This window comes from Ylistrum balloti, unplaced genomic scaffold (assembly GCF_031769215.1).
Source record: "Ylistrum balloti isolate Yb309-2 unplaced genomic scaffold, AGI_CSIRO_Ybal_v1 Utg369840, whole genome shotgun sequence".
NCBI lineage: Eukaryota > Metazoa > Mollusca > Bivalvia > Pectinida > Pectinidae > Ylistrum > Ylistrum balloti.
In genome coordinates this window covers 719,780-832,557 of record NW_026781998.1, presented here as the reverse complement: position 1 = coordinate 832,557, position 112,778 = coordinate 719,780, and the positions used below count along the sequence as shown (strand labels likewise).

Sequence of the window (112,778 nt, the reverse complement as noted above, 5' to 3'; positions counted from 1 at the left end):
TTTTCTCTGGATTTTGTTTCCATCATAAATCAAATTCTAATCTAACACTACATTAAACTTTGAAAATTTTGTTAAAATTAAAGAATACTTTTTGTATATGTGTCTTAATTTACTAGGATACTCGGGATGGTGTATCCTCATTTACTAGGATACTAGGGATGGAGTATCCTCATTTACTAGGATACTTGGGAAGGAGTATCCTCATTAACTAGGATACTCAGGATGGAGTATCCTCATTTACTAGGATACTAGGGATGGAGTATCCTCATTAACTTGGATACTCGGGATTGAGTATCCTTATTTACTAGGATACTAGGGATGGAGTATCCTCATTTACTAGGATACTCACGATGAAGTATCCTCATTTACTAGGATACTTGGGATGTATTATCCTCATTTATTTGGATACTCGGGATGGAGTATCCTCATTTACTAGGATACTCGGGATGGAGTATCCTCATTTACTATGATACTCGGGATGGAGTATCCTCATTTACTAGGATACTAGGGATGGAGTATCCTCATTTACTAGGATACTCGGGATGGAGTATCCTCATTTACTAGGATACTAGGGATAGAATACACATGTATACAAATGATTTACGAGACATTTACAAATTTTATTGGACAGTACCTAATACCTGGTATTTCATAATAGTATCAATATTTTAGATTCAAAGGATTTGTGTTTTGTAAGTTTCTATGTGTATATTTTGATAATTGTGGTTTAGTTGTTTAATGGTCACTGATGAATAAACTTCAATGATAATAAAGTCTTTATTTTAATTTCTCAGTCTTTAGTTAGAAATAAATTTGATAAATAGCATCATTGTATTTTGTAGTGCCATTTGGAAGTTATGAGGATTCTCATGGTTAAATCTATTGTCTTAAATAACTATAACAAGCTACACTGTGTGACAACTGACTGTAGTGTTTACTTAAGGAAAATGTTTACATTTTACATTGCAATTTACTGCCTTTGTCCTAGATGCTATCTGTAATCAGTATGATCAATGAAATTTAAAAGGAACACCTGCATCAGAAGTCGGACTGGAGCTCAGTCTATTTTCTAGTCCCTTCCATGTAATATTGAAATAGTCATGTATCAATTTTGAAATAAACTAAAAAATATCTGTACATTAGTTTTGGTGTTTGGCTGAACAGAAATGGTAAGGTGATTTTGAAAGAAAAACCCATTCTTCTCAAATTCCAGGTATAGTAGAACCAAATACTCTTCATGGATGGAAAGGCCTTCAAATGCTTTACCAAATTATAAATTTGGAGAGCAGGTAGTTTCTTTAAAAAATAGTTCAAACTGGGTTAGAATTATTAGTATGAGATGACAGTTGGACGAGATGCACATATTGACTCCAGGATCTGATTAATGGGACCAAAAGCGGGTCAAATAGACTGAAATTTCAAAGACCTTCTTCTTAACCAGATATGGTAAAATCTGTTGAATATTGTTCATGGATGGAAGAGTTAATAATGGGATATTGCACATTTTTGAGTGAAGTGTAATTTCTTGCAATTCAAACTTGGTAAGAAGCCTTAGCTTGGGATAGCAGTTAACGTTATACACAGTTTGCATGATGTGTACAATGTAGTTGAAGTTATCTTACTTTTTTGACCAAAATTTTTATGACATATTACAAGAAACATTGTGAATCAGGTGACCTTTAAGGCCCTTGGGCCTCTTGTCTATATATAGTAATGATGACCATAAACTTGAATCAATATGGTTGACCTTTGTATAAGGTTCAGACAAATTCCATCGGAGAAATGATGTTACGATTCTTTCATGTGAATAGTAAAATGAAACACGAACCAACTTGCCAAGTCAAATGAGATGTGTGTTGACTTGTGAAATATCTGAATACATAAGCATCATCTTTTGAAGGATTTGATTATCAGTAAGTTATGTTTCCTTGGTTGCTGAACAAGTCTAGTTCCAAGTCATGCGTGATGCATATCCAAAATCAAGTTACATTGTTGTAATCTTGACTACAAGGAAAGTGGCTTTAAATCTCGATTCCATTACCTACCAATATCTAGATGTATGTACCCATCCAGGCAGACATTGTGAAGGTAACAACATTGCTGTTAGAGCTTAAATCTAAGTATTGAAAAGTCATCCTATGTCATTTATAGTCGATATAAAATGCAGAGCTTTGCAAACATACACATACATCAAATTGTGCACCAGCACAAAATAGTATTATCTTGTCCAACTTTATCATTTGTAATGATCGGACAGGACAGTTAATGTTCCCAGAGCATGTGTCTGCTTTGTCAATAAGAACTTTATTTAAACTAAAATACATTGTAGATTATTCAGCCATTTCCATTGTGCTCGGGGATTGGATAGAGAGTATCGTACCTAAAATCATTGTGACATTGTCATGCATGGTATGGCATATATATTATGACATTGATTATGATTGTTATGATAATATGACAATAGCTCGATTCTCCTATCCATAAAGTAACAATGTTAAAAGGAAAGCATGCATATGTACAGCTTGTTGACTTCCTTTTAAAGGAGTGATTGGAATAAGTATATTCATGTCAAAAACAAGATCTGGTATATGTGTCACCTCGGACTATCCATGGTTTTACTTTTGTCATGGTTGCTAAAACCGCGCATAGATAGTCAAAATTATAGTGATTGCAGGTGCATATCTGAAGCACGGCTGAGGTATGTCGCAATATTCATATCAGGGATTATTGATAACAGTCAACTCACAAATGACACAGAAATGTAAAATATTTCTTCAGCAACTTGCTTACAGAAAAGAATTTGGACAAGATAAAAGAAAAAACAAATTAAATTTAAAAATGAATACACCATGGTGTCGAGAAAGGCGACCTAAATTACTGCATGGAATTGCACAAGAAACTTCGAAATGTTCAATGATGTCAACTGAATATCAATTATCAAAAAGGAAAACGGGACAAAAAACCCATAATTACAATTTGATCAACAGACTATCTCCTACAGTGCCGTCAAGACAGATATCTTAAGGGCATGGAAATCCTGGAAAATTTCCAGCAAAGAGCTGTCCCTATATATAGCCAATATAGAGAATACATGCAAATCCTTGGACAAGGAATAGCACAAAAAAATGTTGTCATCAGCTTAATTTAACAGCGAAGTGTTCTTTTTACATTGTACTCTAACTTCAATATTAATTTAAAGAAACATTACAGCTGAAATGTAACAAAATATTCATGTGTACTATGAAAATAGAGATTCAGTTGGTATAGGTCTCTAAACATCACGTGTCGATAATAATTAAGCCCACCTGTTTGTACATTATAGTTGTGAGAACTTTATTTGAAATCCAAGAGGGTATGGCTACCGTGAAGCAATGTTTCTTTTCATAACAACCCCACATGTAGCCTTAACTTGTTACCAACTTTTAGCCAATGGCCCCAGAGGTAAATAAGTTAACAATCTGGTTGACAGTCGACAATGCCATGTACTGAAATATTAGTGCCTAGTGTTTATTAGTGGATTTTGACAGATATTCCGTCTCCTCGACTCCACCGTGCTGTGCTCGAGTATCGTCTCACTGACGAATGTCAGTATTCTGGCGACGTGAGGGGCGACATGCATCAGCCCTCAGTGGGGTGGAGCCGTCTGTAGCGGTGATCGTTTGGTTGTACTTGTATAATAGCTATACGTCAAGCTAACTAGACTTTTAAACCAACTACAAACGAGAGTCGTAGTTACGTATAATCGATATGATATTTTACCTGCATTAGGCTAAAAATGACACTATAGATCTTGATATCAAATATTCAAATAAATGCATTTAGATGAATAGCATTTCCGGCTATAAGCAGTGAAAATACGTAAATATTTTATACGAAACTAAATCATTTCATATTTACATTTTCTTACTTCCTGTTGTCAGAAAGGCATAGAGTCGCAGTGTTAAGTGACATTATACATGACATCCGTAGTGTAAAAAATGCCGAGATCAAGCAGAAGTCGAGAGTCTGGATCTCGACGGAGCAGATCGTCAAGCGGTCGTTCTCGTGGCCGCCATAGACATGATAGGGAGCACCATCATCATCGACATGGTCACCACTCAATTAATTCTCATCTTCGCCAGCTTTACAGGTTTCGACAGAAACAGAAAGAGAAAAACTTCAAAGCGGCATCCTGTAGTATGATTGCGATTGTCGTGCTATGCACTGCATTGTCAGAACCTCGATGGGTATCACTTAGAGGAGGAGGCTGTACCATAGGAAGCCTACAGTCGACAGTGTCGACTCCTCTCGACCATCTTGGCGCTTACCAGTTTTTCTACCCAGGGAGCTTTTATGCTGAAAATGAAAATGAAGTATCACTTTATCATTTTGGACCATCTTCAGATGATTGTAGGTTTATCTATACGTCATTTGTCCAACTTATCAAACCACTTACTAAGTGTAGACATTTATTCACTTTTTTCAAAACAAGTACATATTTCTATTCAGAATGAATTACCTTAATTAATTCTTCTCATCGAAAAATATAAGAATAACAGAAGACGTATGTATGAGATAGAAATTTAGAAAGTAAACTTAAATAAAAGTTGGTTTTAATTACTAGTGTAATAGGAAGGAGGAATGAAAAACATCCTGCCATGGCGAGGTTCGAACTAGCTGCACTTCAGTCTCTAGCTTGACACTCTTCTGCTTAACTAAAGGGAAATTCTCATTAGCTGATGTTAGTAAGGTGACCACTACCTTAACTTCTGCACTAGTACAAGTGAAGACTTAAACTTTGTATAATTTGAATATTGTATTAGATCTCTTGTACAGTTTGATCGGGTGATTCTTGTGTAGATAATAATTAAGCCCACCTGTTTGTACATTATAGCTGTGTGAACTTTATTTGAAATCCAAGAGGGTATGGCTACCGTGAAGCAATGTTTCTTTTCATAACAACCCCACATGTAGCCTTGACTTGTTATCAACTTTTAGCCAATGGCCCCAGATGTAAACAAGTTAAGATACTTAACCACCAATCTGGTTTATAGCCAACAAAGCCCCGTACTGAAATATTAGTACCTAGTGTTTATTAGTGGTTGTTGACAAGTATTCCGTCTGCATTACTCAGATGACCACAGACGTTTTCAAATCTGATAGGGGAATCACATTGCCCTGGTACAATTATACATGATAAATATAGGATTTTCATGAAAATACAATGATATCCAGATGCTAATTTGCCTTTTTCCTGTTTTGTAGATATGCATAACTGCGTTACCTACAAGGCTGTCGTCCTGATGAAGGTCATCATTACCTTCACATTTATTGCCATGGTCTGTTCTCTTGGAGGCTTTCTATTGGACCTGATTGGTCCCTCTCGGAGAGTTCTTAAAATTCTAAGGAGAAATGCTATATTGAATATCATTGCTGGTAAATTTGTTTGTTTTACTTTTTTTGACATATTTGAAAGGAATTGTATTTCATTATGTAGTTTCTATTGTTTGTTAACATAATGAGTATGATATAATCTTTGTTAAGCCAAGTATAATATTCTCTTTGTTAAGCCCAGTATAATATGATATTTTTTAAGCCCAGTATGATATGATCTCTATTAAATATGATATTATATTTGTTAAGCCCAGTATAATATTATCTTTGTTAAGCCCATTATGATATGGTCTTTATTAAGCCCAGTTAATATCTTTGTTAAGCCCAGTCATGGGTTTGCATGCTTTTCGGATTTTCCCTGGCCCAAGTATATTTGAAAATAGGGTCAGAAGTTTGTGAGATACTTATCATTTTCTTAAGTATCGAGAGATTTCTATAACATTTCATTTGAATATTAGTATTGACAATACTATTGACAGAAGTGTTGACCAATTGTCCCCGTTTGAGATTCAGTACTGCAAGGGATATTACTGCAGATAGCTATGTATTTTCATTCATGACATTCAGAAATGCACTTTTCTGACAGTAAAATTCCACAGTATTTCAAGTCACTCTGAAAACAAATTTTGAGAGGCTCAGTAATCTGACGTTATGAAATGGGACAAAATAGGGAAACAGTTCTATCATAATTTTGTAGATATACAGTGTAAATAAAATGTGTTTCTTTTTTTTTTCAGTGATAATGTGCGTCATTATTAACATGTTCTGTTACTGGTTGACGGCAGAGGTGCAGGCCCTTCAAAAGCATACTAAGGTACACATCGGCAGTAAAGTAAATGTTAACTTTGATATCAGCTTTTTCCTCGTGGCTGCAGCAGGAGCAGTGGGTGTTCTAGCCACAGCCTTGAACTGTCTTCGTCGCTATCCAGCCTATGATGACAGCCCGTCTGAAGCCTTATTGGATGATTTTGATGGAATGGAAGGCCTCCTGGCTCCAGAACCAGATGCTTCTCCCATGGCTAATATTCCTCCACCACCAGCCTACACCCCATAATATATACCAGGAATGAGCTGCTGTGCCTGTTTTACACACACTGTGTTATAGTCATTGTACATTGTTGATTGACATTATACACTTAACACTCATATCCAAAGATTAAGACCAGATTCAGAAAAGTAATCACACGGAATCAGAGGTTAGAACATTGTAACAAATTAAAGAAGCTTTAGTCTGAGATTATTTCTTTCTTTAATGCAATATTTGAATTACAGTTTTCAACAACCACCATTGTTATTGCAGGACCAGATTATAAATAGTAAAAATTTAGATGCTACCTTTGATAAGTAGAAGTTGTGCTGTGAATGGAGTAAGGCACTGTCTTTTCTGAATTGTGACTTTTTTGCTGAAAAAATTCAATTTAAGAAATTTAGAATGTGCAAAATTTGTTAAACTGACATGGGCTAAATTCCAAGCATGGCACATAAAAAAAGGATGTTTGTTTTTACTGTGTGTACAGTTTGTTTTCTGAATGATTGATATATTCACACATGCTGCCATCATACTTAACCAGTTCATAGGTGACATCTCATACATTTCATTACATTTGAAAAGAAAATTAATAGATATATACAATCATGTTTTGAAAATTCATAAAAGTATTTTAAGTGAAAAAAAATATTGATAAAAGAGTTGTGATTAAAGTTTATAAAATGATTTTTGCATTATGTAAGGCTGGGATGTATCCTATACTCCAGGGGCTACAATCACGTTCGCTGTCTGCAGAGATCATTAGTGATCATAACCCCTGAAATTTTCTGGATAGTTAAAAAAGATATTTTAAGTTTTGCTTGAAACATTAGAGTTTTACTTTTTTTTCCCAGAAAATTCATTTTTCAGCATGTATTTATATTCAGCAAAAATTTGCAATTTGATTGTTACTGTATGAAGTTATCTTTAGCCTACCATCATAAGATGGTTGGCTGTTCAAATTGTCCTTTGTTAATGGTCTGACTGATCCTTCATGTTATCATTCTTTCTTGAGAAGTTCTAGATCGTTCCAGATCATTTCCTTTGGTCTCTAGTTGTGCATCCTCTTATTTTTGGACTGATCTGGAAAACAAAATGACCGATGGGTGGCCATTGTGGATTTTGCCTATTGAAATTTGTAATCTTTGTTTCTTAAGAAGTACTGGATGGATTTTATTCACCTTGGTTCCTAGTTGTTCCCTTTTGATTTAGGGACTGATTAAAAAATAAACACCATGGGTAATAGATGACCATATTGGATTTGACAGTGAAAAGTTTGTTATTGCTATTTCATGAGAAATACTGGAGGCTTCTTTTTCAAGTTGTATATGTAGGTTCACGATGGTCCTTTGTTTTGCCCTTTTTAATTTGAACACTGACCAGAAAACCAAAGTGGTCAATAGGCCACTTTCTTAAATTAAGAGTTATTATCATTAAGAGGAATTTTCAAATTTCATATGAGTAAGAGCTAGAATGGAGGAAAAAATAGAAAAGAAGGGGAAAGATCCAATGTTTCAAGAACAAAGACCAAACAATGGTTGGTGCCAAGATGCTTCGCGGATCTTATGTGTATTAATGTGTTTTGATATTGCAGTGTTTGAAATTGATGCTTTATACCAACATGATTAGGTTTGATGTGGATATTCTTTATTGTTAGATATAAACAAGTAATCATATGCATAACTCAGATTAAAGTATAGGTGTTAACTATCCAACATTAGCCTTAAGTCATGCAATTGAAGGGGCCTTGATTCCTAGGTTTGAAGGGACAACACCTCTCACCTCCTACCCAGCCCCCTCAATTTTGTAATTGGAGAAGATTTCATTTGACTCCTGCTTAAAGTCAAGAGTCAACTGGAAATCCTTGTGCAAAGTGGTTTCTTGAAGGATTCACAATTTTTATAAAGGATAAATATTGAGTCATGCTATGTTTATGACAAATACTTATGCAATATGTATTTTCCTGTTTTTCCATGATAATTTTTTGTTGGAGTGTGTCGTGTACATAAATTTATTCATTGTGAGTTTAAAACATTCAATGTCAGGAATGAATATTTATGAAAACATATATACATACTCAATGTTGTGAGTATAAAATTGTATATACATGTATATACTGGTCATTGACCTACACTCGCCAAATACAAATTCTCGTGAGTGCTCAGAGAAATACTGGCGTGTATATATTTATCTGCACATAAGTTGTCTTTTTGTCCAGGAATTTTCTTATCAACAAAATGCATGAAATGGCAACCTTTGGTGAGAATTGGTACTTGGCAAGAATATGTCAGCAACCAGTATATACCGAAATATATACAATATTTAGTTTTTTATGAAGAAGTCCAAGGTTTGGGTGAAACTAATAGTCGTTTCCTTTTGAAGAAAATTAATCTTGTCCCAAGCTTATTGTGATGACTCCTACTTTCGACTTTTCCCAATTATTCAAATGCCCTGCATAGGTATCTGGTCAAGGAATATGTAGAACCAACAAAACCTTGAATCAATAGTGTTTGTTGTCACCCTGAATCAGTACTGTAGCATTCCCATGGTAACATGCAGCAAGTAACAGCCAATGTTTAGTTGCTGGGACATGTGTAATGGTCCTGGCAGTGTCGTCCTGTGGTAGACCCTATAAATAAAGACTATGTAGTTTACTGGTAATCAAAGGAAAATTGATAGTTGTTGTACAATTTTAGCAGTCTTTTGTGTTATATAGATACTAGATTCTGTAAGGTACAACTTCAGATACATGTATGACTCTTGTTTTAGTATTGAATTGTTTTCTGATTGTACACCATTTTGCTTTGCTGCTGATATATGTGTTGTTGTTATAGTATTAGTATAATTATGTGTCATTGTCATGGTCATAGCATAATTATGTCGTTGTCATGGTTATTGTATAATATTGATATTTCTGTTACAGCAATGAAATTGCTTCTATTGTTGGTATGTAAATATTTCTTTAATGACACATGTATAAAAGAATGAAAAGAATGTTTTGTTTGTGTTTTGTGATAACATGTTTGGTCTTATGAAGACTTTATCACAGTTCTAACCTCAGTGTACTTTCCTGCATGGTTTTGGTTTCAGACACAAAAGTTTTGTGTCTCTAATTATATGCAGTCAACTACCATCACCACCACAAGATTTGGAGGAAAACAAGCATTGGCCAGTTTAGCACAACCCGTTTTGTTGAGTGACAGACATTCTGGAAATAGAGCTGATAGGACTGCTTTGTCCTTCAACAATTCTGATAAAATGGAAAAGTAGGAGGAACAAAGTCAAACCATTGTGGCCTGGTTATTATGTAAAAGATTAATATAAAAGCAATGGCGGTATGTTGGGCACGAAACTGTCAAGAATTTGTAGGCCTCTTAGTTTCAATTAACAAGTTTAAAAGAGTAACATTACATAAGAATACATGTATTGTGTCGCCCTGTTCTGTTTGCTGCTGCATACAACTGACTGGTTAGGGAGAACATTCCAGCTCAGAGTGCTTAAACTTCAAAGTCAATTTCCTCTTACCAACCATGCCCTTCTGATAATTGTTTGGGATGATGACTGACACCATGATATATCACAGTGTGTGACATGTAAAGTCCATTAAATGATCTCCAATACCGGCAATGATATCCGAGGGAGATAACTCCATATAACAACACTGTCTTAACTGCTGGAAGTTGTCTTCCTTATGCCAGAGTTTGTGATGAAGGCAAGACTAAGTAGGTACACTACATTTAGCCTTAGGGATGTGATCCAACTAAAAACACTTTTCAAAGCCTTGTAAAATTAAATTTGGATTCCAGGTCAACATCAGCATTAATGTTTTATAAAAACTTAATTTTCCAAATATTGTCCAGCCTTGGTGAAATTAAACTGCCAAAAGCTCAAATGGGGCAGCCACATTTCATCAGAAACAATGAGCAACCCTTTAATGGTTCATTTAAATTGTGTTGGTAGAACAGAAGCTTAAAAGTTCAAAAAAATTTTATTTTTGTCATCACGACTGATAAAGACATCCGACTCGCCCAGAAAATACCACATGGTTTGGCCTTATACTAAACGTTGCATAAACTTTCATTTAAACAAGTGAGATCTCTGTAGGTTAACAAGCCTTCCATCTGCAAAACTATACAGAGTTACTGTTGTCTGGACTGCCCATATCAAAACATGAATGGCAGTTCAAAATTGAAAATCACATCACACTGAATAACAATGTTGTTTATACAGAAAACAACAAATGAAAATTCCTTCACACAATTTTTATTTGATTTATGTTCCTTAAAAATAATATTTCAATGTGTATAATTTGCATTCAAAATGAAATATGAAAACAAAATCAACATATACAATAACTGAAAACATTTGAACCATTATCAGAGGTTCAATCTGACCATATAACTGGTGACAATATTTGCGGGTACAAAGATGTTAAGTGAATGTTTGATATCTTGTTAGCTCTCATATCTCGCTGAAATCCAGTACCAAGAGGCCCATATGGCCTGTATTGCTCACCTGGTTTTTTTTTGACTGAAACTGCTTTATCCAAAGCAAAGGATTCTAAAGATTTATTTTTATTTTCCTATTACTCTCTCCAAGGTGGGTGGGTGTCTGCCAAATGGCACAAAATCCTGTCATTCCTTCAAAAGATGGATTTTAAGGAAGGTGCTAAATTTCCCAACTTGGCCTAGACCTGGCCCCTGGCAGGCAAGCATCCTTCATTTATATACAATTAGTTCCTCTTGCCCTAAGAGTGCTTCTACAAAATATGGACAAAATCCTGCCATTCAGAAGATAAAGTAGACAAACTAATGCCAGGTGCTAAGCAAAGCAGCTCATTGGTCCTTCAGACCAGGAGAGCTAAATCACCTCCTCTTCATGGCAGTATATATATTGTAAATCAGACAAACTTTGTATGAAATAATTTTGGCAAATCTGATCCAATTATTATATTTTCTTGCAATGTAAATCTACATGTATCAGTTATTCTTATGCTTGATTTTTTTTTAATTCAGTCTGCCCATTAAATAAAGTGAAGGTCATATTTTGAAATTAAGTATGTACTTAAAATGTGTCCATGCGCCCATCCCCTCTCTAACTTGCCGGTATTGCCGTCATTACGATCACACGTCGTACTGATATGTGTAGGATCAAAACTGATTTCAAAGAAATCAAGGTGTTGGTTAGCACAAATCAAGAACATTGAAGTCTAATCAAGAATATTAACTTGTACATGGTAATTCAAACTATTTTTTGAAGACATGTATCTGAAAGTGGTTGAATAAAAATCTTACAGTAATGTAAGAATTTTTATAACAAACTGGATAATGATTGCCCTTTGAAACGGACATTAAAATGAATATATTTCAACTATGTTTCATTAGAGAAATATTTCTCTATAAACAGGCTTCTGTAATATAGAGATTTTGAAATGAGTAGTTATGAAGATTAACCCCTGTGAACAGTTGTACTTGAAGTTTAACAATGAGAGCACGATACCATAAAAATGGAAGAAATTATAAAAACAGCACAAACCATGAGTCATAAGAACAGACAGAATTACTTACGAACCCTGTATTGTAAATAAATATTAGATAGAGACATTAAAATGCAATAATTTGTTAAATATAGGATTTTATGAGAATAAAAAATGTTTTCTTGCTTTGCACCTTTGGAAATGTGAATTTTCTGACAAGTTTCATATTTCCCATTATTTGGTAATAAAAAGTCAAAGCACCACTGACTATGTTTATTGACCCAGTTAATCACAGCTCTGCTAGCTTTTGTGTAATGACTCATCCAATCAAAGCTCCACAAGGTACTGTTAAATGATCCAGCCAATCAAATCCCTGCTAGCTTTTATTTAACGACACTGTCAATCACAGCCCCACTAGCTGTTGTTTAATGACCCAGTCAATCACACCTCCACTAGCTGTTGTTTAATGACCCAGTCAATCACACCTCCACTAGCTGTTGTTTAATGACCCAGTCAATCACAGCTCCACTAGCTGTTGTTTAATGACCCAGTCAATCACAGCTCCACTAGCTGTTGTTTAATGACCCAGTCAATCACAGCTCCTCTAGCTGTTGTTTAATGACCCAGCCAATCACAGCTCTGCTAGCTGTTGTTTAATGACCCAGTCAAACACAGTGTCACAAGCTGTTGTTTAATGACCCAGTCAATCACAGCTCCTCTAGCTGTTGTTTAATGACCCAGTCAATCACAGCTCCACTAACTGTTGTTTAATGACCCAGTCAATCACAGCTCCTCTAGCTGTTGTTTAATGACCCAGTCAAACACAGTGTCACAAGCTGTTGTTTAATGACCCTGTCAATCACAGCTCCACTAGCTGTTGTTTAATGACCCAGTCAAACACAGTGTCACAAGCTGTTGTTTAATGACCCTGTCAATCACAGTTCCACTAACTGTTGTTTAATGACCCAGTCAAACACAGTGCCACAAGCTGCTGTTTAATGACCCAGTCAATCACAGTGCCACAAGCTGTTGTTTAACGACCCAGTCAATCACAGTTCCACTAGCTGTTGTTTAATGACCCAGTCAATCACAGTGCCACAAGCTGTTGTTCAATGACCCTATCAATCACAGCTCCACTAACTGTTGTTTAATGACCCTATCAATCACAGCTCCACTAACTGTTGTTTAATGACCCTATCAATCACAGCTCCACTAACTGTTGTTTAATGACCCAGTCAATCACAATGCCACAAGCTGTTGTTTAATGACCCAGTCAATCACAGTGCCACAAGCTGTTGTTCAATGACCCTATCAATCACAGCTCCACTAACTGTTGTTTAATGACCCACTCAAACAGTAATCAGTAAATTCCTTTTTTCTGATTGCCCGCAAATGTCACATAATTACACTGATGAGTTTCCCTATAACATGACCTGGATGGTGAAGTTTTCACTTTTGAGAAAGTTGAAAAGTCACTTTTAAGGAGGATGTCACAATCATGCTATTACATGTGACGTTATTCATGACAGAGGCATATCATATGGCAGGACAGAATTATAAGTGTTGAGAAGTCTACTGAACAGGTAACACTGAGGTGCCTATGCATGTTTTATATATGTCTTTACATTGCATATCTTCATAGGCAGGAAAGAAAGTGCTAACAATGTCCCTTTGATAAAGAATGGCACTGATCATTATTTATGACCTTTTGTCTCTTGGTAAATAAGAGGAAGTTATTTTGTGGCTTCAAACATGTCAAATATACTTATAGGTTGCAATGTCACTATGTAAAACATAGTGGAAAATTCTATTCCAGGTTATGAGATTTTGGACTGGATTTAGAAATATTGCTTGATCAGAGTACTTCTGTAAAACATTTGCATTTTTACATTATTTTTGTAATTCAATCTCATCTTTAATGAATATTTTCAAAACAAAAGGACATCATCAAATTTCTTTTCAAATTTACAATGATTTTTCAAAATTATATCCTGCATTATTTTGTTGAAAAGTCAATGGCAAAGTACATGGCTGTTTTGGTTGCTCTAACAATGAGCTTTCTAGGCAAACAATTAAATTTTGTTGTTAAGTAGAAAATATTTATCCTTGGAATCATTCAAAGCATAAATATATTAAGAGGTATTTTTTCTGATTTATGGTCCTGAGAGTTGGTACAGGATTGAAGAAAAAAGACCATATATCACGTTATTTCATTGTTCGTAATTCTGTACTGACTTCACCAATCAAGTAATTATTTCATGCTAAATGAGTCCTGTGATCTCAAAAGTAAATCAAGGTCATTTACATGAAGAAATAAGATTGCTCTTCATGCCAGGATGCAACTGACTGAATATAGTAACCATCAGTTTTTTTTGTAACTCAGAAATTGTCTTAAGACTTCAACATATTGAACCTTTGTGACCTGGAAAGGTCAAAGTAGGTAAAAGTTAGTCTTTCAATAATTTGACAGCCCTTCAGAATACTGCTGATCCAATATCATGATTCACAGGTCATTAGATTACTTTTACACATCTGACTCTGGTGAACTTGAAAATCGGTCAATGTCATTTACCGGAGCAAAATTCATAGCCCTTCATCCTGCCACGCTTCTGGCAAAATATCTGGACTTTTGTCATTATATTTAATAAGAAGAATAAGTTTAAAGTTGATACCAACTGGACATAAAACACTGAACCACAGGATAAGCTCATTAGCCTGGAATTCTAGTAGGTGAACTAAAACATCACATGTCCTTTACTGTGTACATATAATTCCACCTACAGTACACATACATACTTTAGTAGTAATTTTGTTTCAGCGCTTGTTCCCAATGATATTTCACAAATATGTCATTGATCTAATGGCATTTTCCATATGTTGTTAATATTACAATCATTGTGAATGTATGAATTCCTCATTGCAAATTGCAGTACAAATTGGATACTGTGATAAAATAGAGTGGGCTGAAATAAAAAAAAAAATGCTATTTTACCTTCCCACATTTTTCTAATGCTCAAGACCAAATTAATTTCATTCATACATACAACAAAAAAATCTTTTCAGCCATTCTGGAGGACAAGCCTTGTAATACAAAAACAAATTGACAACAGACGCTGTACCATAACAAAATTAACCTCATACGATTGGCTTAAAAATCCCAACAAAGAAATACACAAAACTTAATCACTGTTTTGAATACATAACTGTATACATATGTAGTAAGATATTACTGTTCATAATGCTGGCTATTCCACAGCAAGCAAACTATTGTCCTTAAGAGTATTTTTGGTTTATTGACTCGCCTTGTAGTTTCATTAGGAACAGGCCCAGTGGACCTGTACAGGTCTGATCTTATACTTATTATAATGTTAAGTTAACAAACTCATACATAGTAAGTATAATAACAGAGCATTCATATTGTAACATCTGCCTGAAGGCGAACACATTTCTTTATACAGTAATGTTCATGTGCATGTCTGCGTGCACAAAGCATAGAATACAAAGTGCCATCAAAATACACCAGTATGTACCATTAAAATACATGGAATATGTATCAACACTTGATCAGGACTTATCTTCAAGATACAGACTTGTTATTGATCATTGGACCTGTAATATCATAGATGGATTATTGACATAGCTAAATCTGTTCAGTGTTGCCTAATGGCATCTCAATATGTTCTAATAATACTTCACCTGATTATACAGACTAAGATGGTCATACACAACTTCAATACAATTCCCTGTCATTATGAATGATCCACTTCTACCAAGCATGGTTGTAGTTGGCAGGAAGGAACATTAGAATTGGAAAATATCTCAGCCAATGAGAAGCCAAATTGGCAGACATCCTGGGTTTCCTATCCGTCTAGTCAGTAACATGACTTAGGGTCATGAGTGAACAAATAATTCTAGATTTTGATAAAAGCAAATGAGTAGAACTGAGAACAAAAAATAGTCAACATTTATGATAGATCTGTAGTAAAATTTAGATACAATCAGCGATGAAAAAATTACAAAGTAGAAATATTTTTTACATCAGAGTCAATCTGAGATTGGGGTCACTTAAAATTACAAACAGGTCTATATAACCGATAGCATCACCACAGGAGAAAATATATGGCAGGTCACGACTTAGTTGAAAATGTTAAAAGAATATAGATGATAGATGAGGGATGAGAATTGGCTTAGATTATAAGCTCAATCAACATACTTCTTGATGTACTCTCTACAAACATAACATGTTATCTCTGTATCTACCCAGCATTTTACAGGGTTAGTCCTCTATATCAGCAGTTGGTTTGTCTTACTTACTCATGGCAAAGACCATGTCAATCTGCTGAGAAGGAGGTGGACCTTGTACTCAAACTTGTAACTGATATACTGGTCCAGTAAGGTAATTGACAAAATGGTGTGACTTTAATCCTTTAACCCAGATACTACAGTGTACATTTAAATGAAATCAGTTAAGGGGATCACAAGAAATCTTATACAAAATTATTTTTCAAATTCTAAAAATGGTCAAGAGTGACTTTTTACCTTTTAACTTTGATTTATTACAAAACTGACAAAACACAATACCTGTTTTTATATGAAAATCCTGAATTTCTCTCATAAGCAGTAAATGAAATGATCTGCATTGAAACTTTGGTCAGAGAACTGAATAACGAAGACACCATTATCAATAGAAATTGCACTCTAATTCCATTATCTAAATCACATCTTGAGTAAAAGTGACTTCAACCACAACTTTTACCTTTACATCTTAAACCCAATCAAACAGCAAACATAGTAGGACAGTGTTTTCTTCAGGTAAATAAAAATTAAAGAGAAATGCCCTTTGTTTTCTTTCCTTTCATAATACACTTCATAAGTCATTGAAGCTGAGGAATCCTTGAGACAATAGCAAATCATAGCACTATGAATGCCACTGAAATTGATGCTACCATTATTATGATGTCAAAATCTGAACATGATACATACAACTGAATACATTACACAAATGATCCAATCATTGAAAAAAAAAATCTTTATTTATGATGGCTGACTTTTGATGATATCTGTCTGTTATTGTGTAATTTGAAAATGACTGAAGATGGTATTGAATTTTAGAATATTAAATGGTCACAACAGAACTGGAAAATACTTACATCAATAAATGTGTGCAAGGCATTTATTTCATCATGAATACTGAACATCTATTGAAAGCCATTAAAAACTGAACATTCAAAACAATTATCTCTGTTTTAACGTAATCAACACATCACTAATTGTTTAATTTTTATAAACAATTTACACATAAATATCATTGGTTATTCCTACACAGTATTACTGTAGTTATCTGATAATAAGCCCTGGTAATGAACCATGTGATATCTATTGCTATTTGGTAGAATTACAAGCTATTTCATAAGTCCTATCCATACCTTGAATCAAAGGTCAACTGTAAGCCATTGGGCTATTACCAGATACATAATATACAGCCGTCTTAAACAACATGTCCCCATACTGCAGGTACAGACTAACAGAATCTTTCAGACTCCCTGGAGGAGGAGGTGTAAGATAGGGAATCTCATTCCAAGGGGAAAGATGATTAAGTCAGCCAACATAAAGCTTCCCCTCGAGGGTTTGTAACTTAAACATCGTTTCATTTCCATTTAGATCCCCAATCTCACCAAAAAGAGGGTAAATGATTATTTTTCTGTTCATCCTAGAGTGAGTCAAGGAAATCTCACACAGGAAAAAGCATCTTACCCTGTCCAGGGTAACATGGCAATCACTCACTGTCACTAATTCTTCTGTTTCATAAGTATTCTCATAGAAATTCTCACTAACTATGACTAACATTTTGGTTTGAGTATTGCCAAATCATCTGAGTCAGCAATAGCTAGCGCGCATCCATGATTGTTAACATGAGTCCAATGATCATGAGTCCATTGTGGTTAATCTGTGTCAATATCCAACTTTGACGACCTTGACCTTACATCTGTGTTTCATTTGGAAAGTCCATGATGATACGGTTGGCCTGTCGTTGGTACTGCTGTTGTTTGTAATATATCTTAAGAGCACCTTTGATGGTAATGAATGCGATCCCTCCCTGAAACACACACAAAGCCACTTATAACATATGGACAATGTTATTCTCTAATAAGCTATACTTCAATGTTATTTTCTAATGAAGATACATATTGCCAAGAAAAAACAAAACCTTCCATTTAAGTGAAGATATTGGCAACATTCAAAGTCTATCCCATGATCTGGTGAATAAAGATTCAGATGTCATACAGTCGTCGATACGACAAGTGTTTAATATACACAGCATTGTATTGCTGCAATATTACTTTAAACCATGCTGTTTATAACAACAGAAGAAATAGAATAGAATCAGATATATATCTCCTTGACACGTTAAGATATTCATATGGTTCATGTACCTGATGTATTGTAGCAGTGGATGTGTGGGAGTTACCTCCCTTACAACCAGTTTATTTAAATGCCTGATTAAAATAGAATGAAGGCTAACAAACAAACCTGTTTCTTTATTGAAATAAGTGAGATGATTGTTACTTGATAAAATAGAAGAGTTACTTGGTTTCCACACTTCCATTTAACCGAGATAGAAATTCTGGTTGATGAACACCAACCAATATTACAGACTATAACTGTAGCACTACAGAATATAAAACATACCAACAATGTTCTTTGGAAGTTTGATTGGACCGACCCAAACATGAGTTTCCCTACAATCGTGGCAATGGTTGGCAGGATGAGGGCCCCGCAGAGAACACGTGTGGCACACAGTGGGTCTGACAGTGGGGCAGTCTCAGCAGGGATCCGAGTGTTCTTTGAGCATTCTGTAAATTTAAAAGTATCAACGCTTATAACCAAGTCAGTAAAAACCCTCCATATACATAGTGACAACTTCTATTGGTATATATGTTATAAAATATCATCTGATAGACATGTCAGTATGACAACACTATATATCAGTCCAACACAGTGTCACCAGATCTAGTACATAGCTGTTGATGTGTGACTATAGAACTGGTCACACACAGTGTCACCAGATCTAGTACATAGCTGTTGATGTGTGACTATAGAACTGGTCACACACAGTGTCACCAGATCTAGTACATAGCTGTTGATGTGTGACTATAGAACTGGTCACACACAGTGTCACCAGATCTAGTACATAGCTGTTGATGTGTGACTATAGAACTGGTCACACACAGTGTCACCAGATCTAGTACATAGCTGTTGATGTGTGACTATAGAACTGGTCACACACTGTGTCACCAGATCTAGTACATAGCTGTTGATGTGTGACTATAGAACTGGTCACACACAGTGTCACCAGATCTAGTACATAGCTGTTGATGTGTGACTATAGAACTGGTCACACACAGTGTCACCAGATCTAGTACACACACACACACAGTGTCACCAGATCTAGTACATAGCTGTTGATGTGTGACTATAGAACTGGTCACACACTGTGTCACCAGATCTAGTACATAGCTGTTGATGTGTGACTATAGAACTGGTCACACACAGTGTCACCAGATCTAGTACATAGGTGTTGATGTGTGACTAAAGAACTGGTCACACACAGTGTAACTAGATCTAGTACATAGCTGTTGATGTGTGACTATAGAACTGGTCACACACAGTGTCACCAGATCTAGTACATAGCTGTTGATGTGTGACTAGAGAACTGGTCACACACAGTGTCACCAGATCTAGTACATAGCTGTTGATGTGTGACTATAGAACTGGTCACACACTGTGTCACCAGATCTAGTACATAGCTGTTGATGTGTGACTAGAGAACTGGTCACACACAGTGTAACCAGATCTAGTACATAGCTGTTGATGTGTGACTAGAGAACTGGTCACACACAGTGTCACCAGATCTAGTACATAGCTGTTGATGTGTGACTAAAGAACTGGTCACACACAGTGTCACCAGATCTAGTACATAGCTGTTGATGTGTGACTAGAGAACTGGTCACACACAGTGTCACCAGATCTAGTACATAGCTGTTGATGTGTGACTAGAGAACTGGTCACACACAGTGTAACTAGATCTAGAACATCAAACGTGACTTATAGTACAGTATCTCTTTGGCTGCTTGAGTTAATTCAATAGATTTGATATTGGCCCTGAATTTTTATCAACTTCTAAGCTGACTTAGTAGAGTGAATAAAATATAAAATAAAATAAATAACCGATTTGTATTTAAGAAAAAAAAAAAACCCACTGATATTCAGGCTGGATAATTTTTATTTCTATAGCATTAAAACCAGAATTTCTTTGAAAACTAGAAAAGTCTGTAAGACATGATGGCCCTGCTCTGGTACCTATAAGTAGTATTGTTCAACGGATTTGGGGAAGTTGTCAGTAACATGTCACCTTTGCCAAAGTTTAATCTCATCAAATAATTATTTGAACACCTGCTCCCCTCCCCTCCTCCTTTCCTATGTAGTTAAATATCAGTGATGAATTAACAGTGATCTTATCCAAACATGGCCATATGAAGCTGGATGTGTTTGATGCTCATTAGTTTGCATGTTGATTTCGTTGTTTTATACTTGTTCTCATTGGAGAATGTGACATTAATTATGTGGATTGACCAAGGTTTACATGGTTGGTGTCATCCATGTAAAGAACATGTTTACTCTTTTCATTCTTTTTTTTTTCAGGTGTCTCTGTGTGAATATTCCTCTTATTCATACCTTCTCTAGTTTTATTGAATCTGAGTTTGGATTATGATTATATTGACTTTTTTGTATTTTCTTGTTGTTTTTGTATCAACTGATATTGACATTGCTGGAAAGTTGACATTGGGCAGGATAATCCCTTCAAAAAAACTTTTCTTAAAAAAATAATATTTTTTCCTTTCATACATATCATACTTTGATTATCTTGGAAGAAAAACAAAGGTTATCTGAAATCAAAATGAGTTGGTAACTCTGGCCTGTTTAAATAATAGGTAACTTAACTTAGCAATTCTGATTTACTAGCTAACATACATACTGGGGTATACTGTACTTCAAGTAAACCAGAAACGTTTTACTTTCAAGTCTATCAAATAAAATTGCCCAAGGAAATTGTTGGGCAGTTTATGGTCCACACAGCCAAACTGCCCAAAGAATCATTTGATTGAATGTAACATAACATGTTCTGTATGTTCTCCAAATCACACAAAACCATGGAAGCTATTGTGCTGGTCAAATATATTTTTGTTTGTGTGTGGTATATGTTGCATGTAGAATGGTCTAATAAGCCTCTGAGGACCAGTACATGGTGTGAATGTGGACAGCATATGGGGAAGACCTTCTCCTTTGTTAACAGCCAGACAGAGGTAGCTGCCAAATTGACCTGTTAAGGGAGGTCCCATAAAAACCTCTCCTATTGCTTTATTGGACTGACGTAACAACAGATATTAACTTTTATACAAGTTATTGACAACATCAAGGCCATAGTTTCTCACTGATAATTTGACCCAAATACCGAACTATGATATACTCAACATGATTTTGATATTTATATCACAAATGATATCTATGGCAAGGAATTCAAGCATCACAGCACTATTCAATAGTTAAACAAGTACTTGCTATACTTCATCTACAACATCTAATTTTTAACGACTCTGACTTCAGTCAAGATAACATTTTCATGTGGTAGATAGCTAACAATGTTTGTATCAAAATTGTAATTGGAAACAGCATCAATAAGAGCTATAAATAACATTAAAATTATGGGAATTATTTAAATTTTGTAATGTATGCATTTGTTTACACTTGGTAGACTTTATAGCATAGTGGAGAATCTTGCTGGCATTAGATACCTGGAGAAATTTGGGGAGCCTTGAAAAAGAATCTGTAAAAAACATATACTTAACATATAGCACATATCTGTGATGTTTGTGTTGTAACCATCTTTACAAATTTTCAACAGGACAGTTCTAACAAGGGCAATAATTCCCATTAAACCTCTTTAATCTACACAAAGCTTTAGTTTCACATTTTTTTATCTTTGATGTGAAGCTGTATTTGCACATTTGCTTAAAAAAAAACAAAAAATAGCAACAAGAAAAAATTCCCAATTTGTATTACACTGTACGATGGTGACGTCATTCACACCAAAGCAATCACACCTACTCATTAAATTTACAATTTAAAAAGTTCAGAATGCACTGAAGTCACCACCAACAGAAAGTCCGAGATTACACCTAGGCTTATAACCCTAAGTAGAAGTTTTAGTCTTGGATATAAAGATGTGATGAATGTATATGCTACCAAAGTTTTTCTTCAACATTCTTTGATTTGTAATAAAAATTAAGTAGAGAATGTGTGAAAGAATATCTGGTTCTAATCACTTACCACACTAACAACAGATAGCAACAATATGTTATCAGCTACATGCATCGGCACCTGTAGCTCTGGTAACAGGGCCTTTTCTCCACTGTGATTAGAGATATCACATAGCATAATGATGGCTGATGTTAACATGCAACAAAGAACATCATAATAAAACATTTAACCAACCCCAACAAAACCTATTCAAATTTTGCTATTTTTCTCTTCTGATTTCTGTTGGAGGCAATACATATTATAATAACTGGTATATTATAGTAAAAGAAAAATAAATTTTGAGATACATGTAGGTTAAGTCCAAACTGGATGTGGGAATGGAACTGAATGTTGATATCATTGTTAAATAGGTGAAGACCTAAAAATTAATAAATTACTCAAACAAGAGGCCAAAGGGCCTCTACAGTCACCTGAATGACAATGCTTCCAGTATCATGTATCATGGGGGTCAACTGAGGTCAATATATGCATCTCATAAAAAATTCAGCTTACCGCTTTACTAACAACTCTAACCAAGTCTGAAATATTTCTGAAAGAAATAAACAAACTATGCTTAAAAATTTAATTTTCCACTATAAGCTGTAGTAAATTTTACCCTCTCCATCCAAGAAGAGTATTTGATTCTACCATACATGGGATTTGAGAAGACTTTCAAATTTTCAATCAATTTGACCATTTTTGGTCAAGCCCCTCAGGCCCCTGGGGGTTGGGTACCATATAATTTACAATTTTGTTGGGCCTTTAGCCATGGAGGGTTTTCCTAAAAGTTCACTGAAATTGTCTGATAATTACAACATCAATCGAAATCAAGCTTAATCATTTATACAATTGTAGACGGGTTCAGAGGTCAACACAAGTTTTTATCATTAACAGATTAGAAACCTGTTCCATTAACAACCTGACCCCGGGCTCACATCACCCAAAACAAGTCAGCATTTCTTAATTCATCAGATATTCATAAGATGATAATAACATTTTCAGTGGTTGACCAGAAAGAGTTTGTCCTGAAAGCCTAAACCCCACATCCCCAGTCAGCTTTGAAAGATGTTGCTATTGTACTGTAGGCTGAACTGGCTTGAATGTGACTGTAAAGCACTGACAAAAATTGGCATGCAGTGTGTTTAATGTATTGGCTACCCTGAAGTCTAATATTAATTATGTTTTGTAAGGCTTCTCATATAGCAATTTCTACAGCTTCAATTCTCAGTAAAATTTGCTGCTATTTAATTCTGCTGTAATACATCAATCTAAGGCGATAAAAAGGAACTTCCTCCAAAAACATTTAATACAGTATTATGTAACCCTTACTCGGTACTTGATGCCTGAAAATCCTATTTGTTATCTTTATTCAATAGCTACTTAACACATCAGCTTCCGTTTCGTTTCCAGAAAACCAGAATTTAGTCAACACTACAGATAGTAAGGTTTCCCTACAATTTACAGTTCTTAGTGTGACATGAACATGATCTGTAAAGGTAGAATTAGTTAGGTAAGAATTACGTTGAGGCTATCCCAAGTTGTCCCATTATATTGATTTGTGTCTAATGTTTTAGCTTCAAAACCAATAAATCATTCATTTTCAACGCAATTTTCTCTAAATTCCCCAACAGCAGTTGATGATATTTACTTGAATGCAAGATGAAATTAGAGCTTTGTTTTCCAAAAACTGCTTTGATTCATTACTACAACCGAGAAGAAAGTATTGTGCTAAATTATGACCACGCTAATGCGAATTGAATTTCCTTACTTTTCTTATTTGGTTTCATAAAAAAAAATACGTTGATGAGCTTCAACACATACATTAATTTGCCCTGATTAATAATTCCAACGGTTTCTCAATGATGATAAGCACTTCATCTTACAACTGAAAATAATCTGTTAAATTGTATATATCTCTGAGATTTCTTGTTTAATAAATGCCAGGTAGATATTCACTTTAATGTTTGATACATATACATAGCTAAACATAGTAAGGAAATCTCCCCTTCATTTGTGTAATGGGTTGTTCCAAAATTTAATTTGGACTTGTTTACGATATGTGTTAGGGGAAAGTGTTAAATGATAGTTTTGGCTAATTTGCTATTTTCTCTGTATTTAACAGCGAGATCATAATCATTTTTCACAGGGCAGCACATTTATTTAATCTGGTGAAAGGTTCAACAACACACTCTACTATCATATATTTCAGGATGAACATTCTTGACATTTGTATCAACTAAACATTCATTCCTTTCACTTTGAGTATTTGCCAATTCTGGAGAATAGCATGGAATCTGAAGTACTGTTTTTCTCCAACCGTACTTTCAAGCTCTATTCTTCACATCCTCAGTCTCTCAATCATCTTTGTTCACCTCTACATCCTCAGTCTCTCAATCATCTTTGTTTACCTCTACATCCTCAGTCTCTCAATCATCTTTGTTTACCTCTACATCCTCAGTCTCTCAATCATCTTTGTTTACCTCTACATCCTCAGTCTCTCAATCATCTTTGTTTACCTCTACATCCTCAGTCTCTCAATCATCTTTGTTTACCTCTACACTTTTTAGTCTCTCAATCATCTTTGTTTACCTCTACATCCTCAGTCTCTCAATCATCTTTGTTCACCTCTATACTTCCTCAGTCTCTCAATCATCTTTGTTCACCTCTACATCCTCAGTCTCTCAATCATCTTTGTTCACCTCTACATCCTCAGTCAGTCAATCATCTTTGTTCACCTCTACATCCTCAGTCTCTCAATCATCTTTGTTCACCTCCACATCCTCAGTCTCTCAATCATCTTTGTTCACCTCTACATCCTCAGTCTCTCAATCATCTTTGTTCACCTCCACATCCTCAGTCTCTCAATCATCTTTGTTCACCTCTACACTTCCTCAGTCTCTCAATCATCTTTGTTTACCTCTACATCCTCAGTCTCTCAATCATCTTTGTTTACCTCTACATCCTCAGTCTCTCAATCATCTTTGTTCACCTCCACATCCTCAGTCTCTCAATCATCTTTGTTCACCTCTACACTTCCTCAGTCTCTCAATCATCTTTGTTTACCTCTACATCCTCAGTCTCAATCATCTTTGTTTACCTCTACATCCTCAGTCTCTCAATCATCTTTGTTTACCTCTACATCCTCAGTCTCTCAATCATCTTTGTTCACCTCTACATCCTCAGTCAGTCAATCATCTTTGTTTACCTCTACATCCTCAGTCTCTCAATCATCTTTGTTTACCTCTACATCCTCAGTCTCTCAATCATCTTTGTTTACCTCTACATCCTCAGTCTCTCAATCATCTTTGTTTACCTCTACATCCTCAGTCTCTCAATCATCTTTGTTTTCTACACTTCCTCAGTCTCTCAATCATCTTTGTTTACCTCTACATCCTCAGTCTCTCAATCATCTTTGTTTACCTCTACATCCTCAGTCTCTCAATCATCTTTGTTTACCTCTACACTTCCTCAGTCTCTCAATCATCTTTGTTTACCTCTACACTTCCTCAGTCTCTCAATCATCTTTGTTTACCTCTACATCCTCAGTCTCTCAATCATCTTTGTTTACCTCTACATCCTCAGTCTCTCAATCATCTTTGTTCACCTCCACATCCTCAGTCTCTCAATCATCTTTGTTCACCTCTACATCCTCAGTCTCTCAATCATCTTTGTTCACCTCTACATCCTCAGTCTCTCAATCATCTTTGTTCACCTCTACACTTCCTCAGTCTCTCAATCATCTTTGTTTACCTCTACATCCTCAGTCTCTCAATCATCTTTGTTCACCTCTACATCCTCAGTCTCTCAATCATCTTTGTTCACCTCTACATCCTCAGTCTCTCAATCATCTTTGTTCATCTCTACACTTCCTCAGTCAGTCAATCATCTTTGTTTACCTCTACATCCTCAGTCTCTCAATCATCTTTGTTTACCTCTACATCCTCAGTCTCTCAATCATCTTTGTTTACCTCTACATCCTCAGTCTCTCAATCATCTTTGTTTACCTCTACACTTCCTCAGTCAGTCAATCATCTTTGTTTACCTCTACATCCTCAGTCTCTCAATCATCTTTGTTTACCTCTACATCCTCAGTCTCTCAATCATCTTTGTTCACCTCTACATCCTCAGTCTCTCAATCATCTTTGTTCACCTCTACATCCTCAGTCTCTCAATCATCTTTGTTCACCTCTATACTTCCTCAGTCTCTCAATCATCTTTGTTTACCTCTACATCCTCAGTCTCTCAATCATCTTTGTTCACCTCTACATCCTCAGTCTCTCAATCATCTTTGTTCACCTCTATACTTCCTCAGTCAGTCAATCATCTTTGTTCACCTCTACATCCTCAGTCTCTCAATCATCTTTGTTCACCTCTACATCCTCAGTCTCTCAATCATCTTTGTTCACCTCTACATCCTCAGTCTCTCAATCATCTTTGTTCACCTCTACATCCTCAGTCTCTCAATCATCTTTGTTCACCTCTACATCCTCAGTCTCTCAATCATCTTTGTTCACCTCTACATCCTCAGTCAGTCAATCATCTTTGTTCACCTCTACATCCTCAGTCTCTCAATCATCTTTGTTCACCTCTATACTTCCTCAGTCTCTCAATCATCTTTGTTTACCTCTACATCCTCAGTCTCTCAATCATCTTTGTTTACCTCTACATCCTCAGTCTCTCAATCATCTTTGTTTACCTCTACATCCTCAGTCTCTCAATCATCTTTGTTTACCTCTACATCCTCAGTCTCTCAATCATCTTTGTTCACCTCTACATCCTCAGTCTCTCAATCATCTTTGTTCACCTCTACACTTCCTCAGTCTCTCAATCATCTTTGTTTACCTCTACATCCTCAGTCTCTCAATCATCTTTGTTTACCTCTACATCCTCAGTCTCTCAATCATCTTTGTTCACCTCCACATCCTCAGTCTCTCAATCATCTTTGTTCACCTCTACATCCTCAGTCTCTCAATCATCTTTGTTCACCTCTATACTTCCTCAGTCTCTCAATCATCTTTGTTTACCTCTACATCCTCAGTCTCTCAATCATCTTTGTTCACCTCTACATCCTCAGTCTCTCAATCATCTTTGTTCATCTCTACATCCTCAGTCTCTCAATCATCTTTGTTCACCTCTACATCCTCAGTCTCTCAATCATCTTTGTTCACCTCTACACTTCCTCAGTCTTCAATCATCTTTGTTTACCTCTACATCCTCAGTCTCTCAATCATCTTTGTTTACCTCTACATCCTCAGTCTCTCAATCATCTTTGTTTACCTCTACACTTCCTCAGTCTCTCAATCATCTTTGTTTACCTCTACATCCTCAGTCTCTCAATCATCTTTGTTTACCTCTACATCCTCAGTCTCTCAATCATCTTTGTTTACCTCTACATCCTCAGTCTCTCAATCATCTTTGTTTACCTCTACATCCTCAGTCTCTCAATCATCTTTGTTTACCTCTATACTTCCTCAGTCTCTCAATCATCTTTGTTTACCTCTACATCCTCAGTCTCTCAATCATCTTTGTTTACCTCTACATCCTCAGTCTCTCAATCATCTTTGTTTACCTCTACATCCTCAGTCTCTCAATCATCTTTGTTAACCTCTACATCCTCAGTCTCTCAATCATCTTTGTCTCTCACTTCCTCAGTCAGTCAATTCTTTGTTTACCTCTACATCCTCAGTCTCTCAATCATCTTTGTTCACCTCTACATCCTCAGTCTCTCAATCATCTTTGTTCACCTCTACATCCTCAGTCTCTCAATCATCTTTGTTTACCTCTACATCCTCAGTCTCTCAATCATCTTTGTTTACCTCTACATCCTCAGTCTCTCAATCATCTTTGTTCATCTCTACACTTTCTCTGTCTCTCAACCTCACCTCTACATTTTGTCAACCCCACATTACTATATCATCTATCCCCTCAAGTAATTTTGCTTTATATCTCCTTACCTAGTCAGTATTTCCAGATATCAATTTTTTAATACCACCAGTTTATAAACAAAAGGGCTGTCAGCAATATTTTGAAGATCAGATATATGTTTATTCAAAAACAAGAATAAGCATTTAAATCTGGACATAAATGTTATCAAAATGAATTCACTTTTACTGTAACTGTAAATGGGGCAGACATCTCTTTGCCAAGATCTTGATAAACACACCACATAAAAACAATTATTGTTTAAATGCTTGACGTGCTTCTACAATCAGCCGAGCAAATTTGTCTGTGATTCAATGAAGAGGAAGATTTAGGAGTTCAACTACAGTACAACAAGTCTCAGGAAGGAATTTTAAAGCCCATCCTATGTTTCTAAATAAAAAATAAGTAAGCATCTCATTTAAAACCATCCATACTCTCAAATCATCCAATTACATCTCTAGAAATCATTCCACAACATCCTCAGTCTTAAATCATTCCACAACATCCTCAGTCTTAAATCATTCCACAACATCCTCAGTCTTACATCATTCCTTACATTCCACAACATCCTCAGTCTTAAATCATTCCACAACATCCTCAGTCTTAAATCATTCCACAACATCCTCAGTCTTAAATCATTCCACAACATCCTCAGTCTTAAATCATTCCACAACATCCTCAGTCTTAAATCATTCCACAACATCCTCAGTCTTAAATCATTCCACAACATCCTCAGTCTTAAATCATTCCACAACATCCTCAGTCTTAAATCATTCCACAACATCCTCAGTCTTAAATCATTCCACAACAACATCCTCAGTCTTAAATCATTCCACAACATCCTCAGTCTTACATCATTCCACAACATCCTCAGTCTTAAATCATTCCACAACATCCTCAGTCTTAAATCATTCCACAACATCCTCAGTCTTAAATCATTCCTCAACATCCTCAGTCTTAAATCATTCCACAACATCCTCAGTCTTAAATCATTCCACAACATCCTCAGTCTTAAATCATTCCACAACATCCTCAGTCTTAAATCATTCCACAACATCCTCAGTCTTAAAACATTCCACAACATCCTCAGTCTTAAATCATTCTTAAAACACAACATCCTCAGTCTTAAATCACAACATCCTCAGTCTTAAATTCATTCCACAACATCCTCAGTCTTAAAACATTCCACAACATCCTCAGTCTTAAATCATTCCACAACATCCTCAGTCTTAAAACATTCCACAACATCCTCAGTCTTAAATCATTCCACAACATCCTCAGTCTTAAATCATTCCACAACATCCTCAGTCTTAAATCATTCCACAACATCCTCAGTCTTAAATCATTCCACAACATCCTCAGTCTTAAATCATTCCACAACATCCTCAGTCTTAAATCATTCCACAACATCCTCAGTCTTAAATCATTCCACAACATCCTCAGTCTTAAATCATTCCACAACATCCTCAGTCTTAAATCATTCCACAACATCCTCAGTCTTAAATCATTCCACAACATCCTCACATTCCACAACATCCTCAGTCTTAAATCATTCCACAACATCCTCAGTCTTAAATCATTCCACAACATCCTCAGTCTTAAATCATTCCACAACATCCTCAGTCTTAAAACATTCCACAACATCCTCAGTCTTAAATCATTCCACAACATCCTCAGTCTTAAATCATTCCACAACATCCTCAGTCTTAAATCATTCCACAACATCCTCAGTCTTAAATCATTCCACAACATCCTCAGTCTTAAATCATTCCACAACATCCTCAGTCTTAAATCATTCCACAACATCCTCAGTCTTAAATCATTCCACAACATCCTCAGTCTTAAATCATTCCACAACATCCTCAGTCTTAAATCATTCCACAACATCCTCAGTCTTAAATCATTCCACAACATCCTCAGTCTTAAATCATTCCACAACATCCTCAGTCTTAAATCATTCCACAACATCCTCAGTCTTAAATCATTCCACAACATCCTCAGTCTTAAATCATTCCACAACATCCTCAGTCTTAAATCATTCCACAACATCCTCAGTCTTAAATCATTCCACAACATCCTCAGTCTTAAAACATTCAACAACATCCTCAGTCTTAAATCATTCCACAACATCCTCAGTCTTAAATCATTCAACAACATCCTCAGTCTTAAAACATTGAACAACATCCTCAGTCTTAAATCATTCCACAACATCCTCAGTCTTAAATCATTCCACAACATCCTCAGTCTTAAATCATTGAACAACAATATTTAAAATTACCAGAACAGAAAAGTTTAAGGAAAATCTTTAATGTTATCTTTAGGGTATTAAAAGGAACATTCAATGTTATCCTTGTTAATTTTTTGGAGCATTTCTAAAGATTGAAAATAAAAAAAACATCTTTTATCCTATTAACTTGACAAGAGTCTTTAGAAAAAGTGAATGTGGCCTTTGTAACACTTGTTCCATCACAATGGCCGAGAATGCCATTATACAGAATTAGTCATTCTCTTTCGTTAATATAATGCTGAATTAAATGTCAGCATCTATTTGACGAAAATTCCGACCATAAATATGACAGTTCCAGTAAAACTACAAGCCTGATTTAGGTAATATTTCATAGTCAAGGTCAAATATTCTTACAAAGGTCAGCTCATGCAGCATGTTATCGAACCTTCCACTGTAGATGATAGGCAGGAAAATACTGATAAGAAAATAATGTAGAATTCAATGGTTAAAGGGAAACCTACAAAACAGAGTTTTATATCAATTGTAAGATAAGTATACAATAAAAGTGAAGGTTGGAGTGAAGTAGTCAGTGTAGAACTGGCCGGCTATATATCATCATTAGAACAGTATCTCTATTACAGTAGGAGATAGCACCATATCAATATTACTGATAGTACCCCTACTGGTCAATACATCACTGTGTGTGGCATACCTTAATGGTAAACTTAATTATCAACCTGTAACCTGAAATATAAAATTATTATAAACTGGATAGTCATAACAAAAGGCACAAAAACATACAGAATTCTTTATAATGAACATGCTTTCATAAAAATAAGATGTCAAGTGTTCAAGGCAGCCAGTTTAAAACAATTAGAAATCAAATCCTGTATTCATTTTTATTATAATCAGTATCTTAACTACAAATGTTTACTTTCAACCAAAATTATGCTTCTGATCGGCCATTTCATTGATATAAAGATAAAAAGTAGCATATTGTCCTTTAATTTTTAAACTTAATATTTTGCTGGTTTTCATTTAAAATTTAGAGAATTTCATTTTTACAAATCAAAGTTTTGTGGTCTTGATATAACATCTTCGACCTTGAAAGTAGGTCAAGGTCAGTAATATGAACAGACTTGGTAGCCCTTCATCCAAACATGCTACAGGCTCAATATCAGCACACATGTAATTTTGGTTATCAAGGAGATGTTGTATAAAGATTTTGACATATTTGACCCCTGTGACCTTAAAAGCAAGTCAAGGTCATATTCATATTCACAAACTTGGTAGCTCGTCATGCTACAGGCCCAATATCAGTACCCCAAGCCTTTTGGTTATTATGAAGTCATTTAAAGAATAGTACAGCTTGGGTGTCACCCATCACTTCTGAAGTAGTTATTTGAACATGAAATATATATTACATGGGTGTTAAGAGTTTGTAAGGAACTAAATGTATCTCGAGTTGTCAATAAACATGCTTGGGAAATTTTATAATTTCAGTGTAATTTTCATTTTACATGCATAGAAACTTTAGAGACACCTGATATGATGAATTATATGTCTAGACATATACAGCATATATGTCCATTTATCATAATGAATTATAAGGCAATCTGTGATATAAAGGTTTTATTTTGAAAAAAATGGTAATTTGTGCTTCAGTTAATTATAACTTCAATGAAAGTCTGATCCTATTTAAGCCATTTCAATTTGTTCTTATTCAGTACATTTATTTGTGATTTTTCTGTTGTTTTAATTGTTATTGAATACCTTTATATTCAGGCATGCCATGTCCTTTTTTTCGAAAGATGGTGGCCCTGAAAAGGGCCGTTTATTACGTTCAGTCAACTAAGATGGCTGTTAACAAAACAGAGCCAGTTTCAGCAGTCTTGCGTACTGGGTCTGTAGGTCCTTCTTTAGGTGAACTCTGTCTGATGTAATAATGTACAAGCGTTCCTCAATCATTGCAAATAATTTAACCTTATCAGCCATTAAAAAATTTTTTAATTGGTACCATGAGTAAAAAAAAGGACAGAACAAAGAAATATTTTACTGACTGAAGATTAACTAAAATTACAAGCATGTTGGGTAATCCCACAAAAACATGATAATGATTCAACAGGAAGTAGCTACACGTTTGCAAAATAGAAACCGATCCAGACCAAATCTATATTTGTCTGTAATCATTTTTTAATATTTCACAGTAAATGTAAAAATTCAAACATCATGGACCATTAGATCTAGATTAAAACATTGTGAATTTCATGAAAGAATTTGTTTTTTTATCTTTTCTTTGCCTATTTCTCCAAACTTGCAATAAAATGACAGCATAATATTTCAAGAGAGGGTTCATATTATTTTTTTTTTTCCTTGTTTCAATTCACCAAATTCTTTCAGAAGCGTCATATTTGAAAATGCATATCCTTACTAAGAGTAAGACAGATAATCATAAATCTTAATATCTGTTAAAATTGTGCCAGTTCAATGCATACTGAGAATTTAGGTCAATTAATAAGCTTCAGCTTGATCCTTTGATATTTATTCATTGTTAACACAGTTTTCTTCAAACCTGATTAAAATGACAATAAATGCTGCAGGTAAAGCTATAATATCATCACCTGGTTCTTCTGATATTTATAAATTATATCTGTCATAACACAGCTTTAAGACAACACAACATTTCCCAACAATCTGAGAGAAGACAAGATATTGTGTGGAGAATGAAGACTCTTCTATCATACTTGTGCAGCCCCAGGGATGTGATTTTGGTTTCCAAAACTGACACATAATTGCGAATAGTGTTCAGGCCTTGATGTATGGATTATGCGACAAACTGGCGAGATGTCAAACAACTGCATGCAGGTGTATGTTCCAATCACCACTCCCAGCTTTTTTCATTCTAATTAAAAATTCAATGTTTGATCATTTCTATGAAGGTGAAAACAATATATGTTTTTTGTACTTTTTGTAGAATGAAATTTTAGAGGGAGATCACTCTATGTCTCTGTTGTAATGGCTCGTGGGATTGTAGGGAGGGCGGGATTGTAGGGAGGGTGGGATTGTAGGGAGGGCGGGATTGTAGGGAGGGCGGGATTGTAATGGCTTGTGGGATTGTAGGGAGGGCGGGATTGTAGGGAGGGTGGGATTGTAGGGAGGGCGGGATTGTAGGGAGGGCGGGATTGTAATGGCTCGTGGGATTGTAGGGAGGGCGGGATTGTAGGGAGGGCGGGATTGTAGGGAGGGCGGGATTTCTTAATCTTTTGTTTTTGGGGTACAAAGATGGGTGCATGTACTACATTTGCATACTTAAGTTATAGTAATTATTATTGAAATGAAATGGCTTTTCAAATCAAGGATCCTTACAAGTGATATGTATATTACAGACACAAAACATGTTTTAAAAAACTGTGGGATATTGTAAGAGTGTGGTAAGAAGTATGTGGTGTATAAGTGGTGTAGGATATTGTAGGAGGTGTAGGGTGTGGTAAGAAGTATGTGGTGTATAAGTGGTGTAGGAGGTGTAGGGTGTGGTAAGAAGTATGTGGTGTATAAGTGGTGTAGGAGGTGTAGGGTGTGGTAAGAAGTATGTGGTGTATAAGTGGTGTAGGATATTGTAGGAGGTGTAGGGTGTGGTAAGAAGTATGTGGTGTATAAGTGGTGTAGGAGGTGTAGGGTGTGGTAAGAAGTATGTGGTGTATAAGTGGTGTAGGATATTGTAGGAGGTGTAGGGTGTGGTAAGAAGTATGTGGTGTATAAGTGGTGTAGGAGGTGTAGGGTGTGGTAAGAAGTATGTGGTGTATAAGTGGTGTAGGATATTGTGTGGTAGGAGGTGTAGGGTGTGGTAAGGAGGTGTAGTATGTGGTGTATAAGTGGTGTAGGAGGTGTAGGGTGTGGTAAGAAGTATGTGGTGTATAAGTGGTGTAGGATATTGTAGGAGGTGTAGGGTGTGGTAAGAAGTATGTGGTGTATAAGTGGTGTAGGAGGTGTAGGGTGTGGTAAGAAGTATGTGGTGTATAAGTGGTGTAGGAGGTGTAGGGTGTGGTAAGAAGTATGTGGTGTATAAGTGGTGTAGGAGGTGTAGGGTGTGGTAAGAAGTATGTGGTGTATAAGTGGTGTAGGAGGTGTAGGGTGTGGTAAGAAGTATGTGGTGTATAAGTGGTGTAGGATATTGTAGGAGGTGTAGGGTGTGGTAAGAAGTATGTGGTGTATAAGTGGTGTAGGAGGTGTAGGGTGTGGTAAGAAGTATGTGGTGTATAAGTGGTGTAGGAGGTGTAGGGTGTGGTAAGAAGTATGTGGTGTATAAGTGGTGTAGGAGGTGTAGGGTGTGGTAAGAAGTATGTGGTGTATAAGTGGTGTAGGATATTGTAGGAGGTGTAGGGTGTGGTAAGAAGTATGTGGTGTATAAGTGGTGAGGGGTGTTGAAGGTGATGTGGGATGTTGAAAGAAGTGTAGGATGTTGAAGGAGGTGTGGAGTATTGTTGTCAGTGTGGTGTTTTTTAGGATGTGTTAGGTGTTGTAGGTGGTGAGAAATGTTGTAATTGATCTGGAATCTTGAAGGAAGTGTAGGATGTTGGTGTGGAATAAAGGTGGTGTGAGATCTGAAAGGAAGTGTAGGGTGTTGAAGGAGGTGTGGGGTTTTGAAGAAATAATGGAGTGTGTTATGAGGTGTGGGTTGTATGAGGTGTGGATAGTGGTGTGGGTGCAGTAGAAGGTGCACAGTGTTGTAGAAGGCACGAGATGTTGTGAGTGTTTTGTGTTGAACAAATTCTAGAGTCGGGTTGTTGTAGGTGTGGAGTACTATAGGTGGTGTGAGGTGAAGGAGGTGTGGGTAATTGTAAGAGGTGTGAAGTAAATGTGTGGGTAGTTGTAAGAGGTGTGAGGTGAAGGTGTGGGTAGTTGTAAGAGGTGTGAGGTGAAGGAGGTGTGGGTAGCTGTAAGAGGTGTGAAGTGAAGGTGTGGGTAGTTGTAAGAGGTGAAGGAGGTGTGGGTAGTTGTAAGAGGTGTGAAGTGAAGGTGTGGGTAGTTGTAAATGGTGTGAAGTGAAGGTGTGGGTAGTTGTAAGAGGTGTGAAGTGAAGGTGTGGGTAGTTGTAAGAGGTGTGAAGTGAAGGTTTGGGTAGTTGTAAGAGGTGAAGGAGGTGTGGGTAGTTGTAAGAGGTGTGAAGTAAAGGTGTGGGTAGTTGTAAATGGTGTGAAGTGAAGGTGTGGGTAGTTGTAAGAGGTGTGAAGTGAAGGTGTGGGTAGTTGTAAATGGTGTGAAGTGAAGGTGTGGGTAGTTGTAAATGGTGTGAAGTGAAGGTATGGGTAGTTGTAAGAGGTGTGAAGTAAAGGTGTGGGTAGTTGTAAATGGTGTGAAGTGAAGGTGTGGGTAGTTGTAAGAGGTGTGAAGTGAAGGTGTGGGTAGTTGTAAATGGTGTGAAGTGAAGGTGTGGGTAGTTATAAATGGTGTGAAGTGAAGGTGTGGGTAGTTGTAAGAGGTGTGAAGTAAAGGTGTGGGTAGTTGTAAATGGTGTGAAGTGAAGGTGTGGGTAGTTGTAAGAGGTGTGAAGTAAAGGTGTGGGTAGTTGTAAATGGTGTGAAGTGAAGGTGTGGGTAGTTGTAAGAGGTGTGAAGTGAAGGTGTGGGTAGTTGTAAATGGTGTGAAGTGAAGGTGTGGGTAGTTGTAAGAGGTGTGAAGTGAAGGTGTGGGTAGTTGTAAGAGGTGTGAAGTGAAGGTGTGGGTAGTTGTAAATGGTGTGAAGTGAAGGTGTGGGTAGTTGTAAGAGGTGTGAAGTGAAGGTGTGGGTAGTTGTAAAAGGTGTGAAGTGAAGGTGTGGGTAGTTGTAAGAGGTGTGAAGTGAAGGTGTGGGTAGTTGTAAATGGTGTGAAGTGAAGGTGTGGGTAGTTGTAAATGGTGTGAAGTGAAGGTGTGGGTAGTTGTAAATGGTGTGAAGTGAAGGTGTGGGTAGTTGTAAATGGTGTGAAGTGAAGGTGTGGGTAGTTGTAAATGGTGTGAAGTGAAGGTGTGGGTAGTTGTAAATGGTGTGAAGTGAAGGTGTGGGTAGTTGTAAATGGTGTGAAGTGAAGGTGTGGGTAGTTGTAAATGGTGTGAAGTGAAGGTGTGGGTAGTTGTAAGAGGTGTGAAGTGAAGGTGTGGGTAGTTGTAAATGGTGTGAAGTGAAGGTGTGGGTAGTTGTAAATGGTGTGAAGTGAAGGTGTGGGTAGTTGTATGTGATGTAGAGAATTGTAGAGGTGGTGTAGGACTTGAGATGGCAAATTCTGGCCTACAGAAGGATCCTGGCCCCCAATGTAGCATGATCATTTTATTTTCTCTTTCTTCTTATTTGGTAGTATCGTAGTATAGTGAATTAATGGATACACCATACAATGTGTGATGTTATACCTACATTGTACATATGAGAATTGAAAACGTTCCATTTTTTGTTACAAGTAGCAGTAAGAATATGCAAAAAGTTAAATCCAACTATGCTGGCTAAAAAAAGATCTGTCTAGTACTTTCTGGGTGTTACCAATAACAAATTTGGACTAATACTTTGACAATGGCCTCTTGTCAACCAATTTGTATGATTGATCAATCTTGGACATGCACAGTCAAAGGGGAACCTACTTGTGAAAACTGAGAAAAATCCATACAGTACTTGTAAAGAAATAGCCAAAAAGAGGAGGATGGAGAAACTTGAACAATGGACGACTGACCATGGAGGCAGGGGGATTCGAACATGTACCATTACATGGTGGAAATGCAATATTACACTCAACTGAATGCTTTAATGGTCAGAACATCTGGATAAAGCAGCATTTCAAAGTCTCTTTGGTTTCAACACGTAAAACAAGATAAATTTAGTTTTTGTCGATTTATGAAATGTCAGCATATTATTACAATTTTCAATAAAAGTGAAACCAAGCAAATGAAGAAGATGACATGTCCTTGAATGAAATTTGATATGATAGAAAAGTCATGAGATTGGAGATAAAGTTCACAGAAAGTCTCCTGAAATTCCTAATCTTCTCCAACCAACAGATACACTACTATAACATATCATAAAACCTCCCACTGAAATCAGCTATAGCCAAAACATGTAATGAAATTACAGCACTATTTGAACGTCGTGTCAATTTGGTATCTTATAAAAATTTTAATAACATTTTATTGATTTGACAATGTCTTGAATTGCAAATCAATTATTGTCAGCATAATCGAAAATTCACACAGCAAAAATAAAACAACAGCAATATCCAGTGATGGCAGAATATACTACATGTGTTGGAACACACACAGTATAAGGTCACTCAGCATAAACATCACCAAACAAATCAGTCCAACTTCACACAGCAGCTGTAGGTCTCAAGCCAATCACAAGCCATACTGAACTTTCAAAATAGATGTGGCCGATAAACAATCACTTAGCTTCACTAGGAAAGAAAACTTAAAACAACCATTGGTTGATGAAAATCTATGTACATATTTATAACTCAGGGCTTTCACACCCCATTTTGGGATTGGGGCCCTGGGCCCTTAGAATTGGGAAAAATAGCGGCGTTTTCCTTAGAATTGGGAAAACTTGGGGTCTAAATTGGGAAAAAAAGATACTATTTTGCATTGGGAATGGGGCCAAATATCGGCCCTAAATCTGGCAGATCGAGAGCCCTGTAACTGAACCCTACTTATCTGAATCTTGGTACATTGTGTAATATCTACTAACACAATTTCACATGACTATAAAATATTGGTTAGTATTAAACTGGATTAATCAACCTTTATTCAAACTACACAAAACAAGAGGCCAATGGGGCCTGTATTGTTCACCTGGCTTTGTTTGGCTTAAATTGCTTTATCAAAATAAAGGAAAAGAAATACAAAAAGTTTATATTCTTTTCTCCATTCCCCCACCATTCAGCCAGCAAAACCACTTACACACAAATCCTGTTTACCTAAGATTGCTTCATACCAATTTGGACATAAAAACAGACATTCCTACAAAAGAAATGGAATTTTAAAACATGTTCACTTTTCTCTTTTTGACCTCGTCCCTCCAGTCCTAGGGGTACCGTAAATATTCGCGTATAGTGCGCACTCGTGTATAGTGCGCAGGTACATTTTGGAGATCAGATTTAAAAAAAAAAAAAAATCTACTGAAAAATTAATTGACTGGTCACTGCGATGAAACATTTGATGTGGTCTGATCCATTGATAATTAGGAAACCACAATGAGCGTGACCCTAACACATGTAATTACCTTAAGTAAATAAATTTACCCAGGTGACCTAACAAGCATGAAAGGCTTGGCTGATTGTATAATTAACGGTTAATGACAGTTAACACGTTGAGTATGAGGAGACTGATGACACCCAGCTTGGGCTGAACGCGTACTATTGGTCAGAAAACGATGTTGTTTTAACAGTCTGAACATTTTCAATCATACCTTGTCCCCATAAAAGCAGGTGGTTTGTTCAGTATAGGCATGATCTTTCATGGTATCTGTACCCACCGCGGTATCCGAAGGTATTTAATGATAGATTGTTTACACCAACTTCGACATGGGGAAACTGCGAACGCCATTTGACTACGCCGAGAGACTGGAGTTTCGTGCCGCCGGTCGCCACTTCGACATTCCAGAGTGAAATATCAAGGCACGGAAGAAAGAAAAGACCGTCTAAAGTCCCAACCACTGACCAGAAGGGCTGACATAGGTGCGACAGCGAAACACCCAGAGATAGAGAGAGAGCTGTTCAACTTTGTATGTGATTGCCGATATCCCGGCATCGCTGCCAGTACAACAGAACTGCGCGTGCGGGCCATGCAGATCAAGAGAGGTCATGGGGTCACCAACTTTGGGCATCGGTGGGATGGGCTGTCCGATTTATGAACAGAACGACAATCGCCTAAAAACTTCTGGATTCATTGAATTCCACAGATACATCATCAAAATGAGGCAGAAATTCAGACACTAATATAGCCCCGACCAATAGTAAGACCGACGGGAAACGAAAAAAAATTAGATTCACCGTAATGCTAGCGTGAATGGCAGATGATTAAAACATTTGATTTTTTTGTTGTTTTTATCTCCAAACTATCATATAAGACCGACGACTTTTACATATAACTATGTGAAGGGAAGTAATCCAATATGGCGGATGCAGAACTCGGGAATGATAACCCCAGGAATGGCATGTACCTGCATATAGTGCGCACCCCCTTTTTGACACGACAGTTTCAGCTTAAAAAAGTGTGCACTATACGCGAATATTTACAGTAATTAGACTCATCATTGACACAAAATTGAGCTCCCATCCCCGAAAATGCTTCTGATCAAAATCCAATGCATTGTTTGTAACTAGTAGTGTTCAAGGAAAGAAAGATCTCTCTCAACATCAAAAGCCCTAACTTTGTATATAACCACAAAAGTCCAACCCCTGTGTTCTTCTGGTGGGAACTAGATCTATCAGATTTAGGACTTTTGTAGTTTCTGCTAAACATCCATATCTCAATTCACAGTAATAACAGTTTCAGGATTTTGTTTCAATCCTAAAATTTGTAAAAGTATATCTCACACATTTATTGTTTCTTTGCTTTAATATTTTCTTTCTCTAAATACTATATGTAATAGAAATTATATGATTTATACAAAAACTGTTTTTGTCAATTTTTTCACAGTTCAATGCTATATACTTCAGACTAGGTGAGTTAGCTAGCAAAGCTTGGTTGGAGAAAAAATTACTGAGGAATGGATGCTGCATCAGAGGCGAAAAGAAATTTGACCAGGCCAGAGTCTCATGCTGGTAGGTTAAGTCACATTATTACACTGAGGCATCACTTCCTATAACATTCAGTGACAAAGGAAGAAAGGAGACGCCACACAAACATGGTTTGAACAAGGATTTGATGCTACAACATGGACATTAAAAGCATACATAGTGCTTTTGAATGCGAAGTAATCTGTGGGAAATATATCACCTCTCCTGTGATAGTACAACTTTTTATACCCATAAAATCAATGTCTACATGTGAGTTAACCTGTAAGACATTCATTTGGAATGCTGGGTCTCAACAGGATTCCCTCTAATAAAAACTTGTAAATCAAATTACTTTTATGTGACAAAATATCCAACATGTAAAAAACCAGCAGCTAGTGTTGATGAGGTTAATGATGAGGAGGGTCTCAATGGTCCAATCGTTCTCAACAGAAAAACCACTGTAGATATCTACACTAAAAGTTTCTACACAGACAAGCCCCAGTAGATATCTACACTAAAACTTTCTACACAGACAAGCCCCAGTAGATATCTACACTAAAACCTTCTACACAGACAAGCCCCAGTAGATATCTACACTAAAACCTTCTACACAGACAAGCCCCAGTAGATATCAACACCAAATCCTTCTACACAGACAAGCCCCAGTAGATATCTACACTAAAACCTTCTACACAGACAAGCCCCAGTAGATATCTACACTAAAACCTTCTACACAGACAAGCCCCAGTAGACATCTTCACCAAATCCTTCTACACAGACAAACCCCTGAAGATATCTACACCAAAACCTTCTACACAGACAAACCCAGTAGACATCTTCACCAAATCCTTCTACACAGACAAACCCCAGTAGATATCTACACTAGAACCTTCTACACAGACAAGCCCCAGTAGATATCTGCACTAAAACCTTCTACACAGACAAACCCCAGTAGATATCTACACTAAAACCTTCTACACAGACAAGCCCCAGTAGATATCTACACCAAATCCTTCTACACAGACAAGCCCCAGTAGATATCTACACTAAAACCTTCTACACAGACAAGCCCCAGTAGATATCTACACTAAAACCTTCTACACAGACAAGCCCCAGTAGACATCTTCACCAAATCCTTCTACACAGACAAACCCCTGAAGATATCTACACCAAAACCTTCTACACAGACAAACCCAGTAGACATCTTCACCAAATCCTTCTACACAGACAAACCCCAGTAGATATCTACACTAGAACCTTCTACACAGACAAGCCCCAGTAGATATCTGCACTAAAACCTTCTACACAGACAAACCCCAGTAGATATCTACACTAAAACCTTCTACACAGACAAGCCCCAGTAGATATCTACACCAAATCCTTCTACACAGACAAACCCCAGTAGATATCTGCACTAAAACCTTCTACACAGACAAACCCCAGTAGATATCTACACTAAAACCTTCTACACAGACAAGCCCCAGTAGATATCTACACTAAAACCTTCTACACAGACAAGCCCCAGTAGACATCTTCACCAAATCCTTCTACACAGACAAACCCCTGAAGATATCTACACCAAAACCTTCTACACAGACAAACCCAGTAGACATCTTCACCAAATCCTTCTACACAGACAAACCCCAGTAGATATCTACACTAGAACCTTCTACACAGACAAGCCCCAGTAGATATCTACACTAAAACCTTCTTCACAGACAAGCCCCAGTAGATATCCACACCAAATCCTTCTACACAGACAAACCCCAGTAGATATCTACACTAAAACCTTCTACACAGACAAGCCCCAGTAGACATCTTCACCAAATCCTTCTACACAGACAAACCCCAGTAGATATCTACACTAAAATCTTCTACACAGACAAACCCAGTAGATATCTACACCAAAACCTTCTACACAGACAAACCCCAGTAGATATCTACACCAAAACCTTCTACACAGACAAACCCCAGTAGATATCAACACCAAATCCTTCTACACAGACAAACCCCAGTAGATATCTACACTAAAACCTTCTACACAGACAAGCCCCAGTAGATATCAACACCAAATCCTTCTACACAGACAAACCCCAGTAGACATTTGGTGTAAACAGGCTGTCTATCTGACATCATTGTGACATTGTGGAAAGTGTTTGACTACAGAACCTTACAGTGACAGGCTGTTTATATGACATCATTGTGACATTGTAGAAAGTGTTTGACTACAGAACCTAACAGTGACAGGCTGTCTATCTGACATCATTGTGACATCGTAGAAAGTGTATAGTCACAGGATCTTACAGTGACAGGCTCTCTGACATCATTGTGACATTGTAGAAAGTGTTTGACTACTTGTTTTTGCTACTGTAGTTGGCATACATAATTTTATACATCCTAAACAAATGTGTTATTTGCATCACAACATCACAAACGGATGGAATCCTCAGGAGAAAGACCAAAAATTGATCCACTACTTGTTTTTAAGTGATTTCAAGGGGAATGGATTCTGTGGACGAACGAAGTCCAAAATCAATAAACTATACGCCACATTCAGTTAAGAATGCTAAATGGGATAGGAGTGTCCTCTGCTGTTTAAATGTAATATCAGTATTATAGAAGCAGGATCAGGTAACACACAGAGTTCAAAATTCTCTTGAGTACTTGGTTGTTAATGTTTAGAATTATAGAATTGGATAAATCTTGAAAATCCCTTTGTATGAAACAAAAAAGTCAAAGCCAGAGACCTTACTTCTTCTGAGATCTCAATTCATTCTTTTCTACAGAAATCTACCCAATTAGTAAATTCACCTTTTTCGACTGAAATCTAGCTAATTGCTAAATTAGGTTTTTTCACTGAAATCTTGCAAATCACTAAATTCATCTTTTCTACTAAAATCCAGTAAATAGCTTAACTCACCTTTTCAACTGAAATCTAGACAATTGCTAAATTTACTTTTTCCACTGAAATCTAGCTAATTGCTAAATTCTTAGTTTCTACTAAAATCTAGCCAATCGCTAAATTCACTTTTTCCACTGAAATCTAGCCAATCAGTAAATTCTTCTTTCTACTGAAATCCAGCCAATTACTAAATTCCCTTATGTTAAAATGTAACACTAAATTCATCCTTGTTGAAATAACTGGTATTGAATCACTTAACATATTAATGTTGTTGAATCACTTAACATATTAATGTTGTTGAATCACTTAACATATTAATGTTGTTGAATCACTTAACATATTAATGTTGTTGAATCACTCAACATATTAATGTTGTTGAATCACTTAACATATTAATGTTGTTGAATCACTCAACATATTAATGTTGTTGAATCACTTAACATATTAATGTTGTTGAATCACTCAACATATTAATGTTGTTGAATCACTCAACATATTAATGTTGTTGAATCACTTAACATATTAATGTTGTTGAATCACTTAACATATTAATGTTGTTGAATCACTTAACATATTAATGTTGTTGAATCACTCAACATATTAATGTTGTTGAATCACTTAACATATTAATGTTGTTGAATCACTCAACATATTAATGTTGTTGAATCACTCAACATATTAATGTTGTTGAATCACTCAACATAATAATGTTGTTGAATCACTCAACATATTAATGTTGTTGAATCACTTAACATATTAATGTTGTTGAATCACTCAACATATTAATGTTGTTGAATCACTTAACATATTAATGTTGTTGAATCACTTAACATATTAATGTTGTTGAATCACTTAACATATTAATGTTGAAATCAAGCCAATCACTAATTTAACATTTGTTGTATTCTTGCTTCATTATGCTGACCTTTATTGAATTCTTCTCAATCACTGAATTTACCCGTCTTGAATTCTAACCATTTTTGAATAGAAGATATCAGTCAATCTCTAATCTTACCTCTGGGGAATTCACTAAACTTGTACCTATTTTAAATTCTCACAAATACCTAATCTAACCTATATTGAATTCTAACCAATCAATCAAGAACTTACATTTCTTGAATTCTAGCCAATTACTAAACTGCCCTGTATTGAATTCCAGCCAATGACTAACAGTATATTTCCAACTCACCTGATTTCCCTGTGTCAACCCGATATTTAGACTGCCATAAGTGACTGACCTGTTTGATCAATCAGGTTATCAAACAACCCACATTTGTTTCATTCAAAATGAATTGCTTTGGAACGTCTTTAAATTTACCACTATTAAATCCTCCTCACTTGGATATCAGTAGTCTCATTCAACTGGACCCTTGTTGTCTGTGTACCTACACATGATGTGATCAAGTGTTTGACTGAGCCAGACAAGGATATTAGACATATAATGAGGGATGACAAGGAGACTTTTTTAGCACAAAAGATGGGTAGTTTTCAGTTAAGATCATCTCATAACAATGATTTAATTGTTAATTCAATTTGTTTTGAAAATGTAGAAATCAATCCAATTATAAGCAATTGCTGCAAGAGGCTGCTGAATTTGGCAATGCAAAGAAGTAAGATACATTCAAGTTCATGTCAAAAATATTTTGGAAATTGGAATCTATCTAGTCTATAGAAGTCTTTATTACACAAGACTAATATCTATCAAACTGTGCATCAATAGCATTTTGACAATGTGATTAGAGCCAGGTGTAGCAGAAGATGGACAACATGCTACATTCAATAGGTATCTTACATGCTGTAACAGCCCCAAATTTCTTTCTCTTCTTCAATAAAAGATACACAACAATGCTATTTGTTAAGAGAATAATACATGTGAGAGAAATTTAGGAAAGGATGCTTAGAGATTAGAACTAGACAATGACATATGTCTGTGTGTATATCCTAGGACAACAACCTGTCATAGTGTTACTAAGCAGCTAAAGCTGCCAGTTGCAGCTTTAGGAATTACGATGAAGAGGTATAATAAATATATCATGAATAAAATGCTGTATAAAATAACTAATATATAGTGGTTTATTTAAATGTGTTCATGCTTTAAACTTCATGTTTTAGTTAAAAACAAATATGGAAAATCATGCTACCGGAGAATAGAGAGAATGCCGTGATTTTTAGTATAAATGTATTGGGTTCCTGATACCCTCCACTTGGATACCTTCACCAGCATGCAGGGTGATTGAGGAATAGGAGCAAACAACCATAATATATGGAAAATAATGCAAAAAAGGTGCTTGTTTTGACCCTTTCACCTTTCTTTTATCTGGTCATGACCTAATGTTTCATTCGGAGAGGTTGGCATTACTCGACAAATCTAACCTAGGTTGAATTCCTAGCAGATTACTAATCTAATGTATGATACACTTTAGCCTATTACTTAATTCTATATTGAATTCTAGTCAAAAATTAACCTAATATGTTAAATTCCAGCCAATTATCACACAAACTTGCAGAGCACACAATAACACTGTTCATCGTTTCTGTAAATGTAAGCCACCTGCTGGCCTAGGAACATAGGAGTGGCCTGCACTGTTATTGTAATCTCATATGCTTCAACAGTCATAAATTTAAGAAACATTTACTGACAAAGTTGTATTGAAAATGGTGCCGACTCCCCAGGTACTAGTATTTAAATCACACTAGAGGAGTTAAAAGCTTGCTCGGCTGGTATCTCAATATTATCCCCTCTCATCCTTCAACAAATTCGCAGCACCACTTCTAGAAAATAATCAGATTTTAACAAAGCAAAACCATTTGCCAATCAAATAATACCAATATACCAAGTCATTTGGCTAATCCATCTGTATTTATCAAACATTCTGCTCAGTAACCAATGAAAGTGAATGTTATATAAACAACGGTTGTCATAGCAAGTTTATCCGTCTTAGCACCATCTGTGACCAGGCTTAGCCAGTAGTATACAGATGTGTCTTCATTAATTCCTAGTTAGGGGACAGCAATCCTTGATAGATATATTCTGATAAAACAAACCAGTCAGCAACATCACTAAAACAAGTCAGAATGTGACATGTTCCATTATCATAGAAAAATTCCAACATTAAAATCAAATTAAAAGCAAAATGAATTTGTTAATACCTTTATCTTACAGCCCGAAAGAAAAACATCATCAAAGTATAAACTTTCATATTTGTATTCAAATGATGTTTCTCGCCTACATGGTTCATGTTATGGAACAAACTACACATACACAGTTCACTATGACACTGTATACAGACTACACAGTTCACTATGATACTGTATACAGACTACACAGTTCACTGTGATACTGTATACAGACTACACAGTTCACTATGATACTGTATACAGACTACACAGTCCACCATGATACTGTTCACTGTGATACTGTAAACAGACTACACAGTTCACTATGATACTGTATACAGACTACACAGTTCACTATGATACTGTATACAGACTACACAGTTCACTATGATACTGTATATAGACTACACAGTTCACTATGATACTGTATACAGACTACACAGTTCACTATGATACTGTATACTGACTACACAGTTCACTATGACACTGTATACAGACTACACAGTTCACTATGATACTGTATACTGACTACACAGTTCCCTATGATACTGTAAACAGACTACACAGTTCACTATGACACTGTATATAGACTACACAGTTCACTATGATACTGTATATAGACTACACAGTTCACTGTGATACTGTATACAGACTACACAGTTCACTATGATACTGTATACAGACTACACAGTTCACTGTGATACTGTATACAGACTACACAGTTCACTATGATACTGTATACACACTACACAATTCCCTATGATACTGTAAACACACACTACACAGTTCACTATGACACTGTATATAGACTACACAGTTCACTATGATACTGTATATAGACTACACAGTTCACTGTGATACTGTATACAGACTACACAGTTCACTATGATACTGTAAACAGACTACACAGTTCACTATGATACTGTATACAGACTACACAGTTCACTATGATACTGTATACAGACTACACAGTTCACTATGATACTGTAAACAGACTACACAGTTCACTATGATACTGTAAACAGACTACACAGTTCACTATGATACTGTATACAGACTACACAGTTCACTATGATACTGTATACAGACTACACAGTTCACTATGATACTGTATACAGACTACACAGTTCACTATGATACTGTATACAGACTACACAGTTCACTATGATACTGTATACAGACTACACAGTTCACTATGATACTGTATACAGACTACACAGTTCACTATGATACTGTATACAGACTACACAGTTCACTATGATACTGTAAACAGACTACACAGTTCCCTATGACACTGTATACTGACTACACAGTTCACTATGATACTGTATACAGACTACACAGTTCCCTATGACACTGTATACTGACTACACAGTTCACTATGATACTGTATACAGACTACACAGTTCACTTATGATACTGTAAACAGACTACACAGTTCACTATGACACTGTATACTGACTACACAGTTCACTATGACACTGTATACAGACTACACAGTTCACTATGACACTGTATACAGACTACACAGTTCACTATGATACTGTATACTGACTACACAGTTCACTATGACACTGTATACAGACTACACAGTTCACTATGATACTGTATACTGACTACACAGTTCCCTATGATACTGTATATAGACTACACAGTTCACCATGATACTGTTCACTATGATACTGTATACTGACTACACAGTTCACCATGATACTGTTCACTATGATACTGTATACTGACTACACAGTTCACTATGATACTGTATACTGACTACACAGTTCCCTATGATACTGTATATAGACTACACAGTTCACCATGATACTGTTCACTATGATACTGTATACATACTACACAGTTCACTATGATACTGTAAACAGACTACACAGTTCACTATGATACTGTATATAGACTACACAGTTCACTATGATACTGTATACAGACTACACAGTTCACTATGATACTGTATACAGACTACAGTTAACTATGATACTGTATACACACTACACAATTCCATATGATACTGTATACAGACTACACAGTTTACTATGACACTGTATATAGACTACACAGTTCACTATGATACTGTATATAGACTACACAGTTCACTGTGATACTGTATACAGACTACACAGTTCACTATGATACTGTAAACAGACTACACAGTTCACTATGATACTGTATACATACTACACAGTTCACTATGATACTGTATACTGACTACACAGTTCACTATGATACTGTAAACAGACTACACAGTTCACTATGATACTGTATACACACTACACAATTCCCTATGATACTGTAAACAGACTACACAGTTCACTATGATACTGTATACTGACTACACAGTTCACTATGACACTGTATATAGACTACACAGTTCCCTATGATACTGTATACAGACTACACAGTTCACTATGATACAATATACAGACTAAACACATCACAATGCTTCACTACAATATAGGAAGAAACACATGCAGTTTGCTGGAGCATGTTAACCATATCTGGAACTAGCCACCTGTATATTTAAAATGAATTACAGCATTGAGTCAGAACTGCATAATGTAGTTATCATGAAAAATTGATACAACAGCCACAAAAGATAAAAGCAGAATCCATTTTATCAAATGAATGCTAATTTTTGTCTATAAACCAATTGGGTGAGATGAGGGTAAGAATTAGCTAGTGACTGCCTTTGATCCTATACTGCTTGAATTTGATACATGACGAGTGTGATCAGGAACAAAGTGTAATTACATCAAGATTCTCCACTTCTCAATTCTCAATGGACTTCTGTGGCTTTCCGGACATTGGTACAGGTTAAAACACCCTCTATTGATCGCAAGTGAAAAGTGTTGGTGTTGTTCCATATCACCAACACAAGCACGAGATCCCATCCTCACCTTAGTGGAAAAATCAATCACCTGATGCATTACAGAAGGAAAAAGGGGACAGATTGAGGTAAAAAGGGAACGAACACAAGTGTGCTTTGAGATGACCGAGATGGAAAGAAGAAATTGAAGAGAAATCTATAGAAGAGAAAGATAGGGGGAAGACAGAGAAAAGAAAAATAAATAGTGAAATGTCAAAAAAAGGAGTAAAATGATGATAGAAAAGGAGGAAAACAAAACAAATGTCAATGTTGTCAACTGACTTTTAAACTGGACTAATGACCCCAAATACCTGAGCTGTAAAACTGTGAGAGGTAATGGCAAGAATATGAACCTGATAGAAAAAGAAGAAAGCGAGGAAGAAGGTAATGAATTAAGGAAAAACAAATGATGGACAGAAGCAAGTAAGGTGGAGGGATGAAGGGAGAAAGAGGAATGAGATGTATTGGAATAAGGAAAGGAAAGATGATGGTGAGGTGGAGGGAAGGAGGGAAGAGGATGGAGATGTGAACTGAGGAAAGAAGATGACAGAGTTGTACTGGTGAGGTGGAGGGATGAAGGAGGGAAGAGGATGGAGATGTGGACTGAGGAAAGAAGATGACAGAGTTGTACTGGTGAGGTGGAGGGATGAAGGAGGGAAGAGGATGGAGATGTGGACTGAGGAAAGAAGATGACAGAGTTGTACTGGTGAGGTGGAGGGATGAATGAGGGAAGAGGATGGAGATGTGGACTGAGGAAAGAAGATGACAGAGTCTGGCAGGTGAGGTGGAGGGATGAAGGAGGGAAGAGGATGGAGATGTGGACTGAGGAAAGAAGATGACAGAGTCTGGCAGGTGAGGTGGAGGGATGAAGGAGGGAAGAGGATGGAGATGTGAACTGAGGAAAGAAGATGACAGAGTTGTACTGGTGAGGTGGAGGGATGAATGAGGGAAGAGGATGGAGATGTGGACTGAGGAAAGAAGATGACAGAGTTGTACTGGTGAGATGGAGGGATGCATTAAGGAAGAGGATTACAATTGGGAGTTAAAAAATAGAACTGAACGTTGACAAATGTGATATTATGTTAAAATCAATATCCACATTAACATCCATCCTGTTGATGGGATAGGCTCTGTGTAACACACCCACACATTCTAGTCCTAAAGTACCTAATGCTTCAGTATTATGATTTTTCATTTTCCAGCATTATGTAGAAGTTTTAATGAATAACACTTACCTTTAACAATTTATTTGGACCATTTTTGTCCTTGAACACTGATTTCTCTTTCCTTAAAATTGTGAATTAACAGGAATGATATCAAAGAGTATTCTCCCTGGGCTAGAGGGTATACAGGAGATTTCTGAGAGTATTTTTTCCTGTAATAGAGGTTATACAGGAGTGGTTTCTGAGAGTATTTCCCCTGTGATACAGATTACACAGGAGTGGTTTCTGAGAGTATTTTCCGTGTGATACAGATTAAACAGGAGTGGTTTCTGAGAGTATTTCCCCTGTGCTAGAGAGTATACAGGAGTGGTTTCTGAGAGTATTTCCCCTGTGATACAGATTAAACAGGAGTGGTTTCTGAGAGTATTTTCCGTGTGATACAGATTATACAGGAGTGGTTTCTGGGAGTATTTTCCGTGTGATACAGATTATACAGGAGTGGTTTCTGGGAGTATTTTCCGTGTGATACAGATTATACAGGAGTGGTTTCTGAGAATATTTTCCGTGTAAGAGAGATTTTACAGGAGTGGTTTCTGAGAGTATTTCCCCTGTGATACAGATTAAACAGGAGTGGTTTCTGGGAGTATTTTCCCTGTAACAGATTATACAGGAGTGGTTTCTGGGAGTATTTTCCGTGTGATACAGATTATACAGGAGTGGTTTCTGGGAGTATTTTCCCTGTAACAGATTATACAGGAGTGGTTTCTGAGAATATTTTCCCTGTAAGAGAGATTTTACAGGAGTGGTTCCTGAGAGTATTTACCCTGTGATAGAGAATATACAGGAGTTGTTCCTGAGAGTATTTACCCTGTGATAGAGAATATACAGGAGTTGTTCCTGAGAGTATTTACCCTGTGATAGAGAATATACAAGAGTGGTTCCTGAGAGTATTTACCCTGTGATAGAGTATACAGGAGCGGTTTTTGAGAATATTTTCCCTGTGCTAAAGAGTATCTGAGGGTGCTTTCCCTGTGATAGAGGGTATAGAATTTAAACTAACTTTCTTCCAAAAAGTCATCAAAAGTATTACAAAACCACACCTCTATCTCTGATACAGGGCTCTGATTTAGCTTCTTATAAGGTTGGATGTTCAAGCTCCATAACTATTTCATAACAAGATAACACAAAGCCTGACATTATCCCCTATGCCCTGCTGTTTAAAAGAAAGACACACAATCATATATATATATATATAGGTTAATATTACAAGTTTAATTTCTATTTGTTTCTTATTGTTTCATACAAAGTGTTGAAATGGAGAACTTCTACTGGAGTACTAGCTTGATACCTGTACAAAGTTTTGAGTACCGGGTAGTTACCTTGAATGGTTTAAGAGAACTGGCCTGAAAAACTGAACTTTATGATTTGGCCTATCTATTTCCATGGTAAAAGAGAAGTATTTAAATGGAGAACTTCCCCATAGCAGATACTACTTCCTTATTAAGTGTAACAAGAGGCCCATGGGCCTTAACGGTCATCTGACAAAAAGCAAGCCAAACCTAGAAAGTGGGTTGAGGTCATTCATTTGAACAAACTTGGTAGCCTCTTCTCCAAGCATCTTACAGGCCCAATATCAGCACTCATGGACTTTTGCTTGTTGAGAAGAAGTCATTTGTATATTTTAACATATTTGACCCCTGTGACCTTGAAAGTGGGTCAAGGTCATTTATTTGAACAAACTTGGTAGAGCTCCATGCCAGTATCCTCTGTGCCAAGTATTAGCCCCCTAGACCTTCTAGTATTTGAGAAGAAGTTGTTTGAATGAATAGTTTACGCACGGCGGACGGCGCACGGCGGATGACGACGGACGAAGCACGATGGCTATAGGTCATCTTGACCCTTTGGGTCAGATGACCTAAAAAGTTTTGAGCAATTACCTTGAACAGTTTCAGAGCACTGGTCCAGAAAAACTGAAATTTTGTGATGAGAGTTATGTTTCCATGGTAATAGAAAAAGATTTAACTAAGCACTAACCTAATATAAAGAAAGTTTTGTGGAGTTGACTATGCTTCCATGGTTTTTGGAAAATTATAAAAAAAAATAAATATCATCAACAGCAAAATGCTCAACAAGGACACTGGCCTAATATATACAGCAAGTCTTGTGAAGTGAAGTTGAACAGTTTTGAAGTTATAGTCCTGAAAACCCTCAAATGGATGGACAGACAGAGACTAAATTAATATCTCCCACAAACGTGCTTTGCAGGGGGCAATAATATCAAGCAGACACCGTGCTTCTATCCACCAACACAAATATAATGCTAACCTAAACAACAGTGATGCTGTTGAAATCAGAACGTAAAAAGTCACTACAGATTCTGCTGGCAAAATTTTGTATAATTGTATAACATAGCATAGTTGAAGAATTGTTCAAACAGCTCCATCAACATCCCCCTAAGGGAAGGAAGGGATTGGCTTAAGTCAATATATTCTGTACTAATGTTACAGGGACTTGGTAGTCCAGAACATAGTTATAACAAGATCTGTGTGAATATTGTCATGGAACACGGTTAAATTGGCTACTCCTATCTGGCATGGTTATATCACACTGTGGTGAAATTTCTTTTCTGATGTCACTTACAATCTGCAGCTACTCACACTCACATAACAACCACTTTATTCCCAGAACTATCCACAAAAAATGACACTGAAATCAGCACAATACAGCAATCAATGTTTTCATGAATAGAATGAGGCAAAAGTATTGTGATCAATCCATAATTGTACAAAGTTTTAAAGAAACAAAGGGCCATAACTCTATCAATACATTTACAGGAGATAATCCATCATTCTATGTTGGTATACAATATATAAAGTTGTACTGTAACTGTGTATAAACTAGAGGCAATGAGAACTTGTCTGACATTGCCAGATATTTTTCTGTGAGGTAATGTCTAGTGATAGAGGTAACACCTAGTGATACAGGTAACACCTAGTGATAGAGGTGATGTCTAGTGATAGAGGTAATGTCTAGTGATAGAGGTAATGTCTAGTGATAGAGGTAATGTCTAGTGATAGAGGTAACACCTAGTGATAGAGGTAACACCTAGTGATAGAGGTAACACCTAGTGATAGAGGTAATGTCTAGTGATAGAGGTAATGTCTAGTGATAGAGGTAACACCTAGTGATAGAGGTAACACCTAGTGATAGAGGTAACACCTAGTGATAGAGGTAATGTCTAGTGATAGAGGTAACACCTAGTGATAGAGGTAATGTCTAGTGATAGAGGTAACACCTAGTGATAGAGGTGATGTCTAGTGATAGAGGTAATGTCTAGTGATAGAGGTAATGTCTAGTGATAGAGGTAACACCTAGTGATAGAGGTAACACCTAGTGATAGAGGTGATGTCTAGTGATAGAGGTAATGTCTAGTGATACAGGTAACACCTAGTGATAGAGGTAACACCTAGTGATACAGGTAACACCTAGTGATAGAGGTAACATCTAGTGATAGAGGTAATGTCTAGTGATAGAGGTAACACCTAGTGATAGAGGTGATGTCTAGTGATAGAGGTAATGTCTAGTGATAGAGGTGATGTCTAGTGATAGAGGTAATGTCTAGTGATAGAGGTAATGTCTAGTGATAGAGGTAACACCTAGTGATAGAGGTAACACCTAGTGATAGAGGTAACACCTAGTGATAGAGGTAATGTCTAGTGATAGAGGTAACACCTAGTGATGGAGGTTAACACCTAGTGATAGAGGTAACACCTAGTGATAGAGGTGATGTCTAGTGATAGAGGTAATGTCGAGTGATAGAGGTAACACCTAGTGATGGAGGTAATGTCTAGTGATAGAGGTAACACCTAGTGATAGGGGTAACACCTAGTGATAGAGGTAACACCTAGTGATAGAGGTGATGTCTAGTGATAGAGGTAATGTCTAGTGATAGAGGTAACACCTAGTGATAGAGGTAATGTCTAGTGATAGAGGTAATGTCTAGTGATAGAGGTAACACCTAGTGATAGAGGTAACACCTAGTGATAGAGGTAACACCTGGTGATAGAGGTAACGCCTAGTGATAGAGGTAACGTCTAGTGATAAAGGTAACACCTAGTGATAGAGGTAACACCTAGTGATAGAGGTAATGTCTAGTGATAGAGGTAACACCTAGTGATAGAGGTAACACCTAGTGATAGAGGTAACACCTAGTGATAGAGGTAATGTCTAACACCTAGTGATAGAGGTAATAGTGATAGAGGTAATGTCTAGTGATAGAGGTAACACCTAGTGATAGAGGTAACACCTAGTGATGGAGGCAATGTCTAGTGATAGAGGTAACACCTAGTGATAGAGGTAATGTCTAGTGATAGAGGTAATGTCTAGTGATAGAGGTAACACCTAGTGATAGAGGTAACACCTAGTGATAGAGGTAACACCTAGTGATAGAGGTAACACCTAGTGATAGAGGTGATGTCTAGTGATGGAGGTAATGTCTAGTGATAGAGGTAACACCTAGTGATAGAGGTAATGTCTAGTGATAGAGGTAACACCTAGTGATAGAGGTAACACCTAGTGATAGAGGTAATGTCTAGTGATAGAGGTAATGTCTAGTGATAGAGGTAACACCTAGTGATACAGGTAACACCTAGTGATAGAGGTAACACCTAGTGATAGAGGTAACACCTAGTGATAGAGGTAACACCTAGTGATAGAGGTAACACCTAGTGATAGAGGTAATGTCTAGTGATAGAGGTAACACCTAGTGATGGAGGTAATGTCTAGTGATAGAGGTAACACCTAGTGATAGAGGTAACACCTAGTGATAGAGGTAACACCTAGTGATAGAGGTAACACCTAGTGATAGAGGTAACACCTAGTGATAGAGGTAACACCTAGTGATAGAGGTAATGTCTAGTGATAGAGGTAACGCCTAGTGATAGAGGTAACACCTAGTGATAGAGGTAACACCTAGTGATAGAGGTAATGTCTAGTGATAGAGGTAACACCTAGTGATAGAGGTAATGTCTAGTGATAGAGGTAACACCTAGTGATAGAGGTGATGTCTAGTGATAGAGGTAATGTCTAGTGATAGAGGTAACACCTAGTGATGGAGGTAATGTCTAGTGATAGAGGTAACACCTAGTGATAGAGGTAACACCTAGTGATAGAGGTGATGTCTAGTGATAGAGGTAATGTCTAGTGATAGAGGTAACACCTAGTGATGGAGGTAATGTCTAGTGATAGAGGTAACACCTAGTGATAGAGGTAATGTCTAGTGATAGAGGTAATGTCTAGTGATAGAGGTAACACCTAGTGATAGAGGTAACACCTAGTGATAGAGGTAATGTCTAGTGATAGAGGTAATGTCTAGTGATAGAGGTAACACCTAGTGATAGAGGTAATGTCTAGTGATAGAGGTAACACCTAGTGATAGAGGTAATGTCTAGTGATAGAGGTAATGTCTAGTGATAGAGGTAACACCTAGTGATAGAGGTAATGTCTAGTGATAGAGGTAATGTCTAGTGATAGAGGTAATGTCTAGTGATAGAGGTAACACCTAGTGATAGAGGTAATGTCTAGTGATAGAGGTAACACCTAGTGATAGAGGTAACACCTAGTGATAGAGGTAATGTCTAGTGATAGAGGTAACGCCTTGTGATAGAGGTAACACCTAGTGATAGAGGTAACACCTAGTGATAGAGGTAATGTCTAGTGATAGAGGTAACACATAGTGATAGATGTAATGTCTAGTGATAGAGGTAATGTCTAGTGATAGAGGTAACACCTAGTGATAGAGGTAACACCTAGTGATGGAGGTAATGTCTAGTGATAGAGGTAACACCTAGTGATAGAGGTAACACCTAGTGATGGAGGTAATGTCTAGTGATAGAGGTAATGTCTAGTGATAGAGGTAACACCTAGTGATAGAGATAACACCTAGTGATAGAGGTAATGTCTAGTGATAGAGGTAACACCTAGTGATAGAGGTAACACCTAGTGATAGAGGTAATGTCTAGTGATAGAGGTTAGATAGTAGAAATGCTAAGATCATGACTTTGAAAGCTTACATCCTGAAGCTATATAAATTCCATAAAACAACTCACATGAAAAATATGAAAATTCTAATTTTCAGTTTTGAAATTGCATTGTGTTATAAAGTACACAGAATTCTGCTTCTCAGAATTTAAAGATGATATACGCTGAAGCCTCTACTATATTGATTATTTCCTTCTATAAAAACCTGTTTTTATCTCCCTTGTCATACTGTTTGCTATATGGCATGTGATTTAGATTAAATGCAGTCCCATTATATCACAGGAATATGGATTGTACAGTCTTTGCATTCTCACTCTCTTGATCGCACTGCCTACTGTAGTTTACAATAATTGCTTAGATTTTGGAGTTGATCTGGATGCACTAGTGAATTGTGATCTTGTAATTTGTTCTGCACTGCAAAATTTTTATGTAGGTGTTGTGTTAGTTTGCCTGAGTACATATTGTATATAGAATTGTTAGAAGGTTATTTAGAAATGTCTGAACAAACTCAGCTCAACATGGCTGACAATGAATTGGACAGCTCCCCATTAACAGGAAGGGCCCATGGAAGCATTGGATATCAATAACTAATACAAAACCCGAGTCATTTGGGTGCAATGAATTTTTCATCAGAAAAGCTGTTATACTCCCTCTTGTCTATGATCCCATTCAGAAACCTTATAGTGTATCTTGACTGCATCACTGTAGAAACCTTAGTCCACAGTATCTACTGGTGTGTTAATTGTTCAGGGCACTTCCTACCAACATGACTACATCTTATTAAACATTTAATACAGTATGCCGGTTTGAGCTTGAGGAATATTTCACCACATACTCAAATAATTTCATTTTTAACTTTCTATGCTTTGATGGTACAAGCTTTGTTGTGTGTTAGCATCAGTACCTCATGTTATCATGGATTTGTTTATCAAGCACCAGTCAGAAACAACACATATTTGGGTTTTTAAAATGTTCTTCTGAAGACAATATTCTCACAAACAAAATTCATCTCAGAAATGTTGATTTCAGGACTGGCTAACCTAACAGATCTTTCAATAGTACTATGCATTCTAGGATAAATCACCCAGTCTACTTAATGCAATGAATTTTTTTTTTTTTTTAAATCCTTTCTTTAAATTAGATTGATGAAAACTGATTGTCAAATTGCTTTTTAATGTACTCAAAACCTTTTTCACTAGATGGAAATTTCTGATAATTTTGATATTTTACAATTCACAGTATTATTGTTAGTCAACAGCTGGTAAAGCTTCCCAGACAAATTCAGTAAACATCATGGCAGGTAACACCATTTAATAGGACAGGTAACATAATTCTATAGTCCTTACAGAGAAGTGACAGGCAATGAATTAATAATGTGTTGTTTTAAATAATACAAACAATTATGTTGGTATTCTGATTAACACTGAAGTTTTGAGTGAATTAAAAAACAAATACCCAGCAACTGTTAATTTTTTATGCATAACAGATATCAATCTACACTAGAGTTTTAGTAAACCTGATGAATGCTCAAGAAAACAATCAGAACACAATATTTGAACAAAGGGCAATAATTCTATAAATAAGGGGTTACATGCCCTAAATTTGGTACATTGCACATTGTGTTGGTATGACCAATGTATAACCAAGCTACATACCCTTAACAAGGGGTAATAACACTGTAATTAAGGGGTAATAACACTGTAATTAAGGGGTTGTAGACACTGTAATTAAGGGGTAATAACACTGTAATTAAGGGGTTGTAGACACTGTAATTAAGGGGTAATAACACTGTAATTAAGGGGTTGTAGACACTGTAATTAAGGGGTAATAACACTGTAAGTAAGGGGTAATAACACTGTAATTAAGGGGTTGTAGACACTGAGTTTTATACAGTGCATTACTGTAAGTATGACCAACCTAATTCAAATGAATGTAAATTTATGCTCCAAACAAACAGGGAAGACCTCTGATCCTTGCTTAACTGTTAAAGGAGGGACAGAAAGAAGGATGGACAAAGCAGCAACTTTATGTTTCTCTGAAGATTTCTGGGAGCAGAATCAAATGATTAAATCTGATCAAATTGGAAATATACGCAATACCAGTACATAATATATTCTTTATATAAAATCAAAGATGAAATTATTTTTCCAGATGATTGAAAAAAATGAAGAGATGAGGTTTGTCAATACATACATGAATTTTTTGACAATTTCCTAAAAGAGAAATTAAGAAATATAATGCTTGATTCTATTTAAAGTAACAATGTTTCAAATCCAGATGGATAAAATGTGAACTGTTTGTGAAAATATACATGATCTGTTATTACAATAATGACACCTTTCGACACTTGCATGTACATCCACTTGTTCATATTGAATGGATATAATGAGGTGGAATTGTAGACGTTCATAGGAACAAAACCATTAAGAAATGGCAGAGACAGAAATCAGAAAATAATGACAGTTTCTCAGGAAGCAGCTCACCTTACCACATTCATTCCCTTGCAATTTTACCACGGTACATATATAATCAATGACTTGCCACTTTTTCTGATATTGTGAGACCTGTAGTCAATTTTTCTGTTATTGTGAGACCTGTAATTGTTAAAAATGCATCCAATTACATCTTGGATACAAAGCTTACCATTGACAACAAGTGTACAGACAACATGAGTAAATGTCTGCTCCTGACAAGATTCTGGGATACAGAATTGTACCGTAGAAAATATAAGCACTCTACTAATGCCTAGCGCCAGTTATGATACCAACCCTATCCATGAATGTGTTGTATTCACAAAGCCTTGTGCCACTAGTGATAGTAACCCTATCCATGAATGTGTTGTATTCACAAAACCTTGTGCCACTAGTGAAAGTAACCCTATCCATGAATGTGTTGTATTCACAAAGCTTAGTGCCACTAGTGTTAGTAACCCTATCCATGAATGTGTTGTATTCACAAAGCTTAGTGCCACTAGTGATAGTAACCCTATCCATGAATGTGTTGTATTCACAAAGCTTAGTGCCACTAGTGTTAGTAACCCTATCCATGAATGTGTTGTATTCACAAAGCTTAGTGCCACTAGTGATAGTAACCCTATCCATGAATGTGTTGTATTCACAAAGCTTAGTGCCACTAGTGTTAGTAACCCTATCCATGAATGTGTTGTATTCACAAAGCTTAGTGCCACTAGTGATAGTAACCCTATCCATGAATGTGTTGTATTCACAAAGCTTAGTGCCACTAGTGTTAGTAACCCTATCCATGAATGTGTTGTATTCACAAAGCTTAGTGCCACTAGTGATAGTAACCCTATCCATGAATGTGTTGTATTCACAAAGCTTAGTGCCACTAGTGATAGTAACCCTATCCATGAATGTGTTGTACTCACAAAGCTTAGTGCCACTAGTGTTAGTAACCCTATCCATGAATGTGTTGTATTCACAAAGCTTAGTGCCACTAGTCTTAGTAACCCTATCTATCAATGTGTTGTATTTGAAACACTTGTTTATAACATAGTAACTCTATCTGGTTACTGGTGAACACTGGCTTGAGTAAGTGGGTTAGAGAGTTACATAATTATACCATCAGTCTTACAAGCCTCTCTGTCTGGTCAATAACAATTACATAAAACATGTTAACAGCTCCCCTTTGGACCCTGGATCAACCCCAGCAAACTAATTTCTCCACTCACATTGGTAGAGAAACCAATAAAATTGAGGTCTCCCGAGTGCCATACAGAAAATGAATGATCTTTGCTTTGTAAGCAAAATAATCGAGAAACATCACAGGTGCATATGATAAATATTGATAACTTATTATCCTGTGAAAATAATGTCCTGAAATGTTTCCTGTTTAATAGGCCAATATCAACAGTTGTATCATATCCCCCACTTTCCTGTTTGTTAACATAAACCATCATATCTACAGAAAATGTTTTTAAATAAAGAGGCTTTACCTAATGACTTCTAAAGCAAATCGATTCTAAAGACTTTTTTTATTTAATGATATGAAAATATCAATCAAATTACAGCATTGGTGTGTGTTGGGAATATCATCAAAGTCAATTGTTTCCTTGACACAAAATACTTATTGAAAATAATATGCATTTTATCCCCAGCTGAGAAACAGGTCTAGCTTAATACGATAGATTAGGATACAACTAGAACACTGATAGGTCAGCAAGGGCCCCTACTATGTAGCTAGAAATCACCCCACCTGCATATTCCACCCTTATACACATACATCCCAGACTGACAGATTACTGGCAAGACCTAAGTACACTCAGCCACAAAGTCAAGAAATACTGTTACGAAAAAAGACAACAAACTAACAAATACATTCAACAATATTTCTTATTGTTTATAATAACAGTGACTTTGACCTTAGGACTTGGGATATAAAAGACAATATCCAAAGCAAGCAATTTTGGTAAGGAAGCATTGTATAAAGTTTTACATTGGGCAAAGCAAACTTAATTTATTACACAGGAACTAATTTTAACTTATATGTACTTAAATGTACCTTTGACCTTTGGACCTGAATGGCAATCTACATGAAACAAGTACTTTTGGTTAAGAAGCATTTCGAGTTTGGGTTAGACTGGCTACAATTATTCCACAAAATGGATTTACCATTATAGCAACAATAACCTCAACCTTTGGCTTCTGGGTCTGAAAAATGATCCCCAGCAAGCAATTTCAGCTAGAAAGCATTGTATGAAATTTGAGTTTGATTGGCCCAAGGGAATTTATGTTAGATCACTAAAATCAATTTTCTGCTTAGAGCAACAGTAATCTGGACCAATGACCCTGGGACCTGAAAAGCAATCCAAAGCAAGCCATTTTTGTAAGAAAAATTGTATGAGGTTTGAGTTTGATTGGCCAAAGCAAACTTGAGTTACCCTAGGAAAACTAATTTTTATATTTATAGTAACAGTGATGTTGACCTTTGACCTTCAAAACTGTAAAGCATTCCTGAGCAAACACTTTAAGTAAGGATGTACTGTATGAAGTTTGGGTTAGATTGATCAAAGCAAATTCTAGTTTTCACATGGAAATTTATTTCCTATTTTTAGTAGCAGTGACCTTGACCTTTAACCTTGGGGGATGAAAAGCTACATAACCCAAGTAAGTACTTCTTTAAAGGAGGCTTAGTATAAAGTATGAGTGCCAATGACCCAACAGAATTTGTGAGGCTGTACAGAAACCAAAAAAAGGACAGACAGGCGGGCGGACGGACGGACGCCTAGACGGACGGACGGACGGACAGACAGCTGACAACTATTGGGCACTGCATCTCAATGTGGGGCCCTAATTAATCACAAGGTTTGGTGAATACAGCAATACACAGGATTGCCTGAAATGCCAGATTTAGACACATCACAATAAAAAAAAAATCAAAATTCGCTGGCACCAAAATATCCTTTTTATGGTACATTGTACTAAACAATAAAAAAATAAAGAATACTTGTCCGTCTAAAATTGTAAGTTAAGCCTTGATTACAAAAATAGAAAAGACATAACTGTAGTGTGTTTAAGGAGTGGTGTCATGGGGTTTGCTTACTGACTATACTCAAAATACGGCTACCACTCCTACAACTCATAAAACACCTTACCTTGTCTTTATACTGTGTGTTCTCAAGTAACTCTTACTATATCTGTACATAGTATATTCTCAAGTAAAACATCTAACCATGTCTGTATACATTATGTTTCAAGTAAAACTACCACACCTCTAACACTAAACACCTTACCATGTCTGTATATAGTGTGTTCTCAAGTAAGACTACCTCACCTCTAACACTAAACACCTTACCATGTCTGTATATAGTGTATTCTCAAGTAAGTCTACCTCACCTCTACCACTAAACACCACCCCCACCCACCCCCACCTCCACACGGACTGTGTTGAGGTATTTGCTATGTGATCTACCCATATACCAAGTTTGGTTAAAGTTGGACTTAAATTTCATGAGCCATAAATCTTAATTCTAAACTAAACTTTAAAGTGAAAACCTGACAATGCCATGACTGTTGGAAAAGTTACATCAACATCTCCTATCAAAATTGTGACAAAAGCACAGGTAGAACGCTCTTGTACGAAAAATGAATTTAAACATTGACCTCAAATTTATATGTGTTGTTCTAATTATATTCACTTGATTCTGAAGACTTACTTATGTATTATATGGAACAGTACCATTATAAAAAGGAATATCTATACCATATGCATACTATTACTTCATCAAAATTTTGTTACAATAGTGATGAAATGAAAGCTTATTCATCAATGTTACTGCTTTGATGAGACAGATGTGTAACAAAATGACTGTTCATTAATTCATGCTGAACATCATTGTCACTGGAACATAAAACACACTCGTAAAAACATTAAGTGGAATAGGATGAGATGGCCAGAGAATGATCGAAGCACCATTGTACTGTTGTCGATGTGTGTTCTCTTAACTTCCAATAACATCAGACACAACAACATCACTTTCTGTACATTTGTTTTTATACTTCTGTCTTGATCCTGCATATCCATTTTACGTGACATTTGGCAATAATGGTACGATAACATATCTACATGGGGCCATATTGCTTGGAGAGTTCAGCCACTATCACGCCAGGGAATAGAGGTTACGTCCCCTATGACCCCAAATATAAGACCTTATCCAACTTCCTCTCAAGTCATTTCAAATATAACAGTCATTTATTAAGACCAAATTGACCCTGACAGCTTTCTGTGTCATATGAAATTATGTACAACATAAGGATGATTTTAGAGCAATCACAGACTCTATTGTGATACAGAAACAAAATGCTTTCAGTACATAGCATCACACTGTGGTCTAGCCTTAATATATTACTAAACGTTACTAAAAAGCATTGTCATTTTTTCCAGTATGAATGACCCAAAATATTGTACTCTGCAAGATTGCCTTTGTTTTGCAATAAAGATTCATTTCATGTGAAAAACCTGTTTATGTGTAAACATGAGCAAAAAAATGACAGTGGATTTTATGCCATATTTGATAAAAGAATGGTATCATGTTGAGTGGACACATTTAGATTAAATGCTTACAGTAACTAAGACAAGATCTCCTTCATATTAATCTAAGTTGAATTTTTCCATCAAAGGCAGTGAATTATTCTATGAAAAAGCATTTATCATTCCACCAGAAGATAATGGTCCATAAAGCTTCATAGTCATGGTAGCAGAAATTAACAAAAACACTTCCCAAAATTACTAAATCTAAAACTGAAAATTTAGAATTTTACTACAAGTACCATAGAAAGGGTTAAATCCTAAAAATTCATCATGAGGAAAGTTGTCCTAATTACAGTTAATACAGTATATTTTGGAACACTTTCTTCACACTGGTAATATTAATAAATTAGTAGTTCTTATAACACAACCAGTAGAAGATTAGAGCATGATGTTTCAACCAGTGTTAAGAATACTAGCCCTGACATACGTAGTGTATGAGATGGTAAGGAGTTTGTATACACATTGAGGGACGTTCCTCTTGGGCCTTTTATCCTTAGGATGGATATTTCAGAGTGTCTTGCAAGGTTTCGTGGCTGTTGCAACGCCATGACTATGGTAAATCCTCTGGTTTCAAACAGACCTTTAATGTAAGGAATGACAACTTGTCCATTCGTTTTGTTCTTTTCATTCTCTTAATCTTTTTGTTTTCATCAAATTCATTGTTAATTTTCCGAATTACCTTATCTGGGTATCCACATGTTTTCATGGCCCTACGGATGTGATTTTGTTCTTGCTTTCTGGTTTGTTCCTCTGTGACAATTGTTTCACATCTACTGAGTGAGTTTCATGCAACATCCAACTTCTAGTGTAAGGGGTGGTGCGATCAAAAGTTGAAGTATTGGTTCATGTGCATCTATTTTTTACAAGGAGGGTGTCAAGTAATGGCATAGTGCCATTAATTTCTTTTTCAGAGATGAATTTGATGCTGTTGGTGGTATCTATGGTATTGATATGCTAAGATAAATCTTCTGTGACACATTTCTGATTACTCCAAAGGACTTCGAGATTCAACAAAACCTATACAGTTTTCCACCATATTCAACAATAGTATACCTTATGTGGCTAGATGGTAACCTAAATGACTTGTTTGTTCACTTGCTAGATTTATCACCCTGTGTACAGCCAGAATCATTTTGAGGTACATTTTCCCTATAGTACCGTGTGGCAACCTTGCTTAACAACATCTGTGAGGCCTGCCATATATATGCCATCCAGCTCAATGGGTTAAAGTTTCTTAGCCCCGTACACAACACAGTCAAGAACAGACAATTTTTCAGTTTCCTGAGAAGTACAAGCCAGTAGGGAGCATTGAATCTGATACCTAGACTCCCCACCTTAGGTTGCTTTAGCCAACCCTCTAATGTCTGCACCGACTAGACACAAAAAAGTGAGGAAAGACAAACTCATCAATAAAGCTTTGCAACAAAATGTTTAGCTTCCTGAGAAATGGACAAAGATACAAACCAGATGGATGCACCCAACAGCAAATGGATATTCCCTGGGGATTTTAAGGGGAGCCTGAAAAAACTACTACTTGGCTAACTTACCATCAGAGAATAAGTAATTGAAGAATGGCAGCTTGGCAGAGTACTTTCTCCACAGCCTCAGTATATAATCCTCCCAATGAACCATCTTCCCAAGGATCAGCATCACAGGAATGGTAGGCAGGCCAATCAGGAGAAACAGGGGGTCAGCTCGTTCCATCACATTCAAACCCTCTTTATGGCCTAAAACCTGTAACAGATCAACATGGAAATTCCAAAAGATCTTATATATAGACAGTGTCTGCTGAAATATCTTATATATAGACTGTGTCTCCTGAATATCTTATATATAGACTGTGTCTGCTGAAATATCTTATATATAGACTGTGTCTGCTGAAATATCTTATATATAGACAGTGTCTACTGAAATATCTTATATATAGACAGTGTCTGCTGAAATATCTTATATAGACTGTGTCTGCTGAAATATCTTATATATAGACTGTGTCTGCTGAAATATCTTATATATAGACTGTGTCTGCTGAAATATCTTATATATAGACTGTGTCTGCTGAAATATCTTATATATAGACAGTGTCTACTGAAATATCTTATATATAGACTGTGTCTGCTGAAATATCTTATATATAGACTGTGTCTGCTGAAATATCTTATATATAGACAGTGTCTACTGAAATATCTTATATATAGACTGTGTCTGCTGAAATATCTTATATATAGACTGTGTCTGCTGAAATATCTTATATATAGACAGCGTCTCCTGAATATCTTATATATAGACAGTGTCTACTGAATATCTTATATATAGACAGTGTCTACTGAAATATCTTATATATAGACAGTGTCTACTGAAATATCTTATATATAGACTGTGTCTGCTGAAATATCTTATATATAGACTGTGTCTGCTGAAATATCTTATATATAGACAGCGTCTCCTGAATATCTTATATATAGACAGTGTCTACTGAATATCTTATATATAGACAGTGTCTACTGAAATATCTTATATATAGACAGTGTCTACTGAAATATCTTATATATAGACAGTGTCTACTGAATATCTTATATATAGACTGTGTCTGCTGAAATATCTTATATATAGACTGTGTCTGCTGAAATATCTTATATATAGACTGTGTCTCCTGAATATCATATATATAGACTGTCTGCTGAAATATCTTATATATATAATATCTTATATATAGACTGTGTCTGCTGAAATATCTTATATATAGACTGTGTATATATATATAGACTGTGTCTGCTGAAATATCTTATATATAGACAGTGTCTACTGTATATATATATAGACTGTGTCTGCTGAAATATCTTATATATAGACTGTGTCTGCTGAAATATCTTATATATAGACTGTGTCTGCTGAAATATCTTATATATAGACAGTGTCTACTGAAATATCTTATATATAGACTGTGTCTGCTGAAATATCTTATATATAGACTGTGTCTGCTGAAATATCTTATATATAGACTGTGTCTCCTGAATATCATATATATAGACTGTCTGCTGAAATATCTTATATATAGACTGTGTCTCCTGAATATCTTATATATAGACTGTGTCTGCTGAAATATCTTATATATAGACTGTGTCTCCTGAATATCTTATATATAGACTGTGTCTGCTGAAATATCTTATATATAGACAGTGTCTACTGAATATCTTATATATAGACTGTGTCTGCTGAAATATCTTATATATAGACAGCGTCTCCCGAATATCTTATATATAGACTGTGTCTGCTGAAATATCTTATATATAGACTGTGTCTGCTGAAATATCTTATATATAGACTGTGTCTGCTGAAATATCTTATATATAGACTGTATATATATATAGACAGTGTCTACTGAAATATCTTATATATAGACTGTGTCTGCTGAAATATCTTATATATAGACTGTGTCTCCTTAATATCTTATATATAGACTGTGTCTGCTGAAATATCTTATATATAGACAGTGTCTGCTGAAATATCTTATATATAGACTGTGTCTGCTGAAATATCTTATATATAGACTGTGTCTGCTGAAATATCTTATATATAGACAGTGTCTGCTGAAATATCTTATATATAGACAGTGTCTACTGAATATCTTATATATAGACTGTGTCTGCTGAAATATCTTATATATAGACAGTGTCTGCTGAAATATCTTATATATAGACTGTGTCTGCTGAAATATCTTATATATAGACTGTGTCTGCTGAATATCTTATATATAGACAGTGTCTGCTGAAATATCTTATATATAGACTGTGTCTGCTTAAATATCTTATATATAGACAGTGTCTACTGAAATATCTTATATATAGACTGTGTCTGCTGAAATATCTTATATATAGACAGTGTCTGCTGAAATATCTTATATATAGACAGTGTCTACTGAATATCTTATATATAGACAGTGTCTACTGAAATATCTTATATATAGACTGTGTCTGCTGAAATATCTTATATATAGACAGTGTCTGCTGAAATATCTTATATATAGTGTCTACTGAATATCTTATATATAGACAGTGTCTACTGAAATATCTTATATATAGACAGCGTCTCCCGAATATCTTATATATAGACTGTGTCTGCTGAATATCTTATATATAGTGTCTACTGAATATCTTATATATAGACAGTGTCTACTGAAATATCTTACAATTGACAGAATCTACTAAATATCTTATATATAGACAGAGTCTACTAGATATCTTATATAAAGACAGTGTCTACTGAATATCTTATAACAGAGTGTCTACTGAAATATCTTATATATAAACAGAATCTACTAAATATCTAATATAAAGACAGTGTCTACTTCTTATCTTATACAAAGACTTGTCTATTTTTTATAATGTTGAGCCAAAATATCTTGATATATTTCACTGTGATATACAACACTTTATTCTCAAAGCTTATTGTGAAGTTAGAAAGATTTGTCGTCTTAAACATTTTCAATTTAAGTAAGACTTTAGCTTAATGGAAAAATTCTTAAGACTTGTTTCCCAGATTCATATCTCTAAAGGAAACCCATGTAAGATCCTATTTCTATGTATATTTGAAGTCAGAAAAGATGAGGATTTCATTACATCACTTCTGAAGTGGCTTTATTAGAGTTTAAAATCAATTACACAATGGAAGAGTACACAATCTATAATATGTTTTTAAAGGAAGAACTCACATCACCTTGAGCTGATATCATTCAACATTATCTCAACAGTACAAAGCTGGCCACCATTAAATGATACATGATATGTTTTAACTGGAACTGGACAACAAAATTCTGCAATGACCTTGACATTAAAGAACTTAAGTAGGGTCAATGTTACATCATACCCTTGGCTAATAGGCAATAATGAAGTGAAGTATGATCAAGATCTAGTACAGGAAAACAGAATCATACCCCTAACATCCAGTCTACAAGTCTGTCTTCTAAACATGGTTTGACCTTAGGAATATAACCCTGGGACAAGGTTATGTTGCAGTTTTGGGTAATTGGCAACAATATGATGTATAATCTAGAAGTGTTATCCACCAGTTAGACTTCCGGCTTCCATATGTTATGGTGGACTGATGGACAATCAAGAAATATAGTATAAAAGAATGCAATATACAATAGGTTACAATGGCAGTATCACTCACCTGGGTTTGTTTTATAAAAACTACAGGAAAAGGATTCTAAAGATTTGTAAGTTTTTTTCCCTTTTAGATATGACTCTACCAGATTTGGACAAATACTGTCATTTCTACAGCATTAAGATTCCACAGAGTTTGCTATATATCCCTAATTGGGTCTATTCACTCCCACCCCATGGAAATGACAAAAACCTTTTCTACAAAATTGATTCCAGTTCACCAGAGGATGTTTCAGACTAAATTGTGGCAGAATCCTGGCATTCCTAGAAAGGATGTAGGATTAGGAACTATTTGTTCCTGTATTGGGCCTTGCCCCTCCTGCTTCGGAGGGATGAAAACCCATCATTTATTAAAATATATTTTTCTTCACCTAAGGATGCTTCAGACCTAAATGGCACACAATCTTGACAATCCTGTAGAAGAGGAAGGATTTCAAAGAACTCACTCAATTTCATTAATTTGGTCCTGTCCCTCCCAAAACCCACATACAAAATTAATTTCTCTTCACCAAACCATGCTCCAGAACAAAAAGGGACATGATCAAAGCATTCCTGGAAAAGGAGAAGGATTCTGAAGGATTTGCTATATTTCCCCTCTTGGGCCTCATCCCTCTACCCAGGGGCCAAGTGCCAATGTTCATACAAAATTGATTCCCCTTCATCCCAAAGACAGATTCCAAGCCTTCCTTGAGAAGAAGGATTAGAAACCATTTGCCCTGTATCCCCTATTTGGCCTTGTGGGGAAGAGAATCACTGTAAATTACTAACTTGGTTCCTCTTCTCCTACAGATGCTTCTGACCACATTTGGTCAAAATCAGTTTAGGTGTTCATTACTATCAGCATAGTGGGGTCTGTACACATGATAATAACAGCGAAAGGAATTTATTTCTTATATTGATTTTTAGATGCTCTTTTTCTAATTGGATTATTTTTTTCTAGACGTGAGTGAATCAGTAATACTGTGGCAGGTTATAACCAAGGTACCTAGTACAATATTCAAGCTAATCACCAACAGCCTTTATATATCATGTAGGCTGCTCTGTTCACTCTAATTAGTAAATGACTTCACTGATCAGAAAGGCAAGGTAACATTGTTAACTTTGATGAAAAAAAATGTTACCTTTCTACAACATCATGTAAAGAGCATTACAATAATTGCCCTCGGGGCCCACACATAACCTCACTTCAAGTAGAGCATAGCAGTTAATATAGGGTAATGCTATAGCATTGGTAAGCATTTCTATAGAAAATGTTACAGATGTGAGTGGGCTTATTACCAGACAAAGGTATGTTTCTGTGTAGATACTTTAGTTGTGTGACAGTATTTATCAGATGTGAGTGGGCTTATTACCAGACAAAGGTATGTTTCTGTGTAGATACTTTAGTTGTGTGACAGTATTTACCAGAAGTGGGTGGGCTTATTACCAGACAAAGGTATGTTTCTGTGTAGATACTGTAGTTGTGTGACAGTATTTATCAGATGTGAGTGGGCTTATTACCAGACAAAGGTATGTTTCTGTGTAGATACTTTAGTTGTGTGACAGTATTTACCAGAAGTGGGGGGGCTTATTACCAGACAAAGGTTTATTTCTGTGTAGATACTGTAGTTGTCTAAGAGCATTTACCAGAAGTGGGTGGGCATATTACCAGACAAGGTTTTATTTCTGTGCAGATACTGTGGTTGTGTGACAGTATTTACCAGATGTGAATGGGCTTATTACCAGACAAAGGTATGTTTCTGTGTAGATACTGTAGTTGTGTGACAGTATTTACCAGATGTGAGTGGGCTTATTACCAGACAAGGGTATACTTCTGTGTAGATACTGTAGTTGTGTGACAGTATTTATCAGATGTGAGTGGGCTTATTACCAGACATGAGTGTATTTCTGTATATATACGGTAGTTATGTGACAGTTGTCCCTTTCACATCATGTACTTGACAGGCTACTGTCAAGTCTTGTCCATCCTTCACAAATTTCCAAGCATAAATACTATCCCCTTTATTGTCTTCTTTTTTAAAGCCACATGCATCTTTTGTTTATAGTCTGTTTTATTTCATTTTGAGGCCATACTAGTCACACAGCATTTATCACCAACAGTTGGCAAAATATCTCGATTCTCATTCTATTATTTAGTTAGCTGAAACAGCTGAAATTCTAAATGCCCATCTTTTCTATTATTTAACAGTACTTTTTTAAATAACGACTACCTTTATTTAACTAGGATTAATAGTGTGTTCAATGCATGGTTGATTTTACATCTAATTTTCAAGAATTTTAAAAAACATTTAATTTTTAAAACTTACCAAATTCGAAAATATTCATTTAGATTTTGAAAATATGAAAATTTCTGTCAACCTAATAAAGCATTGGAAGCACCATGGAAGATACTAGGAACTTAAACCATATCTGGTCAAAGACTTTTTTAAAGAATCTAACAGAACACACAGGAAAACCATCAACACTGCTTCAAACACATCAAATTGTTCTCTCCCGAGATAACAATCACTACCTTGCAGTCAAGATCTATTACGCAGTAAAAAACATTGATAAAATCAATAAGGAAATTTGAAGATAACCACTAAACATGGTAGTAACAACAAAACATGCCACTTTGTCTAAAAACCCAGCTTTAAATCAATAGACAGAATAAAGCATCTCTTTAAATATTGGTAGTCGACATGTGTGCTTGTATGTAATCTTGTTAGGATGACAACAGGCAGAAATCAAAAATGGTTTTAACAAGAAGTACCATGTAATACTCTGATACAGCAACTGTAATTTTAATGTCAATTCAGATACATTTTCCTTCATTTGTTTTTCGCTGAGCATGCACCGGAAATGTTGAGTATGAATTTTACATGACACAGACCTAATCAATGAAACAGTGAGAATGTTTGTGATCAATACATATAAAAACACACCACACATTCTGCTTGTGCCACGAACTGCCAGTGAAAATACAACACCAGCTCATTTGCATAATCCACTCAAATCATTTGAATAAAGTGGCCAGCCCAACTTTTTATTCATGAATTTTCTGAGTGTTACAGTAAATGTCAAATTACTTTGATAGTCAATTATTATATTATCCAAAAAAAGTCATACATACCTCTCAATTTATATTTAACATATATATATTCATTTTCACAAACACTCTAACATGGTTTTTGGACACAAGTTGTTAATTAATCAACAATAAATTATTTCAATGCCAATTATTAACTGATATTTGTTACACTATATAACTGAAAGATATTTCTTTTGTTGCATTTTTCCATAAAGAAACTGACTCTTCTGGGAAATTTATTCATTTATTTGTATCTAATTATGGACAGTTTTCATATAATATGTAATACTATATCAAAATGCTTGCACATCTACCATAACACTAGAAATACATTTGAGGCCCCAAACCTGGCATATGTTGCATGTAGTTCTCATATAGTCAAATAAGCAGGTCGATGGATAAATCATGAATTTGCAAATGTAATAGAGACATGCTGACTGCACAACAAGATAGCATAATTAGGTCAGCTGATGATTGATTAAGTGGGAGTTTGTGAGGTTGTGGTTTGAAACAATATTGTTAATGACACAAGGGGCCATGCAGATGTCACAAGGGGCCTTGTTTGAGGCCGATGCAAGAGGAGCAATCAATATTGGCAGTATTGGTGGGCAGACCAAGGTGTGTAACGGAACTATACAGTCACGCTAACCTGTAACTATCTACCTAGTCAATAAAACACACACTTAACACATAAAAATCTTAATTAGCATAGCTCTTTTGTTTTTCAATCGACACACCCACGCCTCTGCCATAAAGGCACTAGGTTTACTTTCTCTGCTCTCCATTAATGGTACAAGGTCTTATCTGTTACATCTGCTTCACGATTAAAAGTAAGTAACACTCTTCTCTTATCATAATCCTTTTCCCTAAATAATAGACTCCCACTGTAGAAAGACAACACTCTCCACTATATTTCTCTATATAAATATCTCTCCTTTATATAATACTTAATCATTGGTTCATGTTTTGTTTGGGTTTTATATTAATCATTTTTTTAATTGAGTTGATAACAGGCAGATCCTCACCTCGGACATTTAACAGTAAGTTCACTTCATACCGTTAATACTTCTGGTTATAAAACTCTCCCCTAATTCCTATTTGATGTACACATTAGATGTCCCTTGTCATGCCCACTGACAGACCTACTGGAAACTACATTGTGATAACAAGGATTATTTTTGAGATCAGATTCACATCGATCAAATTTTAAGAAATAGATTGAAAAGCATTTTATCTATGCATCATATTAACCATTTTCATAAAACATCCAGTTACAAAAAACAAATTTTCCTATGTTTTGTTCCTATATTCTATACTGAATAATATCAAAATATTGATTTTTTCTCCCCCTGTTAATATAACACAATTATCATAATTAGCAATACTACTAATATAATTTAACTATTTTTCAAAGTCTTTACTTCGTTGTAGAGTATGTCATTATCAATACTTATTATTTTGAATGAGGCAGATAACTAAGTAAGACTACTGACATCTTCTTACAGAAATAGACTGATGCTGACAGCATTCACATATTATTACTTCAGATTGGAAGGCATCAGAAATCAAAGCTAAAAAAGAATGGGAGTTACTAAAGATAGGACTGAGTCCAATAAGACAGGTGACACTAGGTTAAAGTTCTGCTTGAATTAAAAATTTTAAAGCAATCTCATCTCTTAACCTGGCAGGAAATAAGAGGCAGGACAGCAATTTACTTCCAGCTCCACTGCCAGGTACAAGATGTCCTTTATAAAGTAGTCTCGAGGTGCTCTCTAAGTTACAAGATGTCCTTTATAGAGTAGTCTCGAGGTGCTCTCTAAGTTACAAGATGTCCTTTATAGAGTAGTCTCGAGGTGCTCTCTAAGTTACAAGATGTCCTTTATAGAGTAGTCTCGAGGTGCTCAAGATGTCCTTTATAGAAGTTACTCTCTAAGTTACAAGATGTCCTTTATAGAGTAGTCTCGAGGTGCTCTCTAAGTTACAAGATGTCCTTTATAGAGTAGTCTCGAGGTGCTCTCTAAGTTACAAGATGTCCTTTATAGAGTAGCCTCGAGGTGCTCTCTAAGTTACAAGATGTCCTTTATAAAGTAGTCTCGAGGTGCTCTCTAAGTTACAAGATGTCCTTTATAATGTCATCCCATGGTCATTACACTCCCAGTTACAAGATGTATTCAGAAAGTTGATACAAGGTCACTTCACTCCTAGTTACGAGATATCCTTTATAAATTTGTCCTAACGTTTGTCCTTCATAAGCTTTTATATGTCCTTCATAAAGTTGTCCTATGGTTGTTCCTCTCTATAGTATTTAGATGTTCTTTACACAGTCATCCGAATGTCACTCCACTCCAAGTTACAGTTAATTGTGAAAAGGTAATTTCATTCCCAGAGTTACCATATGTACCTCAGAAAGTTTATTTTCTAAAGGTCACTCCCTTCCCAGTTACAAGATGTGCTTCAGACAGTTAATTGTCACATGGTCACTCCATTCCCAGTTACAAGATGTGCTTCAGACAGTTAATTGTCATATGGTCACTCCATTCCCAGTTACAAGATGTGCTTCAGACAGTTAATTGTCATATGGTCACTCCATTCCCAGTTACAAGATGTGCTTCAGACAGTTAATTGTCATATGGTCACTCCATTCCCAGTTACAAGATGTGCTTCAGACAGTTAATTGTCACATGGTCACTCCATTCCCAGTTACAAGATGTGCTTCAGACAGTTAATTGTCACATGGTCACTCCATTCCCAGTTACAAGATGTGCTTCAGACAGTTAATTGTCACATGGTCACTCCATTCCCAGTTACAAGATGTGCTTCAGACAGTTAATTGTCACATGGTCACTCCATTCCCAGTTACAAGATGTGCTTCAGACAGTTAATTGTCACATGGTCACTCCATTCCCAGTTACAAGATGTGCTTCAGACAGTTAATTGTCACATGGTCACTCCATTCCCAGTTACAAGATGTGCTTCAGACAGTTAATTGTCATATGGTCACTCCATTCCCAGTTACAAGATGTGCTTCAGACAGTTAATTGTCATATGGTCACTCCATTCCCAGTTACAAGATGTGCTTCAGACAGTTAATTGTCATATGGTCACTCCATTCCCAGTTACAAGATGTGCTTCAGACAGTTAATTGTCACATGGTCACTCCATTCCCAGTTACAAGATGTGCTTCAGACAGTTAATTGTCACATGGTCACTCCATTCCCAGTTACAAGATGTGCTTCAAAAAGTTAATTGTCACATGGTCACTCCATTCCCAGTTACAAGATGTGCTTCAGACAGTTAATTGTCATATGGTCACTCCATTCCCAGTTACAAGATGTGCTTCAGACAGTTAATTGTCACATGGTCACTCCATTCCCAGTTACAAGATGTGCTTCAGACAGTTAATTGTCACATGGTCACTCCATTCCCAGTTACAAGATGTGCTTCAGACAGTTAATTGTCACATGGTCACTCCATTCCCAGTTACAAGATGTGCTTCAGACAGTTAATTGTCATATGGTCACTCCATTCCCAGATACAAGATGTGATTCAGACAGTTAATTGTCATATGGTCACTCCATTCCCAGTTACAAGATGTGCTTCAGACAGTTAATTGTCATATGGTCACTCCATTCCCAGTTACAAGATGTGCTTCAGACAGTTAATTGTCATATGGTCACTCCATTCCCAGTTACAAGATGTGCTTCAGACAGTTAATTGTCACATGGTCACTCCATTCCCAGTTACAAGATGTGCTTCAGACAGTTAATTGTCACATGGTCACTCCATTCCCAGTTACAAGATGTGCTTCAGACAGTTAATTGTCACATGGTCACTCCATTCCCAGTTACAAGATGTGCTTCAGACAGTTAATTGTCACATGGTCACTCCATTCCCAGTTACAAGATGTGCTTCAGACAGTTAATTGTCACATGGTCACTCCATTCCCAGTTACAAGATGTGCTTCAGACAGTTAATTGTCACATGGTCACTCCATTCCCAGTTACAAGATGTGCTTCAGACAGTTAATTGTCACATGGTCACTCCATTCCCAGTTACAAGATGTGCTTCAGACAGTTAATTGTCATATGGTCACTCCATTCCCAGTTACAAGATGTGCTTCAGACAGTTAATTGTCATATGGTCACTCCATTCCCAGATATGAGATATACTTCAAAAAGTTGTCACAAGGTAACTCTATTTACAGTAAACAGCTATTGCTCAAATATTCTTTTCCATGTTTAAAGGTGATTCCAAGGTTGTATTACTCTAATTTACCAATTTAATTCATATCAGCCATTCCAAAGATACAGGTCTATATTCAGTAATGTGATAGAAAACACCGAACATTTTCATCTGATGGGCCATTAGTTTAAGGTTGAATTGATTACCAGTGGAAAAACACTTCTATGCACAGAAGTTAGGGATTGTATTGTAGCTGTAAATACTAGAGGTTTAGTACACACTTCATACCATTTCTCCTTGAATTAGCTGAAAAACAGGCTACTATCCTTTTCAGTCAATACTATATCACACACCAGGCATGCCTTGATGCAGTGTTTTCTGGTACAATACATAGCAGAAGGGTCTTTGTGTTCACTTATCACTGTCTAAATAGTTCTTTACAGTTTGAATATTTTCCCTTCCTTCCTTGTATGCTGTTTCGAGGAGGGAATTTACCATACAGTAACATCAACAAACAAGGACACTTCTCCAAGAAGTAGCAATAAGGGACTCCAATTGTCAAAATCCTTAATGGCTCTATCAGTCATATTACTTTCAGGATCTGCTTCAAAATGGACAATAAAACAACAAGGGACCAAGGGAAACATACATATCAAATTTGACACGATTCTTTCAGTACTTCTCAAAGTATAGTGATACATGTAATAAGCTATAAGTGTCAAAATCCAAGATGGCTGTCTCTCAGACATTTTGTTTCTCAAATCAGTCTCAAAATGGACAATGAAAAACTAAAGGGACCAAGGGCAGCTCCATATGGAATTTGAGATTGGTTAAGGTCATTTCCTTTCAGAAACTTTGTCAAGACTTAAACTAAGAACCTATCTGTCAAATAGCATGCTCCTGGACCTTTTGGTTAATCAGAAGAAGTTGTTTAAAGGTTTTAACAATTTGACCCCTGTGACCTTGAAAATGGGTAAAGGGCATTTCTTTTCGCAAACTATGCTGGGCTCCACATTCGGACCAGGTAAGCTAATAATATATTTCTATCACATCAATAATGTACTTATTAAGAACAATTTTGATTGCAAAAAATATCCTACATCAAAAATAAAATAAATCACAGATTAATATAATGAGTAAATGAACAGAAGTAAAGCAATAGCAACCGAAATCACAACATCACTGATTTATGTTAGAAGACTAATAAATGAGTACACAACCAGATTTAATGTAATCCTTTTGTCTTAAATCTAATGTTTGAATAACATATTCTAAATTCCCAAGCGGAAATGCCAGACCCGGGGTCATGAAAATTATGATTTTTGTGATTTTGGGATCTCTCCCAAATATTCGCCTGAGCAGTGGAGACCATAAATATAAGTAATTCACAAGGTTTGTTCACCATCAGCCATCAACATGGTTCTGCTAATCAAAAATCAAAAATAACTATGACTGTCACAAATCCAATATGGCAGTTTGTCAGCAATTTTGTTTTCTGGATTAGCCCCAAAATGTTCTACGCACAACCAAGGCCCAAGTGAACCTAGATATGAAATCTCAGAATGATTGATTCAACATTTTCCCAGAAATAACAATAATAACCTATCTAAAAACAAAGGCGGCCTTCTGTCAGCCATTTTGTTTGTTTGTTTTTTTTCTCCATCACTCCCAAAATAGAACATACACAACTAGGGAGGGACTATAGGGAACCTTCATATGAAGTTATACAAGAGTTTGACTGTTGACAAATCCAAATTAGATGCCAAAGCTAAAATGCATTAGTATTATTCTAGAGCAAAGGAAACTAAACACTGGGTGAAAAAGAACTGTTTCTTGGGTTTCTGAAACAAACCCTGGGTGAATTTTTTTTCTCTAAAACAAAGCAATGTTGCTAATGCAAAAGAACTATCAAGTAATTAAAATGTATTTTAGCCTATTATTGTCCATATATGTTGCTTTATGAATACTTTTTGAAGCTATTTTGAAAAAAAATCATTAATACCAAATTAAAATACAATTAACTAACAACAAATTGTGTTGAGTATAAACAAACAGTTTTGATTGACTGATTACCGTGAGTGATTTTGACATCAATTGGTTGAATTAGAGAATTAACATTATGTATTACATGCTACCCCAGCTCCCTCCTAACCAATAAAGCAACTACATCTGTAGCAGTGTCAACTCAGAGTTCTTCTGTTCCCACTGGGCTAGGTTCCGTCTGTAAATAACCAGTTTTTATAGCTTAGTGATGCTTTAATTGGCAAATCCAGGCAATAATTAATTGTTTAACTACTTCTCACATGAAAATCAATGTCCCCACAAGAATAGCTATGGAATCTCATTGTCCTTACATATCTCCCTTTGTATCTCCACAGCCCCCTGTAAGGTTCAGATCAGTGTTGAACATAACGAAACAGGAGGTTTGTAATCTTGAGAGATTTTTTGGTCTATCTAACAGCAAAGTAACCAGCTATTTTTTCAAGTAGTGCTATTTTCTAAAATGAAGAAAAAAATCAGAAATTACTATAACTTCTGCAGGTGTAGAATTATACTAAAATCAGGTAGAAAACACTGATTTACATCCAGAAGTATTCATCAGGATGTGACTGTCTGTTCTATTTTTTTCTAGAGAGTTTACACTGTATATATGTGGTGACTATGAATAAGAAGCATAGTGTTGATCTCTGGGCTTAAAGCAAGAGAAATGCAATGATAAAACACACTAATATTAAACACGATTCAAGTCAAGATTTTATCTCAGTAAAACATGTTCAGTAATAAACAAAAACATTGATATATTGTTTCAGGCATCAAAAATTGACAAAATATTCTATACATATTGTTTCAGACACAGACTGAAAATTCTCACAATTCGTCATTCCATCACGAATTGGTGAAATCAATGACATGAAATAAGGTTTAATCTGCTCTTGGAATTAATCAAAATCACTCAAAAAAAGATGAAAGTAATGAGACAGTTAAGGACAAAACAAATGGATCCCACTGAAAATGGAGGCCAATAATTTGTGTAGGACTTAATGTTCTACTGTCATCTCGCACCCTTGAGTCTCGTTTACTTAAGCCAATCTCTGTAAACCTGACAACTCATATACATAAACTTCCACACTGTTCAAATTCACTCTTTTTTATTCCACTAATGGCTTGAAAATCAATTTTTTCTTCCAATCAGAAAATGACAAGCTATAATTTGTAATAGCTAGGAATACCTGATACAGCCTTCCCATAGAACCCTTCACATCTCTTGCAAGCTTCCTCAAAGCCAAATGTAATATTCAGGCTTAAATAAATCACAATTTCTTTTCAGACCATGTCTTTTTTTCCTTCCTATTCATAAAATCACAAAAAACTTTTGCATGAAATAATTAAAATTCCAAACATTTATGTGATTCAATTAGTTTTGGCATAAGACTACCAAAAATCTGTTTCAGAACAATTCCTTAACCTATGGAGTAAGGTATATAAAATTTCTAAGAAAAACCAATGTCTGTCAATGTTTACTGAGAAACTAATGAAACCATGATGGACTTTAAATAAAAATCTTTGGCAGACTTTGTTCATTAGAGATAGTTGGTATACTCTAAAGCAGCTACATGAAAACCATGTAATTTGATTACCTCTGTTTATTGAGTAAAATCTCAGGTAGGGACTAAATGAATGGTTTTGTATCAACAGATGTCTAGATTATCAACATATGTAAGTGCAGCTGAAAACTCTGCCACACCCAAACTGTATCAGCCTTGCTGTGACACACAGACCTGGTGCTGTATCAGCCTTTGTGTGACTCACAGACCTGGTGCTGTATTAGCCATAATGTCACACATAGACCTGGTGCTGTATCAGCCATAATGTCACACATAGACCTGGTGCTGTATCAGCCATGATGTGACACACAGACCTGGTGCTGTATCAGCCATGATGTGACACACAGACCTGGTGCTGTATCAGCCATGATGTGACACACAGACCTGGTGCTGTATCAGCCATGATGTGACACACAGACCTGGTGCTGTATCAGCCATGATGTGACACACAGACCTGGTGCTGTATCAGCCATGATGTGACACACAGACCTGGTGCTGTATCAGCCATGATGTGACACACAGACCTTGTGCTGTATCAGCCATGATGTGACACACAGACCTAGTGCTGTATCAGCCTTTGTGTGACTCACAGACCTGGTGCTGTATCAGCCATGATGTGACACATAGACCTGGTGCTGTATCAGCCATGATGTGACACACAGACCTGGTGCTGTATCAGCCATGATGTGACACACAGACCTGGTGCTGTATCAGCCTTTGTGTGACTCACAGACCTGGTGCTGTATTAGCCATAATGTCACACATAGACCTGGTGCTGTATCAGCCATGATGTGACACACAGACCTGGTGCTGTATCAGCCATGATGTGACACACAGACCTTGTGCTGTATCAGCCATGATGTGACACACAGACCTGGTGCTGTATCAGCCTTTGTGTGACTCACAGACCTGGTGCTGTATCAGCCATGATGTGACACATAGACCTGGTGCTGTATCAGCCATGATGTGACACACAGACCTGGTGCTGTATCAGCCATGATGTGACACACAGACCTGGTGCTGTATCAGCCTTTGTGTGACTCACAGACCTGGTGCTGTATTAGCCATAATGTCACACATAGACCTGGTGCTGTATCAGCCATGATGTGACACACAGACCTGGTGCTGTATCAGCCATGATGTGACACACAGACCTGGTGCTGTATCAGCCATGATGTGACACACAGACCTGGTGCTGTATCAGCCATGATGTGACACACAGACCTGGTGCTGTATCAGCCATGATGTGACACACAGTCAGTAATCAGAAGAAATTTTTGATTTACACAAATTTTATCTCTCTACTATTAATGTAATTGTTATGTAGTTTATAAATATCTATACATGTAATGATGTATTTTTCATAACCAAACTGCTATACCTGTATATCTCACAAATGACCATCAGATCTACAGTTCCAGTATCATCAGAACACTTGACAGTCTACCTATCTACACATTCATCACTCCATCAGAACATGTTCCAGTATCACCAGAACACCTGACAGTCTACCTATCTACACATTCATCACTCCATCAGATCCACAGTTCCAGTATCATCAGAACTCTTATCTGTCTACTTATCTACACATTCATCATTCCATCAAATCTACAGTTCCAGTATCATCAGAACACTTGACTGTCTACTTATCTACACATTCATCATTCCATCAAATCTACAGTTCCAGTATCATCAGAACACTTGACTGTCTACCTATCTACACATTCACCATTCCATCAGAACACGTTCCAGTATCATCAGAACTCTTGACTGTCTACTTAACTACACATTCACCATTCCATCAGAACACGTTCCAGTATCATCAGAACTCTTGACTGTCTACCTATCTACACATTCATCATTCCATCAAATCTACAGTTCCAGTATCATCAGAACACTTGACTGTCTACTTATCTACACATTCATCATTCCATCAAATCTACAGTTCCAGTATCATCAGAACACTTGACAGTCTACCTAACTACACATTCATCATTCCATCAGATCCAGTTCCAGTATCATCAGAACTCTTGACTGTCTACTTATCTACACATTCATCATTCCATCAAATCTACAGTTCCAGTATCATCAGAACACTTGACTGTCTACTTATCTACACATTCATCATTCCATCAAATCTACAGTTCCAGTATCATCAGAACACTTGACAGTCTACCTATCTACACATTCATCATTCCATCAAATCTACAGTTCCAGTATCATCAGAACTCTTGACTGTCTACCTATCTACACATTCATCATTCCATCAGAACACATTCCAGTATCATCAGAACACTTGACTGTCTACTTATCTACACATTTATCATTCCATCAAATCTACAGTTCCAGTATCATCAGAACTCTTGACTGTCTACTTAACTACACATTCATCATTCCATCAGAACACATTCCAGTATCATCAGAACACTTGACTGTCTACTTATCTACACATTCATCATTCCATCAGAACTACAGTTCCAGTATCATCAGAACACTTGACAGTCTACATCTATCTACACATTCATCATTCCATCAAATCTACCGTTCCAGTATCATCAGAACACTTGACTGTCTACCTATCTACACATTCATCATTCCATCAGAACACATTCCAGTATCATCAGAACTCTTGACTGTCTTCTTATCTACACATTCATCATTCCATCAAATCTACAGTTCCAGTATCATCAGAACTCTTGACTGTCTACCTATCTACACATTCATCATTCCATCAGAACACGTTCCAGTATCATCAGAACTCTTGACTGTCTACCTATCTACACATTCATCATTCCATCAAATCTACAGTTCCAGTATCATCAGAACTCTTGACAGTCTACCTAACTACACATTCATCATTCCATCAGAACACATTCCAGTATCATCAGAACTCTTGACTGTCTACTTATCTACACATTCATCATTCCATCAGATCCAGTTCCAGTATCATCAGAACTCTTGACTGTCTTCTTATCTACACATTCATCATTCCATCAGATCCAGTTCCAGTATCATCAGAACTCTTGACTGTCTACCTATCTACACATTCATCATTCCATCAGATCCAGTTCCAGTATCATCAGAACTCTTGACTGTCTACCTATCTACACATTTATCATTCCATCAGAACACGTTCCAGTATCATCAGAACTCTTGACAGTCTACCTATCTACACATTCATCACTCCATCAAATCTACAGTTTCGGTATCATCAGAACTCTTGACTGTCTACCTAGCTACACATTCATCATTCCATCAGAACACATTCCAGTATAATCAGAACTCTTGACTGTCTACTTATCTACACATTCATCATTCCATCAAATCTACAGTTCCAGTATCATCAGAACTCTTGACTGTCTACCTATCTACACATTCATCATTCCATCAGAACACGTTCCAGTATCATCAGAACTCTTGACTGTCTACTTATCTACACATTCATCATTCCATCAGAACACGTTCCAGTATCATCAGAACTCTTGACTGTCTACTTATCTACACATTCATCATTCCATCAGAACACATTCCAGTATCATCAGAACTCTTGACTGTCTACTTATCTACACATTCATCATTCCATCAAATCTACAGTTCCAGTATCATCAGAACACTTGACTGTCTACTTATCTACACATTTATCATTCCATCAGAACACATTCCAGTATCATCAGAACTCTTGACTGTCTACTTATCTACACATTCATCATTCCATCAGATCCACAGTTTCAGTACCATCAGAACACTTGACAGTCTACCTATCTACACATTCATCATTCCATCAGAACACGTTCCAGTATCATCAGAACTCTTGACAGTCTACCTAGCTACACATTCATCATTCCATCAGAACACGTTCCAGTATCATCAGAACTCTTGACTGTCTACTTATCTACACATTCATCATTCCATCAAATCTACAGTTCCAGTATCATCAGAACTCTTGACTGTCTACCTAGCTACACATTCATCATTCCATCAGAACACGTTCCAGTATCACCAGAACACTTGACAGTGTATCTTCCTTCATTATCTACATATACATCATCCCATCAGTCAAGGTAAGATTAAGGCTTTGTATTGCTCTTGATATATCGACCAATGTCCAGCAGTAATTTTGTCACATTTTAGATTTACAGATAACTAACAATACCATCAACTATGCACGCAATGTGTGATGCCCGACTTCATTGGGTTTTAATTAAATCTAGCAACAGCCAGAAGAGACTAACTTATTTACACTGCACTATCCTGCATAAGGCTGAGACATTTGTATTTCAGTAAGAGAAAGCATTCTGTAATTATGCAAGCATTCTGAAGCCCTGCAAGCATTCACAGCTCATAGCCATTATCAAGTGTAGTAAGCATTTTGAAGCTCTGTGACCATTCCCTAGCTCTACAATAACTCTCAAAGCCTTGCAAGCATTCTCATCTGATGTGCATACAACATTGTATTTGTTTCATACAAAAATGCCCCAGACAACATTTTACTTGTGCAACTGTAGTTGAACACATTTATTGTTTGAAACCTATATGTATACTTCTATTCTGTTTCCCCACTTCCCCTAGTACTCCAGATCATTTATGGTATTGCAGAAAAGTGAATTTGGTATAATGCAGAAAAAAACATTGAAACTATGGTATTATATTCCATTTCCCATTAATATAACAAAATTTAACATCTTATGTTAATTTGACACATACCAAGGGAAAAAGTGAAAAATAAACCTTTAAAAAGGAACATAAAACATGCATAAAATCAATCATTACTGAAAATTTAGAGTGCAACAGAAGATAAATCTATACCCTTCTTTATTTCCTGTAGTGTCTGTTTAACTTCAAATTTACATGCCTGCAATAATGGCAAAGAATATCTGAAGCACTGAAGGAATCACAAACATTAAAAACATTACTTCCTAACCCATCAATATCACTTCTACATTACTCTGGCACAGAAAATGAAACAATGTAGGCTAAATGATGGAAAAATCCATAGCATCTGGAACTATGACAAAACTGATATGTTTCAACCTGATTACTGCAGTCTGCATTTTCCAAGATTCAGAAATTATTGATTTTGAATATAGTTTTTTTCTTAGATAATTCCTACACGGACATGACATCTAGTCCTAAGTCAACCAGTCAATCAGACAAAGTCTGAATCCACTTAACCTGGCTAAAATCAACCTTGACTTCCATTCACACTACAGACTAGTTAATGTCATTATTTGCTGTAATCTATTAACACTGGTAAAACCCAGATACATAACCCACCCAGGTGTGACGCATGGCCCTTGAGTCATTAATCCACAGTTCTTGTCCTCAGTAACCCTTGATTTATCAATGTTTTTTTGTGATAATCACCAAAATGAAGTGATATTAAGCATTGCCTACATGAAAATAAGTGACATTATCAGGAGTTGAATAACATAGAATATGACGGGAAAAATTCAGCATCTCAAGAAAATGTGATATTAAGAGGAAAATGACATTAACCAACATAACATTAAGTGGTTTCCACTGTGCTTCATAACAGCCTGCAATATCACCCATCATTACCTGTTATTCATCAGTGGGAAAACTGACATCATTGACTAAGAATACAGCAGGGAATAGGGTTATTTTTTCTACTTTGAATGAAATCTTACTAAGAAGCTGTTTTCCATGATGCAGATGATAGTTTTCGTGAACAGTAAGTAACTTAAATGAGTGTTGCTTATTTTTTGACGACAAAGTTTTCAGACGGCACTCAACCCTACATCTGAGTCAGTTTCCTTTCTGTAGGTCTAGCTGTGGCTGGCTTCCATGTGAAAGCTTTGACACAGCAAAACAATAACAACAGTTGGCCACCTTTCCTTAACATCCCTACCAATTTTTAGCTCAATGGCACCAGTGAAACTGGAGAAGTATTTTTTTCTAGATGGTGGGTATCATGGCCATGTCGGCCATCTTGACTTCAGATCTACCCAAAAAATAGCAATGCTTCGTCAGCACCATCTCAGGATTATTTCAGACAAGTTGGAGCTCAATTTCACACATGAAACTTGAGAAGAAGTTTGAAATATGTGCTGAACATGAAAACCATGATTTCATAATCATGTTACAAAATGGCCTCCCTGACTGCCATGTTTTGACAAGGTTGAAAAACAACAATACTTTGTTGGCTACCTTTCCTTAATATTCCCACCAACTTAATGCTCAACGGCACCAATGGAACTGGAAAAGAAGTTTAAGATATATTTTTCAAAATGGAAGCCATGGTGGCCATCTTAGATTTCAGACCAACCTGAAAATTAACAATATTTGGTCAGAATCATCTTTGGAGGTCAATCCTCCTCATGAAATTTAAGAAAATGTTTTAAATGTTTACGCAAGGCAGACCACAGGTGGCAGACAGTGGACTGCAGACAACAGCGGACAACAACGAACGAAGCACAATGGCTAAAGGTAATCATGACCCTGAAGGGGCCAATATAGCTAATTTATATACTGTTCAGTCAGTTTTTTTCATAGGGATGATATCTTTAGATTGGGGGGGCCAGTTGTGTGATTGCAAAATATTTCAAATACGGCACAAGCCAATTTTATCTGTGATATAATCAAATTCCAACTACCTACAGACTTTCTTTAATATTGTCCACTAAAAGGCTGTAAAAGTGGATGTAAAACCTACTAAATAGTACTGATCTACTCCCCAATAATCCAAGGACAATTTGACAGTTACAATTTTAATTCAGCTGAAGTTAACACTCTAACAAAAATAACCAGGTACACAATAGTTCATTACACATCAATCATGGTTCAAATGAAGAATAATTTCCCTTACAAGAGGATCATTGATACATGTTAATTAACATTAATAAAAGTTACTAATAAGTTTTAACTAAAACAAATGGTCCATGGGCCTTAACGGTCATCTGAAAAAAAGGCCTACATATGAAGGAAGCCAAATAGGCCTAAAATAAATTGCTCAACAGCTATCGATTCCCCATCCTCAATGATGTTTCAAAACAAATTTCATTGAAATCTGTTCAAGCCTTCAGGAAAAGTAGCATTTTAAAGCAATATATTGTCTAACTTTCCCATTTGGGTCCCTGCCCTGCACCCAGGTCTGTAGGGCTCAAATCAAGTTTCTAAAAAATGTTTCTGTACTCTCAATGAACTTACACACAAAATTTGTTTGAAATCCATTCAAGTATTAGGAAAATATGGTCTAACTTCGCTTTTTGGGGCCAGCCCCCAAGTTATAAGGGGTCGAATCAGGTATCTGAAGTTCAGAAATCATTCTTCATTCTCAATGATGTTTCATACCAAATTTGGTTGAAAAACCTTTTAAGCATTAAGAAAGAATATCATTTTGAAGAAAAATATGATCTAACTTGCCCTTTTCGGGCCCCATCCCAAAGTCTGCAGAAGGTGAATCAACTTTCTGAATGAAAGAAATTATTGCCAACCCTAACTGATGAATCAGGCTAAAGCTTATTGAAATCAATCCAGACAAAAAAGAGGAGTAGGGTCCTTTGGGGTGCAGTTCCTCTACACCGAGAGTTTGAATCAAAATTAAGAATTTAGGAAATGATTACCCTCACTAAATGATGAATCAGATCAAATTTGGTTCAAATCTACCACAATGTGAAAGAGAAGTAGGGTTTTAACAGTCAGACTGTTCACACAAGTCTTTTAGTACATCTTACAGTCATACTGGACACACAACAGTCTTTTAGTATATCTTACAGTCATACTGGACACACAACAGTCTTTTAGTACATCTTACAGTCATACTGGACACACAACAGTCTTTTAGTACACCTTTACAGTCATACTGGACACACAACAGTCTTTTAGTATATCTTACAGTCATACTGGACACACAACAGTCTTTTAGTACATCTTACAGTCATACTGGACACACAACAGTCTTTTAGTACACCTTACAGTCATACTGGACACACAACAGTCTTTTAGTACACCTTACAGTCATACTGGACACACAACAGTCTTTTAGTACACCTTACAGTCATACTGGACACACAACAGTCTTTTAGTATATCTTACAGTCATACTGGACACACAGCAGTCTTTTGGTATATCTTACAGTCATACTGGACACACAACAGTCTTTTAGTACACCTTACAGTCATACTGGACACACAACAGTCTTTTAGTACACCTTACAGTCATACTGGACACACAACAGTCTTTTAGTACACCTTACAGTCATACTGGACACACAACAGTCTTTTAGTACACCTTACAGTCATACTGGACACACAACAGTCTTTTAGTACACCTTACAGTCATACTGGACACACAACAGTCTTTTAGTACACCTTACAGTCATACTGGACACACAACAGTCTTTTAGTACACCTTACAGTCATACTGGACACACAACAGTCTTTTAGGAACTGGACACACAACAGTCTTTTAGTACACCTTACAGTCATACTGGACACACAACAGTCTGTTGGTAAACCTTACGTCATACAGGACACACAACAGTCTTTTAGTATACTGGACACACAACAGTCTTTTAGTACACCTTACAGTCATACTGGACACACAACAGTCTTTTAGTACACCTTACAGTCATACTGTACACACAACAGTCTTTTAGTACACCTTACAGTCATACTGGACACACAACAGTCTTTTAGTACACCTTACAGTCATACTGGACACACAACAGTCTTTTAGTACACCTTACAGTCATACTGGACACACAACAGTCTTCTTTTAGTACACCTTACAGTCATACTGGACACACAACAGTCTTTTAGTACACCTTACAGTCATACTGGACACACAACAGTCTTTTAGTACATCTTACAGTCATACTGGACACACAACAGTCTTTTAGTACACCTTACAGTCATACTGGACACACAACAGTCTTTTAGTACACCTTACAGTCATACTGGACACACAACAGTCTTTTAGTACAACTTACAGTCATACTGGACACACAACAGTCTTTTACAGTCATACTGGACACACAACAGGACACACAACAGTCTTTTAGTACACCTTACAGTCATACTGGACACACAACAGTCTTTTAGTACACCTTACAGTCATACTGGACACACAACAGTCTTTTAGTACACCTTACAGTCATACTGGACACACAACAGTCTTTTAGTACACCTTACAGTCATACTGGACACACAACAGTCTTTTAGTACACCTTACAGTCATACTGGACACACAACAGTCTTTTAGTACACCTTACAGTCATACTGGACACACAACAGTCTTTTAGTACACCAGTTACACACACAACAGTCATACTGGACACACAACAGTCTTTTAGTACACCTTACAGTCATACTGGACACACAACAGTCTTTTAGTACACCTTACAGTCATACTGGACACACAACAGTCTTTTAGTACACCTTACAGTCATACTGGACACACAACAGTCTTTTAGTACAACTTACAGTCATACTGGACACACAACAGTCTTTTAGTATATCTTACAGTCATACTGGACACACAACAGTCTTTTAGTAAAACTTACAGTCATACTGGACACACAACAGTCTTTTAGTACAACTTACAGTCATACTGGACACACAACAGTCTTTTAGTACACCTTACAGTCATACTGGACACACAACAGTCTTTTAGTACACCTTACAGTCATACTGGACACACAACAGTCTTTTAGTACACCTTACAGTCATACTGGACACACAACAGTCTTTTAGTACACCTTACAGTCATACTGGACACACAACAGTCTTTTAGTACACCTTACAGTCATACTGGACACACAACAGTCTTTTAGTACACCTTACAGTCATACTGGACACACAACAGTCTTTTAGTACACCTTACAGTCATACTGGACACACAACAGTCTTTTAGTACACCTTACAGTCATACTGGACACACAACAGTCTTTTAGGACACCTTACAGTCATACTGGACACACAACAGTCTTTTAGTATATCTTACAGTCATACTGGACACACAACAGTCTTTTAGTACAACTTACAGTCATACTGGACACACAACAGTCTTTTAGTACACCTTACAGTCATACTGGACACACAACAGTCTTTTAGTACACCTTACAGTCATACTGGACACACAACAGTCTTTTAGTACACCTTACAGTCATACTGGACACACAACAGTCTTTTAGTACACCTTACAGTCATACTGGACACACAACAGTCTTTTAGTACACCTTACAGTCATACTGGACACACAACAGTCTTTTAGTACACCTTACAGTCATACTGGACACACAACAGTCTTTTAGTACACCTTACAGTCATACTGGACACACAACAGTCTTTTAGTACACCTTACAGTCATACTGGACACACAACAGTCTTTTAGTACACCTTACAGTCATACTGGACACACAACAGTCTTTTAGTACACCTTACAGTCATACTGGACACACAACAGTCTTTTAGTACACCTTACAGTCATACTGGACACACAACAGTCTTTTAGTACACCTTACAGTCATACTGGACACACAACAGTCTTTTAGTACACCTTACAGTCATACTGGACACACAACAGTCTTTTAGTACACCTTACAGTCATACTGGACACACAACAGTCTTTTAGTACACCTTACAGTCATACTGGACACACAACAGTCTTTTAGTACACCTTACAGTCATACTGGACACACAACAGTCTTTTAGTACACCTTACAGTCATACTGGACACACAACAGTCTTTTAGTACACCTTACAGTCATACTGGACACACAACAGTCTTTTAGTACACCTTACAGTCATACTGGACACACAACAGTCTTTTAGTACACCTTACAGTCATACTGGACACACAACAGTCTTTTAGTACAACTTACAGTCATACTGGACACACAACAGTCTTTTAGTATACCTTACAATCATACTGTACACACAACAGTCTTTTAGTACAACTTACAGTCATACTGGACACACAACAGTCTGTTGGTACACCTTACGTCATACTGGACACACAACAGTCTTTTAGTACACCTTACAGTCATACTGGACACACAACAGTCTTTTAGTACACCTTACAGTCATACTGGACACACAACAGTCTTTTAGTACACCTTACAGTCATACTGGACACACAACAGTCTTTTAGTACACCTTACAGTCATACTGGACACACAACAGTCTTTTAGTACACCTTACAGTCATACTGGACACACAACAGTCTTTTAGTACACCTTACAGTCATACTGGACACACAACAGTCTTTTAGTACACCTTACAGTCATACTGGACACACAACAGTCTTTTAGTACACCTTACAGTCATACTGGACACACAACAGTCTTTTAGTACACCTTACAGTCATACTGGACACACAACAGTCTTTTAGTACACCTTACAGTCATACTGGACACACAACAGTCTTTTAGTACATCTTACAGTCATACTGGACACACAACAGTCTTTTAGTACACCTTACAGTCATACTGGACACACAACAGTCTTTTAGTACACCTTACAGTCATACTGGACACACAACAGTCTTTTAGTACACCTTACAGTCATACTGGACACACAACAGTCTTTTAGTACACCTTACAGTCATACTGGACACACAACAGTCTTTTAGTACACCTTACAGTCATACTGGACACACAACAGTCTTTTAGTACACCTTACAGTCATACTGGACACACAACAGTCTTTTAGTACACCTTACAGTCATACTGGACACACAACAGTCTTTTAGTACACCTTACAGTCATACTGGACACACAACAGTCTTTTAGTACCACTTACAGTCATACTGGACACACAACAGTCTTTTAGTATACCTTACAGTCATACTGGACACACAACAGTCTTTTAGTACACCTTACAGTCATACTGGACACACAACAGTCTTTTAGTACACCTTACAGTCATACTGGACACACAACAGTCTTTTAGTACACCTTACAGTCATACTGGACACACAACAGTCTTTTAGTACACCTTACAGTCATACTGGACACACAACAGTCTTTTAGTACACCTTACAGTCATACTGGACACACAACAGTCTTTTAGTACACCTTACAGTCATACTGGACACACAACAGTCTTTTAGTACACCTTACAGTCATACTGGACACACAACAGTCTTTTAGTAAAACTTACAGTCATACTGGACACACAACAGTCTTTTAGTACAACTTACAGTCATACTGGACACACAACAGTCTGTTGGTACACCTTACGTCATACTGGACACACAACAGTCTTTTAGTACACCTTACAGTCATACTGGACACACAACAGTCTTTTAGTATATCTTACAGTCATACTGGACACACAACAGTCTTTTAGTACACCTTACAGTCATACTGGACACACAACAGTCTTTTAGTACACCTTACAGTCATACTGGACACACAACAGTCTTTTAGTACACCTTACAGTCATACTGGACACACAACAGTCTTTTAGTACACCTTACAGTCATACTGGACACACAACAGTCTTTTAGTACACCTTACAGTCATACTGGACACACAACAGTCTTTTAGTACACCTTACAGTCATACTGGACACACAACAGTCTTTTAGTACACCTTACAGTCATACTGGACACACAACAGTCTTTTAGTACACCTTACAGTCATACTGGACACACAACAGTCTTTTAGTACACCTTACAGTCATACTGGACACACAACAGTCTTTTAGTACACACAACAGTCTTTTAGTACTTACACACACAACAGTCTTTTAGTCATACTGGACACACAACAGTCTTTTAGTACACCTTACAGTCATACTGGACACACAACAGTCTTTTAGTACACCTTACAGTCATACTGGACACACAACAGTCTTTTAGTTTACAGTCATACTGGACACACAACAGTCTTTTAGTACATCTTACAGTCTTTTATACTGGGACACACAACAGTCTTTTAGTACACCTTACAGTCATACTGGACACACAACAGTCTTTTAGTACACCTTACAGTCATACTGGACACACAACAGTCTTTTAGTACACCTTACAGTCATACTGGACACACAACAGTCTTTTAGTACACCTTACAGTCATACTGGACACACAACAGTCTTTTAGTACACCTTACAGTCATACTGGACACACAACAGTCTTTTAGTACACCTTACAGTCATACACACACAATACAGTCTTTTAGTACACCTTACAGTCTTTTAGTACTGTCATACTGGACACACAACAGTCTTTTAGTACACCTTACAGTCATACTGGACACACAACAGTCTTTTAGTACACCTTACAGTCATACTGGACACACAACAGTCTTTTAGTACACCTTACAGTCATACTGGACACACAACAGTCTTTTAGTACACCTTACAGACATACTGGACACACAACAGTCTTTTAGTACACCTTACAGTCATACTGGACACACAACAGTCTTTTAGTACACCTTACAGTCATACTGGACACACAACAGTCTTTTAGTACACCTTACAGTCATACTGGACACACAACAGTCTTTTAGTACACCTTACAGTCATACTGGACACACAACAGTCTTTTAGTACACCTTACAGTCATACTGGACACACAACAGTCTTTTAGTACACCTTACACACAACAGTCATACTGGACACACAACAGTCTTTTAGTACACACTTACAGTCATACTGGACACACAACAGTCTTTTAGTACACACTTACAGTCATACTGGACACACAACAGTCTTTTATACTGTCATACTGACACACAACAGTCTTCTTAGTACACCTTACAGTAGTACACACTTACAGTCATACTGGACACACAACAGTCTTTCAGTCTTTTAGTACACCTTACAGTCATACTGGACACACAACAGTCTTTTAGTACACCTTACAGTCATACTGGACACACAACAGTCTGTTAGTACACCTTACAGTCATACTGGACACACAACAGTCTTTTAGTATACCTTACAGTCATACTGGACACACAACAGTCTTTTAGGACACCTTACAGTCATACTGGACACACAACAGTCTTTTAGTACACCTTACAGTCATACTGGACACACAACAGTCTTTTAGTACACCTTACAGTCATACTGGACACACAACAGTCTTTTAGTAAAACTTACAGTCATAATTGACATGTATTTTTTTGTTCTTGACCATATGTAAGTCTTCAGAACGTATTCCAGTTTTTGTGATCTAATGATGAAATGTATTTAAGGATAATTTTGCACTCTTTATTCCATGCCGGCTATGATAGAGAGGAACATCAACAGTTCTAAGGATGAAGTCTCATCTGTTACTGTAGCTGGCAATGTAAAAATACGGGGGTGAATAAGGCTTAAATCAGACTGTTGCTGCACAAGAAGAACAATATATTCACAATCACAGCAATAGAGTCAAGTGAAATTCAATAATATTGGCTTGGGTTGTAACCTGCCCTCTGCAGTGTAATTAATATTATAAATCGGAGGACAATATGAACTTTGTATAGTTATGATTAGCCACCATACAGAACAGTCTCCGCTGCCTGATTACCCGGAGGATCTGGTGAGCGGGGTCATTAACACAAATGCACACACAGAAATCAATAGAGAATTACAGTAATAGATTTAAACTAATGACATCACAGATACACTACATCAGACTAGTGATGGAGTAACGACTGTTGGTAGTGATGGAGTAAAGGACTGGTGGTAGTGATGGAGTAAAGGATTGTTGGTAGTGATGGAGTAAAGGACTGTTGGTAGTGATGGAGTAACGACTGTTGGTAGTGATGGAGTAAAGGACTGTTGGTAGTGATGGAGTAAAGGACTGGTGGTAGTGATGGAGTAAAGGACTGGTGGTAGTGATGGAGTAAAGGACTGGTGGTAGTGACGGAGTAATGACTGTTGGTAGTGGTGGAGTAAAGGACTGTTGGTAGTGATGGAGTAAAGGACTGTTGGTAGTGATGGAGTAACGACTGTGGGTAGTGATGGAGTAAAGGACTGGAGGTAGTGATGGAGTAAAGGACTGGTGGTAGTGATGGAGTAAAGGACTGGTGGTAGTAATGGAGTAAAGGACTGGTGGTAGTGATGGAGTAAAGGACTGGTGGTAGTGATGGAGTAAAGGACTGTTGGTAGTGATGGAGTAACAACTAGTGGTAGTGATGGAGTAACGACTGTTGGTAGTGATGGAGTAAAGGACTGGTGGTAGTGATGGAGTAAAGGACTGTTGGTAGTGATGGAGTAACAACTAGTGGTAGTGATGGAGTAACGACTGTTGGTAGTGATGGAGTAAAGGACTGGTGGTAGTGATGGAGTAAAGGACTGGTGGTAGTGATGGAGTAAAGGACTGTTGGTAGTGATAGAGTAGCGACTGTGGGTAGTGATGGAGTAACGACTGTTGGTAGTGATGGAGTAAAGGACTGGTGGTAGAGATGGAGTAAAGGACTGGTGGTAGAGATGGAGTAACAACTAGTGGTAGTGATGGAGTAACGACTGTTGGTAGTGATGGAGTAAAGGACTGGTGGTAGTGATGGAGTAAAGGACTGTTGGTAGTGATGGAGTAACAACTAGTGGTAGTGATGGAGTAACGACTGTTGGTAGTGATGGAGTAAAGGACTGGTGGTAGTGATGGAGTAAAGGACTGGTGGTAGTGATGGAGTAAAGGACTGTTGGTAGTGATAGAGTAGCGACTGTGGGTAGTGATGGAGTAAAGGACTGGTGGTAGAGATGGAGTAAAGGACTGGTGGTAGAGATGGAGTAAAGGACTGGTGGTAGTGATGGAGTAAATGACTGGTGGTAGTGATGGAGTGTTGACTGGTGGTAGTGATGGAGTAAAGGACTGGTGGTAGTGATGGAGTAAAGGACTGTTGGTAGTGATGGATTAAAGGACTGTTGGTAGTGATGGAGTAATGACTGGTGGTAGTGATGTGGTGTTGAATGGTGGTAGTGATGGAGTAACGACTGTTGGTAGTGATGGGGTGTTGACTGGTGGTAGTGATGGGGTATTGACTGGTGGTAGTGATGGGGTGTTGACTAGTGGTAGTGATGGGGTGTTGACTGGTGGTAGTGATGGGGTGTTGACTAGTGGTAATGATGGGGTGTTGACTAGAGGTAGTGATGGGGTGTTGACTGGTGGTTGTGATGGGGTGTTGACTCGTGGTAGTGATGGAGTAAAGGACTGTTGGTAGTGATGGAGTAACGACTGTTGGTAGTGATGGGGTGTTGACTGGTGGTAGTGATGGAGTAATGACTGGTGGTAGTGATGGGGTGTTGACTGGTGGTAGTGATGGGGTGTTGACTAGTGGTAGTGAAGAGGTGTTGACTAGTGGTAGTGATGGAGTAAAGGACTGGTGGTAGTGATGGAGTGTTGACTGGTGGTAGTGATGGGGTAAAGGACTGGTGGTAGTGGTGGAGTAACGACTGTTGGTAGTGATGGAGTAACTACTGTTGGTAGTGATGGAATGTTGACTGGTGGTATTGATAGGGTTTTGACTGGTGGTAGTGAAGGGGTGTTGACTGGTGGTAGTGATGGAGTGTTGACTGGTGGTAGTGATGGGGATGTTGACTGGTGGTAGTGATGGGGTGTTGACTAGTGGTAGTGAAGAGGTGTTGACTATTGGTAGTGATGGAGTAAAGGACTGTTGGTAGTGATGGAGTAAAGGACTGTTGGTAGTGATGGAGTAAAGGACTGTTGGTAGTGATGGAGTAAAGGACTGGTGGTAGTGATGGAGTAAAGGACTGTTGGTAGTGATGGAGTAAAGGACTGGTGGTAGTGATGGAGTAATGACTGTTGGTAGTGGTGGAGTAAAGGAATGTTGGTTGTGATGGAGTAAAGGACTGTTGGTAGTGATGGAGTAACGACTGTTGGTAGTGATGGAGTAACGACTGTGGGTAGTGATGGAGTAAAGGACTGGAGGTAGTGATGGAGTAAAGGACTGTTGGTAGTGATGGAGTAAAGGACTGGTGGTAGTAATGGAGTAAAGGACTGTTGGTAGTGATGGAGTAACAACTAGTGGTAGTGATGGAGTAACGACTGTTGGTAGTGATGGAGTAACTACTGTTGGTAGTGATGGAATGTTGACTGGTGGTATTGATAGGGTTTTGACTGGTGGTAGTGAAGGGGTGTTGACTGGTGGTAGTGATGGAGTGTTGACTGGTGGTAGTGATGGGGATGTTGACTGGTGGTAGTGATGGGGTGTTGACTAGTGGTAGTGAAGAGGTGTTGACTATTGGTAGTGATGGAGTAAAGGACTGGTGGTAGTGATGGAGTAACGACTGGTGGTAGTGATGGAGTATAGGACTGGTGGTAGTGATGGGGTGTTGATTGGTGGTAGTGATGGGGTGTTGACTGGTCGTAGTGATGGAGTAAAGGACTGGTGGTAGTGATGGAGTAACGACTGGTGGTAGTGATGGGGTGTTGACTGTTGGTAGTGATGGAGTAACAACTGGTGGTAGTGATGGAGTGTTGACTTGTGGTAGTGATGGAGTTTTGATTGATGGTAGTGATGAGGTGTTGACTGGTGGTAGTGATGGAGTGTTGACTGGTGGTATTGATGGGGTTTGACTGGTGGTAGTGAAGGGGTGTTGACTGGTGGTAGTGATCGAGTGTTGACTGGTGGTAGTGATGGAGTGTTGACTGGTGGTATTGATGGGGTTTTGACTGATGGTAGTGATGGAAAATTATTTTGTATTAAATCTAGCTGATCCTGGTGTTGATGCAGACAGTGGCATCTTTTACTAAACAGCAAAACTTCATACCACATATCACACAAATGCATTGTTTATTATTCTTTTATATCATAAACACAGAGAAAAGAAATACTTCAAGAATGTATTAGACCTTTTTACAATAATGAGGAGAAAGAGGAGCTGAAAACAGTTTAAAATGTGATTGGGTTCCTTAAGACTTAATCAATGACTTACTTGCATGATTGTTATTGAAGCAGCCAACTCAGTTTCTCCTATGATGTGACTTTTTTCACCACATGTACCAAACAGATATCAAAGATTCAAAGCAAATTGAGGATTTATGGAAACAAGATTAAGTAATATACATTCAAAGATCAATGTTCGTTGTGTTTGATGGCCATGCTTGATATCCAATTTCCATTTGACATTTGAGAAGATTCTTCTTCGACCCCAGTGGAGGATGATTATCAGAGTATTGATAAGAAACATGAAGGTCATTACCAATACAATTGTGTCATTAGCATGGATTTAACATTTTCTCAAATCTTGGTGAACAATAGAAATAGTTGTTGCTTCCTTTTAAACAAGTATTGGTTGTAATCCACTAATACATTTTCATTCATATCTGCAAAGTGATCATTAACTGATATGTTTAGAATGTTGATTTTGATGCCAACTCTCCCCTTTCGCCTTCCGTCATGATTGTATTTGAAGTTGATGATTAACAAAAAAATAAAATTTGGATGCTTCTTGCCTACATGAGATTTCAAAAGAAAACTGCTCACTAGGGCCGCTTTCTCAGTTTGATGCTACACAGGCGGTAGCATGACTTTGCAAAATCATCAAGTTTTAACTTTAAATGAGAAAATTGAAGCAAAATACTTGATGTGGGAAGACTAGCTTATAGCTAACAAATTTGTGTGAAATACAGACACAGAATCTAAGAAAGTAAAAGTTATATATAATCAATGATTTTGAAAAACATTGTTCAAGGAAATTAAAAGCACTGGTGATATTTAAAGGACAATGAAGAAATTAACACAATGACATACAAATGGGTTAAGGAAGCTTCATTGAGAAGGAAAAATGTATTAGCTCCTTTGCTTATGACTAGGGTGCTTAAATTTGACAATGATTTGGGCAAATCAGAATTCAAAGCATCTCAGGGATGGTTACAAAGTTTTTATGAATCACTATAACATATTTTTGGATCAAGTGAAACTGTCATCCTGATGAAAACTAATACCTCATACCAGATGCCAGGACCTCTATATACCAAAATTGGTCAAAATTCCATGAAAAAATCAAAACCAGTTGAGAATTAGTTTTCACATTCCCTAATACCTATATATACAAAGTCAGGTAAAACTCAGACAATATCTAAATTTCGTCCAATTTGAGACCACAATTTGTCGCAGAATAGTTGTCATGACAATAAAAACCTATATAGTGATGTTTTGCATTCCTTAATGCCCTTATAAACCAAATTTAGTCATAACTAATTTGTGAAGGGTATAATGAGTGAGAAAAGTGGAGATGTAAACAAAGAAAATGTAAACAAAAGGGATAGATGAAATTGTCTGAAACCTGTTAGGAAAATGCGTATTTTTATTGTCTTCAATTTTGTCTTACTATATCTAATTTAAGTAAAGGTGTGTTTGCTTATTTATGTTGCTATAAGCTGTACACAATGATCGATTTTTAAATCCAATATACTATGTGATTAAAAGTATCAGATTTAATGTGATCTTCAGCAGTATTTCATCAAACAATGGTTATGTGACCTTTTTCTTTTTTAGTAATCTCTCTGAAAACAATTATGATGGTAAATCAAAATAATTCAAAATGGTATGGGAGAGAACCAACGTTTGGATGTCTTTGGCCGTAGATCGGATCATGAAGGAATCAAAGATGGATATCCAACAGTATTCAATAGAGCCCCATCAAGGAAGATACATACAAATGACATACAGGATGGAGCATCAACATCTGGATTCTGTAGCTTTATTATTGGTTTACATGTTTTGGCTAGCTAGGCTAGTCGTCACCAGAACAACAATATAAATATTAACACAGCTAAGATAAAAATTATGGCTCAGTCGTGAAGTAATTACAATTGTCTTTATCATGTGGTGATGACAATACCGTATTCATAGTTAAGTCACATTGACAGAATTAACATATTAATTTGCATGCTCGAAAATAAGCTTCATCCTTGTCTGACACTCTGGTGATAGTGTTGGTAGTTGTGGTATCAGTAATTGTCGGATCTCTGGAGATAGTGATATTTATAGATCATTACACTGAAAATGGATTTGGCTGTAGTTTCCTGTGACATAAATCTTGTGTAAAATTATAGCCTACTGTAACATATATTTCCTCAGACTTACTATCCCTGTAAGATTACAGTCTACTGTAACATAAATCCCCTCAGACTTACTATCCCTGTAAGATTACAGTCTACTGTAACATAAATCTCCCCTCAGACTTACTACTTACTATAAATCCCCCTGTAAGATTACAGTCTACTGTAACATAAATCTCCCCTCAGACTTACTATCCCTGTAAGATTACAGTCTACTGTAACATAAATCTCCCCTCAGACTTACTATCCCTGTAAGATTACAGTCTACTGTAACATAAATCTCCCCTCAGACTTACTATCCCTGAAGATTACAGTCTTACTATCCCTGTAAAATCTCCCCTCAGACTTACTATCCCTGTAAGATTACAGTCTACTGTAACATAAATCTCCCCTCAGACTTACTATCCCTGTAAGATTACAGTCTACTGTAACATAAACCCCTTCAGACTTGCTATCCCTGTAATATTACAGTCTACTGTAACATAAATCCCCTCAGACTTACTATCCCTGTAAGATTAGAGTCTACTGTAACATAAATCTCCCCTCAGACTTACTATCCCTGTAAGATTACAGTCTACTGTAACATAAATCTCCCTATCCCTGTAAGATTACAGTCTACTGTACTCAGACTTACTATCCCTGTAAGATTACAGTCTACTGTAACATAAATCTCCCAGACTTACTATCCCTGTAAGATTACTCTAATCTTACAGTCTACTGTAACATAAATCTCCCCTCAGACTTACTATCCCTGTAAGATTACAGTCTACTGTAACATAAATCTCCCCTCAGACTTACTATCCCTGTAAGATTACAGTCTACTGTAACATAAATCTCCCCTCAGACTTACTATCCCTGTAAGATTACAGTCTACTGTAACATAAATCTCCCCTCAGACTTACTATCCCTGTAAGATTACAGTCTACTGTAACATAACCCCCCTCAGACTTACTATCCCTGTAAGATTACAGTCTACTGTAACATAAATCTCCCCTCAGACTTACTATCCCTGTAAGATTACAGTCTACTGTAACATAAATCTCCCCTCAGACTTACTATCCCTGTAAGATTACAGTCTACTGTAACATAAATCTCCCCTCAGACTTACTATCCCTGTAAGATTACAGTCTACTGTAACAGAACTCCCTCAGACTTACTATCCCTGTAATATTACAGTCTACAGTAACATAAATCTCCCCTCAGACTTACTATCCCTGTAAGATTACTCAGACTTACTATCCCTGTAAGATTACAGTCTACTGTAACATAAATCTCCCCTCAGACTTACTATCCCTGTAAGATTACAGTCTACTGTAACATAAATCCCCTCAGACTTACTATCCCTGTAAGATTACAGTCTACTGTAACATAAATCCCCTCAGACTTACTATCCCTGTAAGATTACAGTCTACTGTAACATAAATCTCCCCTCAGACTTACTATCCCTGTAAGATTACAGTCTACTGTAACATAAATCTCCCCTCAGACTTACTATCCCTGTAAGATTACAGTCTACTGTAACATAAATCTCCCCTCAGACTTACTATCCCTGTAAGATTTACAGTCTACTGTAACATAAATCTCCCCTCAGACTTACTAACCCTGTAAGATTACAGTCTACTGTAACATAAATCTCCCTCAGACTTACTATCCCTGTAAGATTACAACATCTACTGTAACAGTCTACTGTAACATAAATCCCCTCAGACTTACTATCCCTGTAAGATTACAGTCTACTGTAACATAAATCTCCCCTCAGACTTACTATCCCTGTAAGATTACAGTCTACTGTAACATAAATATCCCTTCAGACTTACTATCCCTGTAAGATTACAGTCTACTGTAACATAAATCTCCCCTCAGACTTACTATCCCTGTAAGATTACAGTCTACTGTAACATAAATCTCCTTGTAAGATCAGTAACATACTCCTAAGATTACAGTCTACTGTAACATAAATCCCCTCAGACTTACTATCCCTGTAAGATTACAGTCTACTGTAACATAAATCTCCCCTCAGACTTACTATCCCTGTAAGATTACAGTCTACTGTAACATAAATCCCCTCAGACTTACTATCCCTGTAAGATTACAGTCTACTGTAACATAAATCTCCCCTCAGACTTACTATCCCTGTAAGATTACAGTCTACTGTAACATAAATCTCCCCCCTGTAAGATTACAGTCAGACTTACTATCCCTGTAAGATTACAGTCTACTGTAACATAAATCTCCCCTCAGACTTACTATCCCTGTAAGATTACAGTCTACTGTAACATAAATCTCAGACTTACTATCCCTGTAGACTTACTATCCCTGTAAGATTACAGTCTACTGTAACATAAATCAGACTTACTATCCCTGTAAGATTACAGTCTCAGACTTACTATCCCTGTAAGATTACAGTCTACTGTAACATAAATCTCCCCTCAGACTTACTATCCCTGTAAGATTACAGTCTACTGTAACATAAATCTCCCCTCAGACTTACTATCCCTGTAAGATTAGAGTCTACTGTAACATAAATATCCCCTCAGACTTACTATCCCTGTAAGATTACAGTCTACTGTAACATAAATCCCCTCAGACTTACTATCCCTGTAAGATTACAGTGTACTGTAAAATAAATTACCATTCATTAAAGAGAAATAAAGTGACTCCATAATATTCCGTTTTTGGAAGATTTAGAAAAGAAAAAGAAAATCTTCTTGGTGAGTTCCATTGAGAGGAGGTGTGGCAGACTGAAGGTTCTTATTGCTTTCATTGTGAGGTCAACTGTGTCATAAGCATCCATTGCCAAAAAAACAGATATAGCGCGAGAATATCTCCAATTGTATTTTCGTATAACTGTGATTAAAGTGCTGTTTGCACAAATGTTTGCAAATGTAACTAGGGTAAGTTATGTGATGAACAAAATCTTACATTCATTTCGAGTTCATACAAGATTTTTGAAACTTCTCATGAATTTTTTTCGTTTTACCTTGCGTGAGATTTGGTAAAATGTATTCTAAGACTCAAATCATTAATTTCATTTTAATGGAAACTCATCAAGATTTATATGCTACATTGTCAATATGTTTTGCTTTTAGCAAACAATGGGTTCTTTGTAAGTATTGTATTAGACCAGAACAATAACACCAAGACAAGATCACTAAATCCTGCTCTGATCGTCACTCAGACAGCATCTATAACAATTTACACATAGAACCATCAAGCCTCCAGCCGAGACAGTTTACTGAAGATCTCAATGGCCACAGCACTTATACCTCAGATATGGTAATGGCAAATATGTCATGCAAATTAAATAGAAAAAGAAAGTAGCTAATAGATAACTGTCAATAGTTTATGGTCTTTATACATTCTGTTATGTTCTTAACAAGATAACAGCAAACACCTCAGGTAATGTAAATACAAAGAGAAAGTAGAAAGGTAGAGAACTGCTTTCAGTTTATGTGTCCCTTTGATACCCAAGGCAGTAACAGTCTCTTTCTGCTAATTAATTTGGAGAAGATTGTATGAAGAGGTCATTAGATACTGTCAAGATTGGGCCAGTGTTTCCAAGGAGAAATGCCAATAGATACTTTCTGTCACTGCGTATCACATCAACGATCAGGTTTTATGTTCAAATTTGGCCAGACCATTAGGAGACCAGTCTGTATCTATGTATTGTTAGCATGGCAGATCTATATGGTAGGATTGCTCATTCTCATCTCTAATACACAACATTGGAAATTTCTGAAAGTGTTCAGCAAGTGCCCCAGTGTTCTGTTGGTCACAATGAAATGTCAGCAAGTTTTAATTTCCATGACCTGTTTCTGTAATTCTTTAATTCACAGACCTAGAGTATTCCTGTGTTCTTATGTTTAGGGAATGTTCCTATACTATCAATGATAGAGTATTCCTCTACTTTTCCTGAAACATTCCTTTGATAAACCATTCAATTACTATGTGCTCCAGTTTCCTTGATTTCTACTGTTCATGAAGCCTTCCTGTGTTCTATTGTTCACTAACATGTTCCAGATTTCTTGCTTTCTACTGTTCATGAATCCTCCCTGTCTTCTACTGTCCACTGACAATGTGCTCTAGTTTTCTCCTTTTTAATGAAGCCACCCTGGGTTCTTCTGTACACAAAAAATGTGTTCTAGTTTTCTTGTTTTCTACTGTTCATGAAGCCTCCCTACTCTAATTAAATGTTCAAATTTTCCTATGTTCTATTGCTCATTGACTTTGTGTTCTATTTTACTTACTTTGTGTGGTACTGAAAACTTATTAATAGAATTTTAAAAAATATTCATATCAAAGTCAATAAATCAAGACCACATGCAGTCTGTAAAGCAACATTAGCTTCATGACAGAAACAAGTTGCATCAAGACATGGATGAAAACCTTCATCCAACCATCTATTCCAAAACATCAAAGTCAGGACAGATGTTTCAGTCCGATAACAACCCCTAACCCTAAGGATGGGTGCTCAACACTTAAGCCACTAAAGGGCTTTAGGACAGATAGAACCAACTTTACATTTCAGTCAAGGAACAACCCCTAACTTTAGCAAAGGATGGGTGCACAACACTTAGGACATTTAATGTTGTAATCCCAAGTACAAAAATAGTTAGAACTAATATACTGTATAGCTGATTATTTTCACAGGTCAAAATTTTTGCAATTTGCTTTTAAAACAAATGAAATATATTTCAAAGGAAAGAATATGGCAATCTGGCTTTAAAAGATTATCTAATACACAGGTCTCATTATTTCACAGATTAAATTTTTGTGATCATATCAATGTACTGTGAAATACCAAAAATATCATTCATGCAAAAATAACTGACTATATATAATAGTACAATTAATGAAATGGGTAAAAAAATAATTTTGTTTCAATTGCTTTCTGATCCTTTACATAAATATCTTGAAAGGAAATCCCAAATGTACAATGGATTTTTTTGTCACTAAGGCAAATGACTAGGTAGAGAAAAATCGTCTGAATGAGGCAGAGAGATGCACTCAATAGTTCCAGCTAAGAAAAGGTGAAATCCAACACATGTCAAGTCAACATGTCATTATTTGCCCTAACCCAACTCTCAATAGGTTCATCATAAGGAAAGTAGCAAATCCATATGACTATAAAAGATAAACATATGACTATAAGAGATAAAGCAGCAGACCTTACCTGCATCACAGTCACAGCACCATAGGTCACTGCTGTCCAGTATACTGATCCAATAAATATACCACCAGCAACAAAGGGACACATTTTGTAGATAATTTTGTCAGCAACATCCATGATATAAACCATCGGACCTGTAAAGGGAATTCATACATTTAATTCATCCAGACTACAAGAGAAAAGTTCTTTCTTTAACTGGAACTTGTCTCTTGATAACATATTTAATGTCAAAACAATTGTTCCCCTTTTGGGTGGTATAATCAACAGGACTAGACTAATTGACAGCTGTACTCAATATAGGCAATTTATAGAGACAGGATTTTGCGTACATTGTGAGATATGTATTTTGAAAAAAAAAAGTTCAAAATTATTGACTACATTCTGTATTTAATTATTCACAACAAATTGCTAAAAAGCAACAGGTTTACAAGCAACACCAGCTAGATAAAAAATTATCAACTCTCTTTTTTTTCTACAAAACTATGTTGTTATTATTGTATAGCCAGCAGAATATCGGAATGTGCATTTTGATGACTACATGGTCATGAGATCACCTTCATCAGACAAATGACCAGTGTGAAGCATACCAGAACTGAATAGTAAGGAATCAACCAACTTCTCATCTGTGCTATAATCCTGTATACACTAAAACCAAAAATAGTGTCAATTTGGCTGCACTTTGTATGACACTTGGTCATAGATGTGTAAGAGTTCTGTGGTCCCTCCTCGTCCCTGTTTAGTACTGACCCACTGCGGTGTATCCAGAATATCTTGGGAATATCATATTCTGTGTTGTTAATGTATAAATGTACAGTGTATCAGACAAAACAAGGGACCACTATAACTCAGTAGGTTAGAGAATTGGCCTATGTAGCCTCTGGTGAATATCCGAGATTAGTGGGTATAATGCACTGATGGTGAGAAAGGGACCTGTTGATTTGACATGAATGGTGAAAAACTGTACCTTTAATGTTTTGGACAGACTGTGACAGGACCTCTATATACTGTTCAGTGAGGTAGTCACCAGCTTCCACCATGAAACAATGTCTGAAATTGATCCTGGCTGTTCACAGCAAAATAGACTGAACACACAAATAGACAAAACATCCCTTACCTAATTTTGGAAATATAATGACATATTCTGTGTTGCACTGTGGACAGGCCACCTTTGCAGTGCTGTTGCCTTTCTGTTTTTCATCTATCCATCGCTGTAGACAGTTCTGATGCACCCACTTTGTTGTTCCCCTGCATCGACAAGGCTGTACCCAGGTTGCATCTCGGTCATCCTCCTCTGTAGCAAAACACACCCAACAGGACTTCCTGAAACAGCCAACCCACAGGGCCTTAAAACACTATAACACCATATATACAGGTAATAAAATGTATGCTACTTCTTAAACAAATTTTGACCGGTTTGCTGAAAAACCTTCAATTTTAATGTAGACACTAATGATTTAACCTTGTACTTAATCAAAAACTTTGTTTGACTTTATTTTATTCATTAGACAGCATTATGATAATTAATACCCATGAAAGGATTCAAAAACATGTTATGGATACAAACAATTCTAAATGTAATGATAGAATACTAATACATGTGGATATTAATGCTTATACAAACTTAAATTCACACAGAAATTTTAAAAAATAGGTCGATTCCAGACTTAGACATATCAGTTTCCATTTACTTTTTCAAAATTTTAATGTAATTCTCTTTCAGAGTCAACCCATCTGCATAGACACCTCAACATATGTAATTATTGATATACCAATCAAATTGCAACAATTGATTTTTTTTCTGATCATATCATGCATATAATAACACTGAAAATGATAAGTTGATATAATGAAGAAGCATAAACTCCTCTTGTCCTAGTCATGTATTCCACTTGAGAGGGCAATCAGACCAACACAGGGCCCCCATCTGCTTTTACTCAGATGCATTGTGCATGTACATAAACTTTAATGTCATTTCAAAACACTTGTGTTACAAATATAAAGAAAATTATAATGTTTCTACTCGTATAGTATGTTTTGAAATATTTGTATTGCAGATGTGTCAGAATTCATGGGTTCACTGGGACCTCTATCTAAACAATAAACACCATCCCAAGAATGAGATCTGTTAAGGCTGCTTGGATGCGTGAGTGTTGAAGACTTTTGTAGTTTACCTTTATGGTTCACACTGCTTCAGGGACATTATAAATCAAATTAAAACTCAGTAATCAGTCAAGGTAGCCATTCATGTTGTTGAAATTCAATGTTAAATATAAAATAGATTCTATTTTCAAGTTAAGAAATGATTCATTGGAAATAAGTTGCAACTAACAGCCATTGACTGATTATGCTGTCTCTATAGGGGCCTTGTGTGTCTTACATGCAGAAACAAAAATATTCGCCCCTGTTGAGAAAATATATGAAAGTGAAAGTACACATTCCAGATTTCATTAAATTACATTATCAAGCCTCAAATGTATCTTTTCCGAAAATATTATCCTGAACTGGCCATGGTTGTATTATCTCTGATATGTATGTGACTGTTACGACGATTTCATCAAGTTTAGATATGAAATGACATTTACCTATCCTCCTCCACCATAGTTAGGCTGGTAACCTCGATCGAGTCACAGGCGTATCTGATCGAGTCCAACGTCAACGTTCGTAAGGTTTTCCGAATCTTCTGGAAACAGTTATTTCATCTTAATGACATACAAAGATTAATCTGTGTTTACATCTGTGTGCTTTACTTATCAGCCATTAATCAAAACATCTGAAGAAGAAATAGTGTTCATTTTGGAAACGTTCGACGGGATGAAATTCTTCCTCAATACTGTAACACTTCTTTTTCGTCCTACATCGAAAATCTCACCAAAACTCCTAAACCTGCCACTGATAAATATATCGAAGCTGAAATTCTATTTATATGATATATTTATCTGTAACCGTATGACACTGTGACATAATCACATATCATCGAAAACCTTTCCTTTTAAAACCGGAAGTATGCCTCGTTGTGAGTGAGGGAGCGTTCATTGTTATCGTTATACTCACTATATGGGGACAAGTCCTTTATCGACTGTAACAACTGACACGATTCAAAGACAACTGAAAATATTTCCGGTCTAAATATGCTATTTACTGAAGGGGCAGAACGAAGACACATAAAATAAATAATGATACTGATTAGTATACACGATATGTTCAGTTAACAACCTCTCTATCTGTCTCTCTCTGTGTGTCTCTCTGGCTCCTGAAAATCGACAAATTGACCAATTTTCGGTGTCGTACAGCAAATAGATGAAGATGAAGTATAAGTGATGTTGTGGTGTCATCTCTTACATACTGCTGAACCTTTATCAGTCAAGACATATATAAGTACATTATAATTCTAATACATGTCGTGGTGTCGATAATTATAAAGCATGCTGATCAACACAGTATCTTATGTTATCAGCATGACTTTCGTCATAGAAGATCTTGTGGTCCCCAATCACTGGCATTTATTGAAAAAGTATCTTTAAAATATCGACCCTGGCAAACATACTGATGTCTTATAAATTAATTTTGGTAAGGCTTTTCGGATAAGATAAGTCACTTTCTATTCCCGTTTAGTCGGTATTATTGATGCCAACAGTTCCTTTAGTTTTCTTAGACGAAAATTTCTCTTCACAGTTCAAGGAAAAAGACTTAAACCTCTAGTGAGGCCTAAACTTGTGTATGCTTGTGTGATGTGGGATCCATACCGCAGACAGATTTTCCTCGGTTACTCTCGTTTCCTTCCACAGTAAAGACACGATTTTTTAGTTTCACATAGGTTGATTGCATGACATTTCGGCTACACGTGTTGTGGACACAACAGAGCTATAGATATGAGTTTTTACATTGATGCAATATGTAGAACAATATCATAAATACCACAACAATAAACAGTATTCCAAGTTTAAAGGAGGTAGTTTAATTAGAAACGTGTCGATTGACTGAAAACGTTTTGTACACAATCAAACATAGTCTTATCATACAGAACTGGCATGTCCCGACTACCATGTAGTAAGGTACTGACATTATATTTAGAAGGAAGGTTTCTAAAACATTCATTTCATAGCTGGTGGTAGTTAGGAGGAGGAAATGTTCGGAAGTTTCAGCAGACCGATTACCCGAACACATATGGCTGTCAATTAAGTTTTGTAAGTACATGTGACTGCTTAGGGAGCTACAGTTCATCCTCAGTTCATCTTAAAATTCATCCGCATCGGTTGGACCTGACCGTGTCTGCTTCTGCAGTAGAAATAGTGTAAAGGAATAAAATCAGTATCGACATTTAAAAACTTTTGTAAGGTTAACAAAACGAGTAATTGATATAAACTGGTAGATTGTTTCGCAATGTTGTAAAATAAATAAAGTTTATATCTATATAAGGATATAGACCAAATTGAGATGGTCAAGCGGCGAGTTGCCCGGTTTGTCATTAATCGACACAGATCTATGGCCTACAGAGGCGGTGTTTGGCAGCTCGTCGCCGCGACGTCCGTCTCACCATGCTTACAAAATAACCAACAACCTATATATCTGTATGCTATTGTGATCTTACCCCGTCTGTCAGACCTCCACGACAGTCATCACATTTCATTCCAAACTCTTTCCTGTAAAACCATTGCTCGGAAAGAAAGCTTCTTCCCAGGAACTATTCTCCAGTGAAAGTGCCTCCTTAACTAGGCATCTTGTGTTACATTTCTATTAGTTCTTTAAAATCTAATAACTAGCCTTTTCCTCCCCAGCCTGTTAACACACGTCACTTGTATGATCTTCTCTCTGTGGAAGTATTAGTACTACTACATGAAGTAGGCAAGTATATAGTGGAAATAAACATGTAATAGGCAATGCCAAAAAAAAAACAAAAACAAAAACAAACACAGTGCAATTTGAATAATAAGATGCAAAACGGCCTGTTTCATTGTTCACTTAAGTGGTATAACACGGACTTGGATAAAGAAAATTCAATAAACACATTAAAGCAAGATAGTCATGTTTTGTTAAATGCATACTATAAACGGGGACCGCTTCGGCACTTAAGTTTTCGTGTAAAGGAATGATACATTTTCTCGTTGAAGGAAAGTACCGAAAGTTTCCGAAGCTTCAAACAGAAACCGGAATAACAAGAAATTCATGCTATCTTTATTGGTTAAAAGTTCATTTTAACAAATTTCGGCAGCATGTGTTTATAACCATATATATATGTTTCTTAAGTTTATTTGAATTACTTGGAATTTCAACTGGACTTGTTTGTCTTTCTAGACGAAAGCCTGAAATATACCGGGTAATTTGTAGACCGAGATTTCGGTCAGCTCTGTGACCCAGATGTTTAATCTCAGTTTTTGATTGAAACATTTCCACACACAATACCACAAAAAGTTATAAATCATATGAGTGACCACTTATGTTTTTCCCTTGAATTATTTAGAAAACTATGGAATTCCGAACTGATTTAATTCGTATTAATAAATTAATCATAAGTATATGCCACCTGCGTCTGTGTGTATCTGACATAAGATTGTGCCACGTGTGAGCAATTTACAGGTATCAAGTAAATTACTCTACTGTATTAGACGTGTCTGTACTAATTCAATAGTATTCTCATATATGAATTATGACATTCCTGTAGACTAGAACACGTTTGTGCATATAATGATATGTCGCCCAAAGTTTTTATTAGTAGTCACCGTACATACAGGGACTTGTCAATATACAAAACATATGTATAGTCTGTGGTAGAAATACATGCAATATGTCGTCCATGGGTTGGGAACTCGTGTCAAGTCCCTGTGATCAGATATTATTGTCCCACCTATCCTTCTCAATGGTCAGTCGTACTTGAAATCACAGTTCAATACCCAGAACCATATATTTCAAACCTAAATAGATAAAAAATACTTTTGCTGGATATGGTTTTATCTGACTTAAAGCTTATTCGAAAAAAATGTGTGTGTAGGGGGTGGGTGGTAGGATGGGGGCAACAAATTAATCATATCGAATCAGAGAAATAATTGGGAATACATCGCACGGATATGCAGGTTTCAGCGCTTTTCACTGCTGTGTACGGTCATCTGGTATACATATATACATAAGTCCTATGTTCTTATCAAGTGACAGCTTCGTTACTATCAGGCGGTTATATGTAAATCATCAACATTAGCATTATTTTCGATTATTTGTAAATTAACGGCTACAAATCGGTGGCAGAAGAATCTACTTGACCTACAATCTTCATTTTCATACTGTCTGCTCAAATCGGCGAAAATGGTCATTCTTTTCAATTCTGCTTTTGTTTTTTCAGCTAGCTGATAATATGCAGACATTTTTGACATCATGGGATCCTTTCTCGCTACAAGAACATTTGTTATGCAGGATACAGAATTCCACTGGAAGGAAGACAACAGTCGCCCCCGAACTTACTCGTGTTATTAATTATCTTTTATTCAACGGGCTAACACCCACTTTATACAAATAAAGAATCCTCAAAGCAAATTTTAAAATTCAGTCGTTTTGTACGTACAAAGAGGCTTGAAGTCACGTGCTAAACAACATAAATTTTGGAGTAAATAGGGGCTACTCGTTCATAAACACCTTATCAACATCCAATTAACAAGCTTGACTGTGGAATCAGAGAAGTGTACAGAAAACATAACTATGGCTTGACTCTGAACAAGAGAAATCACTTGACCATGAAAGACAGAAAAGTTATTTGACTCATAGTGGTGTTTGAGAAGGCAGGAAAGACATAATGAGCAGCTGGAATATATAAGAGGAGAGAAATAGTTTACTCAAGACTTGGCTCTGGAGAAGTGACTTGACTCAAACCTGACTTATATGGAATAGTATGAGACACTAAAGATAAACTTGACTCCTGAGGTAACCATGAAACTAACATTACCTTTAATTTGGTTGCTATCACTATTTATTGTCTTATAAAACATTAGTATATTTGGCCAAGATATTCTCATAGATACATTCATTTTTTGAATCTTGATTTTACTTGAGAAATGGACAAACATGTCGGAAACGCAGAAATTATTTTATTCGTTGTGCTCTTTTCAAAGTTGATTGTTTACATTTGTTCTGAAAACAGACATTCTGATTGCAAATTGTGAATATCTCGGTTCTATCATTTTTCTTTTCCGAAGTATTTTTTAAAGGGATGACTCGATAATTTCCCAAGGGAAACGATCTCACAACGAATGTCAATGAAGTATTGCACATAATTGGAAACAGTTGATTAAGCAGAAGACATTTTAAACTTCTGTTTTACCTGTAAACAAAAGTTTTAGTATTTGAACATAAATTATTCCAGTTGCAAAGTCCTTGGAGAGCAGACGTTGTACTCACAATGTTGTCTTCTTCTATGGAGAAGGAAATGACACAGACGTTTGAAAATGTTCAAATGGGGAATAACAAAGCGGTGTGCCTCCCGCATAATGTTCCGTGATTTAGTTACCAGCTAATACAAAGTGACCCCGTCTTAAAATGCCACCGGTGATTACATTTGTTGATGGAGATTTCAATCTCGTGCATAATGTATACTTATTGAAGTAGAACCGCCAAGCCATCGTAGTGACATTAGCGACAAAGCTGACGCTAAAAGATAGGTTACCTATCGCATGCCTACGAACTTGGTAACTTGTATGGCTAAAGTACTCCAGTTGAGAGGCATGGTAGTTGTCGATTAATTTTCCATTTTTAGAACGAAAATCAAATAGAAATAATTCTCATCTATAGTGGCTGATTTCGGCCATTTTGCTCGAATGCATTTGTGTCGTGACAAACGTGACAGTGGGACAACGTGGTGTACTTTTGTCCCATTGTCTATTTGGCACCACAACCAACGCGACAATGCGAAATGGCAAAAAACAACAACTATACGGGTAATACTTTTGTGATATTCGCGATAATGAGAGGATTAATGTGTTACATTACTGGGCGGAAATCGAATTTTCGCTGTGCCAGAACAAAATTACGAAGGAATGAAACTTGACTTTCCACCTCACAACCCGACATAAACGCTAATCGGCACTACGGCACTAAGTAACGACATCACCACAACAAAATTATTCATATATGATGTATTAGTATACTTAGTAGTAACTTTCATTTCACAGTTCATTGTTACTGTAAATGTTTCATATTTTATCAACAAAACATATTCTTATCTTATCCATGTTTTTGTAAAATACACGATGTATCTTTATAGGCAAAATGTTACTAAGTTTAACAGCAGTTCAACATTGTTGATACCTTAAAGAGTGGCAATTGGGTTCGTGTGCACTTTTGTTGTACAAACTACA

General features: G+C 36.6%; 2 protein-coding genes across 2 annotated transcripts; one reads left to right on the top strand and one right to left on the bottom strand.

Annotated features, from left to right (window-relative positions):
* The first annotated feature begins 3,941 nt into the window (after positions 1 to 3,941).
* LOC132545297 (transmembrane protein 127-like) lies at positions 3,942 to 9,155 on the top strand. Its single transcript, XM_060208971.1, has 3 exons — positions 3,942 to 4,389; positions 5,245 to 5,415; positions 6,111 to 9,155. Exons 1-3 carry the CDS (start codon positions 3,978 to 3,980, stop codon positions 6,425 to 6,427), a joined length of 900 nt encoding a protein of 299 aa, XP_060064954.1. The 5' UTR covers positions 3,942 to 3,977; the 3' UTR covers positions 6,428 to 9,155.
* Positions 9,156 to 13,496: 4,341 nt separating this feature from the next.
* On the bottom strand, positions 13,497 to 107,402 carry LOC132545290 (E3 ubiquitin-protein ligase MARCHF5-like). The gene is made up of 6 exons (XM_060208962.1): positions 107,025 to 107,402; positions 105,557 to 105,762; positions 104,446 to 104,576; positions 64,815 to 65,001; positions 18,567 to 18,730; positions 13,497 to 17,973 (listed from the first exon to the last, which is right to left on the bottom strand). Exons 1-6 carry the CDS (start codon positions 107,039 to 107,041, stop codon positions 17,857 to 17,859), a joined length of 822 nt encoding a protein of 273 aa, XP_060064945.1. The 5' UTR covers positions 107,042 to 107,402; the 3' UTR covers positions 13,497 to 17,856.
* Positions 107,403 to 112,778: the final 5,376 nt, after the last annotated feature.

Excerpts from the sequence above, each read along its gene's own strand:
- LOC132545297 (XM_060208971.1), top strand. The coding sequence starts at position 3,978 with ATGCCGAGATCAAGCAGAAGTCGAGAGTCTGGATCTCGACGGAGCAGA. Across the intron at positions 4,390-5,244 it reads TGGACCATCTTCAGATGATT|ATATGCATAACTGCGTTACC; the intron begins GTAGGTTTATCT and ends CCTGTTTTGTAG. Across the intron at positions 5,416-6,110 it reads TATATTGAATATCATTGCTG|TGATAATGTGCGTCATTATT; the intron begins GTAAATTTGTTT and ends TTTTTTTTTCAG.
- LOC132545290 (XM_060208962.1), bottom strand. Across the intron at positions 65,002-104,445 it reads GTGCTGTGACTGTGATGCAG|GTTTTAGGCCATAAAGAGGG; the intron begins GTAAGGTCTGCT and ends GATCTGTTACAG. Across the intron at positions 17,974-18,566 it reads ACTTCCAAAGAACATTGTTG|GGAGGGATCGCATTCATTAC; the intron begins GTATGTTTTATA and ends TGTGTGTTTCAG.